Here is a 144,179-nt window from a genome sequence, read left to right as displayed (position 1 = left end):
GTTTGCTTTTTCATTATTATTATTATTATTATTATTATTATTATTATTATTATTATTATTATTATTATTATTATTATTATTATTATTATTATTATTATTATTATTATTATTATTATTATTATTATTATTATTATTATATTTCTTCTCTCTTCTCTTTTCGTCTGGCATGGAGTGGGAGGCCTGCTTGCCCAGCAAGGGGCCTTTTAACATCCCGGTGGTTATGGGTAGAGGGCGATATGGCGTTGACGCAGTCCCTACTCATGTTAGTAGAACAGTGAACAGATGTCTGAAGGCTGTTCACTGTTCTGAGGCTGCAGCCAACCCCCAGTATCGAGGTAGCCAGTTCAGCCAGCCTTCCACTCTAACCCTGGTGCTGTTGAATGCCAGGTCTGTATCCAATAAGGCCCAGGTGATTCAAGATCTTATCCTGGAGGAGAATGCAGACCTGGCATGCATAACCGAGACGTGGCTCAATGGGGAGGGTGGCCCCCCCGGCTCTCATCTGCCTGCCCGGTTATGATGTCCAGCACCAGGGTAGACTGGAGGGATGGGGGGGCGTAGCCATTGTCTATAAATCCAACTTGGAGGTTACCAGGCGCTCCTCGGTGGTAAGGCTGGGTCTAGAGGCACTCCACGTGTCGATAGGGGCCAGGGATGGAATTGGGATTTTGCTGGGCCACCGTGCTCCCTGCAGCCCAGCCACTTCCCTTCCGGAGCTGGCTGACTTTGTCTCCGTGGCATTGTTGGGATCCCCGAGGCTTCTGGTCTTGGGTGATTTCAACGTGCATGCGGAGGCAGAGGTTACTGGGCCAGCTCTTGAGTTCCTGGAAACCATGGCTTCCTTGAACATGTCCCAACATGTCAACGACCCCACCCACGTGGGTGGTCACACGCTAGACCTGGTTTTTTCCTCCAATTGGGGCGAGAGTGGTCTGATGGTGACGGACCTTGTATCTATCCCCTTGTCATGGTCAGATCACCACCTGATAAAATCTAACCTCACAGTGGCTCTCTCCCCCCGCAGGGAGCAGGGGCCTATTTCCATGGTCCGCCCTCGAAGACTACTGGATCCGATCGGTTTCCAGGAGGCCATGAGAGGGATTACGGCTGACCAGGCTAGCGATCCTGTCGACATCCTGGTGGACAGCTGGTCCACCACTGCCACCCAGGCAGTCGACACGATCGCGCCCAAACGCCCTCTCCGGTGCAGAACTCGTCTGGCGCCCTGGTTCAACCTGGAGCTCCGGGCAATGAAGCGAATTAGGAGAAGGCTAAAGCGTAGATGGAGGAAGAATCCGACGGATAACAACTGGATAGCTGTCAAGGTCGCAACTAACCTTTACCTGAATAAGGTGAAGGCTGCATGTAGATCATTCTTTGCTAACCAGATAAGCGAAGCGTCCAACCAGCAGGCAGAGCTTTTCCGTATAGTGCGCGACCTATCCGGAGTTGGTCCGGGTGATGCGCCTCCCCCTAGTTTTTCACCAGACCAATTTGCGGCATTTTTGAAATCTAAAGTGGAGGCCATCTGCCGGGAGCTCTCTCCTTTTTTGAACACAGTGAATCGAGCTGAGATGTCCAGTGCTCCATCTTGCCCAGTTATTCTCGACTCTTTCCAGCCAGTAACGCCTGATTCTGTGGCCAGGGTGCTTGACCGCTGTTGGGCCACCACCTCCTCCTTGGACCCTTGCCTGGCCTGGCTAATCAAAGCAGCCAGGCCGAAAACAACTGAATGGGCCACAGCAATAATAAATGGGTCTTTCCTGGAGGGCAGGTTCCCGCCTGCCCTCAAGGAGACACTCATTAGGCCCATACGAAAGAAACCTAGTTTGGCGGCGGACGAACTTGGCAACTATAGGCCCGTCGACAATATTTCTTTCATGAGCAAAGTGGTGGAGAGGGTGGTGGCAGACCAACTTCAGGCACTCCTGGATGAAACAGATGCCCTGGATCCATTCCAGTCAGGCTTCAGGCCGCGTCACGGTACAGAGACGGCATTGGTCACCCTGTATGATGACCTGCTGAGGGAGGCTGACAGGGGCAAAACGTCTCTGCTGGTCCTCCTCGATATTTCGGCGGCCTTCGATACCGTCGACCACGGTATCCTCCTGGGGACGCTCTCCGAGTTGGGAATCGGTGGCCTGGCATTAGCCTGGCTCCGTTCCTTCTTGGAGGACCGCCCCCAGAGAGTTCAGCTTTGGGAGAGTGTCTCGGCCCCATGGAACTCCAACTGTGGGGTTCCACAGGGGTCGATTATCTCCCCAATGCTATTTAACATCTATATGAGGCCGCTAGCGGGGGTCATCTGGGGGTGTGGAGCGCTGTGTCATCAGTATGCCGATGACACCCAGCTCTACATCTCCTTTTTACCAACTCCAGGTGATGCCGACCTGTCCCTTCAGCGCTGCCTGGGGACTGTACTGGAATGGATGCAGGAAAATGGCCTGCGGCTGAACCCGGACAAGACGGAAGTCCTGAGGGTGGGGCCCCCCGTGGTTGGTGGCTTGGTTGGCTCTATCTCATTTGGGGGGGCACCCTGGCTCCAGTGAGTGGGGTCCGCAGCTTGGGCATGCATTTGGACCCGACACTCACCATGGAAACACAGGTGGTGTCAGTTGTCCGCTCCGCCTATTTCCACCTTTGGCGGATTGCCCGGCTGCGGCCCTATCTCTACACAGGGGCGCTCACTACCTTAGTACACGCGCTCGTAATCTCAAGATTAGAGCACTGCAACGCGCTCTACGTGGGGCTACCTTTGAGGCTGATACGGAAACTTCAGATGGTGCAGAATGCAGCAGCCAGACTCCTTACCGGAGGGAGAAAATTCCATCACATTTCTCCTATCCTGGCTAGACTGCATTGGCTGCCCATTCGTTTCCGTATTGACTTCAAAGTTTTAATGCTCACTTATAAGGCCCTAAACGGTTTAGGACCTCGATACTTGGTGGAACGCCTTCACCCACCAAGTTCTACCCGGACCACCCGCGTGAGCCAGGTGGTGAGGCTGAGGAGCCTGACGCCGAGGGAGGCCCGGAGGGAGAAGACACGAAACCGGGCCTTCTCGGTGGTGACTCCTCGCCTTTGGAACAATCTCCCTCCTGAGATTTGCGCGGCCCCTACGCTGGGTACATTCAAAACTCAACTAAAAACATGGCTCTATGTCAAGGCCTTCCCTCCTGCCAGCACCTAATCTAACTTAATTTATTTTTCTCTTCTTTATCTATTTATTATTTACGATTATTTATGATTTTTGTCATTTTCTGTTAATTGATAGTTTTAATTTATTTTATTATAATTGTATGCATGTTCCTGTTAGCCGCTCAGAGTGGTATAGATTTACCAGATGAGCGGGATATAAATCAAATAAATAAATAAAATAAATAAATTAACAAGGGTCCAGCCCCATGGGGCCAGAGGGTCCACTCATCAATCCGCCATGGACACGAATGGCGTGATTCTACAAATGGCTCCACAGCACGTGATCTGTTCAGCACTGCCGGCAGGAGGAGGGTGGACAAGCCTCGCTGCAAGGTTGACGAGTGGCAAGTGGATCGCATGCCGTGGAGCCATTCGTAGACTTACGCCGTCCACGTTCATGGCGGATCAGTGAGTGGACTGTCCGGCCCCATGGGGCTGGATCCTCATCAACACCACCTGTGCGGGGATATTCATATTCATATACGAATATCTCAATCTCTACTTATTATCAAACTCCTCAATTCTATCAGACTTTTTTACATGAAGCTTTTCCTGGTTTAAAAAGTCTGCTCCAATGTTCTGATTCATAGTTAATTCTCAATAAGCTTTACTGAAAGTACTTAAAAACACATACAGTGGTGCCCTACTTAATGATGACCCCGCTTGACGACGAATCCGCTTCACAATAATGTTTTTGCAATCACTATTACGATTGCAAAATGATGTTTTAATGGGCAAAATCCACTTTATGACGCTGAGTTCCCTGCTTCAGGAACCGATTCTTCACATTACGACGATCAAAACAGCTGATTGTCAGGTTTTCAAAATGGCTGCCGGCTGTTCAAAATGGCTCCCCTCTGTGTTCAGGAGGGATTTTTCGCTGCACAGGCATTGGAAAAGGGGCACCCTATGGAGGATCTTCGCTGGACTCCGAGGTATTTCGCCCATTGGAACGTATTGAACTGGTTTTCAATGCATTTCAGTGGGCTTTTTTATTTCGCTTGACGAGGATTTCACTTTACAGCGATTTCACTGCAACGGATTATCCTTATCAAGCAAGGCACCACTGTATTTTTGAAGAGTTCCAACCTTTTGTTCAGACATACATAAAGGCATTTGTTCTCTCTCTCTCTCTCTCTCTCTCTCTCTCTCTCTGTATAATAGCATCTTTTCCATCCTGTTTTAATTTTTTAAAAACATCTATTGCAATATCTTTCATCATATATACTCTCAATTAAACCTAAACTTTGAAGGAGATCTCAAATAGTGACGGGAACGACTTCAAACAAGAAGACCCTGGCACAGTGCCTTCCATGAACCAGAATGAATCAGATATGTTTTGTGGTTCCGCATCACTAACTCTACATCTATTAAGCTGGGGGTACCTGTGTATCCACAAGTCTCCTCTGTCATTTTATCCTGTAGCAGCTTTCTTTCTGCTGAAAAGTGGGGGGCTACTATTTCCCATTTCCCAAAGTACCATGCATTGACACCATATCAGTTGCTACGAGGCATGGTTGGAAACTTTAAAGAGGCAACTCTAACTGCCCATCACAGTGATGGGGGGGTAGGACAGTAGGCCAGTGGGAAGTAGGCAAGTGCTGCTGCTGCTTCTGCCATCTTAGTTTCATGCTCTTGCCTCTTATCCTTTTGTGCCACATATTGAAGTGAGGTTTACCAGAACTAAGTCCACACTTTCATATAAAAGCTGAAATCCCTCTTCTGTACATGCAAGGATTTGTGAGATTATACTTTGGTTTATTCACATGAGCAGGGGTTGGTTTGTGCACATTTGGTTGGAGCAAAGCTAGGAAGAGTGAGTAATCAGGTGGATAAATAATGCTTAGTAAGTAAATGAGTGTATTAATAAGTGAGCAAGTAAGCATAAATGAAAAATGAGTGAAGTCATAAGTGAAACACTAGTGAACTAATGAGTACAATGAGAAAATCAGTAGATTAGTAAAATAAGTAAATGAATATGATAAGAGAGTAATTATTTGTTCTCAGAAGGCTCACAATAATCTATGCCAGCCCAATTTTTCTCTGCCTTCTTAACAAGAGACAGAGGGCTTGTGGATATGTGAATGTCTGCTTACCTGCCTTTGTGTGTGTGTATGTGTCTGACAGAGGGCGGGGGAGATAATTCCAATCTCTATCTTTTGTGCCTATATGAATACAGACTCTTGTCCTTGGCTCTGCTGACTATGGCTTGTTCTGTAATCTGTCTCACCAACTACAGTGTATACCAGCCAAAAGTGCATAATGACCCGACACAATTCTGAGAGTTACAGTCTAAAAGAGTGACTGAAATCCTATTGGCTTAACCATGCTTGCAGAAGACTCATGATGTCACCCACAAGGGTAATTTTTAAAGTTAAACAAATCCCACTTCTGTCCTGTGGCTAATACGGCTTCTGGGTAATCTTATTTGTTGTGTGGAACTGGTGGAAGTCACAGGAAAAGAAGGAAGAAGTCTTCAATTACCAAATGTCACTGCTATTGGGATTATATTACCAGCAGTGACAATTTTTTTTGGTAATCAAAGACTTCTTCCTTCTTTCCTGCAGGTCCTATGTCTTCCACCTGATGAAAGGGATTTATATAGGAGCCATAGGAGCTGTGGGACAGAAGTAGAAAGTGTCTAATTTCTGAAAATTGCCCTCAGCTGTTGACAATGAATTTGGCAGGGACAGTTACTCCAACAAGATTTCAGATGCTATGCTTTCCAAGCTGTGAGAGATTCTGAGCATGGCATTAGCTCTGAAGAATCTCTGTCTTTTGGTTTTGTATTATCAATTTACCAGTGGTTACTAGTTTTGATTGCTAAACACTCTCTCCATGATCAAATAAAGCTTCTATCTACTGTATAAGTCACAGGGAAACAACAGTGAAAAATAACTGTTGCCCTTGTGGCTTCTTCATTAGTGAGGTTTAGTAGCTCAGGTATATAAATCAGAGGCCGTCAACCCCTGGTCCGCAGCCCATTGCCGGTCCACGGCTTGAGCTCAACCGGGCAGCGAAGACAGCCCCTGCCTGCCCACACTCCCTACAGCTGCTTTGCACACACACACACACACACACAAGCGCTCCCTCATGTCATGTTTTCAGGGGTTTTAACAGGCAAACGTCCAATAAACCAGTCCAATATCAGAAGTCAACTAGATGCAAAACAGATATCAAAATGCTAGAGCCAAAACACAAACTGTAGTCAGAAGTTAGAGTTCAAAGCCAAGGGTCCAGAAAACAAGGTCCAAGATGAGCAGGAGCATGGATGTGAGCCAGGGAGCTGACTTGTTGCTTCCACAAGCTTGCAAGCATCTGGGTGCAGATTTTATAGCAACACCAGTCATCTAAACACCTCATCCAGCTAAAACTCAGGGCTCGTCGACCTGATGTTCCTATGGGAAGCATTCATGCGGGCTTCGTATCTTCGTGTCATGAGTCCTTGGCTTCTCCCTCACTCTGGCTATTGGGGGAAGAGAATCTGGTGGAGATTCAGCTGCCTGCGATTCTGATTGCCCAGCATTCTCCTCAGCTGTAATTAACTCCTCAGATTCCAAATCTTCCTCAGCTGATCTCATGACACCTCACTCCTTAGCAGCTGTGGGGAGGGGAGTGTGTGTGGGGGTGCAGGGTGGATGTCTGTCTTCGTGGCCTGGCAGCAGCAGCAATGGGGGGGATAGCCAAGAGCCAGGAGACAGAGCATGGCGGGGTGCTTCAGCTGTTGGCCCCCCGGCGGGCTGCAACGAGGCCTCACTGCTCTTCACAGCCCTCACTAGGCCGCTGCCACTGCTGGTGCCTCCAGCTCCAGAACCGGCACCAGTGGCTGCATTTGAATTTCCCACGGAGGGTGGCGGGAAGCCCTGCCCCTGGCCTTGGAGCCCATCAGGAGGCGAGCGGCCGGAGGGGGCATCCTGGTCATGCTCAGACTCTCAGGCTACCACTGTCACCAGTGCCACCGCCGGCGCTGGCACATGCTCCCTCACCCCTTCAAGCATGCACCCATGTGCAAAGGCAGGGGGCGCGCAGGTGGCCTGGTGCTCCTGTGCATGCACAAAGCGGTGGAGGAGCGCGCACATGCATGTGTCCGAGAGTGCGAGTGCAATGGGCCACCCTACCTCCCTCAGAGGCTCAGCCGTTCCTTGGTAAGAAAAAGGTTGATGACCTCTCATATAAATGACTGCTTAGTAGTGTATTTTCACAGGGGACAATGATGGCCTTTGACCCTGACCTTTGCTATGTATGACTTTTGGACTGCCAGACTATGCATGACTTTGGACTGGCTTCACTTGGGCTATTTCAGGTTCTTGTTCCAGATCTCTTGGTTCAGGCACACATGCGTGCACAATCCCACACAAACACAGACCCAGGAACAGGATACTATGGCAGGTGGGATACTAGATAAATAGAGGTTTCATTTGATCCAGCAGGGTTCTTCTCAGGGAATGAAACATCAGCATCACTGAAGGTCATGTGCAAATCTGTAGCCATATTTTTGTTGTTGTGTGGCACATTCTGTAACCTGAGTGTCAATAGCATCGTAAGACCTACTACCAGCAGTCTGACACTCAGAAGGCTAATTCTATTTCAAAAATTTTCCTGTGCTAAAGATGAGTCTTTCAACTTAATTAAATGTGACCATATTTTCATGAACATTCCCACTAAAGCCTCATCCAGATAAAGCATTTGTCCCTCCCTCCTTTGTACCAGTTTGTGTCCCTTAAATGCAAATCTTACTGGGATCTCTATCCGCTCTACTTTACCTCTCTTGTATCTTAAGAAATCAGCATCTTTTAAATCTTTCAGAAAGTTTGAAGAAACACTCTATAACGCTTTCAAAACCTTTGATGTAACCTTGTCTGTCAGATCGTTTCTCTCCCTTTGCCAACTACAGCATTCCCAAGCCAACTACACCAGAGCACAGAGTGCTGTCCTCTGAAGATACCGGCCACAGAGACTGGCAAAACGTTAGGAAGAACAACCTTCAGAACACGGCCAAAGAACCCGAAAAACCCACAACAACCATTTCTCCCTTTGCTTGAGTAAAGGTAAAGGTAAAGGTTCCCCTTGACAATTTTTGTCCAGTCGTGTCCGACTCTAGGGGGCGGCGCTCATCCCGCTCTTCAAGCCATAGAGCCAGCGTTTTGTCCGAAGACAATCTTTCCGTGGTCACATGGCCAGTGTGATTTAGACACGGAACGCTGTTTACCTTCCCACCGAGGTGGTCCCTATTTATCTACTCGCATTTGCATGCTTTCGAACCGCTAGGTTGGCGGGAGCTGGGACAAGCAACGGGTGCTCATTCCGTTGCGTGGGTTCGATCTTACGACTGCCGGATCTTCTGACCCTGCAGCACAGGCTTCTGCAGTTTAGCCCACAGCGCCACCACATCCCTCTTGAGTAGACAGCACTAAATCAAAAGTTTCAAATGACAGTAGACATCCACTGCTAATCCATCTCAGAAATCATCTGCCTTCAAAAGCCAGTTTTAAAAATGTCAAGGAAATTCTAGAAGTGATCCTCTGCTGGATTTTTGTGCTGGACTTGTATGCATGTCTTTGGTTTGTTTAACTGGCATAGCACTACATTGAAAGCTTTCCACCAGAGAAACAATTGCTGCCTAAATTTCACAACTTCTACAAAGTGAAACAAACAAAGCTAGCTATTTAAGGTGGTTTTTAAAAGCACAGAAAATCGATGGGTTATTTTGGTTACAGTGTGTCATACTTGGCACCACTTTTAGCTTTATGTTGTCTATATGATGAGAAAAAGGGCAATATCACCTGCCAGTGCAAATACAAATGTTCCATCTGTATTAAAATATACTTTTTAATGCAGTTTTGTCATATATACATTTTTGTAAGCATTTTCCTTTAATGTAAGTTATTTTCACATACACTTTTGAAAAAAATGTATATTTTCCTCTAATATACATGTTTGTACTCATTCATCTATTGGAGAGCTGCATCACAAAACTCAGAAAAGTATGTCTATCAAAGAATATCTGCATTTCATTTTTTGTGTTGGTTCAAGAAGTGCAAATTGTTCACTTAAGATTTTTTTTTCTTCATCCCTACTCTAATCACACACGGAAATAAAGAATTTTTATCCTGTTTCCTACTGCTGGCAGTAGCAGCAACCAGCTGTATTAAATAGTTCCACTACTGCAAATAAAAGGAAAAGATTTACAGTGATGAATTTATAGAAGAGTCATTACACTTATAAAAACAACAGCTAACAGCTTGGGGAATGATTAAGAAAGTGAGACAAGGTCCTTCTTAGGCCCGGAGTGGGAATACAGACAGAGGTTGCTATAACTTCCTGCCTTCCCTTTTGAGTACTGTAGTGACTATCAAGTGCAAAGAGGATGAATTTCTCCTTCTGGCATCAACTGGGATTAAGAAATGTAGTACAGTCAGGGATTCGAGTAATTGAAAAGAATGCAGAATGTTTCTTTAGTGATTTGCACATTTAAAATAGAGGACAATGACAAATCCATTCAAACATATTCCTCCTAAAGTGCCTGAAAGGGAGAAATTATCATTTTATCCATCCCCACAGTCAGCTGAAGAGGAAACATAAGCAACCTTCCCTGAAAATACCATCCACAAGTCATATAACTCAGGCTAGTTGCTGGAATAGAAACATCTTTGGTTTGACATTGTAGTAGCATCCTAAGATGCTGCTAGAATTTCCTCAGTGGCCCTCCTGCAGTTCTAGCAGAGGGATTTCTGAGGGCAGAGAGAGGAGAGGGAGAAGTGAGGACAGGCCCAGCATCTTTTATCTATACCCTTAGGCATTTGCCAAACAGCCAAGCCCTTCAAAGGCTCAACAGCTACCTCTCCATCTTTCCCTCCTCTCCTATCTTCTTCTCTTGTTCAAGAGGGCACCAGCAAGAAAAGAATGCCACTCTCTCAGGCAAACACTGCTGTTGCAGTGGACATTTGACTCTCCTCAAAATGTTTCTGAGGTTCTGGCAAAATGCTGCTAAGGAACAAGGGACTCCAAGGTATCTGAAGATTCTCAGTCATCCAGGTGAGGTTATCTGGAAGTTGAGTCATGACAACTGGTCGCCATGATTCAACTTCCAGATAAGGGTGTCATGATCATAAGTATGTACTTTAAAGCCTGTAATTTGAATGGTTTATGTAGTCATGAGAACTGTAAAATGGAATCAAAATGGTTCTGTGTAAGGCCGATTTTGAATGCTGGGAATGTTTTCTGAAGAACTGTGAGAAGATTTCTCTGGCCGGCACAGCAAGGACGGAGATACGGAGACTAGACACCACATTTCATCTTAATTGGGACCATGATTAGAGAAGGGAAACAACACCTGTGTTCTCATGAGAATGAAGGGCGGGCAGAGACATGATGACCCTAAATCACGATTGGTCAACATCCTGAAGGATGAAGAAGAAGGATGTGACTTAGTTAGTAGAAAAATGGAGATTTTTGCCATGTAGAATGTTCATTAGTCTAGAGATAGAGGCTTTGGATCCTTTTTTTTTTTTTTTTGCCTTTTTCCTTGGTTGGAATAAGGGATTGAGTATGTAGGAATGAGAGAAAGAAAGAGGGGGGCTTTATGCCTTTGCCTATCCTAAAAGAAGCTTTTTTAGAAGTTTAATTATTTTTTACTTAGCTAGAATTTATTATTCCTTTAACTGCAATATTCTATGGAAATGTAACCTATGCTTTGCTTATGCATCAAACTGAATATCTATAAAGACTTTATTTTCCAATAAAAAATTATTCTTAAAAATCCTTATGAATGGTCTCTTGAACAGCAAGTCTGCTGAGCCTGCTTCCAGAGGAGTTGCAAGGCCACGATATTGCTAATACCAGAGTCCTATCTTTCTGAGCTTTACTGAGTCTTCAGGACTACAAAGCCCAGGTGTCTGTACTTGTTGAGTATAATTAAGTACAGGAGTGAATCTTTTAGGCTAGACTTGCAGGAAAGGATCTGTGATACACCCTAGCTGGTGTTACCAGGACTCAAAATAGGGGTACCCATACATCTGGATGCTCTCTAGCCAATGAATAGTGCTCCCTAGAGGGAGGTTGATTTGCGACAATGGGACTCCAAGATGATGCAGGGGAATTATTTTAACAGACACGGCAGTAATGTTTGCCAGTGAGACCAGCATCCCTCCCCCCCCACCTCTGTTCGGCAGTCCTTTGCTACCTGACATAAAGTTATTGCCAGCGATCGATATGGGGCCAGGGGGAATTTACTAGGTGTGCCCTCTTGTGGCTTCCTACCAACTCCAGGGTGCTGAAGAACCCACAATGGTGGGTTGCCAAACCCTGCCAAACATGGAGCTGGCCTGGTGGTATCAATTGTATCATGTGCTCATGTATGCACAAGAACCAAAGAAGCTCCCTTATAGCAAAACAGTGTGTCTAATCCATTATTGTTGACAGTAAGACAGTACCTGCCTCGGATTTCAGATCAGAATTTTTTCAACCCTATCTATCTGCAGGCAATTCAACTTAGAACCTTCAGCATTCAGCACATGAACCCTCTCACTGAGCCTCAGAGTTTCTGCAATGTGCGGTGTATTCAGAGGTAACTCTCAATCTGACCCATCTGGACCCATTTCCTCCTCCTGCACAATCTTGCCTAAGTCTGTCTTGGATCCATCACATGTATAGCTGAACATCATTTCAATCAGAAGAGGGGGGGGAACTAGATTTAGATTGCTGGCTGATTTGCTGTTGATTGGCATGGATTTCTGACCCAATAAATACTGGGTTGATGCTAATATGAATACCGCAAAGGGATAAGCACAGATATACTGAAGTGTGAGAGATTCTTCTTTCCCTCCTCTCTTAATTATGACACATGCTCAACCACAGCAGAAATGGCTTGGTCTGGTGAATCTGAGCATTCTAGTAAAAGTCAACCGAGATCCTGCAAGCCTGAAGAACCCAACCCTACATTTAAACTCTGTTTATATTACTGTCCTAGGGCAGTGGATAGAAACCAAGTGCTCTTGGAAGCACTTCTTCTTTGTTTCTTTTTAAAATTATTTTTATTACAGGTAATTTGTTTACATACAAAACAAAAAACAAACAAAAAACAATAGTGTGCCCTCACCCCAGGGACCATCCATTAATACTATATTACTATATTTATAAACATTTCCTTCATCTTTTAAAAGACCCCATATCCCTTCCAGAAATATATATTCTCTTGACTTGGCTTTTGCCTTTTTCTTTATTCAATATGACATTTATTACGTTACCCATTAAATTTATTAATCTTTAAACTTAATTTCAGGCATCAGTTTATTGCTAATCGCAATATTGCAGTGCTCCCTATTTCTGCTGAGGTCTTTTCCCACTAGGACTCATTCTCCTAGTTGGCTTCCTAAGTTTATATCTAAAGGTTGTTGTGGGTTTTTTGGGCTCTTAGGCCGTGTTCTGAAGGTTGTTCTTCCTAGCGTTTCACCAGTCTTTGTGGACGGCATCTTCAGAGGACAGGAGTCAGAACTCTGTGCTCTGGTGCAGTTTGTTTGGATAGTTGAGTATTTATAGCTGTGGGATCAGCTTTTGTCCTTTTCAGGAGATGGGTCATTATGGTGATCAGTGTGTATTATTGTGATAAGGCGGAGAGATTATCTGTCATTGTGATTGATGGGTGTCGTTAGCTGGTCTTTTGTGTGCAGTGATCACCGGTCCTTGTGGCTGGGTAGAGTTGTTGACCTTTTGCAGGCTGTATTTTTCAGTCCACAAGTGTAGACAAGCCTCTTGTTTCGTCTTTGCAAACTCAGGCAGCCCTGCTAATATAGATGACTTGTGGGTATGTTTACTCACAATAAATGCAGATTCAGATGCATTTGGGATAACTTGAATGGATGATCAGAAAAGAAATACGACCAGCTTTCAATTACAGTGTATGCAATGAAGAAAACATTTAGTTAATGTGGGATTTATGAATGCATTATCTCTTTTTATTCTTCCCTTCTGTTGCAGCTTGTCTCACTTATTTGATCTATTTTAATTATTTGACTAAACTCACTTGAATTATACAGTCTCCCACACAATATTCACTTATGCACTCTACTTCACTTATTAATCTGAATTATGGGCTTCATCAGATGCCATTCATCTGATGGAAATGGGTTGACATTGCTGCGATCCTGCCATAAGTCAAGGGTAAGGTGAGATCAATGACAAATGTTTCTTTAACAAGTCTATGATATTTTAAGTGTGATAAGTAGTACCAAAAAATAAGAATGGATATAAAGCCACCACTCATAGTTTAATGCATTTGAGATGGCACAGATATATCCTGCCTTTTCTGCTGAACATTTTAAGCAAAGAATCTTCGATATACAGTATTTTAAGCAAAGAACAAGACATCAATAGGAAGGCTTCCTCTCTATTCATGCCGCCATTATGATTCTAATCAGTATGTATTTACTTCTTCCTCTCAAAAAGTAAATCTTGTCTTCTTCCTCCTTAAGCCAATGGAAATGATAGCCAATCCTTTTATGGTGAATAGAATTACATGGGCATAAAACCAAAGAAAGAGTCACCCCAGTCCAATCCTGAAGTGCCAATTAACTTTACAACATTGGGATTGGTTAAAGGGCTTATCAAATCTGCTCAAGGCACATTCGTTGACAAAGGGCTTTGAATTTCATTCCTTATTAGCCAGAGCATTTCACTCTAACCCATGCCTTGTTGTTGTCACAAAACAGCACGTGTGTCAGCTGCTCATGCCAGCTAATGTTACAAATTCATTGGAGAGGGTGAAGGTCATAAAACAAGCACATTAAGTGCATGCATAAAAAGCACAAGGCAATCATTTACAACTGCTACATAAACACTAGCCCTTATGTCTCCTTGATTTTCCTCTGTCAGGAAACTGTACCAAGCAGAGGTCAAATACCCACTGACTGCCAACCACCCTGGCTGTGAAAGCAAAGCTTATTTTGCCAGGGTTTTGTGTGTGCAAGGAAGAGAAGCATGTGCAGGTGATTATGCATACGAGACAGCTGTTCCTAGGCCCTGGAAGTTGCTCCCCAAACAGGCTAAGCCTTCCTCCTCCCTGTTGTCCTTCTACTGTCTGAAAGAGAACTTTTTTAGTCAGGTAGTCTTGGTCAATCTTGTTTCTTGTTTAAACGTTCATTTTTATTTAATATTTGCATACCAAACTAGGCCCACTGACTCACTGGGGATTTGGTGAGTCAACTTCTCTGTTCCATGGATTTGAATGGGCTTATTATTATTAAAACAAGTAGACTAGAGTTAGAGCAGGCCCATATGAATCCATGGAACTTATGCATTAGTTCAATGCACCTACCCTAGTGTGAGGAGATATGCCAGTGTGGTATAATGGATAGAGTGCTGTACTAGGACTAAGGAGAACTGGGTATGAATATTTACTCTGCCATGGAAGCTCACTGGAGGTGTGGAACTGGTAAATCCACTTCTTAAAATATCTCATTTACTTGAGAGCTCGATTAGTGTTGCTATAAATCGATTCCAGTTTGATGGCACACAACAAAAATCCTAGTGTGATCTGCTGTGGACAGCAGGATTTCAAACAATATACAGTGGTGCCTCTCTAGACAGCTACCCCGCATGACATTTTTTTCGCTAGACATTGACTTTTTTAGATCGCTATAGCGATTTGCAAAACAGTGATTCCTATGGGGGAATTTCGCTGGACAATGTTTGGTCCCTGCTTCGCAAACCGATTTTTTCTAGACAACAATTTTGACAGCTTCCTCTGCGCTCACAAAACAGGTGTTTTCAGGACCTAAGCTTCGCAAGACAGCGATTTAAACAGCTGATTGGCAGTTCGCAAAGTGGCTTTCCTATGGCCAATCTTCGCTAGACAACGATGATTCTTCCCCATTGGAACACATTAAACAGGTTTCAATGCATTCCAATGGGTAAATGCTTTTTGCTAGACAATGATTTCACTAAACAATGATTTCAGTGGAACGGATTATCATCATCTACAGTAGCAAGGCACCACTGTAACTCTAAGCTACCTTGAGCTCCATTTTGGGGAAAAGATATACATCCAATACATAATTAAACATAAATGCAACATCCGCATGGCTTATATCCTCAAGATAGTGTTGGTGAAATTAAGGGTGAATTATCAGTGCTATTTTAATTTTTATATTGATGGATTTCTTGTCACTTAATTTTGCAGTTTTACTTTTCTGCCTCATATTAAGATTACTGAGGCTACACCACTCTGCCTAATGTGTGGACCATAGATAGAATCATAGAGTCACAAAATAATGGAGCTGGAGAAGGTCAGTCCCTGTCGAATGCATTTCATTGCCATAAGAGAGAAGTAGAACTATTCAGTTCTAAAAAAAAAAACACAAACAAAACACCCACAACCCCTCTGGTTTATGGATGTGGGATTTTGTGTTTCTTTATCCGTGATTCAAAAGGAAAGGAAATGGTCTATATTGCTGCACAATATCGTGCCTGCGCAGCCAGCAGAAAAAAAGATATCATGGGGTATGGGGCTGTTGGTTTACTGTTGATGAATCTTGCAAACACAATTTCACAAAATGAATCGCTTATTTGCATTTATATAGCAGACAACATGAGCAATTACAACAACAAAATGCTACAATTTGTGCACCCAAGCTATTGGCAACAGCACCAATACAGAAGTTGTTTATAGAATTTGCAAAGTTTAAGTGTCCCTTTGATTTCAAAGACAGTCAAAAATCCAGAATATCTTCCTCAACTGAACAGAGCATCCACAACTCAGGAGACTATTCAAAACCCTAAAATACAATAGCAATACAATTGTAGTCAATTTATGAATTTACTATGTAAATTCACCCCTCCAACACAAAAATATACGAATTACATCTAAACTAAATTGGCAAAGGCTTAAGCAGTCCAAGAGGCAACTACAGCTCTTTTACTCACAGCCCTGCTCTTTCTTATTCCCACATTTCATAGGGGTTGCATTTGGGGTTGCCAGATGTCCGGCCAAAGGAGGACATGTCCTCCTTTTTAGCCTAATGTCCTCCATCCAGCAGGCAAACATAAAAACCTTTAAAATGTCCAGCTTTTGCATGTGTTACACTCATGGTGGGTGTTTCGCACTCATGGGGGGCATGTCTTAGAGTGCATGGTTCAGGCAGGCAGGTGGGCGAGCAAGAGCTAGGAATCACACATCTCCCTGACCGACTGGGGCTGCTTCTTTCCAGCAAGTGGGAGCTTTCCTTTTGACAGGTGAGCAGCAGCAGCTGTAAGCTAGCCCGTTCTCCTAGAAGAATCAGACAGCTCGGAATAGAGAGGTACGTCCTCCTCTGTCCTCTTTTTTGTCTTTCTATGTTCTCCTTTTGGTACCCATGTATCTGGCAAATCTAGTTGCATTATCACTGGCAGAAGAACTCTCAGAACCACTGTCCATTATTTTATTGAAATCATGGGAAATGGGTGAGGTTCCAGATTACTGGAGGACTAATGTTGTTCCTATAAACAAAAAGGACAAAAAGGAGGAACCTGGGAACTACAGACCATTCAGTCCTAACATCATTCCCTGTGAAAATTCTCCAACAGATTATAAAACAGTCACTATACAAACAAAGCAGAAAAGAAAACAAAGGAGTAATAGCTAGAAGACAACACGGATTTGTAAAGAACAAGTCCTGTTCAGACTAATCTGACCTCATTTTTTGATCTGGTAACCTCCCTGATAGAAAGAGGGAATCATAGAATCATAGAAAAGTGACGTTGGAAGGAGCCTACAAGGCCATCAGTTCCAACCCCCTGCTCAGTGCAGGAATACAATCAAAGCATATCTGCCAGGTGATTATCTAAGTTTTCCTTGAATGCCTCCAGTGTTGGAGGACACATCAACTCACAAGGTAACTGGTTCCACTGTCTTACTGCTCTCACAGTTTTTCCTGATATTCAGCAGAAATCTGGCTTCCTTTAGCTTGAACCCATTGTTGCATGTTCTGCACTCTGGGATGATCAAGAAGAGATCATGCCCCTCCTCTGTATGACAGCCTTTCAAATATTTGAAAAGTGCTATAGTATCACCCCTCAGCCTTCAAGGCTAAATATGCCCAATTCTTTCAGCCTTTCCTCATAAGGTTTGGTTTCCAGCCCCCTGATCATCTTTGTTGCCCTCCTCTGAACTTCTTCCAATTTGTCAGCATCCTTCTTGAAGTGTGGTGTCCAGAACTGGACACAATACTTAAGGGGAGGCCTAACCAGTGCTGAATAGAAGTGGAATAGCACCTCGCGGGATTTGGAAACTATACTTCTATTAATGCAGCCCAAAATAGCATTTGCCTTTTTTGTAGCCACATCACATGGTTGGCTCATATTCAGCTTGTGATCTATGACAATTCCAAGATCCTTCTTACTTGCAGTTTTGCTGAGCCAGGTATCCCCCATTTGGTAACTGCAATTGGTTTCTTTTTCAGAGGTGCAGTACTTTGCACTTATCCCTGTTAAATTTCATTCTGTTGCTTTTGGCTCAGTGCTCCATCCTATCAAGGTCATTTTGAATTCTGTTTTCTGTCTTCTAGAGTATTAGCTATTCTACCCAATTTGGTATCATCTGCAAATTTGACAAGCAGTCCCTGCACTCCCTCATCCAAGTCATTAATAAAAATATTGAAGAACACCGGGCCCAGGACTGAGCCTTGGGGTATCCCACTTGTGACCTCCTCCCAGTTAGAGAAGGACCCACTAATCATCACCCTCTGACTACAATTCTGTAGCCAATAGTGTATCCACCTGACCCTTGATCTATCCAGCCCACACCTAATTAGCCTGCTAATCAGGATATCGGTATTGCCCATCTGGTGATGTCCATGTGTAGAGTTGCCTCTTGTGTTGTTGGAAAAGAGTGTTTGTGATGACCAGCTTGTTCTGCTGACAAAACTCTATTAGCCTTTGCCCTGCTTCGTTTTGAACTCCAAGGCCAAACTTACCTCTTGTTCCTTTTATCTCTTGACTCCCTACTTTAGCATTCTAGTCCCCTAGAATGAGAACAACATTGGTCAGTTCTACGAGGTATTGTAAGTCTTCATACAATTGGTCAATTTCAGTCTCCTCATCATTGCTGGTTGGTGCATAAACTTAGATTATTGTGATGTTGAAAGGTCTGCCTTGGATTCGTATCGAAAGCATTCTATCATTTTTGAGATTATATCCCATTACGGCTTTTCCCACTCTTTTGTTGACTATGAGGGCTACTCCATTCCTTCTATGGGCTTCTTTCCCACAACAGTAGATATGATAATCATCTGAATTGAATTCACCCATTCCCATCCATTTTAGTTCACTCATGCCCACTCATTCCAGGTTCCTATGCAGTATTTTTCTTTGCAGCATCGGACTTTCCTTTCACTTCCAGGCACCTTCGCAGCTGAGTGTCCTTTCGTCTTTGGCCCAACCGCTTCATTAGCTCTGGAGCTACTTGTACTTGTTCTCCGCTCTTCCTCAGTAGCATGTTGGATGCCTTCTTACCTGAGGGGCCCATCTTCCAGCATCATATCTTTTAGCCTTTTGTTTCTGTTCATGGGGTATTCTTGGCAAAGATACTGGAGCGGCTTGTCAATTCTTGCTCCAGGTGGATCGTGTTTAGTCAGAACTCTCCACTATGACCTGTCCGTCTTGGATGTCCCTGCATGGCATAACCCATAGCTTCTTTGAGTTACTCAAGCCCCTTCGCCACGACAAGACAACAATCAGTGAAGGGGATGCTATATATAGGATTTGCTATATGTGGTTTTCTGCATCCATGGGGAGATGGATTTGGATCCAATACTGCAACCCTCTTGCACTCTGAAATTGAAAAAGGAACTCTGATTAGTGGCAGTCTGCCACAACTGATGATGTCACTCCCATTGCACAGGTGGAGCTATGCAACAGGAGAGTAAGGAAATTCTTGTTGCAGAGTTATGGATTCTTTTCTTTAATTCCTATAGCTGCACAGCAGAAATGCAAGGTTTCACAGAGCACATTTATCAGCGCTTACATTCTCAATAACTCACTCTGAGATATTAGTAAGAGAAAAAAAGTAAAAGGTTTCATTACTTACAGTTGAATAGATCAAATAGCAGAGTGACAAACATGACTGCTTTTAGCAATAAACCTAAACAGACTCTAAAAAGGTAAGGCCCTCTTTGAATTCTGAAGCAGGGAAGGAATTATTTGTTAATGTGGAATAGATTGACAGTCACCCAAGCCCAGAAACTTCCCTACCAGCCAAACCTACTAAAGGCAGCATGAAAGTTTGCAAAAACTCCCAGCAATTCTTAGGGAGACTGGAGAGGATGTAACCCAGCAGCCGCCATATCATTATGAATAACAAGGAAACCAGATTCAACATGAACCACCCAGAAGAATGAGGATCTGCAGTCCTTCCCTCCCCTCTGCAGCCATCTCCATTTGCAGAAATGTTCATTAATCATAGCATTTTGATGATGGATTTGTATTTGAAGCTGTAAACATTTTGGCCATAAAATTCTCACATCCATGCTTGTTCAAATATGACCAATCTGTACTGTCTTCTAGTTCTGTTTGGATACCATAGTTGTGAATTAATAGACCTCTGGGATCATCAAAATGAATGACACTGTCCCATTTAGAACTCCCAAATCAATCAGACAGCTCCATTTTCTTTGCAAAAATGCACACACAGAGATATGTTAACATTTTCATTTTTCATTATTATAATTCTTCATTGGGTACCATTTTGATTTTTGCTTCTTCACTTTTCTTGCTAATTTGGGACTCGTCCCTCTCATGTGTTTCGGATCAATGTTGCAGTCCTGCCAAATACTGTATAGATAACTTGCAAGAAGTAACCCCATCTGTACTATGGGTTTGGCAATGAAGAAAGAGCAGGCAGATCCGCCATTTTTGAGAATGGACATTGTTACATACAGCACTGATGTTACCTGTCTGTCATGGGTTTGGAGGGAAAGTTCCATCCTATGGGGAGTGGAAGGCGGGACATCAGGAGGAGGGGCTGTACTGTATATATATGTGGAGTTTGTGTGGAGGAGTTAGGAGAGTTTGAAGGAGAGCTGAGAGAAGAAGCTGGTGTGGGAGTCTGTGTGTCAGACAGGGTACTACTGTGTGTCAGTCAGTACCAACCTGATAGGTTCAGGTGTCTGTATGGTTAGCCAGAACTGATAGGTTCAGGGTCTGTGCTTTGTTTAAAGGTGTTCTGTGTGAACCAAACTGGTGTATGTATGATTGAGACTAAGCCACGTTACTGTATCTTATTCACTTGATCATTTTATTTTCCCTGTGTGTGATTTAAATAAACCTTATTCCTTTATTTGTTAAAAATCCATTCCTGGTCTGTGTGACTCCTTACAGGGAATGGTTGGTGGCAGCTTAGTGAAACTGTGGTATATCCCAGTAGGTCTGGGTTTGTCACATTGATTGGTGTCCAGCGTGTGGGATACGACTGGTCCAGTTGTCCAGTGGTCCAGCAAAGCCTTGGCAAGTGTGCCCAGAGCAAGGGGGGTCTAGTCAGGGACAATCTGAGAGCGCGTAGGTAATCTTCTAGGCTTACCTCACGGGGAGGTACGCTAGTGGAAGAACGTGTAACCTCAGATTGGTGGGACTAGATTAGGGAGCTCTGAGGCAACCTGTTTTGGCGGGAAAAAGCTGAGGCAAAGCTGAGTGAAGTAGCAGTGATCTAGCCTGTCTGCTGAGAGGCCTAGCAGAGGGGGGTGGACTCTGGCTGGCAACAGTTGCAAGTTAGTGCTGAAGAACAGCAGCAATCTATAGAAGGCTGGTTCTGAGGCAAAAGAGAGAAAAAAAGTGGTCACTTTATTTTGAGGCTTGACTTTTGAAAGCAGCCTGTTCTGGGGGGGAATTATGCCCTTGACTCGAAGCCAAATGGCGGAAATGGGTGAAGTGAAAGACCCACTGGTGGACCAAGGTTCTGAGGATGAATTTGGCTCAGTGCAGGATGAGAGCACGGGAGAACAGAACCCAGAACTCAGAAAAATGCTCCTAGCCCAACAGCATGAACTGAGGGTGAGGGAGATGGAGCAAAGGGAAAGAGAGAAACAACAACAATTTGAAATAGAGAGGGAGAGAGAGAAAATTGCTCTGGAAAAAGAACGAATGGCGTTTGAAAGGGAAAGAGAGAAACAGAGACAATTTGAAATGGAATTGGAGAGAGAGAAAATGGCATTTGAGTTAAGAAAATTGGAACTGATGAATCAGAACAATAATAACAATAGGGATTCTGAGGGGGGCCAATTGTCTAAAACTGACCTGAAGAAATTCCCTGTATACCACAAGGGAGATTGCCCTGAGGTGTTCTTTTCCCTAGTGGAAAGAGCGTTTGTGGACTTCTCAGTGAGGGAAACTGAGAAGATGACAATTATGTGATCTTTAATCAGTGGCAGCCTGGCAGAAGTCTATGCAGAGATGCCAGAGGAACTGTTAAAAGATTTCGCTGAGTTTAAAAAACTGGTGTTTGCCAGACATGGGATAAATGCGGAACAGCTGAGGCAAAGATTCAGGTCACTCACCAAGAAACCAGAGCAGACTTTTACCCAAGTGGGGGCCCAACTGGTGAGGCTGCTAGAGAAATGGCTATCTCAGGAGGGAACAGAGACCTTCCAGCAGCTCAAAGACCTGATAGCGCTGGAACAGTTTTATTCAGTCCTGCATGGGGAACTGAAGTTCCAGGTGAGGGAAAGGAAACCGAAATCTGTGGCAGAGGCGGCCGAGATCGCAGATTTTATTTCCCAAATAAGAAAGCCCTTAGGTGAGGGGAAATCGATAAGCAAACCTAAAGAGACCTACAGCAAGTACTCTCAGGGACCAGGGAGAAGCCAGCAAGTGGGAGGGGCCCATGGTGAAGGGAAGCCCTCAGACATGAAACAAAGACCTCAGATTTTGGAGGGAAAACTAAAACCAGATGAGAAAGACTCCAAGTACAGCAGAAAATGTTATTTCTGTCAAGGAAAGGGCCATCTAATCTCAGAGTGTGAGAAATTAAAGCAGCTAAAAGGAAATGTGCCTCATGATTTGAGTGGAACCAAGCCAAAAGCTGTGTTCTGTGTCCAGAAAGAGCAAAGCTCCTTGTCACTGAGGGAGCCTGTTGCCATGGCTACTCAATCTGGAACAGATACATCTGCTGATCAGGCTGGGGAAAATGGTCCTCTTGTGGAGGTCAAGCGCTGCTTACTAGTGAGAACAGATTCGCAGTTGTTTGAAACCGCAGGAGTGGACGTAGGAATACTTGACCATCAGTATAGGGGGCTGAGGGATACTTGTTCCCAGGTGACCCTGTGCCATCCAGATATTATTCCTAGGGAGTATATAATCCCAAATGAGAGCATAAAGGTGGCAGGGATTGAGGGACAGGTGATCTCGCTGCCAGTAGCGGAGGTACCTGTGAACTTTCAAGGCTGGAGGGGAGTTTGGCGGCTAGCGATTTCATCGACTCTGCCAGCAGCGGTGCTCGTGGGAAATGACCTGGCTGAACATGTGAAACGGGTGCTAGTGATTACACGTTCACAAGCCACCACGGGGACAATTCAAGGAGGTACTGATGAGCCCGAGATGGAAGCAGAGGGAAGTTCCGAGGCTGTGGTGGAAACCTTGACCACGGACAGCAGATTTGGCCAAGAGCAAAAGGCAGACGCCACTCTCCAAAAGTGTTTTGAACAGGTGACAGACGCCCAGCTAACACCTGAAACCCCAGTGAGATTTTGTGAGAAAAAGGGAATTTTATATAGAGAGACCCTGAGGAATATCTCAAAAGGGGGAGATGGGATCAGAAGTCAGCTAGTGGTACCTGAAAAGTATCGCCCCATGATCTTACAAAGGGGGCACTCTGACATGTTTGCTGCGCACTTAGGGGTGAACAAAACACAGCAGAGAATCACACAGAATTTTTACTGGCCTGAAATAGGGAAGCAGATCAAGGAGTTCTGTAAACAATGTGATGTGTGTCAGAGGCAGGGGAATAACCGTGACAGGACCAAAGCAAAGTTGTGCCCTTTGCCTGTGATTGACACTCCGTTCAAATGCATAGGGGTGGATATTGTGGGACCTTTGCCCAAGGCCACAAAGAGGGGGAACCGGTTCATTCTCACCATTGTGGACCATGCCACGAGGTACCCTGAAGCCATTCCCTTGACTAACATTGAAACTAACACAGTGGCAGATGCCTTGGTGGGGTATATGTCCAGGATGGGATTTGCCTCAGAAATAATCACAGATTTGGGCGCATCGTATACATCGAAGCTCATGAAACGGTTATGGCAAATCTGTGGAATTAAACACAAGGAAACCACTGCCTATCACCCTGAAAGTAATGGGTTAACGGAGAAGTTCAATGGGACTCTAATGCGCATGATTAGGGCTTACTTGGCAGAGAATCCAAACAATTGGGACCAGAAGCTGCAATCCCTTTTGTTTGCTTATCGATCAGTGCCACAAGCCAGTACCGGGTTCAGTCCGTTTGAACTCTTGTTTGGGAGAAGGGTGAAAGGGCCCCTTGATTTAATCAAACAAAATTGGGAACAGATCACCCAGGATGACCCACAAGATGTTGTGACATATATAGACACCTTGATGAATGACCTAAAGCGAAACCTAGAGCTAGCAGCAGAGACCCTGCAAGCTCAAAAGGTCAGAAAGAAAGCTTGGGATGACCAGGAAGGCAGGGAGAGGCACTTTAACCCAGGGGAGGAAGTGCTTTGGCCTAGGCTCTGCAAAGAAAACAAACTGCAGCTGGGTAGCCCAGAAATAAAATACTTGGGTCACATGGTAGGGGGAGGAGTGATCAAACCCCTAGAGGCCAAGATAGAAGCAGTTCGTGATTGGCCTAGACCCAACACCAAGAAAAAAGTCAAATCATTTCTTGGGTTGGTGGGCTACTACAGAAAGTTCATCCCGAGGTTTAGCGAGATTGCGGCTCCGCTGACCGATTTGACGAGGAAGAAGACTGATGACCGCATCCCGTGGACCAGCGACTGTGAGGAGGCATTCCAGAGGTTGAAGGAGGCCCTCATCAACTATCCAGTGCTGCGTGCTCCAGACTTCGACCGGGAGTTCATCATCTACACCGATGCGTCTAACAGCGGGGTAGGAGCAGTTCTTTGCCAGGAGGATGACAATGGTGACCAGCATCCAGTGTCCTACCTGAGTAGGAAGCTCCAGAAAGGTGAGAGACATTTGGCAACCGTGGAGAAGGAGTGCCTGGCCATAGTCTACGCGATCCAGAAGGCCAAGCCTTACATCTGGGGAAGACATTTTATTCTGTGCACTGACCATTCACCATTGCAATGGTTAAAGACAATGAAAACCCACAATAGTAAACTTATGAGGTGGGCTTTAAACTACAAGACTATGACTTTGAAGTGAAGGTGGTCAGAGGGTCAGTGAACTGTGTTGCTGACGCCTTGTCAAGAAGACCCGAAGAATGAAGACGGCGAAAGAAACATGGACTATGTATATATTTTGGTGGCCAAAGGTTAAATGTATCTGGTTATTAAATATGCCTGGTGTGTATGAATAAAGGTAACTTGATGTATTGTAAATGGTAAAAGTTTAAATGCCTAATTGATATGTTTATCCTAAAGTAAGTATGGTATTGTATGTTAATGTATAACTGTTTTTGTATGTTTTGGATCCAGGTTGTTTTTTGGAGAAAAGCACTTTAGCTTTCCCCCTACAAAACAACTTATAAAGAGGGGAGGTGTTACATACAGCACTGATGTTACCTGTCTGTCATGGGTTTGGAGGGAAAGTTCCATCCTATGGGGAGTGGAAGGCGGGACATCAGGAGGAGGGGCTGTACTGTATATATATGTGGAGTTTGTGTGGAGAAGTTAGGAGAGTTTGAAGGAGAGCTGAGAGAAGAAGCTGGTGTGGGAGTCTGTGTGTCAGACAGGGTACTACTGTGTGTCAGTCAGTACCAACCTGATAGGTTCAGGTGTCTGTATGGTTAGCCAGAACTGATAGGTTCAGGGTCTGTGCTTTGTTTAAAGGTGTTCTGTGTGAACCAAACTGGTGTATGTATGATTGAGACTAAGCCACGTTACTGTATCTTATTCACTTGATCATTTTATTTTCCCTGTGTGTGATTTAAATAAACCTTATTCCTTTATTTGTTAAAAATCCATTCCTGGTCTGTGTGACTCCTTACAGGGAATGGTTGGTGGCAGCTTAGTGAAACTGTGGTATATCCCAGTAGGTCTGGGGTTGTCACAGACATGTCTGCATGCAGCTTCCAAAGAGGTGCAATAGATATAGATCTGCATGGGTAGGATTGTCTAGTGTTATTTGGCCATTGTGTTAAAGCAGACATTTTCATTCAACAACCAAATTGGTATTCAAAAGATCACTCTCTATTATTGAATTAATTAATTAATTTCCTACCCTGCCTTTCTTCCTGTGTAAAGGACCCAAGACAGTTCGGAACTGATTTAAAAATGCAAATATAATGGTCTTGTACACTAACATTATTAACAGGGGTGGGGTGGGATACCATTTATCTGAAATGGTAAAAATTCTTATCTGAAACAGATGCCAATCTTAGGTGAAAATGAAGCTCTTTGTAATTCTTTGTAAATCATGAGTAAAATATATGAGATAGGAATTAAACCCTTGCTGACCAGTTGGAGGCAGGAAATACTGCTAAGAAGTTTAGTTACAGTTTTAAATTTCTTATGATTACAGGTAGAGTCTAAATATAGTTAGAGATAGCTTTAAAAACTCTCTTTCAAAAATTGAGACTGAGGTATTTATGTCTACTTACTTTGATCAGTTTTTCCTATGATGACTAGCCCTCCTCAGTCATAGGGAGAGCTTTGTTCATGTCATTTGTAGAGTACAAATTCTGAAAATTTAAAACATTAATTCAATATTATTAACAATAGGACTGGGTGTTTTTTTTAAAAAGGTTAATAATACACTTCATAATTAATTGGCTGATAATACATTATTAAGTAGAAGTAAGAAAAATCAGCAAAGTATCAGTTATCTAGCCCAGTGGTTCTTAACCTTTGTTACTCAGGTGTTTTTGAACTGCAACTCCCAGAAACCCCAGCCAGCGGAGCTGATGGTGAAGGCTTCTGGGAGTTGCAGTCCAAAAACATCTGAGTAACAAAGGTTAAGAACCAGTGATCTAGCCGTTACATGGCCTAAACAGATCTGGAAGAAAGTCTTTTTAAAACATAAAACATTTACACTTAAGTAAATGAATTTAGGAATAACATGCAAGGCAAGTATTATTACTCATTTTTTATTGATAATGACATGCTGGAAGAATGTCATGTGACCATCACTGGACAATAGACTGGGACTGAAAGTCTTATTACTTAAGTCTTCCTAAGATATTGGATTTTGCCAAGAGATAGGAGACCAATAAATAAATAAACAAACAAACAAAGAGAAATTACCTCAGTAATGGCCACCCATAGAAAAAGATGAACAATTGCCACCTGTTATTTTAATGGAGACAAATTATGTGATAACGTAACACAGTACTTAGCAGCAGCAGCAAAGAGTAAATAACACACAATTGCTACCCATTACTCTAATAGCATCAAGATAAAGGAAAGAGGAAAGCATGATTATGAGCTAATGATAAAGAGCTTTCTCCACAAAGAGAAAACTTTGTTAGACAGGAAGGTTGATTTATACTTCTGTACTCCATTGTTCACTGTAACAAATACCAAGACATAGCTGTACCAGAGGAAAGTCTTCTGAGGCCTCCTGTTTCATGTTCACCACGAAAAGTACTCATTAATAAATGCTTATCATGTAGTAGCTGGAATTCTGTTACTTAGCATAGTAAATCACAACTAGAGCAGTAATGACCCCCACATCTGTGGGGATTGGTTCCACAATCTACCATGGATGACTGAAAGTGTGGATACGAGATAGCCTTTATACAACATGGAAGGGAGCAAAATGAAGACTAGAAGGGGGAGTTGTCTTATATGTTGTATAACCGAGCTATGACAAACTATGGATATGTGAAACTGCGGGTATTAATGGAGGTCCTACCATAGGCCCATTTGAATCAATTGAACTTACTGAGGAAGAAACTCACCAAACCCTCACTGATCATATGGGTCTACTGTAGTTGCAGCTTGCTATGCTAAGCAACAGGATTTCAGCCATAATATTCCATTCATGTTCTTCTACTCAGTGATCTCTATTACTTGCTCACAGTACTGTTGCCAGATCAGCAGCATTTCATTTTCTGAGATTTCAGGGTGTAATAAGCGGGACAAGAGCATAGAGGCTCTCGTCGGAGTGTCATCCCCACATAAGACCTCCGAAGAGGTACAGACCACTCCACCACCAACCCCTTCAAGAAAGATACATCAGGGGATAGACACCCTTGAGCTGGAAATGAGTCTGTGGGGTCTGACTGTGGCAACACAAATGGAGAAAGAATTGGAGGGAAAGGAAGAGAAGGGGAGGTCCGTAGTAGAGGCAGGAATGGGGATTATAAATAGGGACTACAACAACATACCAGGTGGTTGGGAACTGATCTGGGTGGAAGGCCCTGGGCAGGGAAATGTGAAAAGATTAAGGTGCCTCAGGAAGAAACAGATTACCATTGTAGACGAGGTATACCTCAGCAACCTTTGTACTGGGGCAAATCGGAGGATCGGGAGTGGAGGCGATGACTGAGAGAAGACAAAGAGGCGGTGGCACGAGAAGCCGAGCATGGTGATGGAGGAAGCAAGGAGGAGGAGGTACCTCCGGGACCATGGGGACGCTTTACGGGAGAAGGAGACCTGATATGGGGAGAAGACGGAGATGATGAGACACTGCCACTATTGAAAGAAGGAGGTACAGAAGGAGAAGTTCCCAGTTATGACCCATTTTCCCCAGGACCTTGGGAAGTTAAGTCACTGAACCCGTTTGATACAGAACTTTGGTTGCCCCTGCGAGGCCCGTTGGTATCGCAGGAGAAGTCGCAAACTAAGCAGTTCAGAGAGGTTACGCCGTTAGCAAGAGAAATAAAGACAAGTTTGAATGTTGAATTAAAAATGTCTCCTGGTTTATTTGAGCAAAAGCTGGAGGCTAATAGCGAACCCTCACACAGGGCCAAAGGATAAGATAATGGGGTGGGTCCTTGTAATATCACAAGTCTGGGCTCTTCTGACATCCCAGATGTGAGTTAGGTAGGGATTGAGAGGAGCCCCAAAACTACTGAAAATGTGTAGGAGGAATTTTCAGGTAAATAGGCCCAGGATCCAGCTTTAACCTATTAAATATGGCAAAACAGAAGGGGGGGGGAAATATGCCCACTTACCCATTTTTCCATAGTTTGGCATATGACAAAATATGCCCAGAAGCTGCAGAGGTTGACACTGTACCCCCAGTGGTTATATTCTCTATAGCCATACCTACAGTACACATGACACATGAGGAGTAATTTCAGGCCCCAGGCTGCAGATGGGGCTTGCAGAAGGTCATTGCCTGTCCACAGCAAGTTCTTTTACATGTTATTTCCCAGCAGCAATGCTACCAGGGCTTGTATAATGAAAATGATCACAAGTTGTCACACCGGCACTGTTTTTTTGCATTACTTCAAATCATAAGGTAGGCTCAAATATGCCAGCTTTGTTCCCTTGCTCCTTTCTGATGTTTCTCTCCCCATCTGGGGAACCAAAGAAGCTTGGAAATTCCTTGAGAGTTCAGATGGCACCATGAGGCCATATTGCCCTACTTCATCTCAATGCATCATGTCATGTGACATGACAGTCATGGAGCCACTTCATATTACTGCAAAGGTTTGTCCTCCTGTCTCCTTTTCCCGTAATGTCTGAAGGCGTTTGGATGGTACACATGTTTTTACTGGGGCTTTTAAAGTAGTAATAGGATTTAAGTTAGCAGTAGCTGATTTTCTCTGGACAGGGGGGTCATTAGCTAAATGATAACGAGTTACCAATTTTCATTTCTTTATATTTTAATGAAAGCCGATATCTTGAGAAATAGGTAAAATAAATATCAGTAAAAATGAAAATTGCATAAAAATATTTCTATGGACTATTTTCTAGTTTATTATTCTGAAATTGTGAGTTTATATATATCACAAGGCAATATGAATGTAGGAACTGACATAATCATATACAATTAGTTCAGTATAATGAAATTAAGGAACCTTGTGTTCTTGTTAGAAGAGATTTAATTGCTGATTAGCTAAATAGAAGAAGCTAATGTACTCTTGCCATCTGAGTGGAAGAAACTGTCAAGATGCTGATATTTTCCAGGGGTTGTAGCTCTGAGATACAAAATAATTGTATTTGTGAGAAAAACTGGTGAGTCATACATTTTCTTCTAGGGACATCAGAGAATTACTTGTCACTCCACAGCTACCCTAAAATAATAAAACCATAAAATCTGTCAAGCATGGCACTGTACAGTCAAGTCCCATAAAAGATCATGGGCCTTGGAGAAAGCAATGGTAATGGACCTCAATTCCCTATGGCTGCTGAATGTCTTCTTGAAGACTCCCACCCTCACTTTCTCTGTCACACAAAGCCCTCTTGTCATGGAAACAAATGTGGCATATACCCTGCCATTTTTCTTGCACCTGGAGTGACACACCCCATGAGGCTACCTGTTACCATCTCTATTTGACAAAGGAGGAATCACAATAAGCATAGCATCAATATTGTGCTGTAAATGACTTTGGACATGAGCTATTCACCTCTGTGGATACCCTTCAAGCTGTTACACACAAGGGGAGGCCTTGTGGCAAGAACCCATTATATAGGTTGGCAGGGAGAGAGGAGAACTCTGAGATGGTCCCCAGGTCCTGAGGCTACTGCTGATTCCTTCCCAAATTCCATCTTTGCCTGTGGGAGTGAAGATGGATTGTCTCCTTAGTATCTAAAAGGGGAAGAGGCAATCTCACCTCTTTCTTCTATTTACACAATATTGATCTCCAAACAGAGTTGCAATCAGGTGCAATATTCTATTTCCATCTCCTCCTTTTTTTAAAAAAACTTTCTATAAAAAATTTAATTAAAAAAACTTGTTATCAGCCAACTAAATCTACATGGCAAAAAGTTATATTTTATATGAATCCCAAGTGTCACCATTTGCTCTAGCCTGCATACAGTATATGCAGCATTACACACTTCCCTCCAAACAACTTTAACTGGAATTCACACGACACTGCTACAGGAACTTAAGCAAGAAAATAAGCCAGATGTTGAGATATTTGAATCATAGATAGAATCACAGAATTGGAATCATAGAGTTGGGAGCTTGAAACAGGGTGCCACATCAATCCATCATTGCTGATAATTAAAAAAAAACCTGGCACTGTGGGAGTCCTAGCTCTACTACATCACAGGAATTACTAAGGTGTTAGATTTTCAGTGGTGGGCAAACCTTCTCTCTTGGCAAGATTATAGCACCATATATGCAATTTATGGCAGGAGCAGAGATGTGACAAGTTCTTTTTCTTTTCTTTTCTTTTCTTTTCTTTTCTTTCCTTTTCTTTCCTTTTCTTTCCTTCTTTCCTTCTTTCCTTCTTTCTTTCTATTACAGATCCCAAAATAAGCCAGGCAATATGACCACTGTATTCAATAAATTGAACACATTTTCCCTTTTCCCATGTATGGGATGGGGAGTCTAAGATATATGAAACTGACAAAACAATGATCAGTGTTTTATCACACTATTTTCACTGCTCTCTCTTTGGAGTTACTATCAGACCAATCTGGAGGACATTTCTGAACAACCACCAGGTTTTCATCTGTGGATGCACCACTTTGATCAGGTACCAAAGGCAGGATCTTTTATAGCATTTTATCTTACATTGCTTCTTCCTACCCCACTGGGTCAGTGCATATACTTATTACAGATGGAATTTAAATCTGTTACAAGAACTATCTCTAAGGACCTACCTACCTACCTACCTACCTACCTACCTACCTACCTACCTACCTACCTACCTACCTACCTACCTACCTACCTACCTACCTACCTACCTACCTACCTACACACACACACACACACACTTATAAGGTGTCTTTCCTCTTGGACTTAATTTGAAAAAGTCCTTCTCTCAAGAAATCAGAGTGCTTGGAAAAATGCATACATCAAATAATTATTTTGACTCCAAAGGTAGTTAAGCATACAGCAATTTCTTTTGAAGGGTTTGGCCTCTGTTGGTGGCACTTCCACACACAAAAAGGGTGAGTCTCATTATTTGTCTGAGAGGGGAAGAGAGAGACAGTGAAAGTGCCTGCTTAAAATGTGTCAGCACTCTGAAAGGTCAGCATCGTACCAGTACTGTTGTTAGAAGCTGATGGATGTGGCAGTAAAGAATCAAAGGGCTTCAGCATAGCTGTGAGCAAGGGTGCTAATAGGTTGTTCTTAGGGAAAAAGTACTTTCCATATACCATGTATCAGAATTGCTTTGTATTCCATCCAGAGCTCAGAAAAGTTCCTCTTTTTCTTTCTTTCAAACTAGAAATCCCACAATCCTCCACTGCTCTTTGTCATGTTGGCTGGAGGCTGAGAGATTCTCAGAGACCAGTGATCAGAAACAGCCAACCTACAGAGAACAGGATGCTCTGTGCCTCTCTCTACAGAGCCTCTCTGCTGCCATGAGGAAGGAGGGGGAAGAGAGGAGGTGACTGGGGTTGAAGCAGATTTTTTAAAAAAGACAACGGGAAGAGGAGGAAAGATGATGGCAAGGTGGTACTAACAAAGGAGGGGAGAGGAGGAAATGACAGTGGCAAGGAGTACAGGTGGCTATATGATGAGGAAGGAGAATCTCTTCCTGCCACATGGGCTGCTCCGTCAGATGGAGTGGGCAAAACGAAGGCTCTCAGCCTCGTTTCAGAGCTCCCCACAAATTGTAACTTAAGACTGTGCACAAGAGTCGCCTGCAGAAGGAATGCACCACCCAAAAGAGGACAAAGCGGGATACAGCTTTGCATGGAATTTGCACATACTCTTATATATGGATATATGTCAGTCTGTGCCTGGATATGTGTATGTTCTGTAACTCAAATTGTTGTTTATTACCTAGAAAACCCAATATGGTTTGGGCCCAGGCCGTCTGAAAGGACATGTTCTCTAATATGAATGAGCATGATAGGCTCTGAGATCTTCAGGGGCATTGTTCCTCTTTATCTTGCCACTCTCATAGACCCATCTTCCACCAAGAGAGTCTAGACTTTTCCATTCCCTGCTGCCCTTCCACTAGTAACCACCATATTTTTATTCTAGCAGCTTTGAGGAATTGCCTGGCTCTTACCCAGAGGGGCACTGGGCAGAATTGTCCTTCTCCTTTTATATTTTACATTGTTTTCATTTCAGTAGTATTATAATAGTATAACACTGTATTTTGAGATATAACATTTTGCATGTTTTATTTGACAGAATGGGAGAACTAGGAAAAAAGTGTTAAAATGCATATGTTATGTGAAATGCATATATGCAGATGTAAGAACTTGCACATTTTCATGGGAACTTTAAGAAATTCTGAAAATCCAGATTAGAAAAATGACAAATGGACAGATCTGCCTGTCTCCCATTTGCAGCATTGCAGAAGGGATGGCAAGGCAAGAGAGGCTGGTTGTTCATTATCACCAGGGTATGGCTCTTTTTCAGTATCCAAGTGTGTTGTAGTGGATAGAGACAGACTAGTCCTTGACACTGGTGAAACCTTAAATATCTCACATATCTTGAAAACCCTGTTAGGACTGTTATAAGTTAGATGCAACTTGAGGCACATAATAATAATAATAATAATAATAATAATAATAATAATAATAATAATAATAATAATAATAATAATAATGATGATGATGATGATGATGATGATGATGATGATGATGATGATGATGATGATGATGATGATGATGATGATGATGATGATGATGCCTCTCCAAATTCTGGCCAGGTAAGAATGAAACTTACCCCCACTCGAATAATATATTCATTTGTGTCATCTTTGTTGTGAAACCATGCGAAATAACAAAGGCACAAACTTGTACACAAGCAACATCAGTCTTGCCATGCTGAAGCTTGTCATTATTTGAACAGGTAGATCAGATAATGAGATGGAGCAATATTTTTTCCATTTTCTTATTGCATGAAGCATACACATTGGCTCAGAGCATGGGGAGAGCATGAAAGACAGCATTATTTCCTCACAATGTTAGGCCTAGAGGCCTTGAAAAGCTTTGGAATTCACAATGAATGGCTTATAATTTGTGCATTTATGTTGCTCTGAGTTGGGACAATGACACAAGTATATTGTCTGGGCTGTTACGAATGATGTTGGATGATGTGGTTAGAAATTACTGTTTTCATTTCCAACTCTCTCTTTTCTGTTTTAAAGATAGCAATTCTTTTTTTTTCAGATTTTTTAAAAAATAAATGTGATTCAAGTGCATGCCAAGATTGAATAATATAATATAATTTTCCAGGAGATTGTTGCAGGTCATAAAAAAACCAATTAAATTTCCTTTACAAACATCAAGCTTCATTCAGCAAGATTTTTATATAATGTAGGCTTGTGTTGTATAGAATGCCTGAGAAGTGCACAGAATGTATAGGCAGTCTGGTTGTGTCCTATGTGACAAGATGGAGAGAAAAAGAGAGAAACACACCAGGAGCAATGTTTCAAAGTACAGTGTTATCAGACATCCTTCACCTTGTACCACATACCTGCTGCTGCAGAATGTGCATGTTCAGTAAGCAGTGACTTTTCAAGATCTTATTATCTTGGGAGCTGGAATTATGACATCTGAATATGAAGTATGAGGCTGAATATCTATCAAAATGCAAAGTTCACAAAATTTCACACTTTCTGACTTTGCTGAAACTGGACAGGCATTTGTCTTGCAATTTAGTCCAGGCTGTGGGTGGGCTAGTTCACTCCTTCTTCCGGTGATCACAAGATGTAAATCCCATTGCGAACCAGTCTGCCTCAATCAAGGCCTACCCATACATGTTAGGGACTGTTTTTGGGAGGAAATGAGATCACTCTGTTTTAGTTTGGTTCTGGCATGAGAGAGTGCTGGGATCAAACCAAAATGCCTAGCTTAAGCTGTCCCTTTGTTTAAGCCACTTAATGATCTTGAGGAAGTGAAAGCTTTCTTCTCACTCCTGCTTGAAGGGGAAGGGAGAGGAAGTTTCCCATTTCTTTTAAAATACTAACACGTTAATGATGCTTTAAAAAATGACATATTGCAACTCAAAGTGACTCTGTTTAGCATGATCAACCAATCCAGGACAACTGAGTCACCTAGTTGCACCTCTTCTCAGAGCTGGGTGGAAAATCAGTCATTGCAGCTTTTCCATATTCCCAGCACTGTTGCTAAGAAATAAGAGGTCTGTGCTAAATTCTCTCATATCATCAGGGGTACTAGCATTTCTTAGCCAAGAGTAGCCTTTTGTACCAATGTGTAAACAAGAAGATTATAACAGACAGTGAGATAATGTCTGTAACTTTACTTAGGGAAAGTTGGTAGAAGTTACATGTGATTTAGCAATTATAGGTTATCTCTCAAAAAACAGATGACTGGTGGAATAGATTTTAGTTCACCTGGTTCAAATGCAGCACTTTGATATACGACTCACCTGCCTGGTATGCACTGCCACTTAACTGTCTGGTGAGGAAAATTCCAAATATTTATGATGTTTGATTCCGGAAGATCCTAACTCTCTCTCTCTCTCTCTCTCTCTCTCTCTCTGTGTGTGTGTGTGTGTGTGGGGGGGCTTCTCAATGGATTTTCTCCCATGTACCAAATTTCTCCTATTTTTCTGTAGCACACTTTGATCCAAGAATTTTAATAAGCTGAAGTCCTATGCATATCTACTGAAAAGTAAGTCCTCTTGTCAAATTCAGTGTGTCAACTACCTGAATCCATTTGGATTGAGCACAGGCCATGAGCTGAGTGTTTGACTGCAGTACTGTGCTATGAAACAGGATTCTTTAAAAAATCATTGGATAGGATTCCAACCTCAATGAATTACAGCATGTGAAGGATGAAGAGTCTCCAACAAAGTTTAAAGGACAGTGAGAAACTGCAAGAGAGAGGTATTGAAGTCAATTTGAAAACTTGGATGACAGACAGTATAGACAGTATATGCTAATAGACAGAAAAATAGAGGCTATGTAAACAATGCAAAGCTAAAAGATCACTTAAACTGTAACACAATCTGATGGAAAAGGGCATGCAGAGGGTTAGTTGAAAATATTTCACACAAGTCACTAGACTTTGGGGAAATGGTGAATGTGCCATCAGGTTGGAATAGCTTCTGGAGCAAAAAACAGACAGATATCAAATATAAATTATTTGATTCTCTAGATGACTGTGAAAACATGTTATTTTCAATACATTTATTCTGTTTAGGTCAGATTTATTAATACGCAAGGTAAGTAAAATTTCCCAGGAAAGACCATAACCCAGGACAAACATGGCAGATCCTCCACTTTAATAAGTTTTGAGAGAATGTGTTTTCTCAGTAGATGAGAAGTGGATATTAAATACAGTCCCATAGCCTTCTCTGACCTTTAGTACAAATTTTGGCATGGGGAAAAATCCATATTAACACCATGGTGCACAAGAGAATATGAACACAACTGGAATTGTGCACATCTGACTCCTTGTTCTCTCCCTTCTAATATTTTACCTTGGAAGTCTATTCCCCAGGCTCTCAAAATAACTCGTTACTTGCAATCTGTTTTTTCCATCACCAGCTATGGCATAAGTAAGTTACATTGTGATAACACAATGAGATATAATGTCGTTACTTTTGAAATATAACAAATCTTTGTCACTTTTATAATTTCCACATGTGTGGCCTCACTATTTAGGTTTGTTTTGCATTGCAAACCAGAAGCTTGTAGCATTACAGTATAAGGTTTTATTTTCAAGCTTACTAAACGTGAGTTCATTTTTAATAGTGAAGAATCTAGTGGTATTTTTAAAGATTAGCAAGTCTTTAAGTTGCCACAAGACTGCTGTTTTTGGTAACATGGCTAGCCCCTTAGAATTTATTAAACAGCAAAAAGCAACAATATACTTTTATTTAAAATATTTTTTTCTGTACTTGGTTCCATCCTCAACCCAAACAGAGACTGGAGCCAAGAAATCAAAAGAAAACTGAAACATGGAAGAGTAGCTCCTGAAAGAAATAGGAAAGATCTTCAAGCATAGAGATATTTACTGGAGACTGAGGCAAAGAACATATATACAGTGGTGCCTTGACTTACGAACATCCCGACTTATGACCATTTCGAGTTACGACCAGCTCAGGCCGCAAAATTTTGCTTCGACTTGCGGCTGGAGCTTCCAGTTACGAACAGAAAAGGCAGGGAAAAAAGGCGGGGAATTCAAATTTCTAACCACTGGTAGGAGAAGAGGCTGCTTCTTTGTAGCTCTTTCGCCCTACCAGTTAGAGTGAGTGTGATCGGAGGAGGCTATAGACTGCCTGGTAAGGTAAGGTGCTGCCTTCTGCTTTTTAAAAACTGTTCTGGGTGGGTTTTGGGCTGGGGAGGATCATGTTTCTGTGCTGGGATGGGTCTTGGGGGGGTTGTTTGTTTTGGGGGAATTTTCCCCCCATTTCCGATGGGTCTTGGGGGGTTTGTTTGCTTTTTGGGTCCCCCCCCATTTCTGATGGGTCTTGACAGTTTGCTTGGTTTTTGCTCTGATTGTTTTTGCATTTATGATGGGCCTTGCATGCTTTGCTTGCTTTTTGCTTTGCTTTTTTTCATTTCCAATGTGTCTTGCACACTCTGCTTGCTTTCTGCTTTGCTTTTTTGCATTTCTGATGGGTCTTGCACGCTTTGCTTGCTTTCTGCTTTGTTTTTTTGAATTCCAATGGGTCTTGAATGCTTTGCTTGCTTTTTGCTTTCCTTTTTTGCATTTCCAATGGGTCTTGCACGCTTTGCTTGCTTTTCTCTCCCCCTTCGGCTGGAACGGAACTTGAACTTGAACTTGAATTTATTGTATGGTCAAAGACCCAAAAATACAAGGATAAAAACATTACATAAAATATACAAAACAAGTTAGATATCAAAAGATAGCAGTAATATAAAGCTTGAATCATACATCTATCTTAACACAACACTTCACGGATTCTTAAAACTGAGAATAAAAACTTAGCCACTGACTGTGATATTAATTGGTTCTCTCCGGACAGCAGAAACTTAAGGTAGTCTGCGGGAGGTATACTAATGCATTTAGACATTATTGGGTAGAGGTAATGGGTACGTTAGACTTATATAAACTACATTCTAGAATGGTGTGTGCCAGAGACTCAACTGTTTCTTCCCCACGGCCGGAACGGATTAATCACATTTCCGATGGGTGGGGGGGGGGTTTGGTGATATTTTCCAGTGGGTTTTTTTTTTTTTTTTTGGTGATATTTTTCTTCAGCTGGAATGGATTAATTGCATTTCAATGCATTCCTGTGGGAAATAGTGCTTCGACTTACGACCATTTCAAGTTACGACTGGAGTTCTGGAACCAATTAAGTTCGTCAGTTAAGGCACCACTGTGTTATATTTCCGACTGCAGATACCTAGTGCGGAACAGTGGATACACTCACGGACTAGTACTTAGGGACTAGGAGTTGGGAGACCTGGGTTTGAATCCCTGCTCAGTCACAGAAATCTGCTTAGGTGGGATAACTGGTAAAAAACAAACAAACCATTCTTTAAAAGTCTCACTTACTTTTGAAGCCCTATTCAAGTCACTGCAAGTCAGTTTTGTTTTGATGGCACTTAACAACAACAACAGCATTCCAATTTACTATATATGAATGTGAAAACCCGATGAGGAAGAAAGCCAACATGGGAAAAAAAAACTGGTTCATTTGAAATGTGGTGTTAGAGAGCAGCTTTACAGATTCATAGAACACTGGAAAGACAAACTGAAGAATCAATTCAAGATCAAATCAAGCCAGTACTCTCCCTAAAAGCTAAATGACTGAACTGAGGCTCTTCTATTTATGAGCATATAAAGAGAAATTAAAACCTATTGAAAAAGACAAGAATGCTGAGAAAAGTTAAAGGCAGCAGGGAAAGAGGACGGCTGAACATGAGGTGGATTAACTTAATAAGCAAGATCACCACCTTACATTTGCAAGAGCAGTGCAGTTTTAACAGTAGGACTTTTTGGAGATCACTGATTCATAAAGTCACTGTAAATTGGAAACAACATGTCAGCACATAACAACAAAGCACTAACTGTTAGGGGGACATTGGATCTGTAAGCAATTACTTCTTAGAAGTAGCTTTCTAAGCTCTGATATTTCTTCAAACTCATAAATTTATTGGAGTTTTTAAAGTGTTGTTTTTTGTTTGATTAGTATACCCTGGATAATGCTTGTGAGGGATCAGCTGGCCCAATTTTGTCAATAATCTCTGGCCTTTATATTACCTAAAAGATGAGTAGGTCAAATTTGTTCCTGTGGATTATCCCAGAATTCCTTACCATTGCATATGCTGGTGACAGTTGATGGGGATTCAAAGCCCAACAACATCTGGATGGCCAGATCTAGAGTGCCACTGAGTTAGAGGTTGTTATTTTATGCTTACTAAAAGAAACAAGACTGTCTGTATTGTGAGCTATACGTTGTGTTTTATACAGCTATGTGTTTTATAACTGTATCTGCCAGGCTAGATTATTTTCACATTGATGAGTTTGCACTCTTTTTCATAAAGTTAGTATATGTGAATGCACACATTGATGCTTTTCCTTTAGCTACTGCGGGCCACACACAGAAATAGGATGAATACCGATATTAAGGCACTGTGCAATCAAGGACAACATAGTAACACAAAATCTGGCAAGCTGCTCAACTGACATTGGACAATTACCCCGCTTGACAAATCAATGTTGAAGTTTCTGCGATTGCTTTTGCAGTCGCTAAACGATGTTTAGATGGGGGAATTTTGCTTAATGTTGATCGGCTCCCTGTTTCAGGAACTGATTTTTCGCTTTACGACGATCAGCAAACAGCTGATCGTCGGGTTTCAAAATGGCCACCAGCTGTAGAAAATTGCTCCCCACTGTGTTAGGGACACCAGAAAATGGCCACCATATGGAGGATCTTCGCTGAACGAGCAGGTATTTCGCCCATTGTAATGAATTGAATGGCTTTCAATGCGTTTCAATGGGTTTTTTATTTTGCTTGATGACGATTTCGCTCTACAGCGATTTCGCTGGAACGAATTAACGTCGTCAAGCAAGACACCACTGTGTAATTGATTCTCAAAGCCTAAAACTGAAAGGGACAAAATTATGTCGTCCATCAATATAATCTATTTTCCCTATGATGTGATGTCACATTGCCTGGTAGTAGACAGAGAAAGTATAACATTTCTCATAGTTAAGGAATCTTAGGAAGAGAAAAACAGTTACAACAAGGAGTCACAAATGCACCACTGAAATGTCCTGGTTCTGAATTCTCCTCTTACCCTTGGGAAGACTCACCATATATGAGTTAGGGAACAAGAGCGAACTTATATTACTTTGACTACTCTGGCTTATTATAACAATTTAGAGTCATGACATAGGTGAAACTGTGTCATTTAGATCAACATTCTACAAGGCAATTCTAAAAATGGGGGCAGCTGAAACAAAAGAATATAATTCTGAAATTATAGGACGCTGGATCATCACCAAATCTGGCAGTGGGGATTTGAACCCTGTGCAATGTACCATGTTTTCCTGAAAATAAGTCATGGTCTTCTATTAATTTTTGCTCAAAAAAACAAAACAAAAAAAAAGAATTAAGGCTTATTTTCAGGGGATGTTTTATTTTACAGTCATATCATCTTCTTCTGGTTACTGCACAATGCTGCACAATGGTGGAGGGTGGGGTTTCACTGAACTGGGGCTTATTTTTGGGGTAGGGTTTATATTATGAGCATCCTGAAAAAACATACTAGGGCTTATTTTTGTTGAAAAAATATATTAAAGGAGGTTGCCGAGACACTGAGATAAGTAGTTTCAAAATATACTTTATCTAAGACTCTTAGGGAAAAGGTATACGGGAATTCCTATACACAAACATAACATCTAAAACATATTACATACCATATAATTGAGCAAAATAAGCAACAGCAGTCAAGGTAACGCCGATAAGAGGCAAACTCAAAAGGTTCTGCCTTGCTCGTAGCTTTGCACCGTCGGAAGGAGGGTGTGGAGATAGAGGGTGAAACAGGCTACATTTATAAGGCTAATTAACTACAGGGAACACATGAGATTCCTTTCAAGGGTATCCATTAAAGAGAAAGACATGTTACATATTGAATATTACAACAATTTTCAGGTTAGGTCTTGTTGGTAGTCCTGGTCTCTTATTTATTCACTACACCATATTGCATGTAGTGGATAAAACATTAAACATTAGTAAACTGTCATTTGTCAGTGAAATAGCTTTGTCTAAGGGTACTTTTGGTGCTGGTGGTATTGTTGTGGAGACTGTGGATGCAGTCAGATAGTGGGAAGGGTGCACATCTGAGCTATGCTCAAAGAAAATCCCACTTCTTCTCTAAGGATGCAATTTAAAAGGCAAGGGAGCATTTCTTACCCTTTTAATCATCTGGATGAACACACAATTGCTAAGAGATAAATGCTCAAAAAGAAGAAGGGCAACATTTCTTGACAAAAGGTGTTAACATTTCCTAAATCTTGCACACCCAGACAGGCCATCGGAGCATGTTTTTAAGGTTAGAAAGCCTGACATTAGAAGATTTGCAGTATACAGAGACAGCACAAACTACTGCACAGAAAGATACAGCTTGTGACCAAGATGAGTTCCTATGGGTCTTGCACACTTTGCTTGCTTTTCGCTTTGCTTTTTTTGCATTTCTGATGGGTCTTGCATGCTTTGCTTGCTTTCTGTTTTCTGCTTGAACTAGGAGTTCAAGCCTATCTCTTGGGAATTTCACTGTCCAACATACTCTGTGCCCAAACACAGGACCTTCAACCCACTCAGCCCATATCTGATAGCAAAATTTGAGTTACTTCTCTAGCAGATAAATTGCTTTTAGGGGGTGTTACATACAGCACTGATGCTACCTGTCTGTCATGGGTTTGGAGGGAAAGTTCCATCCTATGGGGAGTGGAAGGCGGGACATCAGGAGGAGGGGCTGTACTGTATAAATATGTGATGCGTGTGTGGAGAGTTTAGGAGATGCTGAGAGACACTGGGATGTGACGAAGCAGCAGCTGGGAAGAAGAAGCTGTTGTGGGAGTCTGTGTGTCAGACAGGGTACTACTGTGTGTCAGAGTACCAACCTGATAGGTTCAGGTGTCTGTTGGTTAGCCAGAACTGATAGGTTCAGGGTCTGTGCTTCAAGTTAAGGGTTCTGGGTGAACCAAACTGTATGCTTGTATGAGTGAGAAGAAGCCACGTTACTTTATCCTATTCATCTGATTGTTTATTTTTCCCTGTGGGTATTTAAATAAACCTTATTCTTTTTATTGTTTAAAAATCCATCCCTGGTCTGTGTGACTTCTTATAGGGAATGGTTGGTGGCAGCTTAGAGAAACTGTGTGACATATCCCAGTAGGTCTGGGTTTGTCACATTGATTGGTGTCCAGCGTGTGGGATACGACTGGTCCAGTTGTCCAGCGGTCCAGCAAAGCCTTGGCAGGTGTGCCCAGAGCAAGGGGGATCTAGTCAGGGACAGTCTGAGGCGCGTAGGTAATCTTCTAGGTGTACCTCACGGGGAGGTGCGCTAGTAGAAGAACGTGCCAACTGGGGAGACTTAGATTAAGGTGCTCTGAGGCAGCCTAGTTTTGGCGGGAAAAAGCTGAGGCAAAACTGCGTAGTAACAGTGAGCTAGCTTGCCAGCTGAGAGGCCCAGCAGAGGGGGGTAGGCTCTGACTCGATACTGTTGCAAGTTTAGTGCTGAAGAACAGCAGCAATCTCTAGGGAGAGCTGGTTCTGAGGCAAGAAGGAAAAAAGTGGTCGTTTTATTTTGAGGCTTGACTTTTAAAGCAGCCTGTTCTGAGGGGGGATTATGCCCTTGACTCGAAGCCAGATGGCCGAAATGAGTGAAGTGAAAGACCCCCAGATTGACCAAGGTTCTGAGGATGAATTTGGCTCAGTGCAAGGTGACAGCACAGGAGAGCAGAACCCAGAACTTAGAAAATTGCTCATAGCCCAACAGCATGAACTGAGGATGAGGCAATTTGAAGTGGAGGAAAGATTAGAGAGAGAAAGAAGGGAGGAAAGGGAAAGGCAAATTGAAATGGAGGAAAGGGAAAGAGAGAAACAGAGACAATTTGAATTGACATTAGAGAGAGAGAAAATTGCTCTGGAAAAAGAAAGAATGGCGTTTGAATTAAGAAAACTGGAAATGATGAACCAGAACAATAATAACAATAGGGATTCTGAGGGAGGCCAGTTGTCTAAAGCTGACCTGAAGAAATTCCCTGTGTACCACAAGGGAGATTGTCCTGAGGTGTTCTTTTCCTTAGTGGAAAGAGCGTTTGTGGACTTCTCAGTGAGGGAAACTGAGAAGATGACCATCATGCGATCTTTAATCAGTGGTAGCCTGGCTGAGGTCTATGCCGAGATGCCTGAGGAACTGATGAAAGATTTTGCAGAGTTTAAAAAACTGGTGTTTGCCAGACATGGGATAAATGCAGAGCAGCTGAGACAAAGATTCAGGTCCCTCACAAAAAAACCAGAACAGACTTTTACCCAAGTGGGGGCCCAATTGGTGAGGCTGCTTGGGAAATGGCTATCGCAGGAAGGGACAGAGACCTATGAGCAGCTTAAAGACTTGATAGCGCTGGAACAGTTCTATTCAGTCCTGCATGGGGAATTGAAATTCCAGGTGAGGGAAAGGAAACCGAAATCTGTGGCAGCGGCCGCAGAGATCGCAGATTTTATTTCCCAAATAAGAAAGCCCTTGGGTGAGGGGAAATCTGTGGGTAAACCCAAAGAAACCTACAGCAAGTACTCTCAGGGACCAGGGAAAAGCCAGCAAGGGGGAGGGGCCCATGGTGAAGGGAAGCCCTCAGACATGAAACCAAGACCTCAGATTTTGGAGGGAAAACCAAAACAGGATGAGAGAGAATCAAAATACACCAGAAAATGTTATTTCTGTCAGGGAAAGGGTCATCTAATCTCAGATTGTGAGAAATTAAAGCAGCTAAAAGGAATGGTGCCTCAGGAGTCTAGTGGAACCAAGCCAAAAGCTGTGTTCTGTGTCCAGAAAGAGCAAGGCTCAGTCTCACTGAGGGAGCCTGTTGCCATGGCTACTCAGTCTGGAACAGCTACCGCTGCTGATCAGGCTGAGGAAAATGGTCCTCTTATAGAGGTAAAGCGCTGCTTGCTGGTAAAAACAGATTCTCAGTTGTTTGAGACAGCCGGGGTGGACGTAGGAATACTTGACCGTCAGTATAGGGGGCTGCGGGACACTTGTTCCCAGGTAACCCTGTGCCATCCAGATATCATTCCTAGGGAGTTTATAATCCCAAATGAGAGCATGAAGGTGGCAGGGATTGAGGGGCAGGTAATCTCTCTGCCAGTAGCAGAGGTGCCTGTCAACTTTCAAGGCTGGAGGGGAGATTGGCGGCTAGCGATTTCATCGACTCTGCCAGCAGCCGTGCTCGTGGGAAATGACCTGGCTGAACATGTGAAACGGGTGCTAGTGATTACACGCTCACAAGCCACCACGGGGACAGTTCAGGGGGGTAATGATGAGCCAGAGACGGAAGCAGAGGGGAGTTCAGAAGCTGTGGTGGAAACCTTAACCACAGACAGCAGATTTGGACAGGAGCAAAAGGCAGACGCCACTCTCCAAAAGTGTTTTGAACAGGTGACTGACGCCCAGCTAACACCTGAAACCCCAGTGAGATTTCTGGAGAAAAAGGGGATTTTATATAGAGAGACCCTGAGGAATATCTCAAAAGGGGGAGATGGGATCAGAAGTCAGCTGGTGGTACCTGAAAAGTATCGCCCCATGATCTTACAAAGGGGTCACTCTGACATGTTTGCTGCGCACTTAGGAGTGAACAAAACACAGCAGAGAAGGGTGAAAGGGCCCCTTGATTTGATCAAGCAAGATTGGGAGCAGATCACCCAGGATGACCCACAAGACGTTGTGACATACATAGACACCTTGATGAATGACCTAAAGCGAAATCTAGAGCTAGCAGCAGAGAACCTGCAAGCTCAGAAGGTCAGACAGAAAACATGGTATGACCACAAAGCTAGAGAGAGGCACTTTGACCCAGGGGAGGAAGTGCTTTGGCTTAGGCCCTGCAGAGAGGATAAACTGCAGCTCAAATGGGCAGGACCATATAGGGTCATTTCCAAGATGTCAGACCTGAACTATCTAATAGAGCAGGAGGAGAACCAAGCAAGGAGGGTGGTTCATGTGAATGCCCTAAAACCCTACTACAGAGGGGAACAGAGGGTTTTATTCGCGATAAAAGCAGCTGAGAGTGAGGAAGCTGAATTACCCTTCTGGGAGGGTAGAGGGGAAGTAAAATACAACCCAGAGGAGGTAAAGATCAGTCCTGCACTCACCCAAGACCAGCAGCAAGAACTAAAAATGCTGCTTAGTAAATATCAACAGGTGTTTTCCAACAAGCCGGGGATAGTGAAGGGAGTGATGCATCGGATCCACACAGGGGATGCACCCCCGCAGGCAGTATCCCCATACCGAGTAACGGGACCCTACAGGGACAAGGTGCGGAAGGAGCTGGACGAGATGCTTAGGGAGAACGTAATCGTCCCCTCTTCTAGTCCTTGGTCCTCTCCGATAGTCCTTGTGGACAAGCCTGATGGGAGCATTAGGTTTTGTGTTGATTACAGGAAATTAAACCGTGTAACCACTCCTGATGCCTACCCAATGCCCAGGCTAGACAACCTGATTGAAACCATAGGGGGTTGTCGGTTCATCTCATCATTGGACCTGGTAAAGGGATATTGGCAATTAAGAATTGATCCCAGGGATCAAGAAAAGACTGCCTTTTGCAGCCCTTTTGGTCTCTATGAGTTTCGAGTCCTGAGCTTTGGTCTCAGAAATGCACCAGCCACATTCCAAAGGCTGATGGACCAGACCTTGGCAGGGCTCAGTGACTTTACAGTGGCCTACATTGACGACATAGGGATCTTCAGTAATACCTGGGAAGATCACCTGATACACCTGGAGTTAGTGCTGCAGAGGTTAAGTGCAGCAGGGCTAACAGTAAAGGCCAGCAAGTGTCAGCTGGGTAGCCCAGAAATAAAATACTTGGGTCACATGGTAGGGGGAGGAGTGATAAAACCCCTGGAGGCCAAAATAGAAGCTGTTCGTGATTGGCCTAGACCCAACACCAAGAAAAAGGTCAAATCATTTCTTGGGTTGGTGGGCTACTACAGAAAGTTCATCCCGAGGTTTAGCGAGATTGCGGCTCCGCTGACCGATCTGACGAGGAAGAAGGCTGATGACCGCATCCCGTGGACCAGCGACTGTGAGGCGGCGTTCCAAAGGTTGAAGGAGGCGTTAATCAACTATCCTGTCCTGCGTGCTCCAGACTTCGACCGGAAGTTCATCATCTACACCGATGCGTCTAACAGCGGGGTAGGAGCAGTTCTGTGCCAGGAGGATGAGAATGGTGACCAGCATCCAGTGTCCTACCTGAGTAGGAAACTTCAAAAAGGTGAGAGACATTTGGCAACCGTGGAGAAGGAGTGTTTGGCCATAGTCTACGCGATCCAGAAGGCCAAGCCTTACATCTGGGGAAGACATTTTATTCTGTGTACTGACCATTCACCATTGCAATGGTTAAAGACAATGAAAACCCACAATAGCAAACTTATGAGGTGGGCTTTAAACCTACAGGACTATGACTTTGAAGTGAAGGTGGTCAGAGGGTCAGTGAACTGTGTTGCTGACGCCTTATCAAGAAGACCTGAAGAATGAAGACGGCGAAAGAACATGGACTATATGTGTATATAATGATGACAAAAGTTAAATGTACCTGGTTTTGAATTGGTTTGTATGAATAAAGGTAAATGGATGTAATGTATATGGTAAATGTTTAAAATGCCTAATTGCTATGGTTAACTTAGAGTAAGTATAAGTAAGTATTATATGGTATGTATAACTGTTGTTGTGTATTTTATTCAGGTTGTTTTTTGGTGAAAAGCACGTTAGCTTTCCCCCTACAAAACAACTTATAAAGAGGGGAGGTGTTACATACAGCACTGATGCTACCTGTCTGTCATGGGTTTGGAGGGAAAGTTCCATCCTATGGGGAGTGGAAGGCGGGACATCAGGAGGAGGGGCTGTACTGTATAAATATGTGATGCGTGTGTGGAGAGTTTAGGAGATGCTGAGAGACACTGGGATGTGACGAAGCAGCAGCTGGGAAGAAGAAGCTGTTGTGGGAGTCTGTGTGTCAGACAGGGTACTACTGTGTGTCAGAGTACCAACCTGATAGGTTCAGGTGTCTGTTGGTTAGCCAGAACTGATAGGTTCAGGGTCTGTGCTTCAAGTTAAGGGTTCTGGGTGAACCAAACTGTATGCTTGTATGAGTGAGAAGAAGCCACGTTACTTTATCCTATTCATCTGATTGTTTATTTTTCCCTGTGGGTATTTAAATAAACCTTATTCTTTTTATTGTTTAAAAATCCATCCCTGGTCTGTGTGACTTCTTATAGGGAATGGTTGGTGGCAGCTTAGAGAAACTGTGTGACATATCCCAGTAGGTCTGGGTTTGTCACAGGGGGTACTGGGGATGAAGTCTGCATAGACCTTTTGCTTCTTAAACTCTACCTCCTTCCACAGAGGGATGGAGTGGAGAGCCAGTGGAGAATGCAGGGAGCAACTTTGCAGCTATCAGTGCCTATCCTCAGATCTTTCTTCAGTGTGTTAAGCTAACATAAGCAGGAGTACATTTAAACTTAGGAAGTAAATTTAGTTCTTACATTTCTAAAATCTAATACATAGTTTAAATAAAATTAAAATTGTGTTATTGTCCCATTACCCCTCCCCCCAAAACCTAATTGTGTTGGGTAACTCAGTGTATTTCTAATTTTTACTATTGTTCTCTGACACATAACCATATGACTACCACCATATGTGCATATGTGTTGTTTTCACTTTACCTGTATGCTGGGTTAACATAAATACTGCTTTGGTAAACAGCATCAGAAGGTAAAATGTGGAACCACTAAATGCTAGATGCACATTCACTCAGGGTCAAACTTTTTACAGGAACATAATCATAAATTTAAATGTACTATTCTTCCTATGGCCTGAAATTAGATTCCAGCCTTAGAGGCTTGTTTCTAGAGTCTGTCCTTTTCATCTAGTATTATTTAGCAATAACAGTTTATTTTGTTAACCTGCATATTAAGTGAGTTGAAGTTTATTTAAACAATAAAAGGTATTTGTATACCTAGCTCCAAATGTTGTACAGCCTGGTTATGTGGGAATGACACTGAGTCAATTCATGTCTGTAATAATTGTCTGTCCTTGATTCCACCTGGGTTACATTCAACAACACAAAAGCATCTGTAACAGATCATAGAACCATAAAATAATATAGTTGGAGGGGGCCTAAAAGGCCATCACATCCAACCCCCTGCTCAGTGCAAGAATCCAAATCAAAGTATAGTTGACAAATGGCTGTCTAAATGTCACTTAAATGCCTCCAGTGTTGGAGTACTCACCACCCATATCTATACATGTAGAAAAACTTCAATTAGTCAGTCAGCAGATTTCTATTGTCAGATATGCAGCAGACCATCACTTAAAGAATTTAACAGTTGCAACTGCATTGAGGAGATACAAGTGGCTTCAGTCTTCTGTTACAAGCAGACATCCATTTCACTGTTGAGGAATTATCCTTTGATAAACTGTTCTCTTTAGTGTTGAAACCGATGACAAACATTCCTATGATGATAAACTCAGTAAAAGGACAAAGTGATTGGGCATTAATTAATACCTAACAATGGGCAAACTATCATAAGTGTACTAAATGGTCGAGACAGACAGTCTTAGCAACTCCCAATACCATGATTCCCTAAATATAAATCTTTACCTGCATCTTCTCAAACAAAATTAAATTATGTCCACCACTCATATACAAATGCCAAATTTAAAGTACCAAGTTACAAGAGGAAAGAGATGTGTGAATTCCCCCTCTTCTTATGTTCCTCCATGTGTCTCCAAGCCTGCTTCAGAGGGGTGGGTGATCCTACTAAACACATTTTCGGGCAACATGGAAATCTATAATGGGGGGATAGGAGGGAAGAGTAAAAGGTCCTGTCATGCTAACAGTGTACATTGATCAAAATCTTCCTGTTTTGAAAGTTCTCATCAGAACGTTGTAATCTTGAACCACAGACATCAAGCACAACAGAGTCATTTTGATACTTACTTTACTTGATAGAGTGTGTTTCTTATTCTCCTTGTGCTATGAGATTTAAAAAGTTGTTAATCAGTTTTATAGTGGGCAATTCTTAGCTATAAGTCCCTGTGGCATCCACCCAGATCATGAATATTCATGGAACAAAATGTCTTCCCCATATGTATAGTCCAAGCTTCCGCAAATACCATACAACCACCAGACAATCAATCTATGATGGAAATGTGTCTCTCGCCAGCCTGCAGCTTCTCACTCAGGAACGTCACCGGATGAAGGATCCTGTTGTTCTCCTCCTGGCTCAGCATGGCTTGCAGTCTGATGTGGGATGCCTCTGTGAAGTCAGTGCACCCTCAATGCAAATCTGGTTCTCTCTGGGCAGGACCGGTCATCAGCACAGTCTCCAACCTCTTGAAGGTCTCCTCACAGTCGCTCAACCACTGGATCCTGCCAGCTTTTTAAAATTGGGTTAGGTCTGATAAAGGGGCCTCTATTTCGCTGAAGTTCTGGATAAAGCACATCTCATAGCTAACTAACCTTAAGAATGATCTGTTCTTCCTTGTTGTTGGTCTAGGTCAGCTACTGATTTCTTTAATCTCTGGTGTTAGGGGTTTGATTATGCCTCCCCCATCAATATAGCCTAAATCCTTTAACTTGGAGTTACCCAGCAGACCTTTGCTAGCCTCCACTGTTAATCCAGCCTCATTTAACCTTTAAGTTTATCTATCTATCTATCTATCTATCTATCTATCTATCTATCTATCTATCTATCTATCTATCTATCTATCTATCTATCTATCTATCTATCTATCTATCTATCTATCTATCTATCTATCTATCTATCTATCTATCTATCTATCTATCTATTTATTTTATATCCCACCTATCTGGTCGGTTAAGACCACTCTAGGTGGCTAGAGTTATAGGTGATCTGTCCATGTGAGACTATATTTCCTTATCTCATTTATGTATGCTATCGTGAATTATCTAAGCTTGATCAAGTTCACATGGACCACTCTCTGACTTATGAAATTTACTTCCTTCATCTTGGATTTTATTCTAAAAGGATCTGCCCAGTTTATCTGCATCTCATTTCCTTTTATAGACCTCAGCCTCAGGACTTTGTCTCCTGGAATGAACGATCTTTCTCTGGCCTTTTTTCCTTGCCATAACTTTTGCTTCCCTTGCTGGCTCTGCAAGTTTTCTGCAGCTAATTTCAGAGATTGTTGCAAGGAATTCATTAACTTATTTATGTACTGGATCATTGTCTCTAGGTAGTCTCCCTGCTGTTTCTCCTGTGATAAGCTTGGTTATGAAAGTTCATAAAATGATTTATTGATGGGATTTGTAATCACAAAGTTAGCCAAAATGAATTCATCTTATTTCTGTGTGTGAGTTGAGAGTGGAAATTTCCAAAGTTGATTCCTAGCTGTACATCTGTACTGTCCAGCGTGGCATTATCTCGTAACTAAGCAACCTGGCTAGTACCGGGTAAGGAAGACTAAACAACTTTCCCTGAGCCTCATGGGAACAAGAAAGGAGGAGATTCTACCACGAGGGAGACGGAAGATGGATGCCAACATACAGGACTCGGCATGAACTATCTAATCCAAAGGACAGTAAGCCTGAGTTTTTCCTATTGAGAAAGTTTACTTTGGATTTTCCAGAAGCCTGATGGAATGTTGTTTTGATGATGGACACTAGGACTTGTAGTTTGTTTTAAGATGTAGTGTTTCCTGAAGCCGGAGGGGAGGTCCGCCCCCCCCTTTTCTTTTTGTTAGCTACATGTTTTATTATTTTCGTTTGTTTCAGAGGAATTCTATCTCCTATCAATGGGGATGGGATTGGAAATTGTAAATATGCTTTGCTATGCTTTGCTTAAACTGATTTCTCATAGAACTATACAGTGGTGCCTCGCTTAACGTTTGCTTCGTTTAACGTTTTTTTCGCTTAACGTTTATTTTTTCAGAGGCAGATTGTGCTTCGTATAACGTTTTTCCCTATGGGCGATTTTCGCATAGCGTTTTTGGGACCATGCTTCGCTTAACGTTTTTGGTTTTAGGTCCCCTGCTTCGCTTAACGTTTTTTTGTTTTCAATTTAAAAAGTGTCTTAGAAGGGTCCAAAACGGTTCTAAATGCTTGGATTCGTTAGAGGACCCCTTAAGTCATGTGCAAACCTGATTTGGCTTTGATCTGATGTTTCGTTAATTTTTTGTGAATTTTTGTTTTTTGGCCCATAGGAACCAATGGACCTGTCAAAAAATTAACGAAAGTTCAGATCAAAGCCAAATCAGGTTTGCACACAACTTAGGGGGTCCTCTAACGAACCCAAGAATTTAGAACAGTTGCTGAGTCTTCATTAATTTTTTGTGAATTTTTTCTTCCCCCATAGGAAATAATGGAGCTGTCAGATTTTGACAGCTGTCAAAAGTTGGGGGGAAAAAATTCACCATTAATTAACGAAAAGTCAGATCAAAGCCAAATTAACTTTTGCATCCGTTTTAGAGGGTGCAGAAGCTAATCCAAGCATTTAAAACCATTTTTGACCCTTTTATGACACACTTAATTTTGCAAAAATTGACTTCGCAAAGCCATTGAAACCTATTGAGTCAGCTACAATACATTCCAATGGAGGATACATTGTATCGTTTAACGATGTTTCCTATGGGTTTTTTCGCTTAAGGACGGCAATCCGTGCCTATTGGAACGGATTAACCGGTTTCCAATGCATCTCTATGGGAAATGGTGTTTCGCATAAAGTTTTTTTCGCATAAGGTTTTTTTTTTTGGAACCAATTAAAAACGTTATGCGAGGCACCACTGTATTTTTCTAATAAAAAATGAATATGCCTAACCTCTGTAAGTTAGCTTCTTGAATAGACACAAGCTGTATAACAATTGGCTTATCCAAATTGATGTATTTTACAAGGCCACGTAACTTATCGCTACCAATTTGGGTCCAACTGATTTATGAGTGATAGAAGGATGGAATTCCCTGGTACTCACGTGTGTGGCTTGGTTCTCAATGAAATCGGTCAGACTTGGTGCCAGAGTAAATTTTAGCTACCCTAAGGCAAAACGTACGGACCCAGTTTGCCTGGTAAAGGAGCGATTTACTTTGTAACCTCTCTGCCCGTGGCTGAGCAATTTCTTAGGAAATTGACTTTGCTGGCATCTCCCATTTTTGTTTGTGTAAATCCCCAGGTCCCACAGTTTCCATTCAAATAGCAGTTCAAATGGACTGAACTCAGTGCTTTCCTGGGGTACAGATTGGGTTGCATATACCCAGGGTTGTAGTTTGTGATCCCAGTCATTGGGGTTTTCAGCAGCATAAACTCTGATCATTCGCATTAGGGTCTCATTAAATTTCTCCCCTAATCCATTTGTCTGAGTATGGTATGGGGAAGAAGTGATATGAGCTATGCCACAAAGTTGCCACAGACTTTTCATTGATCTGGAAGTGAGTAATATTCCCCTTCTAGTTACTTTAGGTAATGGTCCCATGATGTCCAGGCTTATGCATTCCAAAGGGGTTGATATAATTGATAAAGTGTACAATTTAGCTTTAGTTTTGTCATTGCCAGTGCCATGCCTCTGGCATATTTCACAGCTTTGACAATATGACCTTATTTGCTTCCCCATCCCAGGCCAGTAAAAATTTTGCGCTATCCTTTGCTTTGTGTGTGTGATTCCCAAGTGTGCAGCAAAGGTATCTGTATGTCCCTTTTCTATTATCTTTTCCCTGTACTTAAAAGGGATGACCAGTTGTCTGTGGATGCTTTCCCCTCCCCTCTTTGGATTTAACAGGACCTCCCTATATAACAGATCTTTGTCCACAAAGAATCTTTCAGGGGACTCAGGGGTTATTGGTCCTCCCCTGGCCAATTTAAAGCATTGTTGTAATTTAGAATCCTGTCTTTGTTCTTGTGTAAAACTGTTTTCATGAGGATTTCTTAGATTCACTACCTCAGCTAGTTCATCTGCTTCATTTTCTCCTATTTCTTCATCAGAGACCTCACATTGTTCTTCAGGTGTTGCTATCTTTCCTATCTGGGAGCGAGTAGTTATTAAAACACTCTTAACATGCTCAGATAAATCTAACCCAATCAAACAAGGGGTAGGAATTTGAACTGTGATGCCTACCTTCCACATTCCATTCCACCCTTGATATTTTATATGTACTTTAGCCATGGGCAGAGTAATTAATTCAGTCCCTATCCCTTTTATGGTTATCTGTTCATTTTTCATGATGTCTCCCTGAGGGACAATATCAGAATGACATAGAGTTACTTGAGAGCATGAGCCTCTCAAAGGTAGATACTTAGTATTATTTATATAAATAGTTTCTCCAGAGCAACGGAGCAGCTCCATGTTGCTTTCAATAAAATAACATTGCACAACATTGGCTAAAGGAGGCTGTTTTTCTGGCTTTTGGCTCTAGCAGTCACTGCGCCATTTTAACTGTCTCAGTGTTCTCCCACTGCAGTTGTATACAGTACACTTTCTTGGGCACCCTCCCTTTCTGTAGACTAAAGTCTTTATTCTTTGATATTTGACATTGCGAAATGAAATGCTGTTTTCTCCATAACACATTTTTGGGGCCCTTTGTTCAAAGAAAGGGGGCTTGTCTCCCTTCCCTTCACTGCTTTTGTACTTCTGTTGATTTTTCTCTGAGGGTTTGTCCCTAAAATGGCTTCCAGTTGTCTGTTTCTGGGGTAATCCCTGGGCTCTTTCTTTCTGTCCTCCCAGTTTCTACCACCAAATTTTAACTCAGAAAATTTTGGGTTTTTGGTTTCTGAAATATAATCAGCCATCTCACTCACCTGCTGAACTGTTTTAAGCTATTTATCTCTGACTAAATATCTTAGTTCTCCAGGTAGAACTGAATAGAAATGTTCTAGCCTTATTATATTTTTCAACATTAGCTTGTTCCAACCATTTTTCCAGATATCTGACTAGTTTGGCTCCTCACTGGGAATATTTCAGGTTCCTTTGTCAATGCTCTAAACTTTCTCCTGAGGTGTTCAGCATTGATTCCAAATCTTGCGGAAACCAGTTTTCTAAAAGCCTCATATTCTCTTGCTTGATCTTGGGGCTTTTGGGAATAGATCTCAGCAACTTCCCCACTTATATGCTGTGACAAACCCAGACCTACTGGGATATACCACAGTTTCACTAAGCTGCCACCAACCATTCCCTATAAGAAGTCACACAGACCAGGGATGGATTTTTAAACAAATAAAAGAACAAGGTTTATTTACATAACACACAGGGAAAATAAAATGATCAGGTGAATAAGATATAGTAACGTGGCTTAGTCTCATTCATACATGCACACAGTTTAGTTCACACAGAACACTTAACTTGAAGCACAGACCCTGAACCTATCAGTTCTGGCTAACCATACAGACACCTGAACCTATCAGGTTGGTACTGACTGACACACAGTAGTACCCTGTCTGACACACAGACTCCCACTCAAGCTTCTTCTCTCAGCTCTTCCCCCAGCTTCTCCTCCAGCTCTGCTAAACTTCACACAGGCTTCACATATATATACAGTACAGCCCCTCCTCCTGATGTCCCGCCTTCCACTCCCCATAGGATGGAACTTTCCCTCCAAACCCATGACAGACAGGTAACATCAGTGCTGTATGTAACACCTCCCCTCTTTATAAGTTGTTTTGTAGGGGGAAAGCTAAGGTGCTTTTCACCAAAAAAACAACCTGGACCCAAAACAAACAAAAACAGTCATATAATAACATACAATACCATACTTACTTATACTTACACTCTACTAGGCATTTAAACATTTACCATTAACAATACATCAAGTTACCTTTATTCATACAAACCAACACGTTTAATAAACAGACACATTTGACTTTTTGTCATCAAAATATATACATAGTCCATGTTTCCTTCGCCGTCTTCATTCTTCAGGTCTTCTTGACAAGGCGTCAGCAACACAGTTCACTGACCCTCTGACCACCTTCACTTCAAAGTCATAGTCTTGCAGGTTTAAAGCCCACCTCATAAGTTTACTATTGTGGGTTTTCATTGTCTTTAACCATTGCAGTGGTGAATGGTCAGTGCACAGAATAAAATGTCTTCCCCAGATGTAAGGCTTGGCCTTCTGGATCGCGTAGACTATGGCCAGGCACTCCTTTTCCACGGTTGCCAAATGTCTCTCACCTTTCTGGAGTTTCCTACTCAGGTAGGACACTGGATGCTGGTCACCATTTTCATCCTCCTGGCAAAGAACTGCTCCTACCCCGCTGTTAGACGCATCGGTGTAGATGATGAACTCCCGGTCGAAGTCTGGAGCACGCAGCACTGGATAGTTGATGAGGGCCCCCTTCAACCTCCGGAACGCCTCCTCACAGTCACTGGTCCACGGGATGCGGTCATCAGTCTTCTTCCTCGTCAGATCGGTCAGCGGAGCCGCAATCTCGCTAAACCTCGGGATGAACTTTCTGTAGTAGCCCACCAACCCAAGAAATGATTTGACTTTTTTCTTGGTGCTGGGTCTGGGCCAATCACGAACTGCTTCTATCTTGGCCTCTAGGGGTTTTATCACTCCTCCCCCTACCATGTGACCCAAGTATTTTATTTCTGGGCTACCCAGCTGCAGTTTGTTCTCTTTGCAGGGCCTAGGCCAAAGCACTTCCTCCCCTGGGTCAAAGTGCCTCTCCCTGCCTTCCTGGTCATCCCAAGCTTTCTTTCTGACCTTTTGAGCTTGCAGGGTCTCTGCTGCTAGCTCTAGGTTTCTCTTTAGGTCAATCCTTAAAGAGTCTATGTATGTCACAACGTCTTGTGGGTCATCCTGGGTGATCTGCCCCCAATTTTGTTTGATCAAATCAAGGGGCCCTTTCACCCTTCTCCCAAACAAAAGTTCAAACGGACTGAACCCGGTACTGGCTTGTGGCACTGATCAATAAGCAAACAAAAGGGATTGCAGCTTCTGGTCCCAATTGTTTGGATTCTCTGCCAAGTAAGCCCTAATCATGCGCATTAGAGTTCCATTGAACTTCTCAGTTAACCCATTACTTTCAGGGTGATAGGCAGTGGTTTCCTTGTGCTTAATTCCACAGATTTGCCATAACCGTTTCATGAGCTTCGATGTGAACGATGCACCCAAATCTGTGATTATTTCTGAGGCAAATCCCATCCTGGACATATACCCCACCAAGGCATCTGCCACTGTGTTAGTTTCAATGTTAGTCAAGGGAATGGCTTCAGGGTGCCTCGTGGCATGGTCCACAATGGTGAGAATGAACCTGTTCCCCCTCTTTGTGGCCTTGGGCAAAGGTCCCACAATATCCACCCCTATGCATTTGAACGGAGTGTCAATCACAGGCAAAGGGCACAACTTTGCTTTGGTCCTGTCGCGGCTATTCCCCTGCCTTTGACACACATCACATTGTTTACAGAACTCCCTGATCTGCTTCCCTATGTCAGGCCAGTAAAAATTCTGTGTGATTCTCTGCTGTGTTTTGTTCACCCCTAAGTGCGCAGCAAACATGTCAGAGTGCCCCCTTTGTGAGATCATGGGGCGATACTTTTCAGGTACCACTAGCTGACTTCGGATCCCATCTCCCCCTTTTGAGATATTCCTCAGGGTCTCTCTATACAAAATCCCCTTTTTCTCTAGAAATCTCACTGGGGTTTCAGGTGTTAGCTGGGCGTCAGTCACCTGTTCAAAACACTTTTGGAGAGTGGCGTCTGCCTTTTGCTCTTGGCCAAATCGGCTGTCTGTGGTTAATGTTTCCACCACAGCTTCTGAACTCCCCTCTACTTCCGTCTCTGGCTCATCAGTACCCCCCTGAACTGTCCCCGTGGTGGCTTGTGAACGTGTAATCACTAGCACCCGTTTCACATGTTCAGCCAGGTCATTTCCCACGAGCACGGCTGCTGGCAGAGTCGATGAAATCACTAGCCGCCAAACTCCCCTCCAGCCTTGAAAGTTCACAGGTACCTCCGCTACTGGCAGTGAGATCACCTGCCCCTCAATCCCTGCCACCTTCATGCTCTCATTTGGGATTATATATTCCCTAGGAATAATATCTGGATGGCACAGGGTCACCTGGGAACAAGTGTCCCTCAACCCCCGATACTGATGGTCAAGTATTCCTACGTCCACCCCTGCTGTTTCAAACAACTGAGAATCTGTTCTCACGAGCAAGCAGCGCCTGACCTCCACAAGGGGACCATTTTCCTCAGCCTGATCAGCAGATGTAACTGTTCCAGATTGAGTAGCCATGGCAACAGGCTCCCTCAGTGACAAGGGGCTTTGCTCTTTCTGGACACAGAACACAGCTTTTGGCTTGGTTCCACTCGATTCCTGAGGCACAATTCCTTTTAGCTGCTTTAATTTCTCACACTCTGAGATTAGATGGCCCTTTCCTTGACAGAAATAACATTTTCTGCTGTACTTGGAGTCTTTCTCATCTGGTTTTGGTTTTCCCTCCAAAATCTGAGGTCTTGGTTTCATGTCTGAGGGCTTCCCTTCACCATGGGCCCCTCCCCCTTGCTGGCTTTTCCCTGGTCCCTGAGAGTACTTGCTGTAGGTTTCTTTAGGTTTCCCCATCGATTTCCCCTCACCCAAGGGCTTTCTTATTTGGGAAATAAAATCTGCGATCTCGGCTGCTTCTGCCACAGATTTCGGTTTCCTTTCCCTCACCTGGAATTTCAGTTCCCCATGCAGGACTGAATAGAACTGTTCCAGCGCTATCAAGTCTTTGAGCTGCTGAAAGGTCTCTGTCCCCTCCTGAGATAGCCATTTCTCTAGCAGCCTCACCAATTGGGCCCCCACTTGGGTAAAAGTCTGCTCTGGTTTCTTGGTGATTGACCTGAATCTTTGCCTCAGCTGTTCCGCATTTATCCCATGTCTGGCAAACACCAGTTTTTTAAACTCTGCAAAATCTTTCATCAGTTCCTCAGGCATCTCGGCATAGACTTCTGCCAGGCTGCCACTGATTAAAGATCGCATGATGGTCATCTTCTCAGTTTCCCTTACTGAGAAGTCCACAAACGCTCTTTCCACTAAGGAAAAGAACACCTCAGGGCAATCTCCCTTGTGGTATACAGGGAATTTCTTCAGGTCAGTCTTAGACAATTGGCCCCCCTCAGAATCTCTATTGTTATTATTGTTCTGATTCATCAGTTCCAATTTTCTTAACTCAAACGCCATTCTTTCTTTTTCCAGAGCAATTTTCTCTCTCTCCCTCTCCATTCTCTCTTCTCTTTCCATTTTCTCTATTTCAAATTGCCTTTGTTTCTCTCTTTCCCTTTCCTCCATTTCCCTCACCCTCAGTTCATGCTGTTGGGCTATGAGCAATTTTCTGAGTTCTGGGTTCTGTTCTCCCGTGCTGTCACCTTGCACTGAGCCAAATTCATCCTCAGAACCTTGGTCAACCTGGGGGTCTTTCACTTCACCCATTTCTGCCATTTGGCTTCGAGTCAAGGGCATAATCCCCCCTCAGAACAGGCTGCTTTCAAAAGTCAAGCCTCAAAATAAAGCGACCACTTTTTTTTCTTTTGCCTCAGAACCAGCTTTCTATAGATTGCTGCTGTTCTCCAGCACTAACTTGCAACAGTTGCGAGCCAGAGTCTACCCCCCTCTGCTATGCCTCGCAGCAGGCAGGCTAGATCACTGCTACTACACAGTTTTGCCTCAGCTTTTTTCCCGCCAAAACAGGCTGCCTCAGAGCTCCCTAATCTAGTCCCCAATCTGAGGTTACACGTTCTTCTACTAGCGCACCTCCCCGTGAGGTACACCTAGAAGATTACCTACGCGCCTCAGATTGTCCCTGACTAGACCCCCCTTGCTCTGGGCACACTTGCCAAGGCTTTGCTGGACCACTGGACAACTGGACCAGTCGTATCCCACACGCTGGACACCAATCAATGTGACAAACCCAGACCTACTGGGATATACCACAGTTTCACTAAGCTGCCACCAACCATTCCCTATAAGAAGTCACACAGACCAGGGATGGATTTTTAAACAAATAAAAGAACAAGGTTTATTTACATAACACACAGGGAAAATAAAATGATCAGGTGAATAAGATATAGTAACGTGGCTTAGTCTCATTCATACATGCACACAGTTTAGTTCACACAGAACACTTAACTTGAAGCACAGACCCTGAACCTATCAGTTCTGGCTAACCATACAGACACCTGAACCTATCAGGTTGGTACTGACTGACACACAGTAGTACCCTGTCTGACACACAGACTCCCACTCAAGCTTCTTCTCTCAGCTCTTCCCCCAGCTTCTCCTCCAGCTCTGCTAAACTTCACACAGGCTTCACATATATATACAGTACAGCCCCTCCTCCTGATGTCCCGCCTTCCACTCCCCATAGGATGGAACTTTCCCTCCAAACCCATGACAGACAGGTAACATCAGTGCTGTATGTAACATATGCGTTCTTAAAATGACCATTTTCTCTGATTCTCTCACATAATAATCCCAGCATGCTCTCTCAAACAGGATTAAGAATGCTTTGGGGCAATCACCTTTTCTAAATTGAGGGAATTTCTTAAGGTCCACTTTTGAGATCCCCTCAGCTGCTGAATTTTTACTGTTGTTACCGTTTAGAGATGCCAATTCTATTTTTTTTCATTTCCAATGGGTATTCCATTTCTTTTGCTCTCATTTCCAGTTGTCTCTTTTTTGCTTCAGCTCTTTCTTTTATCTCTAACTGTCTGGCTTCTGCCTCAGCCCTAGTCTTTATTTCTAACTCTCTGGCTTCAGTCTCAGCCCTAGTCCTTATTTCTAACTGTCTGGCTTCAGCCTCAGCTTTGAGCTGTAATACTTTTAATTTAAATTCCTGCTGTAACCTCCATCTTTCAAATTCTTGTGAGGTTAATCCAGTTTCTCCCCTTAAGGTTTCATCATCCTGAGCCTCCCCTTGCTCTATCATTTCCAAGGGGGAGGTATATGGCAGAATGCCTGCGTCACTCCTGTCCATCATATGGAGTTCAAGTGCAGGAGCCTATGATAGGACAGGAGGGGTGGAGTTAGAGTGATAGTTGGGGAGTTAGAGGACAGTTAGAGAGTTAGCGAATGGAAGAGAGACTTTGAATTGAGAGAGTTAAGACAGAAATTGGAAAGTTGGAGTGTTATAGAGAATAGTAAAGAGTTAAAAGGAATAGAGAATAGATAGATAGTCAAAGAATATTGTTAAAGTGGTTATTGGGAATAAAAGCACATACAAGCTAACGTGTAATCAAATCAATCCAATTTTATGAATGATCCTCAACAACTGTGATTTACTTCTGTGATTTACATACCAACTAAATGATCATTAAAACCTGTTGCATTGGCAGCACAGTTGTGAGATATACAGTGGTGCCTCACTTAGCGACGTTAATCCGTTCCGGAAAAAACATCGCTAAGTGATTTAATCGTTAAGCGATTTTTGAAAGCCCATAGAAATGTATTAAAACACATTTAATGCGTTCCTATGGGCTTCAAAACTAACCTTAAGCGAAGATCCTCCATGGGACGGCCATTTTCGGTGCCTCTTAAGGGAGGCAAAACAGCGGGTGACCATTTTGAAACCGCCTATCAGCTGTTCAAGAAAAGTTCCCGGACCCTTTTTAAACTTTGCATTGCAAAAGCGAGAAGGAGCAATGTTCTCATCTGCTCTCCTTGTCGAGGGAGCTATTTCTTCTTCTCTCTTTTTTTCTCTCCTGCCTGCCTGAGCCCACCACTGCTTTCCTCCATCGAGTGTGTGGTGTGTGCGTTTGCGCGCACGCGTGTGTGTGTGAGTGCACCTTCCCCTTCCCCTCGCCCCAACGGAGCCCAAGGCCAGATGGCCGGGATTGGCCGCCAAGGGCTCTGAGCTCCGCCCGCTTGAACCTGGCTTGGAAGCAAGTGAGAAGGAAGGGAAGGGGAAAAAGAAGGAAGGCAGGGGAGGCGAGGAGAGCGGGGCCGCGCTCCCTGCGCTGCCTAGTCTGGAGTGGGAGCCTGGTAGCGGCAGAGCAGCAGCAGCAGGAACAGGAGCAGCCACGACCAGAGCCTGCTGGTCTGAGGAGTCAGCCTCGGAGCCCTCTCTGCTCCGTGGGTGCACGTTCCCCTTCCCCTTGCTCCAACGGAGCCCAAGGACGGCCAGGATTGGCTGCCAAGGGCCCTGAGCTCCGCCCGCTTGAAAGAGAGCGAGACAGCGAGAAGGAAGGGAAGGGGAAAAAAAGAGAAGGCAGGGGAGGCAAGGAGAGAAGAGCGGGGCCGAGCTCCCTGCACTGCCTAGTCTGGAGTGGCAGCCTGGCAGTGGCGGAGCAGCCGCCACCGGAGCCTGCTGGTCTGAGGAGGAGTCAGCCCCGGAGCCCTCTCTGCTCCTTTAAGGCAAGGCAGGCAGGGGGCTCGCAAGAGGCACCCCTCGCGAGGAGGGGGGGAGGACAGACTTCAGGCTAGAAGGCAAAAGGGGGAAGCCAGCGGAGGAGAGAGCGGCCGGTGGTGGTGGTGGGGACTCCCAGTGGAGGCTGGGCTTCCACGGGATCCCTGGGATGAGAGGCTCCCCCTTAGCTCCCCGCCGGGTGGATCCTGCCACCTCCTCCCGGACGTGCAAGGGTCGCTTTGCCATGATCACAAAGCAATTTATCCCCATAGAGTCCATTGCTAACCGATTGCTCTGGCAATGGCCAAAACCCCATCGTTAAGCGATTTCATCGTTAAACGGCATGATCGGTAAGCGAGGCACCACTGTATTTGGTATATTGTGGACTAGATCCACTGGTAGCAGTGCATAAAGAGGCAACACATCCTGAGGGTGGACCTGTGTTTGGGGAGAAGAAACAAGGGACACTAGGGGGACATGGCAAAGTGGTGGCAAGTGGTGGGATGTGATTAAAAGTCTAGTAAGCCTAAGAAAAAAGTGAATTTTCTGAGTTTAATGGACCTGTTAGTCTGGGACTGTCAAGAAGGGGTGGGAAACCCTCTAGAGTTCTTATCGAAAAGCTTAGAAGGGACTCCTGATTGCAGACCTGGGAAAAGACTAAGGACAAGAAAAGGCTCTGAGGAAAATTCAGTGGTTTAAGGTTACCTCACGCTTTAAAGACCAGTAGGCTAGCTTGAGATCCCAAGCTCTAAGGAGGGAGCACTGAGGGGACAAGTCAAAGCCAGGGTCATAAATATAGCTAAGACTGGAACCAACAGGGGCTTAAATAAAATAAACAATTCTGAACAATTTCAGTGTCTGGAGGCAAAAAGTGAAACAGTGTCTCAGACCAAGGGACTGGCTGGGTGTCAGAAGAAAAATATAGTAACTATCCATGGCTGCCAATGGAGAGCTACAGAATAACTCTCTCTCTCTAACGCAGAAAAGGAAAAAAAAGTGCTTTAAACTGAGGCTTGACTGCCTATCTCAATAGAAGTGACCAATTTGTCCAAATAAATCCAATTAAACATGCTTTCTAAAAGAGGGAAGAAGGTAGCAAGGGAGGGGTCAGATCCCATAGAGTTACCTCACGAAGAGGGGAGCCCTCATAAAATAACTGAGCAAGATGAGACTGAGGAAGAGGATGCCTCAAGGGGAGAAACTGGGTTAACCTCCCAAGAATTTGAAAGATGGAGGGTGCAACAAGAATTTAAATTAAAGGAGTTAGAAATAAGAACTAGGGCTGAGGCTGAAGCCAGAGAAATGGCTATGGAACAAGAAAAGAGACAAATGAAGTATCAATTAGAACGGAAAAGATTATAATTTGAGTCACTAAATAATAATAATAACAACAACAATAATAATGAAAATGGAAAAATAGATCTTAAGAAATTCCCTCAATTTAGAAAGGGTGATTGTCCAGAAACATTCTTAATCTCTTTTGAGCAAGTGTCTTGGGATTTTAACGTAAAATCAGAAGAACGTATGGTTGCATTAAGGTCCCAGATAAGTGGACATTATGCCCAAATGCCCTTAGATCAAGCCAGAGATGATGAGGCTTACTGGAAATTGGTTTTCTCGAGGTTTCAGATCAATGTGAACACCTGAGGTGAAAATTTTGAGCATTGATTAAAAAGCCTGAGGAATCATATTCTCAATTGGGGGCAAATCTAATCAGATATTTGGAAAAATGGCTAGAGCAGGCTAATGTTGAGACATTAGAAGATATGAAAACCATTATAGGGTTAGAACAATTTTATTCGGTTCTGCCAGGAGAATTGAGGTACTTAGTCAGAGACAAAAAGCCCAAGAATGTACAGGAGGCAAGTGAAACAGCTGACTATATAACAGATATCAAAAACCCCAAATTCTCTAAGGTGAAATTTGGCAGGAAAAGCTGGGACGACAGAAAGAAAGAGTCCAGGGATTACGTCAAGCACAATCAGGCAAATGGAAGCCACTTTAGAGGCAAGTCCTCAGAGCAGAGCCAACAGAGATATAAGAGCTATGAAGGGAAGGGGGACAAGTCACCATATTTTGAACATAGAGTCCCTAAAACCTGCTATGGGTGCAGAGAAAAAGGACATTTTATTGCCCAATGCCAGACCACAAGAAATAGAGAGATTGGTCAGCAAAAAGGCATGGGAAGTCAGCTCAAGAAAGTGTACTCTGTACAACAAAAGAGAGCAACCACTGAGGCAAGGGAAATGGGTGCCATAACCCCAGTAACTGCTAGAGCAGAGAGCCAGGAACAACAACCATGACACCTGCCTTTGGCAAAAGTGATTGATTGATTGATTGATTGATTGATTGATTGATTGATTGATTGATTGATTGATTTGAATTGATTTGTATCCTGCCCATCTGGTCTGGTTGACCACTCTGGGCGGCTTCCAATAAAAGTATTTGTCATGGAACATACAAATATTACAATCAATTAAAACACATACAATAATAGAACAATAAGGAAAAGGGAAAAGAAGAGAGAGAAAGTTAAATATTGACAGGAGGGAAGGCCTGAACATATAACCATGTTTTTAATTGACTCTTGAAAGTGTCCAGTGTAGGGGCCGCACGAATCACCAGAGGAAGGTTATTCCAGAGGCGAGGAGCCACCACCGAGAAGGCCCGGTTTTGTGTCCTTTCCTTCCGGGCCTCCCGTGGCGTTAGGCTCCTCAGCCTCACCTCCAGGCTCGTGCGGGTGATCCAAATAGATCTAGGTGGGAGTAGGCATTCCGCCAAATACCGAGGTCCTAAACCGAGGTCCTTATCCAGTCTTATTTTATTGAAAGTAACCAGGAGCTTCTTTGCTGTTCTGGGGAAGTTATTTGTTTGTTTGTTTGTTTGTTTGTTTGTTTGTTTGTTTGTTTGTTTAATTTATATGCTGTCCACATTACCCAAAGGTCTCTGGGCGGCTTACAACATTTAAAATACAATAAAATTTAGAACAATTAAAATACAATTAAAATATATATAAAAATTGCCATCAGACCCACAGCTAATATTATTTCAATTAAAAGCCTTCTGGAACAGGAAGGTTTTGACCTGGCGCGGAAATGTCATCAGAGTCGGGGCCAGACGAATCTCAGTCGGGAAGGCATTCCATAGTCTGGGGGCAGCTGCTGAAAAGGCCCTTTGTCTACAAGCCGTCCCTCTTACCTCCTTAAGGGACGGCTCTTTCAAAAGGGGCCCCTGGCTAGATCTTAACTGCCAGGTAGGTTCATATGGAAGGAGGCGGTCCTTCAGATATCCAGGGCCCAAGCCGTTTAGGGCTTTATATGTCAAAACAAGCACTTTGAATTGGGCCCGGGCAGCAACTGGTAGCCAATGTAACTTATACAGAATCAGCTTGATATGTTCCCTGGCGGCTGCACCACTCACCAGCCGTGCAGCTCAATTCTGGACCAGTTGTAGTCGCCAGACCATCTTCAAAGGCAGCCCCACGTAAAGCGCATTGCAGTAATCTATGAGGGATGTTACCAGTGCATGTGTAACTATCATGAGACTCTGCTCGTCCAGGTAGGGCCGTAGCTGGTATAATTTCTGCAGCTGAAGGAAGGCGCCCCTGGCCACCGAGTCCACCTGGGCTTCCAGTGTTAGACTGGGGTCCAGGAGCACCCCCAAGCTGCGGACCCTGTCCCTTAGGGGGAGTGTAACCCCATTCAGGGCAGGGAAATGGCCCTCCAGCCTGTCCGGTGAAGCACCCACTAACAGCACTTCCGTCTTGTCAGGATTGAGTTTCAGTTTATTAACCCTCATCCAGTCCATTATCAGGTCCAGACACGAGTTCAGCACAGAAACTGCCTCACCTGGATTGGTGGAAAACGAGAGGTAGAGCTGAGTATCGTCAGCATATTGCTGACTCCTCAGCCCAAACCTCCTGATGACCTCTCCCAGCGGTTTCATGTAGATGTTGCAGCATGGGGGACAGTATTGAGCCCTAAGGAACCCCATGACATAACTGCTATGGGGCAGAGCAACTGTCCCCCAGCACCACCCTCTGGACACGGTCAGCCAGGAAGGAGTGGAACCACCGTAAAGCGGTGCCCCCAACTCCCAACCCAGCCAGCCAATCCAGAAGGACACCATGGTCGATGGTGTCGAAAGACGCTGAGAGGTCCAGGAGTATCAACAGGGTCACACTCCCCCTCTCTCTTTCCCGGCAAAGGTCATTGTACAGGGCGACCAAGGCAGTCTCCATACCAAAACCAGGCCTGAAACCCCATTGAAATGGATCCAGAAAATCCGTTTCATCCAGCAGCACCTGGAGTTGCCCAGCCACAACCCGCTCCAACACTTTGCCCAAATAAGGGAGGTTCGCCACTGGTTGGTAGTTGACCACCAGCCTTGGGTCCAGGTTAGGCTTTTAAAAGACTGGTCGAATTACCGCCTCTTTCAAGGCGGTAGGGACCACTCCCTCTCTCAAAGAGGCGTTCACAGCCTCCTGGACCCAGGCGTGAACCCCCCTGGCTGATCTTCCAATTAGCCAGGATGGGCAAGGGTCGAGCGGAGTGGTGGTAGAATGGAAAGATCGAAGCACCCTGTCCACATCCTCAGGTCTCAACAATTGAAACTCATCCATTAATACTTGACCTAAGCACGGCGCACTGGATACATCCTCTGATTTTGCAGTAACTGTGGAGTCCAACCCACTGCGAATCAGAGCGATTTTCCCCTCAAAATGGATGGCAAACTCATTGCAGCGAGCTGATGAGCAGTCCGGGACCTCCACTGGATTTCCCGGTTGAAGAAGATCCCGGACCACCCGAAACAGCTCTGCTGGACAACATTCTGAGGAAGCGATACGGCTGGAGAAATATTGCCATTTCGCCAGCCGTATTGCCACGAAATAGGCCTGATAATGGGTTCTAAGTCGTGTTCGATTGGACTCCCAGTGGGATTTCCTCCACCTGCGCTCCAGCTGTCTCCCCTCTCGCTTCATTGCCCACAGTTCAGAAGTATACCAAGGAGCTGTCTGGGCTCGGTGAGCAGGGATTGCTTAGGCGCAATCGTGTCAACTGCCCAGGTCATCTCCCTATTCCATAGGGCAGTGGTCCTCAACCTTGGGCCTCCAGATGTTCTTGGACTTCAACTCCCAGAAATCCTGGCCAGCAGAGGTGGTGGTGAAGGCTTCTGGGAGATGTAGTCCAAGAACATCTGGAAGCCCAAGGTTGAGGACCACTGCCATAGGGTGACCTGAGCTTCGACAGGAGCGCCAACCATATCAGACTGATAATCCCCCAGAGCATTCAGGAATCCATCTGGATCCATTAGTTTCCGAGGGTGGATCATCTTAATAGATCCCCCACCCTTGCAGAGGGGAGAAGAAGCTAATAGACTAAACTTGACCAGGAAGTGGTCTGACCATGACAATGGGGTCACAACAAACCCCTCCACATCCAAACCACCATCTTCCAGTCCCGTTGAGAAAACCAGGTCCAAGGTATGGCCCTTCTCATGCGTCGGGCTGATGACACATTGAAACAGCCCCATGGTTGTCATGGTGGCCATGAAGTCATGACCCACCCCAGTCAAGGCAGCCTCGGCATGGATGTTGAAGTCCCCCAGCACCAATAGCCTGGGAGTCCTCAACACCAGGTCCGAGACTACCTCCGTCAGCTCAGGCAGGGAGACTGTTGGTACGCAGCAGGGTGGGCGGTACACCAACAGAATCCCTAATCTGTCTCGCAAGCCCAACACACAATACAGGCCCTCAAGATCTCCTCTCAAAGGGATAGGAAGCCTGGTCAAGGAGATAGAACTCCTATAGACTATAGCAACTCCCCCTCCCCGACCCTCTGAGCGACATTGGTGCTGGACTGTGTACCCAGGCGGACACAGCTGGGAGAGGGGAACACCACCCTCCTCTTCAACCCAGGTCTCAGTAATGCACGCCAGGTCAGCACCCTCATCCAGAATTATATCATGGATGAGGGCAGTTTTATTTTGTACTGACCTGGTGTTCATCAACAGCACCGTGTGGCTCGAGGGTTTGCTGATATGGTCCCCTGATACCATCTGGTTGGGGGTAGGACTAGAAGACAGGATAGATGTAAGATATCTAACCTCTCTTCTCCTACGCAGGCATGTTCTACCCCCACCACCATTCCTTCCCCTACCCAGCACCACCTCAATGGCTGCCCCCTCCAACACCCTCCCCCTTCCTGTTCCCTAAAATCCACTGTGGGTCTCTTCTTAATTGATGGCAATTAATCACAATTTAAAATAAGCTTTATAATATATAAAATAAAACCTTTCTAAAGCCCCTTCTCTCCCCCCCCAGCCATGTGGCTCATGTTGAGAGGGGGGTGGGGCAGCCACGAGCAGCAGGGCCTAGTCCTGCAGGCACAGAGGGAGGCTGAGCCAGCTCCCTTGAAAAAGAGCTGGCATCCAACAAGGGCCCAACCACAGTTCCACTGCCTCTCACTCAGTGGGCTGTGGCCGGCAGATGGTCTCTGGCTTCCTCTGCACGCAGGCATGCTGGTCCGGTCAGGTCCCAAGGGCAGCTCCGGCTAAAAGCTATCATTTACGTGAATGATACTAAATATCTGGCTCTAAGAGACTCATGCTCTCAGGTGACATTGTGCCATCCTGATATAATCCAAAGGCAGGCTACTGGCAACAATAAAACTAAAGCCAAGTTGTGCCCTTTATCTCAACCCCTTTTCAACTTATAGGCTTAGACTTTGTGGGACCACTACCCAAAGTTACCAGATGGGGAAACAGATTCATACTGTCTGTAATTGATTATGCCACCTGATATCCGGAATCAGTTTCCTTGTGAAACATAGAAACCTTACTGAGTTGCATGTGTCGAATGGGCTTCACTTCTGAGATAGTCACTGATTTGGGAACCTCATTTACATCTAGATTAATGAAAAGGCTGTGACAAATTTGTGGCATAACTCACATTACATCCTCCCTATATCATCCCCAAGCTAACGGATTAGTGGAGAAATTTAATGGAACCCTCATGCATATGATCAGAGCTTACAATGCAGAAAACTCCAAATTACAACACCTACTATATGCATATCGATCTGTGCCCCAAGAAAGCACTGGATTTAGTCCTTTTGAACTGTTAATTGGGTGGAAAGTGCAGGGACCCCTAGATTTACTTTGGCAAAATTGGGAGGAACAAAAAGGGGAAGATCCTGAGACAATGATCCAATATGTAGATAACCTAATAAACTCCTTGAAACAATCTCTGGAGTTAGCAGCAGAAAACTTGCAGAGCCAGCAAGGGAAGCAAAAGCTATGGTACGATAAAAGGGCCAGAGAGAGAAAATTCAATCCTGAAGATGAAGTGTTGATTTTAAAACCTATTAAAGGGAATAAACTGCAATTAAATTTGGCAGGTCCTTTTAGAATAGTCTCCAAGATGAGTGAACTAAATTATATCATTCAGGAGGAGGGAGAAGCAGGTTGAAGAGTGGTCCATGTAAACATGATCAAGCCTTACTATAGAAAGGAAAACATCCTATATGCCATGAAAGAAGTGGACAATGAAAGACATGAATTATCCTATTGGGAAGGGAGGGCCAAACCCAAATATAATCCTGAAGAAGTTAAAATCAGTCACACACTATCCCCAGAACAACAAAATGAAGCAAGAGCCTTGCTGATGAAGTACAAGCAGGTCTTCTCAAACAAACCGGGTGTAGCAAAGGGAGTAGTGCACAAAACTGATACAGGAGATGCACCTCCACAAGCTGACACACCTTACAGAGTGACAGGGCCATATGTAGCCAAGGTTCACCAGGAACTAGATGAAATGATTAAAGAAAAAAATCATTGTTCCTTCATCTAGCCCGTGGGCAGCACCAATAGTATTAGTGGACAAACCTGATGGCAGCATCCGCTTCTGTGTGGATTATTGAAAACTAAACCACATCACGAAGCCTGATGCTTACCCGATGCCCCGGTTAGACAATTTAATCGAGACTCTAGGAGGATTTCAGTTTATATCTCGTTTAGATTTGAACTAAAGGGTTCTGGCAAGTGGGGCTAGACCCCAAAGACCAGGAAAAGACAGCATTCTGTAGCACTTTTGGATTATGTGAATTCCGTGTCTTAAGTTTTGGATTGCAAAATGCGCCAGTGACATTTTAAAGACTCATGGACCAAACATTACAAGGGCTTAGGGAATTCACAGTAGCATACATTGCTGATATAGGAATATATAGTCAAACATGGGAAGATCACCTGTGCCATATCGAGACAGTGCTACAAAGGCTAAACAAGACCAGGCTAACAGTGAAAGTTAGTAAATGCCAGCTGGGTAGCTCCAAATTAAAATACTTAGGCCATATAGTAGGGGGAGGTATAATCAAACTCCTAGAATCAAAAATTGAAGTAATCAGTAATTGGCCAAGACCTATGTCAAAGAAAAAAACCTCACATCTTTCTTAGGGTTAGTCGGGTATTATTGTCGCTTTATACCACACTTCAGCAAGATAGCTGCCCCTTTATCATTCCATCCCTCCTGTCCTATCATAGGCTCCTGCACTTGAACTCCATATGATGGACAGGAATGACATGGGCATTCCACCACAATCATGTTTTCAGATTTGTATGCATCAGTGCAAACAACAAAAACTAAATAGCCATTTTTGGTTTTCAAAGGCAAGCCAATGGGAAGGCTGTTGATCTGAATTTTCAAATCAACTCACATTGGGGGTTGAAAGTGAATGGGAAAGAATCCAGTTTGCTTCAACATCTGTACCAAAATACCTAATCAGCCTTTGAATCAAAACAGCCCTAGTTTTAAGGCTTGCCGTCTCTCAACTAACCCACAGAGCATAACTTAGAGATACTCCATGGCTCAAGAGGAGGAGAGCTGGGGAATCACAGAACTTGCCTGACCTAATTTGGGGAAACTCCTAAAGCTGACTGAGATCAAACTAAGACAGAGTCCCTCTTTACATGCATTCTACATTTTATGGAGTCTTACAAATAAGATATTAGGGACTCTACACATCTCTCTTTGAGCTGCCTATGGTTATAATCCTGGACCTGGATGAAAAGCAAAGAGACATTTTTGATTTTCATACTAATTGTTCCATTATCCAATAAACACTGACAAAATAGCTTCCTCAACTGATCATGAAGGTTTTCACATGATTTTCTTTTTAAAAAGTAAAATTGTTTGTAGTCATCTAGATTTTATACTATTTATTCTAGAAGCTGGTGCTTTGTATGAGAACCAGTACAATGTTGAGCTGCATAAACGCATTGGCAAAGCAGCTACTATGTTCTCTAGATCACTGGTTCTTAACCTTGGGTTACTCAGGAGTTTTGGACTGCAACTCCCAGAAGCCTTCACCACCAACTGTGCTGGCTGGGGTTTCTGGGAGTTACAGTTCAAAAATATCCGAGTAACCACTGCTCTAGACTCACAAAGAATGGCTTAATAAGAAGCTGACGGCATATACCAAGATCCAGGTCTATAGAGCTTGTGTCCTAAGTACACTCCTGTACTGCAGCGAGTCCTGGACCCTTTGTGCATGGCAGGAGAGGAAGCTGAACCCGTTCGATATGCGTTGTCTCCAACACATTTTTGGTATCACCTGACATGAGAAAGTTCCAAATAAAGTCGTCCTAGAAGGACAGATCCTGAAGCTCAGGCGACAATACTTTGGCTATCTCATGAGAAGATAAGATTCCCTGGAAAAGACCCTGATGTTGGGAAAGTGTGAAGGCAGGAGGAGAAGGGGAGGACAGAGGACAAGATGGTTTGATAGTTCAATGAAGCTACCAACATGAATTTGACCAAACTCTGGGAGGCAGTGGAAGACAGGAGGGCCTGGTGTACTCTGGTCCATGAGGTCACAAAGAGTCAGACAGAACTTGAGAGGCAGGGCTTTGTTGCAGTGCTGCCAGTAGCTCCAGAGAAGAGATCGCTCTGGAAAAACTGGAACCGTCCAGTCCAGGATCCCCTTTTTGAAATGAGGATCGAAGGAGAGTCTAGGAGAAGTCTCTCTGAAGCAGATGGTGAGTAGCAGAAGGAGAAGAATGGGAGGCAAACCCGGACTTCTTCCCTCTGAAGAAATCACCCAGCACAGATCAGAGGCAGGGAGCCATAATATTGGCACTGAGCCGTAAGTAACCCTTTACCGGGGGAGAAGAGAACAACCAATATAAGCTTAAAATATATAACAACTAAGTAAGCTGAAGTCTTTGATTTATGAAACAGCCCCATTAAGCTGAAAATAAGAATGAAAATATTTGGCTGAAAGAAGAAAAGCAGCAGTGAACCTATCTTATCAGTCTGCTTCAAAAGTGAAACTAACTCTCCTCCCCAAGTGAACTCTTAATACAGCAGGCTGGTTTCAAAGCCGAGAGAGTGAGACGGAAAAATAAATCTTATGTTTCTGGAAAAGAATCCCAGATGGTAATACCATCGGACAGGATTTAAGAGACTTGTGTTTTGTGAATGCAGTTTGGCTTGGATATATTTCTCTTTTCCCTTTCCTGGACTCTGTGAACTTTTAATAACAGAATCTGGTGGTTTTCTGGAGAAGAAAGGAGGAGCTGACGTGGTCGACTGGACTGAGGAGTATCAATGGGTTAATGGAAAGATCATAAGACGGGCTTCAAGGACAACTACTGGACAGTTTGAGACTCTGTGATTGCTGTTTTGTTTGTCGGACTACGTGTGAGTCTGATAATAGTAGCTTGCTAAACTCTGGAGAAGAAGAAATAATTGTGCCACAGTTCTATTTGATTTTGAATTTGCTGGGTTAAAAGTTGATTTTTATATTATAATATTTGGATAAAGGCTGGAGGAAGATCTAAGGGGAGGTGTATGATTAGGGGTTTGGATTGTTGATAAAATTGTGGAAACTGTTGAATCTAAGGGGTGATCATTGTGGCTAAGGGCATAGCATCATCTATACAAACCCCACTCATTGGAAAGCCCCAGATGGCCTCCAAAAATTTAAGACATCAAATGGAGACTTGGTCTGTTCAATCCCAAAGTTTTGGAATAGTGGTACAAGAAATAGAAAAGGAATGGCAGATTACTATGCAAAAGAAAATAATAACAGGGTTTCAGCAAGTGAATGAAGGTCTTAGCAAAACAAAAGATCTGATGAAAGAGGGGACATTAGATACCAAACAGCACTTAACTGAAGTTGTACAAACTTTAGAACCGTCCTTATCGGGCATGACACCAGGTAACATAGATGGGATAGAGAGCTATCCAGTGACCTATGCAGCTTCCAAAATTAAAAAGCATTATGTTAAAAATCCCAAGAAAGCAGAGATTGAAACAAGGGAATCTTATTGTGAAAATATGGGAAGTGATAAAAATGGATATTCTGTCAGATGGGCTGAAAAACTGTTCAATGCAAAAGGAAACTGAATGATCGGCTGTATTGTATAAATGGCTGCAGTTACCAGATAGTGTTGGAGTAACATAGAATTAAACTAAAATTAAATGATAAGATGAAAGCAGGAGGGCAATCAAACTGTGAAAAATCAAAAAGCTGATTTGTTATTGTAATAGGAATTGATCGGATGATTGTATACTCTGTGTTCTCCTATTCCCCCTAACCCTTTTTCCCTCTTCCCTATTCCGCCTCACTTTTTGTATACCTTACCCTGTCCTTAAATAAATACTTTAAAAAAACAACAAAGAGTCAGACACGACTTAACACCTATACAACAGAATGAGTTGGAATTGTTAACATGTATACATGTATACATTACTGAAACAGCGATGTCTACGTTGGCTCGGGCATATCGTGAGAATGGCTGATGGTCGGATTCCAAAAGATCTCCTATATGGAGAATTAGTGCAGGATAAGTACCCCAGAGAGAGACCACAGCTGTGATACAAGAATATCTGCAAGCGGGATCTAAGGCCTCTGGAATGGACCTCAACAGATGGGAAACCTTGACATCTGAGAGTTCAGCCTGGAGGCAGGCGGTACAGCATGGCCTCTCCCATTTTGAAGAGACCCTTTTCAAGCAGGCCAAGGCAAAGAGGCAGTTCTGAAACCAGCAAAATCAGGGAGCTGGACAGGGGACAGATTGTATTCTTCTTCAGTGTGGAAGGGATTGTCACTCTCGAATTGGCCTCCTCAGACACACTAGACATTGTTCAGAGCACGTTACCATAGTCTCTCGAGACTGAAGGATGCTTACTCTCTAAAGGAACACAATTTCCAGTACATGGAAGCTAAATATGCTTTGGTCATATTTATGCTTTTCATACAGATAGTAAAGAAAAAAAATAGATTTTGATCTTTTTGTTGTAGTTATGTGCTGTCAAGTCACCTCGGACTAATGGTGACCCTATGAATGAGTGCTCTCCAAAATGTCCTGTGCTCTCCTGCCCTGAGCTGAGCTCTTTCATTTACCCCTTGTTAGCTAAGAAGCCAAGTCATCTGTCTGATGTCTACATATCTTTTCTGCTTGCAGACTGAGATAAACATGTCAGTATAGTCAGCTAAATTTTTATCAGCAGCAATTAAAATTAGGTCTAATATGATTTTAAAATAGTAACTTCTCATAGATCTACTTGTCTAATTTTGGCACTGGCACACTGTATGCATCTGATGTATATGCACTCGTTATTTTGATTTTAATATGCTGGTTTTATATTTTTGTAAATTTTATATTCATCTTGCTTAGGCCTATGGCTAGTGCAAATAAAATGCTGTTCTGTCCTATGCTTAGCTGCCTTGCTTTGCTCTTGCAGAGCCAAGTCTGTGGCTTTCTTTAGGGAATCAATCTATCTCATACTTTGATCTTCCTCTTTTCCTGCTGCCTTCCACCTTTCCCAGCATTATTGTCTTTTCCAAATAATCACATCCACTCATGATATGCCCAAAGTAAGACAACCTCAGTTTCAACATTTTTCATTTTGATCTTTGACTAGCAGAAATGAACAGCGTGTGGATAAAAAACAACAATAAAGAATCCAAACGACAAACATAATCACATCCTTTTTTCTCTTTACTATTAAGTGTTTCTAGTCTCTTAAGTACATACAAGTATATGCTGTTGAACTTTTTATGTAATAATTGATTTTTAGGTTTTTCTTTTTTAAAATAAGGAGTGCATTTTCCCATGGACATTTTTATATCTGTAAAAATTATTTTTGAGAATATATACTGAGGTAATTTGCCACAAAAGAGTTCTGTGTATTAAAAGAAAACCCAGTGTCAGCCAGCCACCCAAGTCCCTGTTCCAACTGTGGAAATTCATTGTGACTCCTTGCTTTGTTTGTTTGGATATAGACTAGAATGGTGTCCATCATGTGTATACATTTTATCTCAGCTGTTTGCACCACAAAATAGCAAAACACACAGGGGGACTAAACTTTGCCACAGACCCAGATGCCAACTCTGCCTACAGATCTATTCTAGCAACACAATTACAGGACTTAACAATGCCATACACCATATCAAAAGCAGCTTCACTTGCTCCTCAGCTAATGTTCTGCCAACATTGCCCCTCTGCACTCTACATGGGACAAACAGAACAATCTCTGTGAAAATGGACCAAAGGTTACAAATCTGACATCAGAAACCACAACACACAGAAAACTGTCTCTAACCATTTCAGTCTAACAGAACACTCTGTGGAGGTTTTGAAAGTCACTATTTTAGAACAGAATCAGAGGGAAACAGCTGAGATAAAATTTCTACACATGATGTACACCTGTAGAAATGGACTAAATATAAGCATAGGTTTCTTAAGTCATTACCAAATGTAATACTTTTGCTATTATCTACTGCCACTGTTATTCACAACTATCAAGCCCATCTCTCATCACAAGGCTCAAAGGTAAAAACTATCAATATTCCCTACATTAACACACATGATTCCTCTTGTCATCTTTTTTCATCTTTATAAATATTCTCTTTTTCTCTCTCCATTTTGCGTTTTAAGTGAATCCCCAATCTTCAAACCCCACCCCACCCCTCTCTCTTTTCTCTCTCCTTTCATCTTTGCCCAGGCCTAGTGTCTGTTGTCTATCTCCTGAGGAATTTTTACAACAGGGTCCTACAACAACAGAAGCTACAGATTACTGCACGCAAATGTAACATACATCCAAGAGCCAAGCAATATTTAGTACGAAATTGATATTTCATTCAACCGTTCATTCTGTTTCCATATGTCTGACAAAGTGGATGTGTCCACGACAGCTCACATTAGAAGATTATAGTTACTCTTTAAGGTGCCACTTTTTTTCTTTTGATTTTGCCTGATATGAATAGATAATGATTTTGTATATTACATCCCTGTGTGAGAGAGATGGAGAAAGAGGAAAAAACAGAGAGTGAGCCATCCCCTTCACAAAAGATGTCCATGCGGGATGAAGTAGAAAAGAGGGAAGAGACATTGAAAAGAAAGGAGAATGTAGAAGAAGTGGGAAAGGGAGAATTGAAGGAAGTAAAAGAGAATATTGAGGTCTGTTTAGTGTAAGAGAAAGAGGGGGGAAAGGGGAGGACTTAATCATACCAGTTTGGGAGAAGGAAATAGAAGATCAAAGGGGGAGGAGAGAGTTTAGAATCTGAAAGGCAGGAGAAGAGAAAGATAAGGAAAAGACAGGAGGGAAGGAGAAGGAGACGGAGTATGAGTATGACGAAGTTTCGTTCGTTCATTTAGTCATTTAGTCGTGTCCGACTCTTCGTGACCCCATGGACCAGAGCACGCCAGGCCCTCCTATCTTCCACTGCCTCTCGGAGCTGTATCAAATTCATGTTGGTTGCTTCAGTGACACTGTCCAACCATCTCGTCCTCTGTCGTCCCCTTCTCCTCTTGCCGTCACACTTTCCTAACATCAAGGTTTTTTCCAAGGAGTCTTCTCGTGAGATGGCCAAAGTACTGGAGCCTCAGCTTCAGGATCTGTCCTTCCAGTGAGCACTCAGGGTTGATTTCCTTTAGAATTGATAGGTTTGTTCTCCTTGCAGTCCAGGGGACTCTCAAGAGCCTCCTCCAGCACTACAATTCAAAGGCATCAATTCTTCGGTGGTCTGCTTTCTTTATGGTCCAGCTCTCACTTCCATACATCACAACACGAAAAACCATAGCTTTGACTATTTGGACTATTGATGGCAAGGTGATGTCTCTGCTTTTTAAGATGCTGTCAAGATTTGTCATCGCTTTCCTCCCAAGAAGCAGGCGTCTTTTAATTTCGTGGCTGCTGTCTGTATCTGCAGTGATCATGGAGCCCAGGAAGATAAAATCTGACACTGCCTCCATATCTTCCCCTTCTATTTCCCAGGAGGTGATGGGACCAGTGGCCATGATCTTAGTTTTTTTGATGTTGAGTTTCAGACCGTTTTTTGCACTCTCTTCTTTCACCCTCATTACAAGGTTCTTTAATTCCTCCTCACTTTCTGCCATCAGAGTAGTATCATCTGCATATTGGAGGTTATTGATATTTCTTCCGGCACTCTTAATTCCGGCTTGGGATTCCTCCAGTCCAGCCTTCCGCATGATGTATTTTGCATATAAGTTAAATAAGCAGGGAGACAGTATACAGCCTTGTCGTACTCCTTTCCCAATTTTGAACCAATCCGTTGTTCCATATCCAGTTCTAACTGTTGCTTCCTGTCCCACATATAGGTTTCTCAGGAGATAGATAAGGTGGTCAGGCACTCCCATTTCTTTAAGAACTTGCCATAGTTTGGTGTGGTCGACACAGTCAAAGGCTTTTGCATAGTCAATGAAGCAGAAGTAGATATTTTTCTGGAACTTTCTGGCTTTCTCCATAATCCAGCGCAGGTTAGCAATTTGGTCTCTAGTTCCTCTGCCTCTTCGGAATCCAGCTTGTACTTCTGGGAGTTCTCGGTCCACATACTGCTGAAGGCTACCTTGGAGGATTTTGAGCATAACCTTGCTAGCATATGAAATGAGTGCAATTGTACGGTAGTTGGAGCATTCTTTGGCACTGCCTTTCTTTGGGATTGGGATTTAGACTGATCTTTTCCAGTCCTCTGGCCACTGTTGGGTTTTCCAAAGTTGCTGGCATATTGAATGTAGCACCTTAACAGCATCATCTTTCAAGATTTTAAATAGTTCAACTGGAATGCCATCACCTCCACTGGCCTTGTTGTTAGCCAGGCTTTCTAGGGCCCACTTGATTTCACTCTCCAGGATGTCTGGCTCAAGGTCAGCAACTTCATTGTCTGGGTTGTCCGGGATATCCAACTCTTTCTGATATAATTCCTCTGTGTATTCTTGCCACCTCTTCTTGATGTCTTCTGCTTCTCTAAGGTCCCTACCATTTTTGTCCTTTATCATGTCCATCTTTGCGCAAAATGTTCCTCTAATATCTCCAATTTTCCTGAACAGATCTCTGGTTTTTCCTTTTCTGTTATTTTCCTCTATTTCTTTGCATTGTTCATTTAAGAAGGCCCTCTTGTCTCTCCTTGCTATTCTTTGGAAGTCTGCATTCAATTTTCTGTAACTTTCCCTATCTCCCTTGCATTTTGCTTCCCTTCTCCTCTCTGCTATTTCTAAGGCCTCATTGGACAGCCACTTTGCTTTCTTGCAATTCCTTTTCTTTGGGATGATTTTTGTTGCTGCCTCCTGGACAATGTTACGAGCCTCTGTCCAAAGTTCTTCAGGCACTCTGTCCACCAAATCTAGTTCCTTAAATCTGTTCTTTACTTCTACTGGGTATTCATAAGGGATTTGGTTTAGATTATACCTGAGTGGCCCTGTGGTTTTTCCTACTCTCTTCAGTCTAAGCTTGAATTTTGCTATGAGAAGCTGATGATCAGAGCCGCAGTCAGCTCCAGGTCTTGTTTTTGCTGACTGTGTAGAGTTTCTCCATCTTTGGCTGCAGAGAGTATAATCAATTTGATTGATTTCCATGTATAGAGTCGCCTCTTGTGTTGTTGGAAAAGAGTGTTTGTGATCACTAGCTTATTCTCTTGACAAAACTCTATTAGCCTTTGACCTGCTTCGTTCTGAACTCCAAGGCCAAACTTCCCTGTTGTTCCTTTAATCTCTTGGCTCCCTACTTTAGCATTCCAGTCCCCTAGAATGAGAACATCTTTCTTTGGTGTCAGTTCTAGAAAGTGTTGTAAAACTTCATAAAATTGTTCAGTTTCAGTCTCCTCAGCAATGCTGGTTGGTGCATAAACTTGGATTATTGTGATGTTGAAAGGTCTGCCTTGGATTCGTATTGACATCATTCTATCATTTTTGAGATTGTATCCCATTACAGCTTTTCCCACTCTTTTGTTGACTATGAGGGCCACTCCATTCCTTCTATGGGATTCTTGCCCACAATAGGAGATATGATAATCATCTGAGCTGAATTCGCCCATTCCTGTCCATTTTAGTTCACTGATGCCCAGGATGTCGATGTTTATTCTTGCCATCTCCTGTTTGACCACCTCCAGCTTCCCAAGGTTCATAGATCTTACATTCCAGGTTCCTATGCAGTATTTTTCTTTGCAGCACTGGACTTTCCTTTCACTTCCAGGCATGTCCACAGCTGAGCGTCCTTTCGGCTTTGGCCCAACCACTTCATTAGCTCTGGAGCTACTTGTACTTGTCCTCCGCTCTTCCTCAGTAGCATGTTGGATGCCTTCTGACCTGAGGGGCCCATCTTCCAGCGTCATATCTTTTAGCCTTTTGTTTCTGGTCATGGGCGTTCTTGGCAAAGATACTGGAGTGGCATTGCCATTTCCTACTCCAGGTGGATTGCGTTTAGTCGGAACTCTCCACTATGTCCTGTCCATCTTGGGAGTCCTTGCACGGCATAGCCCATAGCTTCTCTGAGTTACTCAAGCCCCTTCGCCACGACAAGGCAGCAATCCATGAAGGGGATGTAAAGTTTACTGGAAGATTTTACCCAATTTAAAGATGGGAAGACTGCTGCCTAATCCAGAAACTACCAAGCTGAAAGAAGTCCCATTGGATCCATTAGAATGAACAGTGCGCAGGGAACAGGGGCAAATTACCCCAAAGGGGGTAAAAATGAAAATCCTGGGGGTAATGAGGATGGTTGTAGCAGCATTACCCTCCTCATTACCCCCAGGCATTTTATTTCCAATGATACTGTGTGTAGGCGGGCATTCTGTCAGGGGGAGAGTAAGCGCTGGTGAGGAGGCCCCCTTCCCACCCTGCCTCACCTGAGCTCATGGCCGATGGACCTGCCAGCCCTGCGGTGCCCGGCTCCCTCCACCAAGGACGTGCTTTTCCGGTGGCGTGGTGGCTCCAGACTGGCTGCTTGGGCAGCAGCCGCAGGTCGCGGGCCAGCGCAGAGGCGGGAGGGTCGGCCACGGACAGTGAGAGCAGAGGGGCGGTGCTGGGAGGGTGTGGGGTAATGTAGGAGTATATACATTTGTGAGGGTGTAAAAGATAAAAAAGTTCCCTGATCCCTGTTTTAATGAAATGGATTTCAGACTTCAAGTTCATGTTATACCAAAGCATTTGGAGTAAGAATTGGAAGCAGGGAGTAAACCCAGATAAAGTTAGACTGATATAAGTCAGCATGCCATCTTTTGCAATATTTCTTTATGATTCAAAGTTTGTAAATGGGATGGCATTAACTAAAATGCAATTATTTGTTCTAGAAAATATCTGGACCACGTTCTACCCATAAAACTGCTGCTCTGTGATGTGGGACTGGACTTCATTTTAGTGCTTTTGATTTATATTTAGGGTTTGTTTTAGTTTTGAAGGGGTGGAAACTGGAAGTCAGTAAGACTGGTCCATTAAAGCGTCCAGCCACAGGAAATTTTCAGAGGTTATTAATTCTTGCAGATTCTTAGGCCAATAATCTGGGAAGTGATGAATGCAAGAAAAGTATGTTCCTATAAAAATAGTTCTTGAAAAAAATAATCTGTGTGTGTATTTTAAAAGAGAACAGTATAAATAATAATAACCACCATCATCTTCTTCACCACCACCATTAGATGTCTGTACCACCCACTCAGCTTATTTAAAGACATTTCAAGCCGGTGAACTTGTACCGATTCTACTGAGCAGTGTTTCTTTGCAGTACCTGAACAGGGGAAAGATTAGAGTCAATGTAAGCAAATACAACGTGGTATGCACTGAGATTATTTTTTTTTAAAAAAAACACCCTTAACCCTATGTTGTTCTTGATTACCTATCACATTTTACTTGTAAGGAGCCCAGGGTGGTGTGCACATGATATGCAACATATGCAATTTTATCCACATGCCAGCACTGTGAGGTAGAGTAAGTTGGAGAAGGAGAAGATAAAGCCAAAGTTACTCAAAGAACTAAGGAGAGATGTCAACACACCAGTAGCTATGCTGGATCAAACGAAAGGCCTATCTAGTTTAGCATCCTGTTCCCCACATGGCCAACCAGATGCCTAAGGGAAGCAAAGAAGCAGAAAATGAGGAGAGCAACACCATCTCACTCACTTCCCAAGAAAGTGGCATTTCCATATCCCAAAAGCCACATACTAACAACCAGTAGCTTCATTCTCCCTGAATTCAACTGCTCCCCTTTTAAAGGTACCCACATTCATGACTGCCATTGCATCTTGAGTTTTCCCAGTCTAACCAGCTACACCAAGTGGGCTGTCTTATGCAAAAACAGATGATATCTGAAATGACAGAGAAGAGATCCCAGAAAAGGCATCAAAAAATTTGTTCAGGCATACGAGGCTGTGGGCAGTGGCGCGGGTGCCCCTGTTGGCAGGCCGACTCACCTCTACCCAGGGCCTGCAGAGTTTTGAATGGTGAGCTCCCCAGTGGACTTGGAAGAGAGAGAACTCTTTGAGGAATCCACAGAGGAACCCAGACAGCATGAGATGGGCACTCAGACAAGGGCCCTGGCAAGAGAAGTACATGGAGACAGCCTAAGTCACAGGAAGCAACTCCGGGGGTTGAGGAGAAGAGGGCCCTGGGTCTGGGACAACATAAGGCAAGCCCTGGAAGGGAAGGGCTAGTTAGGGCCAGAGAAGGAGAAACAGACAGCAGAGAGTGGTACACATATGGGCGACCTACTTACTCCTCAGTATGGTAGCTGAAGAGAAAGAAGAGATCAATGAAAGGTCCTGAGGAGAACATGGTTGAAGACCCTGATGAGGGCTACCAAGAGGAGATGGAACCCTCTGAGGAACCCAAGCCCCCAGGGATTGGGACTACTTATACAAGGAAGACCCCTGGGTAGCAATCCTAGCCCAAATCTGGGTCCCCCAGGAAGAGACAGACCATAATTATAGCCCTCACCAACCTCCTTGCCCCTCTTACTGGAAGGAAAAGGGAGCATTGGAAGAAGAGGTGCCAGGCTCAGGAAGGCAATGCCAAGGAGCCAACAGCGACACAGCAGAGAAGCCGGTGGAGGCAAAGGCAAAGAGTGCACCTGGTGCAAGAGTGAGCAGGATGAAAGGGGAGTGAACAGAGGAACTGCCTTCAATGTGGGCATATCATCCATCCTTGCTGTGGGTCTCCTGCTTTGGCCCATGGGGGACAGCCCCATTTTAAAAAAGGTACTAGAATCTCTCCCAGTGAGAGAAAGACTTGGACTCAGTAAACCTTGCCAGAAGTACCTGGGCAGCGCTTAAAACTAGATTTCATGCACCTGAGTATAGATGTGAATCCCCAACCTGTTACAATAAACCCCATTCTGTTTCAGGCAGCTGTGTCATTGTCTATAGATTACGAAATGGAGCAAGAAGCCCCCATTGACCTGGTTAATTTGAACTGACCCAGGGAAACCCCAACTCACAGGTGTGACTTCACAGCGAAAGACTTAATCCCACACTGTATAGTCACACCACAACACAACAAAATCTTTGGAATCAAAGGAAGAAATTTATTGAAAATATCAATTAATTAAGCTAGATATTCAAAATAAGTGGGGATTCCTGAAAATATGTTTGACTTAAACAAAAATTAAAACCACATCCCTCTTCACAGAGGTTCAGGGTGGCTAACATACAACATAAAAACACACTTAAAATAACAAATATTTAAACCCATATGTTATCTGAAATGATAGATTACTAATATCTGAGAAACAACCGTTGGAGAAAACAAAACAATGGCTTATTCCCTGTAAATTTATATAAATAAATATGTTTCGTAACGGACACCTAAAAGGCAAAAGTGTGGAGGGCAACCAGATCTCTAATGCCGTGGTTCCCAGTCTTGAGTCCCCAGACGTTCTTGGACTACAACACAGCTAGTGGTGAAGGCCTCTGGGAGTTTTATACCATGAACATCTGGGGACCCAAAGTTAGGAATCACTGCTCTAAAGGAATGGAGTTACCAAACAAGAGCAGCACCACCGAGAAAACATTAAAACATTGTAAAGCTAAAATAGCTTTATGATACATTTAGCTCTGGGAACACCAAAATCAGAACTTCTCCAGATGATTTTAGACCTGGTCAGGTCAGGTTATACTTTTGCAGGTATACCTCTGAATAGCCACTTCTAAAATAATGTTCAAATTGGGGACGGGTATTCCAGAGGTCATCAACATAACTACACATATATTTGGGTGAGAGCCATGCATTCACTGCTTCTGATACTACATTAGGAAAGCAGATTCTGACATTGCTTTAGAAGTGAGGATTTCCATCAGCTGAACCACCTTTGAGTTTTGGAATTTTTGGAGACTTCTCCAGACAGATTCCATCTGCCTGATTCTGGAAAACGGCATTAGAAGTGTCATCACTGAAAGAGCACTGTGTGATTAATACTGAATCACAAACAAAGGGGGGAAATTAATAATTCACTGCACAGTAATATCTTGGAGGTTTGAAAGCATATTGTGAAAAAATGCTGATGAAATGCAACTAATCTCAACAACAGGCTTTGGCATTTTGCTAAAAACAATTAAATATACAGCTGTCTTCAAGTTCAGAAGTTCTGTGCATGAAAAGTTACTGTGGTTGTTTCCAAGAATGTTACTACAAAAGCATAATCAATCTGCCCATTCCCTTCATCCTTTTCTGCTCATCTCAGATCCTGTAACTCCTGACAATACTAGACCTTGAAAAGTTACTTTTAACAATTAGTTGGTTATGCTTACAGAGTCCAAGATATTATTATAATAGTTACATTTTTAAAAGCAACACTTCACTATCCCGGTTTTTAAAAGTAACTCAGGTTACCTATGAGTTATTTTAAAAGATATTTCAGTGTTGCAAGATGCTGGTCTATGGTACAAAAGACATTCTCCTCCCATCTAGCTTGTCATAGCCTGAACATTTGTAACAGGCCATGAGGCAACAAGACAGGGCCAAGAACGATCGGACATTTTTTTCCTTCACTATTTATTACAGCCTCACAAACAACTGTAAAACTAACGGGTGAAAGATTTATGTTATCGCTTGTTAAGTTACAAGTGTAGTCCAACTTAGTTATATGTGTGGGGAAAGGAATTAATTAGAAATAACTAGTTGTTCATATTAGTTATTTCCAAGTGCTGAACATTGTTGTACAGAATCTGTTGCCTATGTAGGACTTAGCAGGCTAACAATGTTCCATAAAAACAGCAACATAAGTACCGGTAAATCAATAAAATAGCTCTCATATAATTGAGGAAAGGAATTCCTAAGTCTTCTGATGATTTAAACTACACAATATATGCAACCTCTTTTTTTGTTGATTTACATGTACATACACAGGCCCTGATCCAGAAAAGAGCTACTACACCTGGGTTGATGAAGTTTAAACCTCCTTCTCCTGCTGCTTTTTTTCCTGAGCAGTCCTGATCTCAATGGCAGCAATTTAGCCACAATTTTTGACCTTTATGTCTCCCTCCCAACATCCCCAAGACTCCCAAGGCTTCCTGAGGGCAAAGGAAGCCCTTGGAAGCCTTGGAAGCTGAAACAGGGGGCTTTAAATCAATTTAAATTAATTACTTCTAGCACCCCGATCTGATTTAAACTTGAGCAAAATTACTCAATAGACTTTTGTCCATTGTATTACATATTCTTCTATTCCACTAAAGTGCTAAAACATCTGTTGAGGTCCATTCCTAAGACCTTCAGATCGCGCTTGCAGATACACTTGTATCGCAACTGTGGTCCCCCTCTGGGGCGCTTTCCTACACTAATTCTCCATACAGGAGATCTTTTGGAATCTGACCGTCAGCCTTTCTTATGATATGCCCAAGCCAATGTAGACGTCACTGTTTCAATAATGCATACATGCTAAAAATTCCAACTCATTCTAGGACTACTTTATTTGGAACTTTCTCCTGCCAGGCAATACTAAAAATGTGTTGGAGACAATGCATATCAAACGGGTTCAGCTTCCTCTCCTGCCGTGCACAAAGGGTCCAGGACTCACTGCAGTACAGGGGTGTACTCAGGACACAGGATCTTGGTATATGCCGTCAGCTTCTTATTAAACCATACTCTCTTTTTGAGTCTAGAGAACATGGTAGCTGTTTTGCCAATGCGTTTATCCAACATCTAGAGTGCTCTTTAATGTCTGAAAATCACCACTGCTGGCCCAATCAAATTCACTTGAATTTGCTTCTGAGCAAACAGTGTAGGATTGTGCTATGAACCATTTCTTTATATTCTAAATTATGAACATTGTTCTTTTTAAAAAATCTGAGATGACTACAGCAGCGGCAGCAACTATATGTGCTATGAAGTCAATTCTGACTTATAGTGACCATGGAGTTTTCTAGGTAGAAAGTATTCAGAGATGGTTTAAGATTCCCTTCTTTTGGGAGTGCTCCATGATCAAGTAGCTTGCCCAAGACCACAGAGGCTGGTTCTTCCAGGAAACACACTGGGGAACCAAACTCCCAATACATGGCTCTCTAGATATGTGGTCCAACTCAATGAGCTGCCTAGCCAGTTTATCTACCAACACTATTGTAATTTACATGGTTATTTATCCCTAGAGATTTAGACAAAAATGAGGGGGAAAGCCCCTAATTATGCACAGGTTGTGTTTCTAACGACTGCATGCTCAGGTTTGCTCCTTGCCCAGGTAAACTGATTTTAATTTGAAGTGGCATAGAAATATAGTTTTCTATTACCCTTCATAGGTTTTAAAAAAGAAAAACTCCCCTGAGCCTAAGACAGATCAGGGCTGCAAAAATGATCTGGGATGACTTACTGAGCCCCCTTCCTATTAGGAAAAAGGAAAAAAAACAGAAGCAAGAAAACAAGGGAGAGAAAATTTTGTAGATTGAATGAATTGCTCAGCTGAAACATATGTTCAGAAATGAAGATCAGTCACTGCATCGTTGCCTCAGTATACATTCCTACCTGTATTCTGGTGCTTGCACACTTACCACTGATTTATTCAATCTGCAGTCTCCATCTTGAGTTTAATTGTCTCACATTTGGCCTTCTTTGTGGGCTTTCTATTCCCTCATTCCTTACTTTTTTCTTACCACCTAGCCTAAAAAAGAGTTCTGGAGAACTTGAAAGCTTGCATACTTAAGAAGTATGAACTTAGCCTCAGTTCTCACCCCACCCCATGGATAAGGGTGGCTATCTTTATTCCCCTTTTGTCTTAAAAAATAATCATTCCTGAGCACATCACAATTATTCAGCAAACATCTGAGGACCCAGGGACACTGCACAGCGTTCTGTACAATGTCAAAGCCAAGATATTAAAAATCAATCCATTGCTTCCTTCCAGTGGGCCAAGAGGAATGAAACGAGGCAACGTAAGGAAAGTGAACTCCTTCACAATCAGCTCTTTCTACAACATGAGGTCATACCCACACAGGAGGGGCCTCTGGACGAAGGGATGTTTTCTTTTTCGGTGTGTGTGTGTGTGTGTTGAAATGGCAGGGAGAGAGAAGCAGAGGAAGGAAGAGGACCGAAGGGAGGGAGTCCTCGTGAATATACTGTACAGACTTTCCCTGTGTGAACAAGTTAGCCCGTGCCGATCACTCCTGGCCAAGTATTAATCACGTAATGAGGAAACAGAAGCACAAATATGACTGACTGTGTGTGGTTTTTCTTCAGAGCGAAGGCGGGCGGGAGAGCTTCTTAGCTTTTAACACGAAAAGGAAAGGCTCCCAGCCGCGGTGTTTGCCTCACCCTTCTACCGACGGCAGCAGCAGTTTGGGGCGGGGGGGGGGGAGCTCGTGTCCGTTAGCTGGCAATGTTTGTGAGAGGCAACTCATCAAAAGGGTAAACTGTTCTCCTTCACTTTGTTATGACAAGTTGGCAGCATGTCTGCCTTTGCAGGTCGGGGTGTCTGTGTGATTCCATGCCTTTGTTGTGGCAGGGCGGCTAGAGTAGAATTACACAAAGGAAGGGGGGGGGAGTTTTAGAAAGTTCTGGTGTGCAGGGTGGTGAGGACGAACTAGAAACGGGGAAAGGACTGATTGCTTTCTGGCTCACTCAGGAAAGCTGAAAGAGCGGAGGGCCCAGAAGAGGGTGCCACAGTCTAATATGCGCCGCAACATCACTGCTGCTAGTATATAAAGTAAGATCACCCTATAAGGCAATTGTTTGATAGACTCCACGACACTCACTTCCCTGCTTCTTCTCTCACAGCCCTCGGAACGGCGCACTCCGGAGGGAAGACGGAGTCTAGTAACTGAGTGTTAATTATGTCTGAGTTGATTCAAGAGGAAAAAAGAAAACCATACACTGTATCAGCAGAGAAATTGTTTCGCTGTGAGGAAACTAATGATGCTTTTATCAGGAACAATATAAAGATTGCTTTCCTTTCTTTCTTTCTTTTTTTTTCACTAGTGTATGTCCCACAGGGTTTGGGCTATGAGATATTTCTGTATCGGGCTTGAGGTTCCTCTTGAGCTTTTACATAATCAAATCAATACAGCTATGATTCACCCTCTGGCAAAAACTGCTCCTTGCAAGTTGCTGCTGCTTCTTTAGTGACTGGAGAGGAAATAAATAAATAAGGAGGAAAGAAACTTATTACAAATCTGTAAACATTGATTTGTTTGGGCTTAGATTTGTACTTTCTTTAATTGTCAGGGAGTGGAAAAGCTGGGTAGTGGGGGGAGAGAGGCTGAAGAGGGGAAGAGGATATATGAGGCCACGGTCACTGGTCAAAGGATGTGATTGGATATGAAGTAGATTGTGGGGGAGGGGTTAGGATTTGATGGAGTGGCATAAAGCAACCTGATGTATTGTCCAGACATGTCAACGACAAGGACAAGAGCACTGAAGTCGTAGAAGAGGACTACTCCCTCTCCTTGCTCATAAACATCCAGTGTTCTTTCAGTCCAGAGTTCAAGACTGTCAGAAAGCACTGGGTGTAAGGGCAATGTTAAAGCCCAGATTCTTCCCCAAGCCCAAAAACAAGGACCAATCTGTGGCTCTTTTCCTCTTTTGGTTCTCTTGTCTCTGCCATCTTCCCGTTTCCTTGCTCTGTTTCCTTCCATCTCTTTAATTAGATTTACATTAAAGTTTCCAAAAGGTGTGACAGTCTCTTTTTGGTTATATGGTTTTGTCTAATGCCCCGGGACAGCACCATGATGCTCAAATGGAGATTAGCAACCATAATCCAGAGTCATCTTCTGCACTGGTGCAGTTCTTTTCGACACAGCGCAACTTGGCAGGACAAAGAACAAGCCTGCTTTTCCTTTATTTGCCAGCTTAGGCCAATGGCTTGCTGGCTTCCCTTGAAAAGGGGAGTCACTGTGTAGTTTCTGCTGTCGGCGCTTTCTGTAGAGTTTCAGTATCAGAAGAGTAAATGAGGAATGTTCTAAGGATGGTGAAAGTAGCTGAGAGCAGAAAATAGCCAGTTACACCAAGGTGCACATTGAGGCTGCTTCAAGTCTTCTATCAGCACCTCACACAATGCACAAGAACAACCTGGCACAAATGGTTTTCCTGCTGCAAATATACTGCTGCTTTCAGGAATACTTTTATTTAGCGCTGATCTAGGAGTGTAGCATGCACTGATAAACCACAGCTGTTTAAGATTATTGGATCAGTGGGTATGCCAATACTTCCTGCCTCAAAGTGGGAGTTACACTGTTTCCTGCCCAAAAGATCACAACACCCTTCTCTTGGCAATCCTCTCCTTTCCATTCTTCTCCAGTCAGGCTGTGTCTTATTCCTTTATTTCCATTTCTATATCTGTGGCCTGCTGTTTTTCTATGCTCATTGCCCTCAGCTGATTAATTGTTGAGAACTGATTTTTTTTTATCCATGCATGGACAATATGCAGATGCACAATAGGTTTCTTTAAAAAGAGGAGGTGGAAAACAATTAAATAATCATCCCATGTACACCAGTAACCCAGAATGGATAGAATTAGCAAGGATATCACTCAGCAATCACCAGCCAGTCACTACCACTATGACCAGAATTCAGAGGAGTTTTGGATGTGGATCTTTGATATAGATCAGCCGCTTGTCATTCACATTATCACCTTGGGAAAATGTGAGGTTACCTTGTAATGGGTGCTTAGTGTTGCCATTGCAAAAGCAACATAGGTGGAACTGCATGTGGATTAATCCCAAGTGTACATCTGGCTGATGTCTTGATTCAAGCATTGTGTTCCTCAGGGACAACTTTCTGCAAAGATTTGTCTAATCTGCCTGTCCCCAGTCTGATTGTTTGGTGGGAAGGACAGAACCTGGATGCCCACAAGATGGAAGACAGCTTCCACTGAAAAAGGTATTAGTACCACCAGCCCCATCTTACCTCCTCTTTCTCTGTTTTTTTTTTCTCTCTCTCTCCTGGTCTTCTTTCTCCTTAATCTCCCAACAATCTCAAATCAGTCTGTTATCTTTCAAATTGTTCCCCACCCCCCATGATTTCTCTAGAATCTTCCCAGTATGTCCCCAGCCACCTCACCCCACCCTACCCAGCCACCTTCAGCCTCTTTACTTCAACCCCATTTCTATAGCTGCTGGTACAGAAACTGAAGTTTTATACCAAGCTCTGTATAAATTACATCTCTAAGGATGTTTTTGTCTTATTTTCCCCTGAGGCGACACCTCTGTCATACTTGAAGAGAGAGAGAGAGAGAGAGCAAAACAATCAGTTTTTAATTTGGAAGGAAGATCTATTTCCACCCACCTCAAAGATTTTTTTTCTTTTGTGAGATTCACATTTTCCTATCTACAAGGAAATTTGGACTGGTTGTAACTGCTGGGGCAGAAGGGGGTATTAGCCATAGCTTTACATGACAGCATAATATACCTATTAATGCCTAGTGCTTAAATTTGCCCAGATGTAAACTGGGATTAATAATCTTTACCTCCTGTGAGTGAATACAGTGAGGCTTAATTAATGTTTGCAAAGCATGTGGAGCTCCTTTGATGGAAGGTGCTTAAAAACTGCTAAGTAAGTACAATAATCCCTGAGGCTTTATGATTATAAAAGATATAGGAAAAGAGTAGCTTGACATCATTTTCTGCCTTCTCTTTTATCCATCTGAAATGTGCTGGGATATGTGTGTACATGATTTCCTTTCCAGTGATTCATAGTGAAGGAGCTGATGGCATTCCACTGTTTTGCACACATACCAAAAAGTCTCCATGCACTCCCAGCCACAATCATCCCAGGCATAAAATGGAGTTTAATAAAGAGATCAATCTATTTCCATATGAATGATGCTATAAACAGTGATATAAATACAAACACTGTAGGTTTTATTTCAATAGGGGGATCAGGCCCAGAACAGACTTCTAAGAGAATTCTCCCTGGCTGGAAGAGCAAGGGCATCAATTTTCCTTTGCCATTTCTTTCTCCTTCTACAGTCCATAATACCACCACCACCCCAATTCTGAGGAGTCCCATAGTCTTCTAGAGCAGTGGTTCCCATCTTTGTGTCCCCAGATGTTCTTGGATTGCAACTCCCAGAAATCCTGGCCAGCACAGCTAGAGCTGAAGGCTTCTGGAAGTTTTAGTCCAAGAACATCTTATTTGAGAACTACTGTTCTAGAGCAAATTGCAGAATGGGGCTAGGAAATGATGGTGCAGCAGCAGGGGAGAATCAATTAGTATCACCTGATCGCCTTTCACCTTCAATTAAAAAATTGATTTGCAGGATCAAATTTTTAAAAGGCAAGTTTGGATATTTGATAATCCAAGTTAAAACATCATCTATCTTGGATAGTTAAATATCAAAAAGTCACTGATTCTCAGATTCAGTTCAGGGCCATAATTGATAGATACATGACACCCTCATACGATGCCTTTGAGAGGTTTGGGCTCGGAGGGAGTTGCAGTGAATCCCAATCAACTCAGTAACAGACAATTGTTTCCCTCTCTATCTCAGAGTTCTTTTTCCTGCCTTTTTCCAGTCAGGAGGATTCTGTCAGTTACTATTGTGCAACCCATAACAAAACTGGTGCCTAACAAGTTAGCAACAATTTATCATTGTGAGCTACTCAGTTTCATTTATGCCTATTAAACCAACAACAGTATTACTGTATAGCCAATGAATTCAATGTGTAAAAAAAAACCAAAACAAAAAACCGAAGATCTGTTGCTTAGCATAGTAAGTTGCACTATAGTAGGCCCACTGAATCAGTGGGGCTTTGGTAAGTTGACTTCTTCATAAGTCTCATTGATTGAAATGGGCCTACTCTGGTTGCCCACTTGAATCAACAGACATTACAGAAGAGATGACTCACCAAATCCCTACTGATTCTTTGGCTATTCTTGTTTTGTTTTTATTAATTTTCATAGGTATCAGGATTATGGTACAAATAGGGGGAACAGGTAAAAGAGGGGGGAAGGGTAGAAAAGGCTAAATCGAAAAGTATTCTTATGTCCACTTATACTATATTTTAAAAAAGGGAATTATACAAAGAAAAAAAATTATAAGAGTTTTCCAAGATATCCACAATTACTAATCTTCCATTTTCTTGGACCATCTCTTTCTTTTCATCTTTAGACTTACTAATTTTATAGGTTTGATATTATTCTGCCAAGTTTATTTCTATTGTTCTAAATCAGTGTTATAACCATTCGTTTGTGTCTATTTTATCATATATTCTTTCACCACAAAATACCCTCTTAAATTTAATGTTTCCATCTTTTGATCATCTATAGCATATCTTTATATCTGCTTCCCTACATCAGTATTCTTCATCTTCCATCTTATTGACCATTTATTTAGATCTGTTCCCAAGATCTTCATCAACTTTCTTTGTCCCATCTGCCACCACAGTAGGACTGTAGTATTTGTGGGGATCACTTCCAAACTTTTCATTTGCTGCACTTCCATTGCACTTTATGCACCAACCACCAATGCTGAAGAGGCTGAAATTCACCAATTCTATGAAGACTTACAACACCTTCTAGAACTGACACCAAAGAAGGATGTTCTTGTCATTATAGGGGACTGGAATGGTAAAGTAGGGAGTCAAATGATAAAAGGAACAACAGGTAAGTTTGGCCTTGGAGTTCAAAATGAAGCAGGGCAAAGGCTAATAGAGTTTTGTCAAGAGAATAAGCTGGTAATCACAAACACTCTTTTCCAACAACACAAGAGGCAACTCTACGCATGGACATCACCAGATGGGCAATACTGAAATCAGATTGATTATGTTCTTTGCAGGCAAAGATGGAGAAGCTCTATACAGTCAGCAAAAACAAGACCTGGAGCTGATTGTGGCTCTGATCATCAGCTTCTTATAGCAAAATTCAAGTTTAAATTGAAGAAAGTAGTAGAAACCACTGGCTAGTCAGGTATAATCTAAACCAAATCCCTTATGAATACACAGAACAGATTTGAGGAACTCGATTTGGTGGACAGAGTGCCTGAAGAACTATGGATTTAGGCTTGTAACATTGTACAGGAGGCAGCAACAAACCATCCCAAAGGAAAGCAAATGCAAGAAAGCAAAGTGGCTGTCCAATGAGGCCTTACAAATAGCAGAGAAAAGGAGAGAAACAAAATGCAAGGAGAACAAACCTATCCATTTTGAAGGAAATCCACCCTGAGTGCTCATTGGAAGGGCAGATCCTGAAACTGAGGCTCCAATACTTTGGCCATCTCATGAAAAGAGAAGACTCCCTGGAAAAGACCCTGATGTTAGGAAAGTGTGAAGGCAAGAGGAGAAGGGGACGACAGAAGATGAGATGGTTGGACAGTTTCATCGAAGCTACCAACATGAATTTGACCCAACTCCGGGAGGCAGTGGAAGACAGGAGGGCCTGGCATGCTCTGATCCATGGGGTCATGAAGAGTTGGACATGACTTAATGACTAAACAACAACAACAATGTCTGGTCAAACCTGCACTTATTGCCACGTTTTGACAGCTTCAGGCCAAGCCACCACTAGCTTAGGCCTTTATGGTTAAGTGCCCCATGGGACAACTGATCCTTGTTAATCGCTATATCCCTCCCGCCCTAATCAGTTCTTCATTATTCACCACATGGTCAGATCTGAAGAATTATATTGATTCTGTAATCGCGGACCACCCACTTGTTTTAGCAGGTGACTTTAATGCCAGATTGGGTTCCAGCAATGATGCTTTATCTGATCATATGATGTGGGGCACTGACGATTTAATACCACCTCCCTTTTTAGACTCTAGGGCATCTAACAATCCAATAATCAATCAGGTAGCGCATCTTATGGCCGACCTCTGTTGTAGTTATTTGAGAATTCTCAACGGCTCTGGAATTAGCACTTACGCTGGTGAACTGACCTTTCTATCATCCTGAGTTATGAGTGTGGTAGATTACATTTTAATCTCCCGAGTTGCTTTCCAAACTTATGAACTTTACGATTGGCTCTCCTTACAAAAATGACCATCAACCTGTTCTTCTATCCTTATTTTGGGAGTTACCCCGCTTAACTAATACTATTATCCTCCTACCTTTTATCATCATAAAATAATCTGGTCAAATAACACTAGGGACTTATATGACCAGTGGACCAAGTCTGCTGAAGTCAGATGTCTCTCACTGACAATTTCTCAAACTAGTTCTCCCTTTGTTGCTATCCAGTCATACCAAGCAATGATAAATTCCCTGGGCAGTCTTCAAAACCCTAAGCGCTTAGTGGATAACCATAATACTTCTTATAATTAGTTTGATGCAGAATGCTGGACTGCCAAAAAACTTTGTTTAATGTTTCGCTGCCTATGTGCTCGGGGCTCCTCTGATCTAGCTGCACTGTACTTTGAGGCAAAAAAGAACTATCAATCTCTCCTGGATGGGAAAAGACACACTTGTGCCCTAAGACAATAGGCCAGACTGATTCATGCTTTCCATACCAGGAATACAAAAGAATTCTGGGCATTGATATCTCTTACAACTCCCTCCTCAACCAATGTCATACAATCCCCTGTCTCTCCCACTGAGTGGACCGATTATTATTCAGACCTACTTACAGATCCCAATTCACTGGCAACTCAACTCACTGGGCAAATTTCTCCTGATGTTCCTCCCTGGTTCCCAGTCTCTGAACAGAAGACCCTAGAACTTATTGCCTCCCTAAAATCAGGGAAGGCTCCAGGACCAGATGGGATCCCGACTGATCTAATAAAAAACAACTTGCACTGGTGGGCGGAATCTTTGGTCCATCTTTTTACTCTAATTGCCACTCTAATTGCCCACTTTGGTATTCTTCCTGATTCCTGGTTAATATCTATCATTATTCCAGTGGGAGGGGAGAGAAGGGCGGGATGGAGATCTTGTTGACTCCTGTGGGTTGAGCCATGGCAGAGGTGTTGCAGGGTGGTGCCACAGTGCTGGTGAAAGGGAGCCCCTGCTAAGTGGGACCCTGAAGAGTGGCACATCATTCTCACAAGCCTTCCCCCTCTTTTTTTTTCATTTGGAGATTGAAGGACTCCCTTTTGTCTCTGTCCTTGCCTCTGGCTCAATAAAATTCCCACTTCCCTAAAGCCAATTTATGCAAGGAAGAGTACAGGCCAGTAACAAGGAAATGCAAGGCTGGCATTAAGAGAGCAAAAACTGAGAATGAGCTGAGATTAGCTAGAGACACTAAAAGCAATAATAAAAAAGCATTCTTCAGGTGTGTGTGAAGCAAAAGACAAAGAAAAGAAATAGTGGCACAGCTACTCAATGGAGATGGAAGAGTGATAACAGATGACAAAGAAAAGGCAGAGGTGCTCAATTCCTATTTTAGCTCAGTCTTTTCCCATAGGACAGATGATGAACCTCCAGACAAATGTGAAGTGTAAATGAAGGGGACAAGGTTGGAGTTGTAGATTGATAAACAAATAGTCAAGGAATACCTTACCACCTTGAACAAGTTCAAATCTCTAGGGACGGATGAAATGTATATGAGAGTACTGAAGGAATTGGCTGAAGAACTCTCAGAGGCACTGTCCATCATTTTCTTGAAATCATGAGAGGTGCCAGATGATTGGAGGAGGGCTAATGTTGTCCTTATCTTCAAAAAGGGCAAAATGGATGTTCCTCAATGAAACCACAGCTACATGGAGGAAAGGGTCAGTGGGGTCTCTGAAGGTCTATTTTGGGTCCAGTGCTTTTCAACATCTTCATAAATGACCTGGATGAGGGGACTGAAGGACTACTCATCAAATTTGCTGATGACACAAAGCTAAGGGGAATTGCTAATACTCAACATTCAGAAGGATCTAGACAGGCTCGAATATTGGGTCCTATCCAATAAGATGCAGTTCAGTGGTGGGAAAAGTAAGGTCCTGCACTTAGGCAGGAGAAACCAGATCCACAGGTACAGAATAGGTGGTACCTGGCTCGACAATAGTACCTGTGAGAGGGATTTAGGTGTCCTGATGGACCACCTCCTAAGGATGAGCCAGCAGTGTGCTGCAGCTGCCAAGAAAGCCAACACAGTCCTAGGATGCATCAACAGGTGGATAGCATCAAGATCATGGAAAGTGACAGTATACTGCGCTGGTGTGTCCAGTTCTGGTTACCACAATACAAAAAAGGTACTTAGGCCCTGGAAGGGGTGCAGAGATGATAAAGGGACTGAAGGCTAAATCCTATTAAGAATAACTAAAAGAACTAGGTATGTTTAGCTCAACAAAGAGAGGACTGAGGAAAGACATGATAGCAATCTTTCAATATCTGAATGGTTGCCACAGGGAAGAGGGCATAGATTTATTTTCCATTTTGCCCAGTGGTAGGGTAGAAACTTGTGAGAGAGAGATCCAACCTGGAAATAAGGAGGAATTTCCTGATGGTGAGAACCATTAAGCAGTGGAACAGCTTGCCTGCCAGTGTTGTGGGTGCCCCATCATTGGATGTTTTCAAGAAAAGATTTGACAGTCATCTGTCCAGGATGGTATGAGGTTTGGGATAGTACGAGGTCTCCTACCTTAATCAGGGGGTTGGGCTAGTAGACCTCTAGTATATAAGTTTAGAAACCATTTGAAAAACATAGAGTCATAATTCAGAATACAGGTTTCAGCTATTAAGCCCAATATAACAAGGCTTGTAAGTGAAAAACAGCACTAGCCTTCTCATTAATTAAAATTATATGAATATATGTTCCCTTCCCCCCCACCCAATTTGTGTTTAATCAGATGCAATTTTGTAGAATTTATATTCATGTCATTTTGGAAAATGGAGGGGGAAATAAGGAATCACTTTTTCCCTCCTCTTTCTTGTGAGGAAAGTGCTTTCCTCCTCCACTTCCTTTGCAAAAAGCTGCTTTTCCCCTCCACTTTTTGCAAAGAAAGTGGAGGGGGTGCTTTCTTTGCAAAAAGTGGAGGGGAAAAGCATTTTGCTCCCTCCCCACCTCCTTACTACAGTGTACAAAACAACCCTCAATTTTTCCTCTAATTATTTTAGGGAAAAGTGTCATTTTATACACAGAAAAATACAGTATATTTCATCCACAAGCGAGATATTTCTATTGCCAAATCACTGTATTTTGTTAATTTTTCCAGTTCTTTCGTGTGAACTCTGGCATAAGAATAAGAATAAGAATAAGAATAAGTGATTCCAGGGGATCATCATCATCATCATCAATTCAAATTTGTATGGAATCATTCCAATAGAAATATTATAATAGGATGTGTGTGCGTTAACAGATTAACTCATTTCTCCGTTCTCTCCAAATCTGAAGACCGTCCAGGAGAAATTTTAAATACATATTTGATGCACTTTAGAGTTTTAAATCTTAAGTCTTAGTGGTCCACAGCAACAAAAGATATCTAAAGGGTGGTGAAGAAAGCTGCTGTAACGGGGGGGGGGGTGTTACCATTTATATACGTACTGCTTTTAACTTTAAATATTGTTTTTTAATTATGTAGGCCACTTTGAGTTCTTTTTAAGGAGAAAAGTGGGGTACAAATATTTTAAATAAAATAAAGTAGCCCATAATACAAACTCTATAAGGACTGCTTTGTTCAGGAACACTTAAGTAATTAAGGTGATTGCCATCATGAAAAATGACAACAGGGAAACTTCTAAGTGAGCAGATTTGGGGAGGGCACTTCCAGATGCAGCTTTTGTTGAACACTCACCATGCCTTATTTATTGAATTTTTCATACAATGCTATTATGAAATTCTTCCTATTCTTAAAGCAGTTTCTTAAATTGGAGGCTATCATTGTCAAATCACAATCTTATTTATTCAAAATATTTTATCCCACCTTTCTCCTTAAAAAGAACCAAAAGTGGGTTGATTTCCGCCAACAAATCCTAGGCTGTGAAGGGAAAGCAGTACAAACAGTGTCCTTCTATTGAGGGCTACTAAATGTTGCAGATAAAGAAATAATGTGGAAATTAGAATATCACCCTGCCATTAGATTTTGCAATCACTGCTACTGTGACTGCCATGTGGCTTGTGGATGTTGTAGAACTTTTGATTAATTAGCTTCAAGTTCCTCAGAGTCATCATTTAGTTGTTTAGTCGTGTCCAAGTCTTCGTGACTCCAATGGACCAGAGCACACCAGGCCCTCCTATCTTCCACTGCCTCCCGGAGTTGTGTCAAATTCATGTTGGTTGTTTCGATGACACTGTCCAACCATCTCATCCTCTGTCGTCCCCTTCTCCTCTTGCCTTCACACTTTCCCAACATCAGGGTCTTTTCCAAGGATTCTTCTCTTCTCATGAGATGGCCAAAGTATTGGAGCCTCAGCTTCAGGATCTGTCCTTCCAGTGAGCACTCAGGATTGATTTCCTTCAAAATGGATAGGTTTGTTCTCTTTGCGGTCCAGGGGACTCTCAAGAGTCTCCTCCAGCACCACAATTCAAAAGCATCAATTCTTCGGCGGTCAGCTTTCTTTATGTCCAGCTCTCACTTCCATACATCACTACTGGAAAAAACAGCTTTGAATATGTGGACATTTGTTGGCAAGGTGATGTCTCTGCTTTTTAAGATGCTGTCAAGATTTGTCATCGCTTTCCTCCCAAGAAGCAGGCATCTTTTAGTTTTATGGCTGCTGTCTCCACCTGCAGTGATCATGGAGCCCAAGAAAGTAAAATCTGTCACTGCCTCCATATCTTCCCCTTCTATCAGAGTAGTCCACCCCTTTTCTCATTAAACTGGCATAATCTCAATAACTTACTCTGTGAAACTGGTAACAGAAAGAATTAAAACCATTTTCTTTACTTACAATTATGAGCAGATGAAACAGCAAACTGACAAATATGACTGCTTTCAATAGACCTGAATAAACACTAGAGAGGGAGAAAGATGCCTCTTTGTCTCTTTGTCTCTGGACTCCATGACCCATACGATCCCTTCCAGCTCTGCAGTTCGATGATGATGATGATGATTTCAGTCAATATTTTGGATATTTGTCTCCTCCATGCCTGCTTTTCTTTTACAAAATGAAACAGTACTGTGTTCAGGCCTCTGTGTTTGGCAAATATAATTAGCCACAGTGATGCCTGTGAAGTTTCTTTTGCTTTTTACTAAGTAAAAGAATGAACTAGTAAGGCAGAACTGATGAAGAATGCAAACACACACTTCCTATGAAGTTTATAAGGTGCATAGCCTGACCACATCTCACTGTAAGCCAAAGGATCATGTGAACCAGCAAGCATTTCAAAACAAATCAAGCTTTCTCCCCAGCGGTATTTTTCCTTTGTTTTGAGATTAAAAGGGAAATCTATAATGTACATGCTTGAAAAACAATCATAGCAAGACTATATCCTTCAGAAAGGTTCCAATCCATAACTCAGAGGGGCTAGATTAACCATCATAGTATAGCACAGGGACAAACTGGATATCCTTGCAATTAAGTAATTAAGAGCTTTAGAATAAGGAGGGTATACTTACAAAGGGGCACCTTTAAAACTTCCCTGCATCTGAGAACACATGGTCACGAGTTTCATTACAGTGCTCTCAGATGCAATAAACTAAGAATACAGGTAAGAAATGCAACTAGAGCTATGGGCATCTTGACAGGGTCATATGCAGAATGAGGCCAATGAATATACTAAAATAGACCATTTATGCATACACACAGACATACATACATGCCAGTGTGTGTTTTTACTGAACATGTACTGATTTCTCCAGTTTAAAACATTTAATATGTGGCAAGGCAGTTTCCATTTAAAAGGTGAAGTTTGTTTTTAGAGGTGAAAAAAATAACCAAAGTGGCTTATTCCCTCCCACTCCCCTACCCACTGGCAATAAAATTCTTGTAGCTCACAATTAATTTTTTGAGATCACTAACTATCGCCTTAAGTAAGTTTAAATGATATGAAAGATGAAAATGTCCTTTATATTTTAGCCGCCCAGAGTAGACATGGTCTAGAGGTGCGGGGTATAAATTTAATAAATAAATAAATAAATAAATAAATAAATAAATAAATAAATAAATAAATAAATAAATAAATAAATAAATAAATAAACAAACAAACAAACAAACAAATAAATAAATAAATAAATAAATAAATACCAATACTGTGACTATAGGTAAAACAGGACACTTTAAAAGGTAAGGAATACATGAGTAGAAAAATCTGTGCCTCTTCAGACACTGTACTACAACCCCCATCATCTCTGACTCTTGGCCTTCTTGGAAGACTCAGGAAATTTAAGTCCAAAAATATCTGGAGAGCCACACATTCTCCATCCTTGGGACAACATAAGAAGGTTATTACGTATTTAAGAAAAGTGCTCTTTCCAAGTAAGCAAAGTGTTTCTGCAATTAAGAAATCTATTCTTCATGTTCAACTTGTTCACAATGAACAATTCAGAGAAGACATCTGTAATTTAAGTAACCTAGGTTCAACTAGGTTCAGATTCAACTAGGGTGGCAGTTCTAGAAAACAGCAATATATACTTTTTCTTCTCACAGATTTTTCCCCATCAAAACATTGCCCCTCAAACTACTCTTACTTGTTTACTGGGAAAACCCAGACACACTTTCCATTTCACCACTAAAAGCAGCTGCAGAAGATGGTTTAGACTGTTGCAGAGTTTTGAATTTCTAGTAAAATTTCCTTTTGTTATGCACTAGAAGTACAGAGACCAACAGAGGACAATAGCTACAACTTCCCTAGAGTCCACTGCTTTCTCGTTAACCAGCACTTACAATCTCAATAGCTCACTCAGAGACGTTTGTAGGAGAAGGAATAAAAATATTTTTAATTACAGTTACTTGAAATTTGTGTATGCTGCTTTCTTTACTGCACACATACTTAGGAACCAGCTTAACTGATCAATAGCAAACAACTGATTGCTTCCAACTGAAGAAAGACTGTTGTCCCTCATTCAAATTTCATCCCACCCATATATTTTGTAGGTGGTTTTAAGCAAATGCCAATCTCTCTGCTTCCTCCCCTCTGACTTCTCTCTTCCTTTCTCTAATATGGGGAATAGCAATATTAATCTGCCTCACAAGGTCAGTGTGATGATTACTAAGATAATGACGAGAATTTTCTTGCTCAACTCCATGTTTATAAAGGCTGGTGACTTTATTAGCTGTGAACTTTAACCTTTAATTTAAACTTCTCTCTCTCTCTCCTCCTTAGGTTCTGATGCTTCATTTTGACCTGGGGAAGCCTTTGGGAGCCTTGGGAAGGTGGGGAACCTTTAATGTCTGAACATTGTCCCCACCAGTTTAAATCCCAGTGGCAGAACCACCAGCTGTGACTTTTAGATATTAGAGCCATCTCCCTCCCACCACATCCCAAGGCCCCAAAGGCTTCCCCATCTTGAAAGGGATCCCCCAGGGAGTCTTGGAACCTTGGGGAGAGGTTGGAATAGGACAATTTTAATTAAAGGTTAAAGTTTGTGACTGATGACCTCATCTGCCTTTATGCATGTGGCGTTGTGAAACAGTTTGGGCCAATATATATATGTACTAAGTGCCCTGGTTGTAGAGGGAAGACTCGGTGAAATACTGTATATGAAATACAACATACTGTTTATGAAACACAACATTATGTGCCTGCTGTGTTGCAAAAATCTTAAAGCTTGAGTTTAAAAAACCAGCTCAGATGATTTCAGAATGAGAATTGTGTATCACAAAGAGAGACTTAAAGAGATTTTTCCGAATACCTTTATGTGTGTTTCCATGGCTAATCTATTCTATTCCCCCAAAATTGTTTTCTACATGCTTTCCCCCATAGATACAAGTCAGAGAGGTCAAAACTGAATCAATACTTTTTGATGCTTATATTGTGCAAAATTATTCCTTTTTTTCACATGTATCCAGAAGTGAATATTGCAATACATACTTTGGTCTATGACAATTATTGTTTGGCAGGACAATACAGGTGAGTAGATGATGCAAATGTGTTGAACTATAGTCTGTATCCTGCATAGCTTCATCCTTTGGATATATGTATAAAAATATCAAACATGAACTCATGAGGAAATATACATTCTGAAATTGTTTATTTACACATACAGACAAATCAGAGAATACAATTTTTTAAAAATCTCAGTAATACTTACCTGAGTCTTTCAACTCCTTGGGAGTTGATAGAGGGTAGTAAACCAGGAAAAAAAAGAAAGCAACACTGTTAAAACAAGGAACCAATAAAAATTTCCATAAGAAGGAAATGAAACCTCAGTCAGACAGACAGACAGACAGACAGACAGACAGACAGACAGACAGACAGACAGAAAGAAAGAAAGAAAGAAAGAAAGAAAGAAAGAAAGAAAGAAAGAAAGAAAGAAAGAAAGAAAGAAAGAAAGAATGTTATACTTTCCTGGAAATGAGTCTATCAAGCAATAGCATGTGGGATTGATGCTTATGTCTCTGTGTTTCGCCACCTCTCCCCAAAGCAGTTAAAAAGAAAAAAAAAACTCCAACGTGTATGCTATAAAATTCAAATCCAAGATATGTCTTTCCAGCAACCTTTAATCTGGAAAGTCTAATTTTATTCCCTAAACTTACTCCTCTGTTTCATAGGCTAGAAAAGTATAATGTACAGCTATCAGATCTCTCCCTTTCATAGATTGCTGCCTTGTGGTGGTGAAGGGGCTTGAGTAATTCAGAGAATCTACGGGCTATGCCGTGCAAGGACACCCAAGATGGGCAGGTCATAGTGGATAGTTCTGACTAAATGGGATCCACCTGGAGCAGGAACTAGCAAGCCACTCCAGTATCTTTGCCAAGAAAACTCCATGAACAAAAGGCTAAAAGATATGACGCTGGAAGATGAGCCCCTCAGGTCGGAAGGTGTCCAATATGCCACTGAGGAAGAGCGGAGGACAAGTACAAGTAGTCCATGAGCTAATGAAGTGGTTGGCCAAAGCCGAAAGGACGCTCAGCTGTGGATGTGCCTTGAAGTGACAGGAAAGCCTGATGCTGCAAAGAGAAATACTGCATAGGAACCTGGAATGTAAGATCTATGAACCTTGGGAAGCTGGAGGTGGTCAAACAGGAAATGGCAAGAATAAACATTGACATCCTGGGCGTCAGTGAACTAAAATGGACAGGAATGGGCGAATTCAATTCTGATGATTGTCATATATACTAATGTGAGCAAGAATCCCGTAGAAGGAATGGAGTAGCCCTCATAGTCAACAAAAGAGTGGGAAAAGATTATAATGGGATATAATCTCAAAAATGATAGAATGATGTCAATACGAATCCAAGGCAGACCTTTCAACATCACAGTAATCCAAGTTTATGCACCAACCATCAATGCTGAAGAGGCTGAAATTGACCAATTCTATGAAGACTTACAACACTTTCTAGAACAGACACCAAAGAAAGATGTTCTTCTGGAATGCTAAAGTAGGGAGTCAAGAGATAAAAGGAACAACAGCAAAGTTTGGCCTTGGAGTTCAAAACGAAGCAGGGCAAAGGCTAATAGAGTTTTGTCAAGAGAACAAGCTGGTCATCACAAACACTCTTTTCCAACAACACAAGAGGCGACTCTACACATGGACATCACCAGATGGGCAATACCGAAATCAGATTGATTATGTTCTCTGCTCCCAAAGATGCAGAAGTTCTGTACAGTCAGCAAAAACAAGACCTGGAGCTGATTGTGGCTCTGATCATCAGCTCCTTATAGCAAAACCCAAGCTTAAACTGAATAAAGTAGGAAAAACCACTGGGCTACTCAGGTATAATCTAAACCAAATCCCTTATGAATACACAGTGGAAGTGAAGAACAGATTTAAGGAACTTGATTTGGTGGACAGAGTGCTTGAGGAACTTTGGATATAGGCTTGTAACATTGTACAGGAGGCAACAAAAAAAAAACACATCCCAAAGGTAAGCAAATGCAAGAAAGCAAAGTGGCTGTCCAATGAGGCCTTACAAATAGCAGAGAAAAGGAGAGAAACAAAATGCAAGGGAGATAGGGAAAGTTACGGAAAATGGAATGCAGATTTCCAAGGATAGTAAGGAGAGACAAGAGGGCCTTCTTAAATGAGCAGTACAAAGAAATAGAGGAAAAGAATAGAAAGGGAAAAACCAGAGATCTGTTTTTAAAAATGAAGATATTAAAGGAACATTTTGTGCAAAGATGGACATGATAATGGAAAACAATGGGAGGGACCTCACAGAAGTAGAACACATCAAGAAGAGGTGGCAAGAATAGACAGAGGAATTATGGCAGAAAGATCTGGATGTTCTGGACAACCCAGACAGTGTGGTTGCTGAGCTTGAGCCAGACATCCTGGAGAGTCAAATCAAGTGGGCCTTAGGAAACATGGCAAACAACAAGGCCAGTGGAGGTGATGGCATTCCAGTTGAACTATTTAAAATCTGAAAAGATGACGCTGTTAAGGTGCTACACTCAATATGCCAGCAAGTTTGGAAAACTCAGCAGTGGCCAGAGGATTGGAAAAGATCAGTCTACATCCCAATCCCAAAGAAGGGAAGTGCCAAAGAATGCTCCAACATTGCACTAATTTCACACGCTAGCAAGGTTATGCTCAAAATCCTACAAGGTAGGCTTCAGCAGTATGTGGACTGAGAACACCCGGAAGTACAAGCTGGATTTCGAAGGTGCACAGGAACCAGAGACCAAATTGCTAACTTGTGCTGGATTATGAAGGAAGCCAGAGAGTTCCAGAAAAACATCTACTTCTGCTTCATTGACTATGCAAAGGCCTTTGATTGTGTGGACCACACCAAAATGTGGCAAGTTCTTAAAGAAATGGGAGTGCCTGATCACCTTATCTATCTCCTGAAAAATCTATATGTGGGATAGGAAGCAACAGTTAGAACTGGATATGGAACAACTGATTGGTTCAAAGTTGGGAAAGGAATACAACAAGGCTGTATATTGTCCTCCTGCTTATTTAACTTATATGCAGAATACAACATGTGAAAGGCCATACTGGAGGAATCCCAAACCGGAATTAAGATTGCCGGAAGAAATATCAACAACCTCCGATATTATGATACCACTCTGATGGCAGAAAGTGAGGAGGAATTAAAGAACCTTGTAATGAGGGTGAAAGAGGAGAGTGCAAAAAACGGTCTGAAACTCAACATCAAAAAAACTAAGATCATGGCCACTGGTCCCATCACCTCCTGGCAAATAGAAGGGGAAGATATGGAGGCAGTGTCAGATTTTACCTTCTTGGGCTCCATGATCACTGCAGATGGTGATAGCAGCCACAAAATTAAAAGACACCTGCTTCTCCAGGAGGCAGTGGAAGACAGGAGGGCCTGAAGTGCTCTGGTCCATAAGGTCACGAAGAGTCGGACATGACTTAACAACTAAACAACAACTCAGTAATATGCAGTGCAAGGTTGGGAAAAAAGTTAGTTTCAATGACTACAACTCCTACTATACGTACAAACCACAATATAGCATGCCTGACAGATTCTGGGACTGGCAATGTAAAAGGGATGTTTTCCAAGCTGTCCGTCATCCCACACAATGTATGTCACAATTCTACAAATGTCCTTAATTGTATGGGAGGGAGTGAAAATGCCATTAAATGCCTCCTTTTCTTTTCTTTTTAAATTTGTACATTTCCTTACCCATTTTCAAAATGTTGGATAACTTTGTATTTCCAGGTAGGTGAGGTATCCCTCTAAACTCTTAAGTGGCAGTAGAGTGGTCAATCACAGCCTTGAAACTACTTATTTTCATGTTCCACTGAAATCAAAATTAACACTGAAAGCATCTCAAGTCTAGGTTCCCAAGGGTTTATGCAGCAGTTAGGCTTTTGAATGAGGTCCAATCTTCCTTTTGTGTGGGGGTACAGGGATGTAGCTGTGTGGTTCTTTGTACAAGGGAACTAAATTTCCTCCACACATTTATGGAGACCTCTCTTTTCTTCTCTTATATATTCCCCAAATGAGTGGAAGAATGGAGGGAGTGAGGTTGCTGGGCCTGAACATATATCCTGCAGTCAGCCAAATTTCCCCACTGCTGGTCCCTGGCTTTTCCCAAAAATAAGTTAAGATGAGTTTAATCCAAGAAGCCCTGTTGCATGTAAAATAAATGGCAGTTGCCAGTGTCACTAAAATAATGGAATCTTTGCTATATAAGTTTTTAAAAAATTACTTTGGGAGTAAAAGTAAAAGGGTAACAGATGAGCCCCTTGACCACCACCACACACAAAAAAATAAAGAAAAGAAAAAACAGAAAATATAATAAAAACAACAGTACCATATTCTCTGATAAATCAGCTCCAGAAAAGCTCTTGGAGATCAAGTTTTTTTTATTTTATTTTATTTTTTTTTTTTTTGTCAGTCTCCAGCTTTTACCAATTTAAATTCTTGGCAGCATATTAAAAAAGAAACACAGAAGGTATTTGAGACTGCAGTCCCTCAGGTACTAAATCTAGTGTTTCCTGGCAATAGATGAATGTTGCTGGAGTTAAACCTTGCAGCACCGCTGTACCAGATCTCCATAGCTGTTCATATTTATATTTAACAGACAAATATGTCATTCTTTCACTATCCTGTTACACAGGCCATTTTTTCACACTCTCCTGCCCCCACCCACCCCCTCACCAGCCTTCCATGTTTCTGATAATAAGAATACTGTAAAGGGCTAGAAAGACTCCTGGCAGTGGCTGGGACCAATTTGTTTCTTCCTTGTCTTAGCAGGACATACTTTTCCCACCTCGGATTTTAAACTCAAGGCACAGCCTCCTCGTATGTCCTTCCCATCCCTAACTTTGAAAGATAAAGCTTGCTGGCCTGTGGGTAGCATACCATCATGCTGCTCAGATGGTTTGCATTCAGTTGCCTCCGCCTCCCCTGAAGAGGCCCAGATCAGGCGGCTTGGTTTTCATATCTAAGGGATAGATGTTGCAAGGAGAATGTCATTTTAAAAATGGAGCTCCCTTAAAAGGTTAATTTCTTCACCCCCAGTTTCTTAGTTTTGCAGCTAGTATATTACCTTGCTTTTTGCTTGGCTGTTGTTGATCAGCTGGAAATAAGCAAGGGCTCTATTTGTAAAATTATTATGCAAACAGAGCAGCTTTGAAGACTGGCTGTTTTTTGAGGGAAAAATGTTTGGTCACTTGCTATTTGCAAAGATATTATCTCATCTAATTTGAACCTCGATCCATCAGTCTGTTGTCATATCTCCGCAGGGGATCTAAACACTATCAGTTTTGGGTACTTCTCACATTTTGGGTTCGTGGAGGTGGAACATAGCTACGCCTTTAAGGAGCCCTGCCTTCTTACCATTCTCATGTATTTTCTCTGCCTACAAACGACCTCAACTGCAATCATGTAGTGTAAACCAGAAATTGGCTAGTTGGCATGTACCATTGTTTGAGTTGATTGTGGTATGCTCAGACACTCCCAGGCAGTTTACCCAGTAGTGCACTCGGATGGTCAGAAAACTGCAAAAATGGCATGTATCTTTCCCCTTACTCATGGTATATTTCACAATAAAATTCTGGTTACTTTTTAAAACGGGGCAAGAAAGCAAGCAGTGGCCAGAGTTCAGTGTGAGATAACAGTGGTGGATAACGTTATGCTCAGGATCCAGGACAGCAACTGAAGACAGCAAAGAGGAATGAGTACTTTTGCATCAGTATAGCTGCCAGTGGTTTCTAAATGTTGTTTATTAACATCTTTATTTGCTTCCATTTTTTTTATAGCCCAGTGGTTCCCAACCGTTTTTGAGTCTCAACCGCTTTGTAACCTGTGACACACACACTCTGCCATGTTTGCATTAAAAGGCATTTTTAATGGAGTAAAGTCATCCCTTCTCAGAAAGTAGAGGCTTCTTTCTTCCTCAAACGGCCTGTTTCTCACACTTACAAATACACACTAATTTTAATATCCCTCTCAGAAAGGTCAAGGAATAAATTATTTAACAAGGGCTACGACAGATATAAGGTAACCCGCAACCCCCCAGAAAACAATTCATGACCCCCAGGTTGGGAAACACTGCTATAGACTAAAAATTAAGTCTTATTTTGATCAGCTGTATGCACTTTTTAATTTTGTTTTTAATCAACATAACTACCATGTACAAACACAACATAAAAAACTGAGGGAAAAAAGTACAGATATCTTAATACTTAAAACAACTCAAAAAAGGAGAACATAATTAAAATTATTGAACACACCACTGGGACTAGAAGATATATATTTCTTCCGAAGTTTTGATTAGGATGCCCCAACCCTTCCAAAATAACATTATCTCTCATTTGCGTCAATGGCCTTGAATTCTTGCCATATTTCAACAAACTTTTTCAATGAGCTTGTTGAAATATGGAAAGTTTAATTGTCTATACTTCATTTCGTCGTCGTTTAGTCGTTCAGTCGTGTCCAAATCTTCGTGACCCCATGGACCAGAGCACGCCAGGCCCTCCTATCTTCCACTGCCTCCCGGAGTTGTGTCAAATTCATGTTGGTTGCTTCAGTGACACTGTCCAACCATCTCATCTTCGGTCGTCCCCTTCTCCTCTTGCCTTCACACTTTCCTAACATCAAGGTCTTTTCCAAGGATTCTTCTCTTCTCATGAGATGGCCAAAGTATTGGAGTCTCAGCTTCAGGATCTGTCCTTCCAGTGAGCACTCAGGGTTGATTTCCTTTAGAATTGATAGGTTTGTTCTCCTTGCAGTCCAGGGGACTCTCAAGATCCTCCACCAGCACCACAGTTCAAAAGCATCAATTCTTCGGCGGTCAGTTTTCTTTATGGTCCAACTCTCACTTCCATATATCACTACACGAAAAGCCATAGCTTTGACTATGCGGACTTTTGTTGGCAAGGTGATGTCTCTGCTTTTAAAGATGCTGTCAAGGTTTGTCATCGCTTTCCTCCCAAGAAGCAGGTGTCTTTTAATTTCGAGGCTGCTGTCTCCATCTGCAGTGATCATGGAGCCCAAGAAAGTAAAATCTGTCACTGTCTCCATATCTTCCCCTTCTATTTGCCAGGAGGTGAGGGACCAGTGGCCATGATCTTAATTTTTTTGATGTTGAGTTTCAGACCGTTTTTTGCACTCTCCTCTTTCACTCTCATTACAAGGTTCCTTAATTCCTCTTCACTTTCTGCCATCAGAGTGGTATCATCTGCATATCTGAGGTTGTTGATATTTCTTCCGGCAATCTTAATTCCGGCTTGGGATTCCTCCAGTCCAGCCTTTCGCATGATGTATTCTGCATATAAGTTAAATAAGCAGGAGGACAATATACAGCCTTGTCGTATTCCTTTCCCAACTTTGAACCAATCAGTTGTTCCATATCCAGTTCTAACTGTTGCTTCCTGTCCCACATATAGGTTTCTCAGGAGATAGATAAGGTGGTCAGGCACTCCCATTTCTTTAAGGACTTGCCATAGTTTGCTCTGGTCCACACAGTCAAAGGTTTTTGCATAATCAATGAAGCAGAAGTAGATGTTTTTCTGGAACTCTGTGGCTTTCTCTATAATCCAGCGCATGTTAGCAATTTGGTCTCTGGTTCCTCTGCCCCTTCAGAATCCATACTTAAGTATTTTTAATTGCATAAGTATTAAAATGTGTGTTTTAACCAGCAACTTTATATATTGTATTTCGTGTAGAATATTTTTTTTATGATTACCCCATCCCTGATAAACACTGGTTCGCACTTACCACAAAACAAAAACAAAACCTACTGGGAGACAGGGTAGAGAAGATCTTTAATTTTTTTTTAAAAAAAATGTAAATAAAGATAAAACATTTTAACCAAAATCTACGCTTTCTGTTGCTGTTTCAGCAATGCAATTAGAGTGTAAGACAGAGCTGCAAACCCATTTTAATCTCTTAGGATTCAGCATTGGCGTGGTGGAATACTCTTGTGTATCGTTCAAACTTACCAAAGATTTTATTTGGCAAAGTCAATAAGCCAACATAATCTGAGCTGTCCCCAAAGGAAATCTGTGTGTGGTACCTGAAATAAAGGTTAACTACCTCTGAAACTGCAATTTTAGAAAAGACTTAAATCTAAAGCAAATTAAACAGCTGCAATGTAATGAAACCACAGCCAGTTACCATGCTTCTTCGGGATTCTGGGATTTGTAGTCCAACCAAATAACATTTCAAGCTATGATATATAGTATATACGTTTTGTCTAATATCTAGTTCTTTATTGATTAAACCCATTTAGCTGCCTGAATCTGAACCTAATAATCAGATCCTGCTTAAGCTTGTGTTTCCTTCGTAATTGACTCTTGCATATTGATTAAGTTGTTGATGTGTCCCAGTATTTCTCAGTGGTAATGCAGTTGAGCATGGGCCTCCTTTCCATGCAGCCCCCCCCCTTCTCTCAGCACTCACTGTACTGCTGTCACCACACTTGCTTTAATGGATAAAGCTGTCATCCCTAAAGCTAGAATGTCTTGGAGGCACAAAGACGAAATTAACTGTTCAATAATTTATGGGACATGGGGAAAAAACTTTACCCAACAACTTCAATTGATTGCAGTAAGTGTTTTGACTGCACTTGCCTATTTTGCATAAAGTCAGCTCCTTTTGAGAGCCTGGATTTTTTTTCTTACTGAACAAAAGCCCCATGGCTGCTTTCACACTAAAAGTTGAAATGAGCCTTTTGCTCACTCTGAGGGATTTTTTTCCCTAGGACACAAGGGCAGCTTAATTCCACTTTAAGTCCATGACTCTGTGAGATAGATGTGCTCTGTGGAACAAATTTGCTTACAAAAAGACAGAACCAAATAAAATCTGTCCAAGTGAAGCATACGATTCAGTCCAGAGCTTGGAAAAGTTACTTCTTGGACTGCACATAGAGCAGTGGTTCTCAATCTTGGGTCCTCAGGTGTTCTTGGACTACAACTCCCACTGATCTAGAGCATTTTGGGAACGGTGATGCATAACAGTACTATTTCCAAGCTCTTGACTAGACTTCTAAATCATTATTGGATAGAGTTGCAAAGACAAGGGATGACTGGCTAGGTGGAATAATCAGGGCAGGTCCTAATTTGGGGTAGATTGAGTCAGGTGTGTTAGGCAGATACTTGTGGGCAGCCCCAGATTAGGTCCTTACAAAGTGTAAAAATGCATTTAATTACAAAGCCCCTGGTCTCCACTTTGTGGCCAGAGAGGAAAAGGGAACTGTCAGGGTAAGACCCCAAATGCTAAACCAGGGCCATCAGTTTCTCTTCTGATGGTGGATTCCAAGTTCCAGCTAGCACAGCTAATGGCATGGAATGCAAAGAGCTGCACTGCGACAACAGCTGCTAAGCCATGGTAGAAAACTGATATTGCAAAAAACCAGCCAGGAACAGCAATGTGCGAGGAGGACAGCCCAACCAAATTCACTCGTTCCACCCGACAAGAGGGGACTGATGCAGTAAGCAACAAAAAAAGCCACCGGAACCACATTCCAGTAACTGTTCCAGTCAGAAAATTTATATTGCACAAAATAGTCTGGAACAGTGATGTTCACGTGTTTCATCATTTGAGAGGGGAATGATGTAACAAGTTACAAAACATCCTCAGGAAGCACATTCCAGTTAGGGTTGCCAGATACATGGGTACCAAAAGGAGGACATAGGAAGTCAAAAAATAGGACAGAGGAGGATGTATTGAATGTTTCATTTGAATCATTCCGGATTAAATCCGCAATCAATACAATTTTATTACAATAGGTAAAGGTAAAGGTTCCCCTTGACATTTAGTCCAGTCGTGTTTAACTGTAGAGCTCGGTGCTCATCTCCATTTCCAAGCCATAGAGCCAGTGTTTTGTCTGAAGACATTTTCCGTGGTCATGTGGCCAGCGTGACTAGACACAGAATGCCATTACCTTCCCACCGAGGTGGTACCTATTTATCTACTCGCATTTTTACATGATTTTGAACTTCTAGATTGGCAGGAGCTGGGACAAGCAACGGGAGCTCACTCTATTTATTCACTTTATTGCAATAGCTGCCAATAAATGTCTCTTAGTGAACCGACCAAGAAACAGTCATGTTAAAAAATAAAAATAAATTGAGGCTTTTTTTCAAAATACCAAAAACATTAGTTAAACAGCCAATTGTACAATTATTACCTTATAATCTTTATTAATTACATAACATATTGTGGCAGCTGCTGTTGTTGCTCCTTCACTTGCACCAATGTGAGCTATGCGAGAAGGTTCCCCTTTCTTTCTTTGCATCAGCAATGGCAACTGCTGCCTCTTCTCCCTCTCCCTCTTTCCTGCCCTTCTCCGGCTCCCACTCTCTCTCAAATCTCTCATTTTGTTTTGCCCATTCCCTCTCACCTCCAGAAGCAAAGGCTCTATGTGGACGTAGCTGATTTACAGCCCAAAGTGGTTTCTTAGACTGTACTCCATCTGAGACTGCTTTCCACCTTCCACCTCTCCCCCTCCCATCCAAAATTATAACATAAAATATTACAAAAGCCAGATATTTTAAAGGTTTTTAGCTTTGCCTGCCGGACGGAGAACATTAGGCTAAAAAGGAGGACATGTCCTCCTTTTGCCGGACATCTGGCAACCCTAATTCCAGTACCCACTGCAGTTAAGAAACAAACATTATCATCATTATTAAGCAAAACAGCTCAGATTAGCAATTTCCAAGTAGGACAGCATGCCAAAATTCACTCATCCTATTGCAATAGGAGGGCTAGATGCAACCAGCCACAATATAGCCCCAGGAACCACATTCCAGGGCCTATCCTGGGTCTAAGTTTCATATTTTCAAAGGGGCCCATGAATGGCAGTTTCTGAGCTGGTGACAGTAACCAGTTCACAGGTCACTTGTGACTAGGTGAGAATAATACAGCAAATCACCAACCTTCCACCAGAACCACAGCCCCCACACAGAAACAGATTGTGGCTATATGCTTTCTGCCAGCCTTCTCGGGCCTATCACCTTGGCCTAGCCTGGAGAAGAGAAGAGTGAGGGGACACACACTGTTGTTCTGTGCCTTTAATAATCTGTTTAGTGCTTTGTTTCTTTTGTCTCCTGTGATGGGTTATTTTTGTTGAGCTGTCCTAATCTGAAATTGCTGTTCCAGGCTTTTCCTCCCCACAGTATTGGTGTTCTGCCCAGAATGGGTACTGGAATAATGTTTCTGGAGGTGTTTTGTGACTGGTTGCATGAGTTCCCTCTAGTGCAACCGGGGGATGAATTTCATCATGGTGTCCTACTTGGAAGTTACTGTTTCAGGCTCCCCCCCCCCCCATATCAATATTCTGCCTGGAACAAGTCCTAGAATGTTGTTCCTAGGGGTGTTTTGTGGCTGGTTGCACAAAGCATTTATTGTGTTCCATTCAGTTAGGGTACTGGGCAACAAAGGGTTAATTAAAAGTAATATTCATTGGATTTCAGGACTAAAATATTGTTCTGATGTTTCTCCATTACATCCCACTATTTTTGGTAACAATATTTATTAAGAAGTCCTAGTTCCAGCCGATTCCATTATTCCATTCCATATTTTACCTATCCCTTTTTTCTCCTTTGTCCCAATGGGTATCAGTGCCAACACCTCAAAAGATTACTGTATTATACAGGGATCTGAGGTTGGGGTGCCTCTCCCCATCCATCTTGACTTGTGAGATATGTGAAGCTTTCAGGCTAGGACTAAGTTTTGAGGAACAAAAGGGTATCAATAAGTAGGGGGAAGAAAACAAAATGAAAAGAACTCAATAATGAAACTCAACCAATCATTTCAATTTTCTTTTATCCCTTCTAGGTACTGATGGAAACACTTGGAAGATTCTCCCCAGATGGGAACACAAGAGATTCAGCTTTTCCTGCCTTTATAAGCTATGTTTTCCCTTTGTCGAGAGGCTTATTCTAGCTGATGAGATAAGAATGGGAAGATGCATTGATTTCTGAGCACTCTCTCTCTCTCTCTCTCTCTCTCATTTTCCCTCTGTAACGCATGGGAAATGAATACATACCTCTCCAGAGTCTGTTGACCCTTCACAGCTTGTGTGTGTGTGTGTGTGTGTGTGTGTGTGTGTGTGTGTGTGTGTGTGTGTGTGTGTGTGTGTGTGTGTGTGTGTGTGTGTGTGTGTGTGTGTGTGAGAGAGAGAGAGAGAGAGAGAGAGAGAGAGAGAGAGAGAGAAATAGGTGGAAGTGTCTAAAGCTTATGACCTCTTGAAAAATCCAGGAGTACCAGGGCCACGTAGGTTTAGAGAACAAGCTTAATATCAAATATTTTCTCAGTATTTGACAAAGATCTCACCCACATATTTTTTTAATAAAATATCTCTTAAATGTAATATTTCTGCTATTATCTGCTACTTATATTTTAAATAAAATATAAAATACCCTCTCAAAGCCTGAAAAAGCTGAAGATTTATGTTTGATGAACACAGAACACTGAAAAGATAGTGAAAATGTGTTGCTGGTGAGATATTTCTTAGCCCAGTCAGACAGACAGACAGACTCCTCATTTGCCATTCTTTCTGTCCATCCTCTGTGGTGTTCTAATGACGAGAATTTGGAGCAATCACCCAGAGCCCCACTCACAAAATGGCACAACAGGACTGGCTTGCCAAATTTTGAGGTAAGTGAAGCAATACACATCACCATCTGAAAAAGGGAGCCCCACCCCATTCAGACCATTTAGTCCAGAGTCTGATATGACACAACTGCATCTTCCTTCCTTCCTTCCTTCCTTCCTTCCTTCCTTCCTTCCTTCCTTCCTTCCTTCCTTCCTTCCTTCCTTCCTTCCTTCCTTCCTTCCTTCCTTCCTTCCTTCCTTCCTTCCTTCCTTCCTTCCTTCCTTCCTCTGTTTTAAGTCAGTCTTGATTTCATATCATACAACAGATCAATCATCTTATTATTTACACTATAAGGAAAACCACCTATGGGAAATCAGCATGTGAGTATAAAAGTTCCAACACCCCTCCAGCACTGAAATGCAATGCCATTGATCAAAAATTCAGGAACGGAGGAAGTAATGAGTATTGTGTATATTGGCTGTGTAACTGTTACAATTAGAGTTGGCAATCAAAGCAGATTCCACTCTGAGCAAGAAGGACAAACATATCCTAAGTAGATTTTTACCAGTTGTGTTTCTTTTTTCAAATTTAACCCAACACAACTTATTGTAGGTTTTTTAAAAAGATGTTCTTGCTTGACAGTAGAGAGGAAGAATTCTTAGGGCATTCTCTTTCAGCTTAAGTTGCTTTTTCATAAACTATGCAAAGGGCTTGATAGTTGTGAAAAAAATAACAGTGGCAGTAGAGAATAGCAGAAGGATTACATTTGGTAATGACTTAAGAAACCTAGGCTTATATTCAGTCCATTTAAATAGGTGTCCAACATGCATATACATTTTATCCCAGCTGTTTAGGCTATAAAGCAGTCCACAGACAGAGGGACTAAACCTTGCCACAGACCCAGGAGCCAACTCTGCCCACACATATATTCTAGCAACCCAATTACAGGACCCAACAATCCCAGGCAAAATATCAAAGGTAGCTTCAGTTGCTCCTCAGCTAATGTGATCTCTGCCATCTGTTGCCAACAATGCCCCTCTGCACTCTACATAGGACAAACAGAACAGTCTCTATGAAAATGGACCAATAGTTACAAATCTGACATCAGAAACCACAACACACAGAAACCTATCTCCAACCATTTCAATCTAAGGGGAATCTGTTAGAAGATCTTTGCAAGATTTGAAAATCACTATTTTAGAACAGAATTATTACAAATTCAGAATACAGAGGGAAACAGCTGAGATAAACTGTATATTCATGATGGACACCCATATAAATGGATTGAATATAAGTCTAGGTTTTTTAAACCATTACCAAATTTAATGCTTCTGCTGTCATTTTCTTCATAACTACCTAGCCCATCTCTCATCTCAAGGCTTGCAGGTAAAAAAAACACCCTGTCACTATTCCTACATTAACACACATGAATACACTGCCATCTTCTTTCACCTTTATATTTAATATTCTCCTTTTCTTCCTGAGTTTTAAGTAAATCCCCAGTCTTCAAACTCAATCCCACCTCTCTTCTCTCTCCCCCTCATCTTTGCCCAGGTCTGATATATGTTTTCTATCTCCTGAGGAATTTTTACAACAGAGACGTGAAACAACAGAAGCCATAAATTACTGCATGTAAATGTAACATACATCCAAGAGCCAATCAATATTTAGCATGAAACTGATATTTCTTTCAACATTTCATTCTGTTTCCATATGTCTGATGAAGTGCACTTGTCCACAAAAGCTCACATTAAAATATGTAATACGTAGTCTTATGGTGCCACATGTGTTTGTCTTTTGTTTTGTTTTGTTTCTTTGGATTTTGACTGATACCCTAATGAGGGGCAATGATACAGTGGTGGTATTTTTGCGAAATCATGCAGTGATTGGCAATCTTTTTAAGCAAAGAACACTTGATAATAAACCACAATAAGGACAATGCTAACACTGTCTGAAAAGTACAATCCAAAAACTGGGGATTGGAGAGAGGACCAAAAGGTTCTCCACTGCTTTTCAGGTTCTGAGGCAACATATCTGTGTACCATTTGTAGGGTTACAACAGTATTGTGCTGCATCTGGCTTTTTGACAGATATTTGGGTGGCCAGTTTGGGAAATACCACATTCTACTAGAGAGGGCAGCCACGAAAAGACACCTGCTTCTTGGGAGCAAAGTGATGGCAAACCTAGACAGCATCTTCAAAAGCAGAGACATCACTTTGCCAACAAAGGTCCACATAGTCAAAGCTATGGTTTTTCCATTAGTGACGTATGGAAGTGAGAGCTGGACCATAAAGATGGCTGAGTGCCGAAGAATTGATGCTTTTGAATTGTGCTGCTGGGACAGACTCTTGAGAGTCCCCTGGACTGCAAGGAGAACAAACCTATCAGTTCTAAAGGAAATCAACCCTGAGTGCTCACTGGAAGGACAGATCCTGAAGCTGAGGCTCCAATACTTTGGCCATCTCATGAGAAGAGAAGACTCCCTGGAAAAGACCTTGATGTTGAGGAAGTGTGAAGGAAAGAGAAGGGGACGACAGTGGACGAGATGGTTGGACAGTGTCACTGAAGCTACCAACATCAATTTGACCCAACTCCGGGAGGCAATGGAAGACAAGAGGGCCTGGCATGCTCTGGTCCGTGGGGCCACAAAGAGCTGGACACGACTTAATGACTGAACAACAACAACAACTAGAGAGGGCATTTGATCTGATCCAGAAAGACTGCTTTTGTGTTCTGGATTCAATTAAGAGTAAAACTGGTTCTTAATTTTGATTTTGTTCAAACTATTGTGGAAAGGCATGGAGAAGCAAAGGATATCTAGGTGCAAGGCTGTTTTGTTATATGCACTTGACTATGCAAGAGAATAAAGAAAAAAAGAAGGCCTCTAGTTCTCATATACCTCATGGTGTGTTGAATGCCCTTCACTGAGTGAGAAGAAAGCATATTTTCTACACATGCTCTTAACCATTCACACTCAACTTGAGCCTCTTGAGATGCCAGATAACCTTTTCTAGCAGCAAACTTTGTTCCAAAACTATTTCCTTTCTTTGAGGGAAATTCAGGATGGAGGACCCCCACAATCCCTCTCAAGTGTGCAGGAGGCCCACACAGTGCAATTGGATTCTTCATTAAAAAGAGACCCGTTGAGGTGTTTTAAGTACAGAGTTTCCTGCAAGGAACGAGTGAACTGAATTGCTCTCCCTCTAATACCCTTCCATTTAATTGATATAAAGAAACTCCCCTTTGGCTATGTACTCCCTTGAAGCCTCACAAGGAGCCTTGCTAAAAAGGCATAGGTAAATATTTTACACAGTGCACAGTGAATTAGGAGCACAACTGCCATTAGGCAGAACTTGGATGGTGCAGCCGTTTTTCCCCCATCATCCCACTCCTCACTACACTAAGCTAAAGATGGATCCCATGGTGCACACAGCCTTCAGTCCCATGTGCCACCTTACAAAGAAGGTGCAGTTCAATTTCATTTAATATTGCATATGTTTCCATTAGCATGAGTCAATTGCTCTCCACTCTCAGTTTAAGACTCCCCCTTTCCTGCTCAGTTATAGCTTTGCTTCTAAGAGGCTGCCAATCCACACCAGTCTGTGTTTCCTTGATGATATAATGCTGTGGCACCTTGGATCCCATTGTTTTCAGGCCACAGGTCCATACTGCAGATTTGTTGATATGCCTCTTTGCACCAGATTTTCTAGAATTAAAATATATCTGTTTATTTTTTTTTTAGTGCTGGTTTCCACTGGATATTGCCACAGTGGAATGAGTGTCATCTTTTAAACAAATAGGTCTAGAAGAGAGTTTGGAAGTTACAGTGGTGCCTCGCTTAGCGATGTTAATTCGTTCCGAAAAAATCACTGCTATGCGATTTCATTGCTAAGCGAAACGCGCTTTCCCATTGAAATGCATTGAAAACCAGATAATCCGTTCCAATAGGAACGAATTGCTGTCCTTAAGCGAAAATCGCCATAGGAAACATCACTAAACAAAACACGGTTCCCCAACTGAAATGCATTGAAACCTATTCAATGCATCTCAATGGGGGAAAAATACAACAACAAATTAAAAAAGAGTCAGAACAATGTCACATTTGGTTAACAAAGGGTTTATTAACTGCACTTTATGATTTCAAACATTTTAAACAGTAAACTTTAACTTTATAAATAACAGAAAAACATTTAAAAAACAGCAAACATGGGGCTGTTTAAACCATCGTTCAGCGAAACAGGGGACCCAAAATTTAATCGCTATGCGAAGCATGGTCCCAACCATCGCTAAGCAAAAATCGCCCATAGGGACCATCACTAAACAAAGTGCAAAAACGCTCTGAAAAAGTCATCGCTAAGCGATTTCATCGCTAAACGGAGTGCCCGTTAAGCGAGGCACCACTGTACCTGGATTAAGTATGCTGTTTAGGGATTCTGGGGGTTGGAGGCTAAAATATAACTTTTTAAAATGTTGGTTTTGGAAGGGGGAGCATTCTCTTGAATGCAAGATTTTTATAATGTCCTGGAAGAACAGGAAAGCTACTATTTCCTAGAGACAAACACAAGGGTGAATAATTAAATGTGCCATATTTTATGGCAGGCTGGAAAGGGATGAAACAACAACTTGTGAAAAGTGATTTGAATTCAGGTCAGGTTTTTACATTCACTAAAGAACTAGTAAATGTTTTATTTAATATATAATAAGGAAGAAGGTGCTCTTAGTCTTTGTATGATAAAAATACACTACCTTATGCATTATTGCTTCATTAAGCTCAATGACATGTTTGACATAGTCAAGAAGACCTCACAGCTTGATATACTTCACACAATTTATGTTAGAGTTTAAAGAAAGTATTGCTGATTGTAAAACATCTTATGTATGGCTGTGAATACACAGTGAAGAAAACCTGCTTTGATCTGCTTTGGTCTGATGTGAAAAACCAGGACCCTGATCATTTCTGCAAGTGAAACAGCTGTAGCCGTCGAGACAAATACAAACAATTATTGTGTTTCAGGAGTCAGCAGGGGTATAGGCAGAAAAAGTTGTGAACGGAGCTCCAGTAGCGGACGCTGCCTCTGATCTGACAAGGTGCTAGTTGGCAATTTCTACCTGAACCCCCACTTCCCTTCATCTCTTTCCCCCTCCAAAATGATGTAGTGCTAATCTGTTATAGTGCTAGATCTGGAAAGCATTGGAAAAAACACACACCGCTGTTTGGAAACAACAGGCACTCGGTTGAGGGGAATTGACATGCCCATGAGTGCCCTTTTCATCAGATCAGATGATTGTACAAGACAGAAAGCAGAGAAAAGCAATGCTGATGAATTGGAACAAAATTAACCATTCTTGCTGACTGAATAAAAAGAAACAATTCATCATTGAAAAGAGGAGATCCTCTACTAGACTTCCCTGCTTTAAGCTTTATGTCATGTAGTCGTTGGTTTTTAACTTGATTTCATCCGTGCCAAATCTGATGCAGACTATGTTATATGTAGATCACATACATATTACACAATACATATATATGTATGTATGTATTTTTAGTGACTGGATATATCTATTGATTTAGTCCATTAATACATGTATTAAGTGCATGGGAAGAATGAATGGAATTATATCTGAATACACCAGCCCTTTAAACAGGAATAGGACTGTTTGGCCTGCTGAAAGTGAGGAAAGAGCATCTGGTGAAGCAGACCTTGGGCAACATCAAGATAATGTTTGAAGGAAACACCCTGAACCAAAATGAATTCAACAAATAAAGTGGGTGAAGAGTGAATAATGTGAAAAACACCCTATGTGTGGCTGTGGCACGATCAGCAAGATGTTGAATGGAAATTTGCTTGGCAGTGTCAGCAAAGTCAAAGTCTATGGAGAACTGCTAATATAAAGCCGGCTAAGTGGAAAGTTCTGCTGTTAGACTCTTGATCAGGCCATCATGTCATTCCAACACCCGGGTCATAGTTTGATTGTCTATGATTTGGGGCTAGGTGAGTAGGGATGAGTGAACAAGTGTTAGGAAAAATCAGACTGGTAATAAAAGTACCGTATTTTTCCATGTATAGGATGATACTTTTAACTAAAATCTTTAAACTAAAAATGGAGGGTTGTCTTATACATGGAAGTAAGGGGGAAAGGGATCAAAGCACTGCAGGATCGCAGCCCTTTGATCATGCAGCCCTTTGATAGCTGCTTTCCCTGCCACTTGCTTAGGAAGTGGCGGGGAAAGCAGCTATGAAAGGGCTGCAGGATCACAGTTCTTTTACTCTCTAGCCATTTTATGGCTGCTTTCCCCCTGCACTTCATAAGCTCTGTGGGGCTTAGGAAGTGGAGGGGTAAAGCAGTAATGAAACGGTTGCAGGATCGCAGCCCTTTGATCCTGCAGATGCTTTATGGCTGCTTTCCCCCTGCACTTCATAAGCTCTGTGGGGCTTAGGAAGTGGAGGGGTAAAGCAGTAATGAAACGGTTGCAGGATCGCAGCCCTTTGATCCTGCAGATGCTTCATGGCTGCTTTCCCCCTGCACTTCATAAGCTCCACAGGGCTTATGAAGTGGCAAGGAAAGCAGCCATGAAAGGGCTGCAGGATCAAAGGGCTGCGATCCTGCAGCCATTTCATCGCTGCTTTCCCCTCCACTTCCACAGCCCTTTGTTCCTGCTTTCACATGGCTTAGGATGTGGAGGCGGAAAGCAGCCATCAAATTTTCTTATTTGGGGTTGGAAAAGTGGGGGTTATCTTATACATCAGGTTGTCTTATACACAGAAAAATACGGTACTTTCATCTTCATTAGTATCTGTTGAGTCTAATTGGGAATTTTTTAATATATATTTGGTCACAACTGCAGGGTAAATGCCCATTGTAGTCCCCTCCACCATGTTAGCTGGGGTGGCTCTACCATTAAGTTGTCATCTTACAAAACAGATGCTGCAGTAAGATTATGGAAGAAGTTCCTGTTAGCTCAGGAGCCTGTCCTGCACCTACTAAGCAAGACTGCTGCTTTCTAGTGTGATACAGAAAGCTGCTGTGTCATAATTAGCATTGAAGTTTCAACTGCCTGGTCCACTGGCTTTTATATGTGGAAGGGGATACAGAACCATCTTCTGGTCCACCACAGGCAGCAAAATAGATTGAGCCACTTCTATCATTCATAGAATCATAGAATAATGAATTTGGAATGGGCTTATAAGGCCATCAAGTCCAACCCACTGCTCAATCCAGGAATACAAATCAAAGGATATCTGCCAGGTGGTTGTCTAAGCTTCTCTTGAATGCCTCAAGTGTTGGAGCACTTACACCTCTCAAGGTAACTGGTTCCATTGCTATACTGCTGTAACAGTTAGGATGTTTTTCCTGATATTCAATTGAAATCTGGCTTCCTGTAACTTGAGCCCATTGTTTGTGTCCTGAACTCTGGGATGATTGAGAACAGATCCTGCCCCTCCTCTGTATGACAGCCTTTCAAGTCTATCATATCAAACCTTCTTTTCTCAAGGCTAAACATGCCCAGTTCCTTCAGCCTTTCCTCATACAGCTTGGTTTCCAGTTCCCTGATCATCTTTGTTGCCCTCCTCTGAACTTATTCCAATTTGTCAGCACCCTTGTTGGAGTGCAGTGTCCAGAACTGGACACAGTAGTCAAGATTAGGCCTAACCAGTTCTGAACAGTGGGGAACTAGCATCTTGTATATGAAGATCAGTTTGAATTTTGTTTCTGTCTTTCAGGGCATTAGCTATTCCAGCCAATGTTGTGTCATCTGCAAATCTGACAAGCATTCTGCTCACTTCCTGATCCAAGTCATTAATAAAAATGTAAAGAGCACTGGGCCCAGGACTGAGCCCTGAGGTACCTCACTTGTTACCTCCTCCCAATAGGAGCAGGAGCCATTAATCATCACCCTCTAAGTATGATTCTGTAGCCAACGGTGTATCCACCTGACCTATCCAGTCCACACCTAGTTAGCATGCTAATCAGGATATCACAGGGGCACTTTGTCAAAAGCTTTGCTGAAGTCAAGATATGCGATGTCTACAACATTCCCTCTGTCTATCAGGGAGGTGACCTGATCAAAAAATTAGATCAGATTAGTCTGACAGGATTTGTTCTTGACAAATCCGTGTTGGCTTCTAGTTATTACTGCATTGTTTTCTAGGTGCTTGTATAATGAATGCTTTATAATGTGTTCCAGATTTTCTCCTGGTATTGATGTCTGACGGGCCTGTAGTTCCCAGGTTCCTCCTGCTTGCTCTTTTTGAAGATAGGGAAAACGTTAGCCCTCCTCCATTCATCTGGTACACTGGTAACATAACAAGATGAATTAATTTAAGGAGTATGCATTATCTACATTCATAATTAGTGGACTTTCAGCAAACATGAAATTGAATTACTAATTTAATTCTTTAATTTTTAACTCTGACCAAGTTGAACTACAGCAGCAGATTCTCAGTCCTCTGATTCTGCTAATTTCCACTAATGATCTTAGCAGTCAATTTACCAGGTGTAGTCCAGTCCCTTCTTCTATTTGATTATCAAAACACATGACATATTACTGCTCCTTATGACAGCTGCATGCTATCAATTCAGTTCTGGCTCATAGCAACCCTTTCCAGGGATTTCAAGATAGAGAATACAAAGGAGTGGTTTACCAATTCCTTCTTCTGGAGGTGCCTTGGGACTATGCAGCTTGCCGATGACCACACAGGCTGGCTCTTCTCCCAGGAGGCAGAGTGGGGAATCAAACTCCCAACTTCTAACCACTGAGCTATCCAGCTAGCTACTGCTCCTTACCATATAGCAAACTGAATACAGAAAATCTGGAGACAGACCCACTTTCTGCAGATTAGGTAATGTCTGTGCTATTTTTTGCCTCAACATATGATTGAATGGGAGTTGATTCATTCAAGCCCTTTAAGATCCTGTAGTACTATTGCTGAGAACGTAGGCGGGAAGCAGAGTTTAGGAAAGTTATTAATTGGATGACAGCTTCTAGAATCTCCCAACTAACATAGCCCTTGGGATTTATAGTCTAAGAAAGTAACTTTTCTAAGTTCCAGATAATTTCCAGGCTTGGGAATTGAGTTGTGTGCTGTACCTGAAATGATAAAAAGATATCCATACCTCAGGTACTCATGCAAACACATTATGAAAGTACGAAAAAGACTACCCACTGATTCACACTATTTAATCCAAATTCTGGCATATGAAATCTGGCAAAATAAGATTTGCAACTTCTCTTAGTAGGGGAGAAGAAACTTCAGTGCTTAGATAGGGAAATAAAATGCATCATTGCCTGATACTTTTGCCAGGAGGAAACCATTTTGTTTATCCATAAACAATGCTTCTTGACCAGACTATGGGTTACACACCAGGCCAGTCAAATATTGTCACAGTCTCATGTATTTTAGAACAATCCATAGGTTTTCATAATCCATGTTCCATACAGTGGAAATTAATTATTCTATAACTGCTTTGGGGAGAATAAATGATCATTTTATATACCTAAATTAGAGTGAGGAGACCCATGACATGTTGGACTACATACATTAAAAGGAATTTTTATCATGCATGCACTCAAATCTTGTTGCTCTGCTGTGCAAAAGTCATAAATTGTGGAGTGGAACTGCCTGAAGTTAACTTCAGAAATCTCTGAAGACATTATCTATTGTACCTGAGTTGCATGGCCTGGTGTGCAACAGATACATTTACAAAGATTTCTTAACTGTAGTGAGTTTGCCTTCAATTTATGCCTTTTGGGTAGCAGTGCAACAGGATTTCAGCCACTGTCTTCTGCCTCACGTTAACTTTTACTTGGAATAGCTTGCCTTGAGAGGACTATGAGATGTTCAAGAATGGTATTTTTGCTTGCTTGTTTTTAATAGCAGCTGCAAGAGAAGGCTGAATGTGAGATTGCTATATTTTGGAGGAGAGGGATTCCCATACGGATTCCTATTTTGTCCTGCTAGATAACACACAGAGGTATCTATATGACACTTCCATGTCCCTGTTACTTTAGAGCAATAGCATCTTTTGGGAGCTTCCCCACCTTCCTATGATTTTGCCTCATGATATTTCTAGAGTCCTCTGAAACTTGTATATTTTAGGAATTTATAGTTGATCATAATATAGGTATTGCCCACTGATGGATTTTGGATTTTGTTTTATTGTGTGTATCAATATTCACCTATTTACTTTTGTGAGGAGGTAGTTTTTATTAGGAAAGCAGCATAATAGAAGGGTTGATCTCAGCTCACAATCACAATGGTTTCCCTTCAAGTCAACAGCAGGATGGACTGACTGACTGATTGATGATTATATAGTTGAAATCCTAATTCAGAGATCTCCCATATTATATATACTTTGGCCCCTGGAAGGCTGAAAAGCTGTAGAAAATCTTTCTGTGGCCAGATTACATAAACATCATAAATGAAGCAATGAAGACCAAACTACATGAAATCAAAGCTGTGTTTACATTATTATTAGCAGCATGTCCAAAACAAAATAAATCCCACCCAGCTCTTTTTGCTCTTCAATTATTTAATCCCCTCACATTAAAAGAAAACTCTTTGCTATTTTTAGTTTTCTTCTAAATCTGGGAATCTTTTCAACACAATTATAAAGTAACTGAATCCAGAATCTGGTGATGAAGCCAAAGACATTTCAAACATCTTGTTTGAGGGGGGGAAACACTGTTGGTGGGGAATTCCTCCTTTCTCTCTCACCCCTCATCCCTCCCTTCCAGCAAGTATCAAATTAATTGCAAGGCTATCACAGAATTCAATGGCTTCTGTCATATATTGTTCATTCATAATTAATCACTGATAGGGTACTTCCTCAGCCCAATCCTATTAGTCTGCTTTTGTGTTTGTGACTGAGACATGAAGGTAAAATGGTTCTTTGTGTTTGGATAATGGAAAGGAAACCCACAGTTTCATCCCTGATTTTGAAGCAGAACCTCCCTCAACAAAGAAAAATATCAGGCAGAAGCACAGGTATTCAGCCAGCTGACACCTGAAGAACTTTGGATGTTTACTTTTTTGGGACTATAATTCCCAGAATCCCCCAACCATCATCTGCCACATACAAGCTCTCCTGTGAACTGATGGATAGTTCAGTGGTTTAAGCATCTGGTTGGGAGTTTGATTCCCCACTGGGCCTCCTTGACAGGGTTCCAGCTCTGCAGTTCTAAAATTATCATCATCATCATCACAGCTACCCATCAAACAATCTGAGGAGGGAAATCCTCCAACTATTTAGTTTCACATACAACCTTAATTCAGAATAAGACCATATACTGTACTCTAATAGATGCAGAGTTATGGAAAGAAATAAAATGTAAATGAATACCATGGATCACTCTAATTCACACTCATCGTAGTGATAGACAGAGCAGAAGGAAAATTTCTAGCTACACGTTTCACAACTGCACCCTTATACTAGATTCATAACTATTCAAGCACTTTTACAAATGGCTATAATGAATATTCTGAATGTGGTTTTCCTGCTCTCGCTGGACAATAAATGCACTAATTTCTCCGGGTTAGATTTCCTTCTGAATTTTAGCAATAGAGGTAGAATATATTCAGCTCGTATTTCCATTTCAGCTCATACTTTTCACTCACCAGTAAAAGATGCATAAGATTCTCCATGAATTATACAAACACACTCTAGCACTCCCTTATACATCCACTGTGATGTGTCAAGGGAAGAGAAGCACATTTAACTGAGTTCGTGTAAAGACAAACTTTAACGTTCTCTTCCTCAGTTGCTCATAATACTGAGCAAGGGTGAGATTGGTTGGGCATTTGTCCTGTGTTTTGGTCCAGGTTGTGGATGGGTTTGTTCATTCCTTTTCCCAGAGATCACATAACATAACGTGTCATCATGAACCAGCCTGTCCCTGATTGATGTCTACCTTCACATTTTGGGTCCCTGTCATGGGCTACTGTGTGGTTTTTGTTTGTTTTTTGTTTTGTTTTTGGTGCAGGTAGGATCACGCTGTTTGGTTTAGTTCCAGTATGTGTGATTGCTGGGATCAACCAAAGCAGCTTGTTGGCTTTTCCTTTGCTGAAGCTGCTTAATGATCTTGAGAAACACGAAGCTTGCTTCCCACCTGTCTGTGAAGAGGAAGGGAGAGGAAGTTTTCAATTTCTCTTTAACTGCATCAGGGATGCTTTGAAAGCATTGTTGATGCACTATGTCAGTCAGCAACAATTTAAAAGAAATAGAAAACTACTTTCCTCTCCACAGGCAAGTAGCAAGCAAGCTTTCCACTTCTAACAATTATTAAGAAGCAAAACACTGGGGGGGGGGGAGATAGGAGCAGGATTTTTTGCTTGCTTGTTTGTTTGTTTTCCTTTAAAGAGAAATAAGATTATCTTAGATTGTGTTAAACAGGGTTGCTTGAGGTGCAGTGTGGTTGATCCTTGCATGTGCATGCAAAATCGCCCCAATGACATACTGTACCACAGAGTGACCCTATTTAGCACTATCTTGACCAATCCAAGCTGGGATAATTGGACTCCCTAGTCACACTTTGAGGTAGCTGAACAGAACTTTATAAAGCATAGAAAACTATGCTAACATTTGCCCACTTGTTTTTATCTGATGGATTTTTGACCTACCTTTTCAGAGATATACCCTCCCAAGATATCGGTGACAATTCAGCGTTAATATTTTAAAATGGAAAAATTGCAATTATATGCAAATAAATTGAAATAACAGCAGCTGATAAAATATTTACATAACAACAATTAAATCACCCAAATGAAGATGAAAGGGATTTTTTTTCCCTTAGTTTTTTCCCTAAATGCCAAACACATGAAAAGAAGAGGTATCTCCAATCAGTAAAAAAACAGGGAGGAAGAGCTAAGGAAATCAAAACAAAAAAACCATTTCAGAAGTACAATTATATATAAATGGTTCTGTGAGGCTGTGGGCAGTGGCGTGCACATCTGTGTCAATGGGTCACCTCGCCTCCTCCCAGGGACTGCAGACTTTTGAACTGTAATTTTCCAAATGGACTTCAGAGAGAGAAAAATCTTTGAGAAAGTTGCAGGATAACCCAGACAGTGCAAGGAGGGAACTCAGACAGAGGACCTGGCAGGGGAAGTACACGGAGACAGCCTGAGTCCCTGGAAGTGACCCCTGGAGGGGAAAAGAGAGTCCTGAGTCTGGGACAATGTAAGTTAAGGATAGGAAGGGAAGGGGCAGTAAGGACAGAGCAGGTGAAAGAGACTGCAGAAGATAGTAGACAGATGGATGACCTACTCCTCAGATAGGAGTAGGTAGCTGGGGAAGAAGAAGAAATCCATGAAGGTTCTTGGGGGAATCCCCTAGAACAGTGGCTCCCAACCTTGGGTAACCCAGGTGTTCTTGGACTGCAGCTCCCAGAAGCCTTCATCACTAGCTGTCCTAGCCAGGATTTTTGGGAGCTGCAGTCCAAAAACAATCGGTTAACCCTAGGTTGGGGAATCACTGACCTAGAAGACCCTGATAAGGGCTACCAAGCAGGGGTGGAACCCTCTGAGAAATCCAAGCTCCCCAGGAGGACCCCCATTCAGGAGTCTTGGTCCAGTTCTGGGTCCCTTGGATAGACCACCATCCTAAGCCTCGCCAACCTCCTTGCCTCTCTTACTGGAAAATGGGAATGTAGGGGAGGAGATGCCAGGTTCAGGAAGAGAACACTGGGGAATCAACAGCAACACAGGAGAAATGCTGGTGGAGGTGGCAGCAAATAGAACACCAGGCACAGGAGTTAACAGGATGAGAGTGGCGAACTGAGGAACCATCCTCACTGCCCTCAGTGTGGACATATTGTCCATCCTTGCTGTGGGCCTCCTGACTCGGTTCAGTGGTGACATCCCTGTTAAGGAAAAACGGACTAGAACCCCTCTGACTGCAGTTAACTGTAAGGGAGAAGGACTCAGTAAATCTCACCAAAGTATACTGGTGGGCAGTATAGTTGCAAATCCCCATCCTGTTGCAATGAACTCCATTCTGTTTCAACCAGCTGTGTTGTCTATGGATCAAGGGATGGAGCAAGAATCCCCCATCGACCCAGTTAGGAGTTCACATGGTGTGTGTAATAAAAAATTCAGAAACCAATTATTATGAACATACAAAAAGCAGAATCTGGTGAAACCATTAAAGAATATCTGGAAGACTGAAGGTAAATGTCTAGATAAAGAGCCTCTGGTTCAAGTGCTAATTCATTGAGTGTCTTCTGGGACTGCCACCTCCTGTTCTTTTGTGAATCTGAAGATGATGAAAAAACAGATAAGAGGAGGGTGGGTCCTGTGCCATAGGCATTCAAAAGTGGATTTGTCTCCTCCCTCTTCATTATTTCCTTTTTATTGAAATGTTTCCAATATATGCATATATACTTATGCATAATGATACATCACAAGAACCAATTCTTTTCTAAAAAGAAATGTGTCTCCTTTGCCATTTTCCTACAGAAAATCCTCTTACTAAACTTGATTGCTGCAAAGATGTCATATGTTGCACTGGTACCTTTAAGGGCAAATTCCAAACAGAAGGTCTGCTGTTGTGTATTTATTTTTTGGGGGGGGGACTTAGTTTTCAGAAATGGAAAATAATTTTTTTAAGTTAGTATAACAGAAACTTATTATTTTGGGGGCTTCTGAACTAAAAAGCTAGCAAATTGCTTTTTAAAAAGCAACCTTCCAAGTTCTGTTTTTTAATCCCCCCCCCCCATCCAAATGCACAACAGCAGAGCTTCTGTTTCATATTTGCCCTTGGCACCTTTGTAGCAATCAGGTTTAGTAAGAGGATTTTCTGCAGGAAAATGGCAAAGGAGACACATTAAACTTCCATATTAAAAATGCTTTTTCCCATTCTACATATGGAGAACTGAGGCTATCTATAGTGCTTTGCATATGATCTTCTGGTAAATTCTGAATGTAAGTTCAAGATATTTCTTCAGCCTTGAGACTATATTGATTCAGGCATGCTACCTCTAGTGCCCCATTCATTTAAAAACTTTTTGTGACCAGATGCTTTGAAACAGTTAAGTATTGGTAAAGCTAATGATGTTATCTATCTTACAAATTTGAAAATAAGGTTGAATCATAGATTAATATATATAAAACTACTGTAGTAAGACAAGATAGGCAAGTGATTCCTTCATCTGCTTTTCTCACATATGATGTGATATATAAAGGAAGGAAATTTTCATAGTTTCCCAGAAGACCTGTGGGCTCTGTGTGTGTGTGTGTGTGTGTGTGCGCGCACGCGCGCGCACACACATGCACATACACATGCGCGCACGCACGCACACACACACACACACACACACACACACACACACACACACACACACACAGACACACACAGACACACATTTTAATACCCTCAATGAGAGAGATGTTCTAGTTCTTTCAAGGGAAAAACTGGACACACAAATCCATCATATATCTGCTATCACTGTTTTAATACCATATTGAAAGGAGCTGACTAACCAAACTAGTGAATCACTAAGAGAGCTGGAACTGGGAAGAGAACTAGTTAGGCATATGCCAAAGCCCACCATGCTGCGGGAACCTGCTGTCCCCTAGCATAGCTTCTCCTCATTGGTATTGCTGCATTTCCCTGCTTCCCATTTTCTCTTTATTGCACTGGAACCCTGGCCACCTCAACCTTCATCCTAACTTGGGACAGACTGGCCATTGATCTTGGGCTGCTCTTGCACTGCCTGCCTGCATATTCATTTCCCGTTGGAGGATGTGGAGTCATTTAATAATGTATTTACAAGTATCACACCTTGCTTGTTTTGTATTTAATTATGTTGGCCACCCTGCTTATATCAGGCCACCCTAACTCAAAATTTCATGCTAGGGAGCTTGTGAAATGAATGCTGGCTTAGGTCAACACTGATTATCAGCTAAGAATTCCCCTTATTTTTTCTTTGCAACATTACATGTGTGTTTGTGAGTGACCTAATATAACTGTCTGTCTTCAGAGGTACTAATTTTTCTAACAACTGAGCTGACATGATCTTGATTTCCTTCAATAACATCCTCCCACTCTTGGGAAATGTATGTCTGCTTTGGATTTCTATCTCAGATCTTTTGTGAACGAGAAAATAAACGCTGGATATAATTCCCTACTCCCAACCTTTCTTGGTCAATAAATTACTCCAAGTATCTCTTAGAAGACCTGTTGCCACTTTCACTGACCTCATATTTCCGACATCATAGTTCAGAAACATTTAAAACTAGGTGGACATCTTTTTTCTACTATACACACAAGCAGAGAGACAAACTCATACACTCTCTCTCTCTCTCTCTCTCACACACAGACACACACACACACACATACAAACACACAAATTAAAGTGGGAAGAAGATGTGCATCTAGGTTAAAAAGTTTCAGAACCATAATACCAGGAATATTTCTGAACTATATGAGAATTGTTATATTTTATCACCTGCTGTCCCTATATCTCCACTCTCACTCTGTGTTTCTCTTCCTTCTTGCTTATAGATCTTGGTGGTGCAGTACTGTAGGTGGCACTCTTCCCTCTGATTAGGTCCTCCTGAACCATGGCCCCAGAATGATGTTAAGAGGAATGGTGGCACTATCTGAACAAGATGTGAAACTGGGGTCTTGAATCACTTGTGTTCATTAAAAATCTCAAGATTCTGTATCTTTAACCCTCTGCCCTGGCAAAATGCCAGCACAGATGATTACATCCTCTCTTCCAGAATTCTCTTGTATTTAGGGCACACTAATTTTCAAAATCTAACCTAATCTTGACTATTTCATTGGAAATGGCTATTAAATATAAGTACAGAGTCTTCTGCAGTAGGATAGAAAGAGAAAGGGATAAATGCAGTGTGTTTCATTCTAAATAATATTATAATGTCAAACTACCTATGTAACCACCTGTATCTATAACTATATCTATATTTTTCTATCCTTTGGTCTTTTATCTATAGGCTTTATATTGTCCTGAATACAGTCGAAGACCTTTCCCACTTCAGGCCATATGTAGTGATTTTCTAAGTGTATATTCTTAAGTTTATAATCTTTATGAGTTCACTATTTCTATGGCAATAATACAGAAGCAATAACAAGGATCAGAAGCAAAGATCGGGATAATATGGAAACAACTTTTAAATCAGGATCAAATATACTAAATGTGAAGAGGCTGAACTTGTTTCATCTTTAGACAAACTAATAGAGAAGTTTAAAATAGAATACTCACTGTATAACATACATCTAGATATAAGCATGGTTTTATTGTCATTACAGTGTTCCAGAGGTGGCCCATATTATGTCCTAGTTCTTTGGGTGGATCTAGCATGACACCACTAACTTCAAAATGGGTGATAATCCTTTCACTTATTTACAAAACCATTTATTCAATGGTGATAAATTGTTGACTCATCTTAATTTCTGTGGTTTCAGTAATCAGGGCCAGAAAGCAGAAATTAAAGATAGCCCATAATTATAGCTGAAAGCATGTTAATGCTTCCAAGAGTTGATTGAGGCAATCTTTCTGTGTTTGCGAAATCCGACTTCAAAGGACTCCAGTGCTTAAATCCTAAAGACAAATCCTTCCCAAAAGAACCCTAAACTGCTTAGACCTGGAGGTGAAAGAAGCTTCTTCTGTGAAACTCAGTTGTTCACATTAGGGAAGGATTTCTCTATTCCAGTCATGGTCTATTTCTACTGTCTTTTTCTCACTCAAGACATAAACATCCAGCAAATTAGATACCCTGGCCATGCCACCTATGCATTCAGATTAACCCTTAACTGCTGGTTGTTTCAATGCAGCTTGCTTTGAAGTAAATGGCAACAGGATCCTGACTTTATTTTCAGTTTTAAGACCAGCCTGCAAATTTGCACATGACAAGTGCCAGCTTTACAAAGTAGTGCTCTATAAGTAGCTGAAGAAGGAAGATGAGTGATGAGATGAGGCTAACACCAAAAACTACCACTGAGCTAGCAGCTTTTATTTCAAGTACAACTTCCAGGGTTCAATAGCTAAAGGTCCCTTCCAAAACCAGTGATGATTTAAAAATAGTGAGCCACCCTATCTTATGAGACCTCCACAACCCTTAAATACCTGTTTTTCAGCACCTCAGTGTCTGTCAAGAAGATGTTTATACAAGGGTGGTGTGATCAGATGTAACGTCTAGACATATTTTACATCACACCACATTATATTACATTGTACATATCTAGAGATGTTGTGGACAAACAAGGATTTAAATGTTTTAAGCAGAGCATAGGAGATAATAATTCAGAGTCTTATACCAAGCTAATTAAAAACAATGTGGGCACATTTAATTTTGTGTTTCTAATATCAAGCTGACCAACAGCTAACCATACACACTTAGTGGGGTTTGTCACATGTCTGTACTTCATTTACTTTTCATAAGAATGCTTAACTCAAGAAGCTTTATTATATATGTACATATATATGCAAGGCACAGAAAGCCATTTATAAGGGGGCATGACTGTTCATAATGGGCATAATAACTTTCAGCTTTGAAACAATAATATATTTAATTTTATTTATTTTATTTATCTGATTTATATACCGCCCATCTGGCAGCCAAGGCCACTCTGGGTGGTTTACAACAATTAACATAAAACAACAAAGTAGCAAAATAGCAAATAACAACATCAATACATAGGGGCGAAAATCAAAAATCATAAAGTCCAGTGAGAATAAAATTACAATACAATAAATACAATTAATAGCATAGAAAAATATAAAAACATGGAGCAAAAAATATAAAACATGGAGCATGGCAGTATGATAGAAATTATATTATCGGGCACTATTGTATCAGAGTGTAGTTTGTTCAGGGAAGGCTTGTCTAAAAAGCCAGGGTTTTAGTAGCTTTTTGAATGTGCCCAGTGAAGGGGCCCGGCGGTCTTTAGGTGGAAGAGAGTTCCATAATTATGGCACTACCACTGAGAAGGCCTGATTTCTAGTGGTTGTTTTCCAGGCCTCTCTCAGGGTCTGAACTCTCAGCTGCCCTGCCTGCGACAATCTTATAGGACAGGCAGACCTAACTGGAAGGAGGTGCTCAGCCAGATGTCGAGGTCCCATTTAGGGCCTTATAGGTTAATACCATCACCTTGAAACTGGTACGGAAGTGAACAGGTAGCCAGTGTAAGGCAGCCAGGGTGGGGGAGATATGTTGGTATTTTCTAACCCCACTCAGAAATCTGCACCGGTTGCAATCTTCATATCACTCCCAAGGGCAGCCCCATGTGAAGGAGATTACAGTAGACTAATCTTGAGACTACCACTGCATGGACCAGTGTGGGGAGGGACCTGGTGTGAAGGTAGGGATGTAGCTGGGCAATCCGCTTTAGGTGGAAATAAGCGGATTGGACCACAGACGCTATCTGAGATGTCATTGATAGTAATGGGTCCAAAATACCCCCAAGGTATGGAACTCGTCCTTCATGGAAATAGTGCCCCCCAAAGATAGAGAGGCACCCAGACCACAGACATTAGGGGCCTCCACCCACAGGACTTCCATCTTGTCCAGGTTCAGCCTCAGTCTGTTGTTCCTCATCCATCCAGGTAGCGCTCAAGGAATGGGACAGCGTCCACTGCAGAAGGATGGAAGGAGAGATAGAGCTGCGTGTCATCTGCATATCGGTGACACGAAGCTCCAAACCCCATCATGACCTCCCCCAGTGGCCTCATATTTAAGCCACACACATGAGTGCATACATAGTGTGTACGTGCTATTTGTATTACATGTACATATGCAATATACTTGGGCATTTAAGGCTACAATCCTATGTACACATAAAGAATAAGCCAGTTGAGCACAGTGAAACTCATTTCCAAGTAATGTCACATTTCTCTGACCTAAATGATATCTCAAAGGAGAAAATTAGATCAATAGAGCCATACCAAAACAATTATAAAACAAAAGCACAGTCCCAAAGCTACACAAACCAAATTATTCAGCCACAGAACATCTGTGCAGCAGTGTGACTGGCTAAATAAAATTTTAAAACAACAAGCTTAAAGAGATCAAATCAACCAATAAGAAATGCCTTTAAGAACAGGCAGTAAAACACAGAGTATGCAAGCAGGCTTTTCTAGGAAAGGTATTCTGCCATGTGAGAGGTGCTGCACTGAAGACAAAATGTGACAACCCCTGTAACTGCACCTAACTACAAGGGTGTCAACAGGAATTTTCCTGAGGCTGCATGACCACATAGCAGTGTGTTAGGATACTTCACTTGCCTAGGGCACATCAAGTCAACCCAGAACACCTGTCCATGTATGTCAAAAGAATACATTCAGCAGGAACAAGCATGCCCCTTGCTGTTTCCCGCAATGCCACAATTGGCATGGAACAGAGGCATCTGAACAACTCTGGGTGGGCAAGAAAGATATACAAGAGGTGGCTTTTCAATTGGCTAAAATCTCTGGACCCTTCTGGTAGCATATATTTTTAATGCCTTACCCACTCACTTTCCTTTTCCCCCTGCAAACATGTACAAGTCTTATTATATAATCCTTACTACATAATCCTGAAGACATGTACTATTTTTAATTACACTGCATTTTGGTCTCTTTTGTTATACCATTATCAAAAGTTTAATCATATAGCCCTGTGGGAAATGAATGTAACACCCTACAGAATTTCACAAGTCAACACGACTAAGTAATATTACATATTGGATCCACTGGATCCCTAGTTCCTCCAAGGAGCTTGCTTACATCATGCCACTTTTTTTCCTGCACAACAACCCTATAAGGTGGATTCAAATTTTTTTTCCCAAGGACATGATTCCTAGTTTATCCACAGCGGGTTCATTCATTCATTCATTCATTCATTCATTCATTTATTCATTCATTCATTCATTCATTCATTCATTCATTCATTCATTTACCATCCTTCATAAAAATCTCAGGACCACTGAGATTAAAACAAACAGTAAAATAACCAGTGAAGATAATAAAGTAAAGAAAAAAAATTATCAAAAACAAATTATTGACAGAGATCCAATAAGCCACGCAAAAATGCCCAGGAGTGATGGGAATCCTGATCAATCTGCTTGTTAACAGGGAAGCAAGGTGATTGGATAGGTGTTGCATGTAGCCAACCTATCCTGGTGCCTGAAGGAGGAGGGAGAGTTGTTGTAACTGAAGAAGAACTGAAGCATCAGTTCTGAAGCTGATGTTCCTATGTAATAAAAAAAAGATATCATTTTCATTCTTTAGCCATCAGCTCTGGTGTGGTTAATGGCTGGTGTAAAATTTGTTACTGGAAAGTTATCTTTTAAAAGTGACAAGCCTGGGTTGGGATGGGTCACAAATTGGTAGCAGCAAGTGGGATCCAAAAATCCAGTGAGGATTTTGAAGATTCAGAAGAGGTCTTGGAAGATCCTAAGTGGTGGGATTTAGAGACCTAGTAGCTGTAATCCTAACTCAGTGGTGGAATTTAGCATTTGAGAGAAAGGTGTCTGTTGACCTATCAGTAAGAGCAATTCTCTGAGGTAAAACTTTGAGGTAATGTAGTAAGAGGATTGCTGGTAAGCTGAGGAAGACTAATACGTATATTGGTGCAGTGATGTCCTGAGCTAAAAGTCTTGATAAAGTAAGGAGTCACTGATGAAACTTGGCTTGGACAAGTGTCAGGAAGATTTTAAAAATATTTCCTGAGGTAATAGTTTTGGGGTAGTTCTAAGGAAATACAAAGACATGTATTCTAAAAAGATTAAATCAGGAATGGAAGCCATGCCAACAATTCCTGTTAATGTTCCAAAGAGTTTGGAAGTTGGAAAATAAAAAAAAAAGGAATAGAAAGAGAACATATGAGATTAAGAGCACTAGAATCAGAAATGGAAAAGGAACAAATAAGATTAAGAGAACTAGAATTAGAAAAAGGAAAGGGAACATATGAGATTAAGAGAGAAAGAAATGGACTTTCAGTTTAAAATGATGGAACTAGAATTGGCAGCCATCTCCTCAAGAAATGAAAATGGAACAAATAGATCTCCTCAGATAAACATGAAATGATTCCCCAGATACTATAAAGAGGATAATGTGGACTGTTTCCTTACAACTTTTGAACAAACATGTGTGGAATTGGGAGTTAAGAAGGAATCTCAGATTTGTGTGGTTTTATAAGAAATTTATGGAGAAATGAGATTGGAGGAGATTATGATCATGAGTTATATAAAAACAAGGTAAAACAAAGTTTTTGATTAATTGCTGAACATCATAGGAGGGATCTGAGAAATAGGAACTGTGAAAGGAAGAGACATGATGAAATTTACACTCATTTAGGCTGTTGACTAGATTATTTGCTTACTGGCTGGATTGAGGTGTCAGGTGTCAAAACTAAAGAAGATATGGTAAATTTAATTGGATTAGAGCAAAGCAAAAAGCATGCTGCTTATATACCATCCCACAGCACTTAAAGCACTCTCTGGGCAGTTTACAAGTTAATCAAGCAGGCTACACATCACACACACACACACACCCCGTGAGCTGGGTACTCATTTTACCTACCTCGCAAGGATAGAAAGCTGAGTCAACCTTGAGCCGGCTACCTGGGATTGAATACCAGGTCGTGAGTACAGTTTTAATTGCAGTGCAGCAGTTTAACCACTGTACTGTGAGAGCAGTTCTATAGTAAGCTAATGGCTGGTGTCTGGAAAGTTATTTTAAAAAACTGACAAGCCTGGGTTGGGGCGGTTCAGACCAGATAAATCAGATGTTGTAGTCTGGTGCTATGTGAGGAAAGTTAGTGCTCAAAGCTTCAGATATGTCAGGGAAGTGCCTGGTACATGTGTTGACAGAGAATGTTCCCAAGTTTGGTTGTCCCAACAGAGGCATCACAACCATGTGCTTCCTCTAATGATGGACAAATGAGGTGGTTCACTCCTGCAGAACTAGAGATAGGTAAGCTGATATAACCGAGCCTCGGGGCGCAGTGGTTAAACCGCTGTACTGCAGCCAAAACTGTGCTCACGACCTGGGGTTCAATCCCAGGTAGCCGGCTCAAGGTTGACTCAGCCTTCTATCCTTCCGAGGTCGGTAAAATGAGTACCCAGCTTGCTGGGGGGGGGGGGAATGTGTAGCCTGCATCATTAACTTGTAAAGCACCCAGAGAGTGCTTGAAGTGCTATGGGGCGGTATATAAGCAGCACGTTTTGCTTTGCTTTGATATACAGAAACACATTCCTACAAACCTACAACTCTAGGTTAATGCCAGCACCTAGAATATGGCCCAGATACAAATAGGGTACCAATACAACTCTTTCAGGAATTGGGGAACATGTTGGGATGTAAAACCATATAAATTTTGAGCTTATCAAGGTTTCCTGATATCCATGTTAAAACTCATTCCAAGTTCATGTAGGATTGCAAAATGTGAATGTATGTTTTTTGTTCCTTCAACTAAAATGTGTTTCTATGTATTTTTCCTATACAGATTCAAATGTACTCATTTTGGAATATATTTGTTGTGCAACTCATATAACAAACTTGTGACTGTCTGAGTTTCTAACAATAGATGACACACAATTGTGTGTTTGGCATCGGTGTCCTGGTCTCATGAGTTCAATAAGCTTTGTAAATTTGCAAAGCCAATACATTTTTCATTTGTAGTCATAGGTGCACCATCCTAGCTCTCTACTGGGGAGCAAAATCCATAAGACCATCAGTGGAATGAGAAGTTCACACAAGTTTGTGTATGGCATAGTTTCACCCAGTCTGTTGCTCAGAAATTGCCCACTGAAACCAATGGAGCTTCCATTGCTTCTTAAGCAAACAGGTGCATTCTTGTGCAAGTTCTGCATACATACCACTTGCACAAAAGACGACTGTGCAAGTGGAATGAACAGGATTCTGGCCTGAAACATTTTTAAGAATAGCCCCACACAAGGTACATTACAGTAATCCAAATGAAGTGTTATCAGAGGATTGTGGCTGTTTGGTAATGACTATAATGGGACAATCCATGTCATTGAAACCCACGTGGCTCTCCAATGGCAAAGCTATCTCAGGTTGTATCTCCAGACTGTGTACCTGCTATTTCAAGGGGATTACAACTCCATCCAAAACAGTCTGTCCTCCCAGTTCCTGGTCCCAAGAATGAGCCTCCTGTAGGATCCCTGTCCTATTGAGATTCACTCTAATCTTGGTGGCTTTCATCTAATCTATTTCTGTCTCCTAGTGCTGCTTAATATCTGGGCATATCTGTATCTGAGGCTCACACTCTCCTACCCAGCCCTCCATTCCCAACAAACAATGTTTAGAAGCATATAAAATATAACTGTTCCAGCTGACCTTTTAAAAGGGAGCTCTCAAAAGAGGTGACATTTTCAATATGCCACTAGTAGAGCTGTTAATAAAAAGTTTGGACTTCTATAATTTTTTCCTGTTAATGGAAAAGTGAAGGGAGAATGCCTAATGAATATAATGTCTTCTAAATCGTTAAGAATGACTATGAAAACAATAGCAAAACTTTACATTAAAAAAGCTATAGGAAGAATAACCTAAAGAAAGAGACTTGGTTCACATAGGAAATTGAAGAAGAACTTCCATGTGCTCAGAAACCTTCTGATATTGGTAGGAGGTGTTCCTGGCTTTGGCACATCTGACCAGCAGCCAACAGAGGAGCCTGATTCCAGTTTTCTGCACTGTGGCTGCCAGTAGGACAGCCAGTTGCACATCACTAAAATGGAGGAAACGGGTTGCCCAAACAGAGGCTGGAAAAGAGCACAGATCCGCATGAAATTTGCTAATTTATAAGCACAACTGGCAATTTAGGAATAGCCACCACTATTTAAATGGAAATGCAATACATTCCACCATAGTGGGCACCTGTGTAACCATCTGTTGACCATTGCTTTGAGCTTGATGGGTACAGGGTGGCCCTCCTAATGGATGGTGCCCTGAAAGATTGTGTCCTCTTTAAAACAGTTTCATGGTCACCCTAGCTGACAATTCAGTCTCACCCTCCTGCATGGAATGAAAGGCAGGAACTATAAAGTATTAAGAGCTGACTTAGTGTTCACCCACAGCTGCCTTGTCATGACACCTGATCTTGCTGATAATACTGCTGCGTACTTTATAGTTAACCTGGGCACAGAATTATAGTAAAGTGTTTGGGGGACAAATATGTGAGAATATACTACTTTTCTAGTTAACAAAATAGACTCTTTGGATTATGTTTTATTTAGCTAGCGTTTTTTGTTTCTTGTTTTGATTGCAGTCCCATGTATTTAAAAGGGCTCATATGATTGAATGCCAGCATGATTGAGAATAAAGAAATGGGCAAAATATATTTGATAAGTATGGAACAGTCAATCACAGATAGGCAGAAGAGTTAGGATGAGACTAGGTAAACAAATTATACCGGCCTGGATTGGTTTACATTGTGCTAAACAGGGTAGCTTTAAGGTATGGCATGTCATTTGGGAGAATTTTTACATCCATAAGTAAGGATCATCCATGCTGCACCTCAGACAACCCTCTCTGGCACAAAGAAGGCCAATCCTCTTTTTTTCTTTAAAGGAAAAGGAAACTTCCCATTTCTCAAGATTGTTAAGCAGTTAATTGGCTATCCCTTTGCTGAAGCTGCTTAACAATTTTGAGATATGGAAAGTTCGTTTTCACTCATTTGGGAAAGCCCTTTCAGAGTATTGTTGATGTGCTCTGTCGGTTACATCCACCCAAAGCAAGAGAAATAGTGCTTACCCAGGTAACCAAAGAAAACCCTCATTTACATTAGAATTAAAGGTTGATTTTAGACACAAACTTGTTGGAATTTCCTGTCCAGGGGTACTAGCCCCCCTTCTCCCTAAAGAATTGTTTAAGTTTAATCTGTCTCAGCAATTTGGAAAAAAAAAAATCAACTCTAGTTCGAAAAGCATTGTATCTGGGGATGGATACAAAGCCTAGTCCCTTCTGCAGCATCTGAGACTCGATTGGTGTAAGGGTCCTGGAAGATAAATTGTATATAAAAAATTGAACACTATATTTTCCTCCTGCCTCTCTGGATGTAAACCCCCCCCTTGAAAAAAAAAACTTAGACCTGTTATTGCTCTGCCTTTATGTGTACTTCAAGCCACTCTCATCTCCAGAAGTAGAAGGTTCCTTTGTTTCTGAAGACTTCATCTCAGAAGTCTCAAGAGGATCCACCCAAATTTCTCTCTTGGTTGGTATCACATTCCACCAATTATACACCCAACCACTGTCATAGCCCTTCCTATCATGTTAATTTTTAAAAAAACTTTCTTCACCTTTGTTTCTGCCTCAAATACTTTAGGTTTTTCCTTGAGATCCCGTATATTTGTATCAAATACACATTGGGAACAAGCTGACCTTAACCCCTCTTCCATTGTAGAAAGTTCCTCAGTAGTTTTTATTATTTCCTATTTTCCTATTTCACCTTTACATTTAACCCCACTGTAAATAATATGAATATAAATGTGTATGGAAAAAATAGTACTGGAGGAATTGGAAGAGGTGGAATGTAACCAGTCCTGTAGATGGCACAATATCTCTTAGCAGGAACTGCAGGCAATTGATAACAGCTAGGGACTGTAACATGGTTGTCAAGCAGGCAGATAAAGGAGGAGGAGCAGTGACTTTGAAGAGAGGATTATATTCAGAAAGTTAAAAGAGAGGACATTCTACAAACCTGTAAATCATGATCCTACCAAAAATACTGCCAAGGTTACATTGAATGGGGCTGTTATGGCTGGTTGAATAACGGTAACAACTATGCATGCACTAATCAAAAGATCTTGCCAGATGCCTAGATTTTACATACTCTGTAAAGTACTGTACTGTGAGAAGGAGCAAGCCTTCACCAGAAAGAAGGAGAGTGAGCCGTCCCCTCAAACTCCCACCACGGAGGGTTACGAAACCGTTTATACTCTGCTACCAATTGTGGCTCAATTGGGGATACAAGAGAAAAAGAGCAGGAAAGGAGAAAAAGGGCGGGATAACAATGGTTAGAGAAGAAACACCAATAGAAAAGGGGTATCTGGTGGTGGAAGTAGGGGGAAAGATAAAAGGAGAGGTAGACTAGGAGAGAGGGGTAGAACAGGAGGACAAAAATAAGAAGAGTGTGGAAAAGGAAGAGATATACACTTAGGATGGAGTTGGTTAGAAATGGAGGATCCATGGATCAGAGAAAGAGAGTCCAAATGAACTTATCTTTTGAGGAGATAGAGAGAAGGCAACAATATTATACACAGACTACAACCAAGGCTAAAAGAGAGAAAGGGAGAGAGGATACTCACAGGAAGGGAAAAGAGAGAATAGCCATGTAACTGGCAGAAATAGAGCCAGTAGAATGGACAGTATATGTATACTTAAAAGGGGACAATCTTTGGAAGAAGGAAGACAAACTGCTGCTGAGCTCCCAACCCAAGACGCCAACCAAAGGAGAATGGGCTCAACACCTTGTTGTGTAATCATTTGCCCCAACATAAGGAATCTGACCTGGAAATTGACAGATCGTGAATGCTTTAGGGTGAACCCCCATTGGTGAAATCATTCTTTACATCCAAGTTCAAAGATAGTTGGACAGAAAGTGACATATTAAACAGACCTGTTGGTCCTACCAAAGTGGTTGTTCATGATTCACCGTTATCAGTTTATAAAAACTGATTCTTTTGGGGGAAAGAAAGGGAGGATGGAAGGAACCTAAATTTGCACCCACTCATATGTACCTTCAGCTGGAAGACCAATCATTTCGGGAATAGACTCTTTATTACAGCCCCTTTCTAAGTACTTGGATTTCAATCTGAAACCCCTAGTAGCCCAAACCCCAACATTCATTAAGGATACCAAATAACTAAAATTGAAGGAATTAATATTTCTAGTAGGACAGTCCCTTTGACACTTGACATTACCTTACTGTATACCTCAGTACCCCATGAAGACATACTATGGAAGTAGCCCTAAAAGACAATTCCTTTTTGAATTCCCTCACACTACATTTGTTGCTAAATATCTTAGATATCACCTTGGATTTTTTTCAATTTGAAGATGATTTATTTCTGCAAATTAAGGGAGTGGCCATGGGGTGCACTACTGCCCCCAGTATTGCCTGACTGTTTATGACAGATTTGGAACAGAACACAATAATATTAGGGTTAATCCTGTTTTTGGTGAACTGGCAGCCTTTTGGTGGTACATTGATGATCTCTTTATTCTATTCAGGGGCAGGTCTAAGGTAATTGATTCTCATATATGGTTAAACACAATTGATGAAAATATCAAATTCACCTGGAAATGGAATAGTCATCATATCCCCTATTTGATTACAACAGTATTCTGCTCCTCAACTAATAGATTATCTGTATGTCCATTTAGAAAAGATGCAGATCATTATACAGTGGTGCCACAACTTACAAACTTAATCCATTCCAGAATGATGGTCGTAACTCGAAATGGTCATAAATTGAACCACCATTTGCCATTGGAATGCATTGGAACTATACAGAAACCAAAACAACAATGCAAGCCCCATCGGAAAGCGTCGAGGCCAGAAAAAAAAAAAATCCTCAACTTACAAACCAAAAAAACCCCAATGCAAACCTCATCAGAATGCATTGGGGCCAAAAAAAAAAAAACTACACACACAAAAAAACCAAAAGAACAATGCAAGCACTATTGGAACACATCAAGGCCAGAAAAAATTGCCAAAAACAAAACAAAACAAAAAATGCAAGCCCCATCGGAACATGGTCGGGCTGAAAAAAAATTGCCCAAACAACAACAAACAAACAAACAGAGCCAGCCCCATCGGAACACGTTGGGGCTGAAAAAATAAATAAATAACCAAAAATAAACAACACAGCACGTCCCATTGGAATGCACTGGGACTGGAAAAAACCCAAAAATAAACAACGCAGCAAGCCTCATCAGAACATGCTGGGGCTGAAAAAAACTCCAAAATAAACAACACAGCAAGCCCCATCAGAACACGCTGAGGCTGAAAAAAAAACCCAGAAATAAACAACACAGCAAGCCCCATCGGAATGCTCTGGGGCTGAAAAAACAAACACTCCAAAACACAAAAAATCGCAACACAGAAACATAACCCCCCAGCCCAAACCCACGCTGCAAAACCCTGTATGTACTCACTCAGAATCAGAAAGCAGCACCAGGCAATCCAAAGCCTCCTCCAATGCACACTCTCCAACAGTTGGGGCGAAAGAGCTACAAAGAAGCTGCCTCTTTGCCAACCAACGGTTAGTAGTACCCTCTTTCCCTGAAAATAAGACCTAACCTGAAAATAAGCCCTAGTATGATTTTTCAGGATGCTGGTAATATAAGCCCTACCCCCAAAATAAGTCGCAGTTAAGTGAAACTCCGCCCTCCACCACTGTGCAGCAACCAGAACAAGATGACATGACTATTTGAATAGCATAGATTGTTGTACATGAAAGCAATAAAACATCCCCTGAAAATAAGCCCTCATGTATTTTTGGAGCAAAAATTTTTATAAGACCCTGTCTTATTTTTGGGGAAACATGGTACATTTGAATTCCCTGCCTTTCCCCCCAACTTTTTCCCAGTCGTAACTCAAAGCCCCAGTCGCAAGCCGAAGCAAAATTTTGTGGCCGGAGCTGATCGTAGCTCGAAATGCTCGTAAGTTGGGATGTCCGTAAGTCAAGGCACCACTGTACTTTCCTCCACTATAAATAATTTCATCTCTGGCACTTGAGAAGGAATTTGCCTTTTGGACAATTCCTCAGAATAAAAATAAACTCTATTAAAGTGAGGATATTTTTAGAAGAAAGTCACAGGATGGCAGCAGATTTAAAAATAGAGGTTATCCTGAAAAGATAGTAGAGAGTGCCAGAAATAGAGGAGTGGCAGTGGACAGGAGAGAGTTATATAGTGATAAAGATAACCCAAGATAGATTGGTCTGCAATTTTGATTATAGTCTCCTGGTTAGTCAATTAAGAAGAACTATGCTGAGAAACTGGCACCTCTTGAGGGATATCCTATACACGTACTGCAGGGGAAAGCCTAGATTTGGCTTTAGGAGAATGAGGAATTTAAAGGACATTTTAGTCCACACTGACAACTTTTCTAATACTAAGACCGAGGGAAAAAACTTACCAACAGGAAATTTCAAATGTAGGAGGTGTAATATATGCTGTCGGTGTAGTGAGGGATCTCATTTTACTATTCCAGGGGTTAACTTTGTGTTTAGATCCAAGTAATTTTCAGCATGTTCAATGTGCAGTTTAGTGTACCTGAATATCTGCCAGTCAAAGTCAGGATGCAAGAACGCCAATCTAGAATTAGGAACAAAGTGATGGGCACACCACTAGTAAGTCAATTTGTAGAAATGGGTCACAAAGAAGACAGCTTTAAATTCTTTGTTCTGCATGTGACTACGAAGACAGGTGAGGATGGAAGCAGTATCCAAAGACTTCCTACAACAGGAAATAGCATGAATATTCAAGTTAAAATCTCTTACCCTGAATGGTTTGATTGATAACATTGATTATACATGCCTTTTATAAGTTTGGAATAAGGAATTGTGTTTCTACCTTGTGGACCATATCTGGACTGTCACTTTAAAATCCTCTGCTAAATTTGTTCAGTAGCTGCAATCAAGTGCTCTGAGGGTATTTCAGAGTTGGGTGAGAGTTTTCTCTCCTGGGAAGTCTGTATTGATGGGAATAGTGAGTATGGGACAACAATGAAGGGATGCTGTTTGGAGTTTTCTGGAAATAAGTTTGTATTTTTATGCTTCAGATTCTTTACCGATAAAACACATATCCCAAGCTTTGCTAAGGAAGTGAAACCAGGTATTCATGTGAGCAGGCTGGTTAGCTGGGACTATCTTAAGTTTCAACAAAGTAATCGAAGCCATTTTCCAAGGAAATTCTGTTACAAAGGAAAGTTTGGGACTTAAAATCTTAATTCCAGTCTTCTAAAGTGTAGGAATTGGATCATATAAGCTGGACTTGTTTGAGCAAGATCTCTTGGCTTCCTGATGGATTTGAGTATTGGATTTGAGTGTTTGCATTGAATGTACAGTACTCTATAATGTACTCTATATTGCCTGAAATTTTGTCAATATTTAAAGTGATATGATACTGTAAGAATATATAGATTCGTGAATAATTCATATTTAGTCAGTGCTGTGTTGCTTAGCAAGAATTAAAAAGA

The 144,179-nt window shown here is 42.1% G+C and overlaps 1 long non-coding RNA gene across 1 annotated transcript; it reads left to right on the top strand.

Annotated features, from left to right (window-relative positions):
- Positions 1-50,062: 50,062 nt before the first annotated feature.
- Positions 50,063-114,776, top strand: LOC110081099 (uncharacterized). Its single transcript, XR_002300910.3, has 3 exons — positions 50,063-50,155; positions 88,358-88,469; positions 112,250-114,776. It is a non-coding gene; the product is annotated as an uncharacterized LOC110081099 (long non-coding RNA).
- The last annotated feature ends 29,403 nt before the right edge of the window (positions 114,777-144,179 follow it).

The sequence above is a fragment of the Pogona vitticeps genome, chromosome 2 (assembly GCF_051106095.1).
Source record: "Pogona vitticeps strain Pit_001003342236 chromosome 2, PviZW2.1, whole genome shotgun sequence".
Lineage (NCBI taxonomy): Eukaryota > Metazoa > Chordata > Lepidosauria > Squamata > Agamidae > Pogona > Pogona vitticeps.
Note: the sequence above shows the minus strand (reverse complement) of the source record. Positions and strands in the feature narration are given on the sequence as shown.